The sequence below is a fragment of the Phaethon aethereus genome, assembly GCF_964289735.1.
Source record: "Phaethon aethereus genome assembly, chromosome: 15".
NCBI lineage: Eukaryota > Metazoa > Chordata > Aves > Phaethontiformes > Phaethontidae > Phaethon > Phaethon aethereus.
In genome coordinates, this window is record NC_138591.1 from 13,633,282 (window position 1) to 13,777,460 (window position 144,179).

Here is a 144,179-nt window from a genome sequence, read left to right on the forward strand (position 1 = left end):
CAGTCTGTTCCAGCCTTCGCCTTGGCGGTGCTATGGGCCCACTCTTCACGGCACCACAGGCTTTTCCCCCCACTGGTAGGGCAGGGTGTCCCAGAGCCGCTGCAACAGTACTTTTCCGTTGCTGTTTCCGTGCCCTTCTCATGCTATTGTCGTCGCCTTGTGCCTGCAGCCGTGATATTGTGGGCATGGTGGGTGCTCGTGAGAACCCCCCCCTTCCTGCTGTACCTGCCTTGTTGTGGGCTTTTTGGTTTGTGCTAGAGATGACCAAAGTGAACAGCATTGCAGGTGATGGTCATTTAAATACTTGATTACATTAGCCAAGAATATATGTGCACAGGAACTTAAGTCACTGGGCAACACTTGCACCTGATTAGTATGCACTAATTATCACCATCATCTTCAGCCATCACCTTTATCCTTGCTTGGGAAGAGCTCCCAGAGGAGGATACTTGCCTGGGACCTGTTGTTGCTTGTCCAGGCTTGCCATGAGCTGGGGAAAGTTTTCTATCTCTATTAATCTGTTCTTTAAGCAAAAAGATAAGTGAGATTTTGTAGGCAGGCTGAAGTCTTGGACTTGTGCTGTGAGGAGAGGTGTGCTGGTCTCAGGGCAGCTCTGTGCCGTTCCCAGCTTGGCAACTGCTGCCCAGCATTGTCCCAAGGAATCTACCTTACTGCTGGGTGCTGTCATGTTCTGCTCCCAGTGAAATAGTTTTTGACAAGATGTCGGGTGAAGTATGGTGGTCCGCGTATTACTGTGCACACCCTCCCTATAGGCAAATCCTAGGGAGTGCCATCACCTGCGGCAGCCGACACTACGGCTGCCTGCGGCCTCCTGTGTTTGCGTACAAGCGGAGAACCCTGGCTAACTCTGTTCTGGACAATGGGGAGCAAGAAGTTTATGCAGCGTCACGGCAAATACTGTATTTCCAGTAAGAGAGGATCTTGATTCCTCTCTATTTTTGATAGAATGAGCCACAGGGTGTCACCTTCAGTATAACCATAAACCGGTTGAAACGTGTACCTAATCTAACTATCCACTCTGTTCCTTAACCTAAACGCATTTTTAAGTGCATCTGGTAGCTTACATGAACAGTGGAAAATACAGGACTGTAAGAAGTCCTTGTCAATATACTATGTAGGCTACTGATGACTTAATTCCCCTCCCACCCTTTCTGTGGTCTCTGCTGTGCAGGGCTGGTTTGTGCTGCTCGGGCAGCATTGCTTTCAGACTCAGCAAGCTGCTCACTAGAGGGGCAGGGGCAGCCACCGTGTTTGGGGAAAAGGCATTCACTGCTGAAACTGCATGGAAATAGCTGTTGCAGTTTAAACTCAACCCTGGTTTAATCCAAATTAATTTGTATGCACAGACAAGCAATAGGAGTTTTCCTTGTTTCCTTGTTGCATTTTGCTTATTTCATAATTAGGCTTTTACTGGACATGGGGACGGTTGGGCAATGTCCTGGTCTCTGTTACTGCCACATCGCTACAGCATGTGGGCACTCCTGCGCAGCCTCTAAGAGCGTAATGTTTATACCGTAACGCTTTGTGTTGACACGTCACATGCATGTTGCAACTTCTCCGAGTTTCAGGGTTCATTGAAATACCAGTATTAATTGTGGAAAGTTAGTCATGCAAACCAACCTGGAAGAGGAAGCTTTTTGAACCAGCCGTTTCGTAATTGCGTGTGTTCTGTAAGTGCTTAGTGCTGTGATGCTCTGTGGTGCTGCGATCCTTGCGTACACGGGTGTCTGAGCACCAGAAAGTGCGTTGGAAAGAAACTGCAGGTGGGAGCAGTACTGTGGCCTGGTGCTCAGGGTGAGTGGGTGCTCAGGTGCCTTGGAGAGGTGCCAGGGAGCTGGGAGCTGCTTTAGAAGAACTGGGGGCACCCTTGGGAGCCAAGCACCCTCAGTTCCTCTCCTTCATCAGGGCAAGGTAATGTGGGGAGCAGAGCATCACTCTTTCAGTAGATGAGAGCAAGGGACACTGTTGGGAAAGGGCACTTCGGAGCAGAATCGGTCGCTATAGTGCTCACCGTGTGCCATTGAGCCATGCTTCATCTCTTGCTGAGAAGAGCTTGTAGCTGTCAGCAGAAGAGCAGGCAAAACTCAGGGGTTTATCTACACAGCTTCCTTAGAGAAGGAAAGAAATGCAACTGTGTCGAATAAATTTGTTAACCAGGACATTTGTGAGTCACTTAAAAATTGTGGCGTTTTTGATGTTGTTTCTAAATCCAAGGAAAGCCCAGAAAAACAAATTTTCAGATGTCCACATTCCTCTTAGAGGTTGAAATGAAAGAGCTAACTTCCAGCAAAACCCAGCTGAAAGCGGCTGCTCTTGGGGTACAAAAACCTCACTCTCTCATGGAGGAAAGGCCTGGTTTTCCAGGCATGTGTGGCCAGTGCTGTGCTGTTCACAGACCATTGTGGTACCTTCTGAAAGCGGCTCCTCCAGACAGTGTCGTTCCCAGGCTAAGGAGGCTATAAAGAGCTTTTTCTCTGTGCTGGAGCACTGAAGCACGCAGAGCAATGCTTCCTGGGGGTGAGCTCTGTGCCTGCTGGAGGTGTTGCAATGTCTGTTGCGTGAAAAAGAAACCGTTTATAGACGGAGTGACTTCCTGGAGTCTGTCACCCTGCCCTATCCGTTTTGAGTTTCTTCCAGGTATTGCCTTTAACTAAAAGTGCGTCTAGATTTCTGTGGTAGTGTTGTGCTAGTCAGAATGGATAACTTTCCCAAAAATGCTATTTTTAGGGTATTTTTAGAGGCATGGGGTAGACTTAAAGATGACTAGAAAAAGAATATATAGATATATAGAGAAATGATAGTGGCACTTACATACCCTCAACCTTAATTACTTCAATAGATTTTTTTTTTGGTAGTATTTTATGGAGAATTTCAGAAATTTCTCCAGCATGTATTGCACTCTGTGCTTTGTAGGTCTCCTGTTACAGATGACATTTTGGGGTCTCTTTGTATACTCATTGGCCAATTGTTCTGAAAAAAGTATGTTAAAATAATATTTTTTGCTTTCCAATGTTAAATTAGTCTGTTGTTTCTGTGATGCTTCTGTGATTTATTTATATTTTAGTTTGGTGCGTACTGACAGTCTAAAAAAGAAAATTAAAAAATCACGTTGGTGAAAGCTAAATTATGTTGAAACATGGGCAGATTTAAGGGTAAGGCAGCACATGGTTGGAATTTCCTAAAGAGCCTGAAAATATCACCACCTTGCGTCATGTTACATTCATTCTGTAAATACCCAAAGGCAAATATTTTGCTCGCTCACGGAGAAGAGAGATACTGTCTGTATTGTCCCTAATCTCTGTCATAGCTGGAATCTCTGGGCTTTTTGTAGCTATATTTTGCTGCTGTGAAGTAGTGGCTGCTTTCAGAAGGCACAGCAAGTGGGGTGCTCGTGTGGAGCTTGGTCGGGGTTCGGTCGGTGCTCCCGTGGCTCTGTCTGGGGTTTGTGTGATGTCCTGCTCACCATCGGAAAATGGAGAGTGGTGGCTGGACTGGAGGGACAGATGAAAACTAATGGAAACGGGGTGGGAGGTGGTTGGCTAGTGAGAGATGTAAGAAAGGAGGTTTGTTCAGCTAGTCACAAAGAGGGAGAGGTATTCGTGGCTGCTGAGGAAGGGCTGGTAGGCAGCTGAATCCCCAGCTTGGTGATTCTTGATTTGCAGGGCGTCGGTTCAGAACCCAGGATAACATCTGAAAAGCATCTTTGAAGACTGCCAGTAACTGAATTTGGAAGGCAAAACTTGCACAAAGAGGAAGGTTTGGGAGGGCTGGGGGCTTGGGGTATCTATTTGAGTGTTTGCTGTAGGCTTCCTGCATAAACTCTGCCCAGCCTCGGAGCACCTCCAGCCGTGCGTACAAGTGGGGATAGCGTTTCTGCTCCTTCAAGAGTGCTGCCAGTGGAAATGAGTTAATCCTTGTATGAACAACATCAAGACAGTAGCCACACCAGAACAAACTGAAATAGCTAAACTCCACCTTTGTCTTTGAAAAGGTTCAGATGAAGTGATCTTCTGCACTGAGCAAGCTAAGCGGACGTTCGCAGGATGCAGGAGCTGCCGTCTTCCCACTGTATGCAGTGCACACAGTAAAACTTAGTAATTCGGTGTCCAGTCCTTTTCATTCTGTCCAATTTTTACAATTGTCAGAGAAGCAAACGGATGTGCTGGTGCACTTGCACATGCGGTGATACAAACATACATGCCAGTGTAGAACGTTGCTGAGCTGTAGTATAGCGACAGGCTTCCTGTTGCTGATTGTTTGCACCCCCTCCTCTTCTGAGCTGTACTTGCTTACTGTAGCGGGTGCGAAATCGAGCGTACTGCCCCTGGCCGCCTCCAGCTGCGTGCATTTGTGTATCAGCTCTTGCCGAGCTCTGCTCACGATGTAGGACTTGTGTAATAGAAATTAAGAGAGTCAAGGCCATTCATCTACTGTGGCTGTGGGCAGAGAACAAAAAGGGTATTTGTACAGTGAAATGGCACTGAATGTTCTATATCATCGTTTTATTTTAAGTTAACAGAGCAGAGGGCACAGAAATAACATAAATGGGAACAATAATGTGTGTTACCACACTTCTAACTCCATTTAGCCTTCTTTGTAAATATTTTTGTGGTTCATGTGTGTTTTAAAGGAAGGAGGGAAAATTCTCCTGCCTTTCTACCCTTGTTTGAGGAAGGAGACAGGCAGTACTTTGTGGTTGGCTCTACTGTTGTTGTGGATGGATGAATAGCTCTGCATTTTGCTTGTCACCTGACAAGCTGGTTTATATTTAGGTTAGGAGAGAAAGAGTGCAATTCTGAGCGCTGCATTTTCACTTTTGCAACGGCCAGACCATGTGTGCTGAGTTATCAGAATGAGGTTTTAATTGTTTGCTCTTATAGTCCTGCTATGTCAAACATGCATTCCTTGAAAGCAAGGCACCCAAAGGAGAGGTCTTTTGAAATCTGAGGAGACTTCCTCCATACCGGCCAGCACAGCAGGTCTTTTTGGAGGAAAAGGAAGTTTGGAAAATCTTGTCCCTTTGGTGTTACCATCTCGGTCTCAGCTGAATAATGTGCCATGACGCTGGGCAGATCATTAGCTCATGGGTGGCAAACGCCATCTGTATTTGAAACACCATACCTAAAGCTGTGGTTTTGTTTTCAGCTGAGTTGTTGCCCTTGAGAACAGCGTGGATTGCTCAAGCTGGTACGCAAGGGAACATGACTATCCACTTCTACCTTTTCAGCACCCTGAGCAATTAAACAAAAAAGCCTTTGTTCCCTGGTGACTTCATTCTTAAGAGGCCTTTTTAATTTTAGTCCTCGGTTTCAGGAAGAAATAATGGGAATTTGTCATTGACAAGAAGGCTGCATCTCTCAAATGTCATGTGAAGGATCCGCTCCATAATTCATGGGCTAGGGAGCGTGGGTGTCAAAAGGAGGGTGCATAATGGGTATGAGAGATTTCAAGTCAATGAAACTATTGGTCTTAAAGGCAGCTTTTCTTGCCTTCATGATATTTTCTTGACCCAGATCACCACACTTCTTGCTAATTCATCCAGATATTTTTAGCTTTTAAGAGTGTGGTGGATTATTGGTTATTTTTGCACAGTTTATTCCCTTTATTCCAGGATGGGGACTTGCACAGCAATATCACAGTAGTCCTGATTGATTTATCTTTTTTCTATCCCTGTTACACCTGTAAGCCATGCCTTTGTGTATGTAGAAGTGCTGCTGTTTCTTACCAATCCTTCTCTTTCCATGGATTCTTGTGAGTTTTGCTTGTGTGATGAGACACGTATTGCTGGTGATATGCTGAGAAAGGGACCTTCTCCTGCCTCTGCTATAAGATGTGAATAAGAGTAAATCTGACGAGCTGCTGGGGGTCTGAATGCAAGTGTGGACTGTTGGCTTGCTAGTTGCTGGAAGATTGTAGTAGACTCAGAGCTACCAAAGGGGACTGCTGGGTCTGCCAGGTCTCTGCAGGCTGGGGGAGTCACCTCCTCATGGTCAGTCACTGCCTCCCAGTTTTGTCTGTGTTCCAGTCCTTGGCAAAGTAAATCAACTGTCTGACTCTGTCTGAAGTGAATTAAGGAGCACTTGTATGATTTTCTTCCTGCAGTCAAGCTGAAGGTGTTACGAGCTCTGTCAGAGCTGTGCTAATAGCTGAGCAGCAGCAACAACGTTAGTTAGCATCGGTGATTGCACAGCAGGACTAACCTCCAGCAGTGGAGGCACAGCCTTTACTTAGCCTTTCACAGAAACTTTAAGGTTGGAAAAGACCTTCAAGATCATCAAGTCCAACCATCAACCCAACACCACCATGCCCACTAAACCATGTCCCGAAGTGCCACGTCTACACATTTTTTGAATACTTCCAGTGATGGTGGCTCCACCACCTCCCTGGGCAGAATCGTCTTCTGGCATTTCTTGTTCTAGTGTTTCTTTCTTGTAATGTGTGTTTGTGTGCAGCTGCAGGAGGGTCCTCTGTGCTGTCAGTGGTCAAACCCCATCTGTTGGGGAACCGTGTGGGGCACACCAATACCTACTGTTAGGGCTGAGCTTTGCCTCTGTGGGTGATGCAGGAGTAAGCAAGTACGTGTTAGTTGTGGAGTAATCTGTTTTCAGTGGAGCTTTGTAGTATGGCTTACAAAAGCTGTGAGATTTAAAAATAAACTTAAAAAAATGAACTCACTGACACAGAGGAGGAGCTACTGGTGCAACTGTGCCCATGTATATGTCTGCAGGAAGTGAGTCATATTCTTAGCAAATCATCAGCTGAAGAATTTGTGACTTTTATGACAATTCACATTTTGGGCTCAGATCTCTTCTTCTCTTTAGGTTTTTCTCAGGCATCAGGAATGTCTTCTGAGACCACTTCATCTGCCTCACAGCAGTCCCCCGCCTCTCCACCCTCACCCAGTTCTCTCCATCTGCCTGAAAACCGCAGGGTGAGAGATCGCTCCCCGTCACCCATGAGAGGGTACCTCATCCCCAGCCCTCTGCCCACCCGACGGACCAGGACGTTTTCAGCGTGAGTACTGGGAAACCTGCGTTTCATTTGGGCGGAATGATCAGCCCCCTACTGAGGTGAAGGGAGTTGGGGGCTGGGGGGGGTCTGTTGTATCTGGAAGATGCTTTAGTATTTTACTCTTATCTCTTCTCTAATAAATTCTGATGCCACTAGACTTTTAGTCCAAATTGCCTTTACATGCTCTGTTTGCATAAAGGCTGTTCAAAGTCTTTTACACTCTTTAAGACCAGAGTTTTAGAGGGAGGGGAAAACACACTGAGATTTTTCAAAAGTTTTTTGTCTGAAGCTTTGCTTTGCTTCAGACACTGGGTTGTGGCTTGTGGGACCAGTTCCTGTTGGTGTTTCTTCATCAGCTCCACCTCCTCCTTTGGCACGACCTCTCTTCTCACCGCCCCTGAAGCACTGGACCACACCTCAATGGAGGTTTTAGTTCTTTCACTCCTGACACCTGTGCTACCATCAGCCAGGTTACATTTTAGGGATGGTCCGTGACCCTGTCACTTTTCAGAGGACTTGCTTCCTTTTCCTATTCAGCTTTCATATAGTCCATCTTGAGACTGCTCAAATAGACCTGTAAAAGGATATGTTGGTTTTCAAGGTATGAACCCAGATCTCCTTGATTCTCTAAGATTATATGAGATTTTCCATAAAATGAGACGAGGTTTGTTGCTATTTGTAGTTATTTGAGGTAGTGATCTTACAGCAGAACTGGCTTTCCCTGAGCTTTCCTGTGGTGCTGTACAGGCTCCTGGGACCCCCCTGCCCAAAGGGGACTCCTCTGCAGCGCAGCAGCAGAGGATGGTGTTGCAAGGTTTGGCCATTGCAAAAAAATTCCCGGTGCCTGTGATGGGCCTCACAGTGAGGTGCTGACCTGCAGAAGGCAATGTGGGCTCCTTTGTTAATCTCAGTGGCCTTTGAATCAGGGTCTGAGGGTATAATGTGAAGCCGTGGTCAATCCGTTGCGCTTCTGTCACAGTCTTGCAATTACTTCTGTGTAAGAGAGGTCTGGTCTCAGACAATTTGGTGAATTGGCATTCAGCGACAATGCCAAGTTGAAACACTGTGGAAGTAAGATCTCAAACCTGCAGCTAGCCTATTTTGTGCTGCCTAATCTAGTTGGCATGCTTTTTCCTTTTTGTGTCTTGCTGCTTTGCTTCTTGTTACTTAGCTCTTTTCTTCAAGAGTTATCCATGTGGATTTAAATAGCATCAATCTCAATGATGCTTTGTATTATTACCTCTGTATTCAAAATGAAGCAAAAAAACCCAGCAGCAGTAGAAGAAAAAAATTTTATGTTGTCGGTTCCAAAAGCTTTCAAATGCCCTAAACTGTGTAATGTAAGTAGATTGCTAAAGGGAATAATGGACTTGATAATTTGGGCTGCCCTTGAAAACCCATTCCAAGCTAGCGTGCCTCAGCACTGTGATAATAATGATCTCTTTGTAATTCTTCTCACATGTTAATCCTAGTCTGGTTCTTACAAAACTGAAGAATTTGTTACTTTGCTTCCACAGTTCTTTAATGTCCTGGCTGAAACCAGGTCATCTAATCATTAATTAGTGTAGGAATCTTGCTGTATTTGTTTGCCCTGAAAATCAAACTAGCTCTAAATTTTTATTATTTTTTTTTTTCTAGTGTCCTCTTTGAACGAGAGGAGCTCTAGGTGAGCTCTTGGCCCCACAGCTGTATGGAAAAGATGAATGTGACAGGCAGTGGCTTATTATTCAGTGGGATTATTTAATTTTGGTTCATCACAAATGTGGGTCCTTATCCCCTACAGTGCTTTGTCTCCTTGAAAGATGCAGCTGAACTTTAATGGCTTATTTAAGGCAGTGAGTGCTTTTCTGTGTAACAAGCACTTGTGGGGTCAGGTGTGTCGACAGCTTTACAGAGCTGATTTAATGGAGATTTTTTCTTTCTTTAACACTCTCAACTGTATTTCTCTAGTGTTAGTTTAACTAAAGGAGCAGAGCTGCTACCAGATTTTTTAATGATTTTATTTAGACTTCAGTAAACTTTAAACATTTGGGAAAATGATGTCAAAATTACCGTGATGCATGTAACCAAATGGCAATGTAATCACTTACTGAGTTTGAAGAATTGCACCAAAATCCTCTTCTAACACGGAAGCAACCTACTGGATAGTTGTGGCATGAGAAGGTCCTGATCTAGAAACTGCTCTGTGTAAACCCCGTAAGATGTCTAAAACAGTTGGCTTCATTAATGAAAGTATTTGAATGACTTTGGATCCCTGGAGATTCAATTCAGCATATTTGATGAGAGAAAAGGATTTAATCATGCAGTTTTCAGGATGGGTCATAGTTCATGGAAGTTGTTTTTCTTGATGGCACTAAGTCATCCTAAAAGTTTGTCTTCAAATCTGTCTCATTTTAAAATACAGGTCCCGTGGCAGTGGAGGAGGTCAGTCTTGAGTCTTGGTGTTAGGCATACCAGTTAGGCTTTGTAGCCTGCTGGAGTCATTTGGAGATGAAATACTGACGTCACTGCATCCTCGTCTGGCAGGATACTGCTAGGCATGCATGCAGAATGCATGTGTGTACATGTACATACATATATGCGTACACATTTATACATGTCTTTATGCACTGCATTCTCTTGACACTACATGCACACACTTACTGTTAAGTTTGCAAAAGCGCATACAACACCTAGGTGCACATTGGTACTCCTGAACTCATGAAAGGTATAAGATGCTTACATTTAGTATAGTGTCTAAAATAAAATGTGGCAGGATGATGCAGCAGATGGATTCAGTATGGCAACTGATGGATTATAATGCTAGCAAACATCATCATCTTTATCTCCCTTAGAAAGGCTACAGGCAAAACACGCGCACTGTATGAAACTGAGTATTAAGCAGATGCTACAGAGGAGTAGCATCTCACCCTGGGAGTGAGTATTTGGACCTTTGTGCCCGTTTGTTTAGTGTGCTCTGGCTGACACACCTGTAAGCTGTTGCATCCATGCTCAGCAATGAACTGCTCTTTTTGCGCTTTCTTTTGCAGAACTGTGAGAGCATCGGAGGGTCCCATCTACAAAGGCGTCTGTAAATTCTTCTGCCGCTCCAAAGGCCATGGCTTCATTACCCCTGCAGATGGAGGGCCTGACATCTTTGTACACATCTCTGAGTAAGTCATCTGGCTGGCTGAGGAAGGCTGGAGCTTTGGTTTGCCTTAATTACTGAATGCCTTTGATGTTTTAGATACAAGAATGGTTTATAATCTGATGCCCTTACCTCAGCAAAGAGGAGTTATGCAGGTGTTACTGGCAGCGATAGATTATGCTTCTCTTTTCCTGTATTACTATAAATCTGTTCAGTTAAAAACTAGAAGATGATCCTGTCAAATCTCTTAGAATAAGCTGTGCAGTTTCACCCAGACCCAGAAACTTGCACTTACCTGAAGCAAATCATCTATGCAGTATCCAGTTTTAATTTAAAGATATATAACACTGAGAATTCACTACTTTTCCTTTGCACTGCTTGTACCATTATTAAACTAAAGGTTAATTACCTTTGCTGTTAAGAAAAGTCATACTTTATAACTTCCTTCAATTTATCTAGCTTCAGTTTCGAGCAATTATGGCTAAAGCTTTCTCTCTAAAGAGTTCATTAGTACCTCTGCTTTTTTGCCTTGAACATGCTGACAACGATCATCTCTGAATCTACCTTTTGATAAACTAAACAGATTAAGCTTTTCAAGTCCCTCACTGAGAATTTTTTCTCCAGTCTAAAACAGTCTTTCTAGTCTCTTTTCTAAGTGTGCTGTAGAATTTAAATATCATTTTAAAACAATACCCTACACATACTTTCAGTATATGAAGATAAATATCTCCTCCAGATTCCTGCTCTGTTTCTCTTTCTGTACATCCCATAATCGCATCAGCCCTCTCCTCCCTAGTCTTTTGCCGAGTTGCTTATCTGCTCTGAGCTCTGCATCCTTTGCCATGTCAGAGTTTGGTGCAGTCCTGGGTACAATCTGGCATCCCCGACACACTCAAACACTCCAGTGTTTGCATTCCTTGTTCCTAGATGTATGACTTCATATTTGGTTGCCCTGTAGCACATCTTACTTGAATAGGCGCTGCCTGCCAAGGGATCCAGATCATGCTCCATCACTGCACTTTGTTGTTTATTGCTTGGCTAATCTGCAAGGTTTAATAGACAATTTTGTACTTGTTTCTAGATTGAGATGTTGACCAGCATCGGGGCTGAAACTGGTCTCTGAGCGCGTTTATTAAGATTGCTCAGCGTTTATTCTCCAATAACCTCTTTTAGAACTATCACCAGTTTTTAGACTACCTGTTGCTTACAGTGTTGATGCTGTATAATCCTTATTTGTTGTTTGGGGTGGTTATTCAGTGATAAGTCAACAAAAGCCTTACTAAAGTTGCACGTTGCCCCAGATATCTTTCCTGCTTGTGTGTGTAGCACGTGTCATTGATGAAGGAGCACACTGGCCTTTTTCCAGTTTTCTGAAATGTTGCTGCATGATGGATGGTGGCAAGCCAAAGCTTTTTAGGACTTGTGGGTGCAAATGGGCTGAGTGGTCTGACTTGTATTCAACCCAAGGAAATGTTACTTAATATCATCTTTTTTTTTTTTTCCATCTGATACAAATGCACAATTTCTCCTTATTTCCTGTACAATTTAAAAATAACATTTCTTATAGCACAATTTAAAAATTTTACTGTGAACATCTAGTCTGACCTCTACAGTTACTGGTCAGCAAAGATTTAGTTAAAACAGCCCTCTCACAGAAACATGAATTCTCAGCCTTCTAATGAATTCCTTTTAAAGAACTGTCTATTTTCAGTCTTGTTTTTTTCCTCTACATTTTCTCTTCCAATTAGTTTGGTAAACTTTTTTTCAGTTATATGAAATTAATCCTTTTGAAACCCTAGAGATATCCTTTTGATTGGGACTGCCCTTTGTTTGTCTATACAAAATGTGAACTAATCTTTCAGGTGTTTCCCAATTCCCAGCCTATGGGCCAACACATCTTTCTCTCTAGGCCGAAACCCCAGCACTTGGTTCTGGGTACACTATGTGCTCCTGCCCTCAGTCCCCCTCCAATCAGCTATACTTCTTAGAAGCTCCAGTGATGTTTTTCTGTTTGGCTATTTAAGGCTTCCATATGTCTCCTATACTGAAATCTTTTATGACATTGTCAAAAACGTTTTTTGTCTGCAGTGATTTTGGTGGTCTGTGCGAGAGGCCTCCTCCACTCATGGGCTGTGCTAGTTGGCGTATCGATACGATACGCTTTTGAAATGCTTTGACTATGAGCCATCAATAAGCTATATTTGAGTAATTGTGCCCTGAATGTGCGTGCCACCCTTCCCTTTCTTCCACCCACTCAATCTATCTTAAAAACACTATTGAACGAGTCACCAAGGTTGTGGGAGTTCATGGGCAGTCACACTTCTTGATGTATTTTCAGCATGTTTATTTTGCTGCCACGTGTCAGGTTCTCTGCTCTTACCCTCACCCAGCTGTGCCCTCAGACCACCTCTGCCTGGGAAAGCTGGAGCGGATGAAGGATGAGAGGGGGAGAGCTGCTGCGTGGGCAGGGGGTGATGGGCTCTGGCCTGCTCAGGTACAATATTCAGCCTGAGCTCCGGCTTCCCAGGTCTCAACTTAGTGCCCTACCTGCTGGACCAGGCTGCTACTCTTCGTTGCCAGTTATTTCAATCTAATGCCCACACGGGTGGGGAACTGTCTCCTTATGCCGTACTGCAGTACGCTGCGGTCTTTCTCCAGGACGGCAGCTCTCCTGAGTTTACTGTAGATGAGAAGATCGGAGGGGACCTCGTCTCCCCTGTCCGCTGCTGGAAGGTGCCTGTGCCTTTCTGGCAGATGTTTTACCCAACGCACTCTTAACAGTTCGAGTGCTGGGGATCCACTGCCTTCCCGGGCAATCTCTTCCTGCAATTAGCAGACTTGGCTCTTAGTTGTTTCTGGTATTTAACTGTCATCTCCTTTGCTTTCAATATGGCCCTTTACTCCTCCTTCCATCTCCACAGTGGGTAATTGCCTTTCCTCTTTTAAGACTATCATTTATGTGTTCAAAGACTGTTTTCCTTGCTCTTTTCTGAAACATTTTAGCAAGGTTAGTTCATACAAATTTTGTAGGACTGAAGGATGTGCTTTATGCAACTTCTCTAGGCCCAGTTCTGCTCGTTTGAAGCCAACAGGATTTTTTTCTACTGAACCAGGACTGGGCCACTGTTTCAGATTTTTCTTCTGTAGGTACTGTCTCAGAACTTAAATTCAAAAATAGCTGATGTTTCTGCCTCAACCTGTTAGTAAAAGGTGCTATTATTGAAGTACTGAAGGTTTCAGCACATTGTGTTCTTTAATTGTTCTTTAATTACTCTGAGTGTATTTGAATTGTTGGAAACACAGCTTTTAGTGCTAAGAGGGTGATGATATTGCCGTCAATTCTGATGCAAGGCAGCACTGCAAAGACGAATTAGTAATGTCTTTCATTTCTGTTTCTTTCACAGTGAATTAGGAACATTGCTCTTTATTAATGGGAATTGCTTATTGCAGCAACATTCTGTAACTATCACTGTAGCTGAGGGGACTCCAATGACTCTGGTTTGCACAGAGTGAGTTTTGAGCTACTGCTTACATTGATCACGCGATTCTTTTCTACCTATTTTATTCAGTTAAACTTGAATGTGAGAGAGACATCAATCTGTTCACTATCTCGGTGTGGTATAGGCATGTACTTGTGAAATGGAAGAGGATTGTTTCTTCTGAATCAGTTCTGCCTGAAAGCTAGGATTTCGGTAATGTGGATAAAATGGTATGCCAGTTTGTATTTGGCAAGATAGACTGTTCCTCTGTGTTCATCACTAAGCTGTGATGATTAGTGAAGGTTTTGAGCATTGGGACCAGCTGCCTATCTTGCAGATTAATATGATTTTAGACATAAAAATTTAATTTGAGGAATTAAATTATTTTCTTCCCTAAGCTTTGGGGAGCTGTAAGGTTACACTTCAATGAAAATGTCTTCTATAAAATGGGGTGTCTGTTTCCCATAGCTTTCCATTTATTTTTCTAAGATAGTAACACTTAGCATGGCGTTTCCATTTCCATAAGTGAGCGTTAGCCTAAAAAATAAGGTCAAATGTATGTGGCATTCAAAAACTTCTTCACTTGGCACCTGCAAAAGTTTCAATTTCAGTATCTCTGTGAGAGTTTAAGGTGAAAGTGGGCATGTGGACATGTTTTATGAGTGGAACTTGCAGCAAAGCTGTGTTACTGTGGGGCTGGACTTCTCAGGTGTGGGTAGACAGACAATGTAGGAAATGCCAGTTTGAAGTGCAGGTTCTAAAGGTGGTTTTTTGTGTCTGTTTTAACAAGTGGCTCTGAAGACTGCAGAGAAGATTTGGCTTGGGTTTTGGTAATGCTTGTGTGGAGCCAGTTCTCCTTTTTTAACTGATGAGGTACAAATGTACAAAACTGTACAATTAACCAGCGCAGCCTGGAGTTCTCTGGAAATGCTGACACTGGTAGGTAGTGTTTCCTTTTGAGCTGCCCTCATGCGGCAGGTAGAGGCACGGTGGTCGCAGCTTCCTGGCAGCACTGGTGTCACCTTCTTGGGTCGGTCTGCAGGTAAAGCATCTGCAGCTGAAACCCTACACCACACCTACAACACCATCGGTGCTCGAGATGGGCAGATTAGAGCCAGCTCATGCACACCAACCTGGGCGGCCATTCCTTCCTGCAGACGTGTGGCCTGGCACAGTGAGAAAGCCATCACACGCCCAGCCAAAGGCGCCAGCCACAGGCTCACTGCTGCTTCCTGCATTGCGTGCACAGTGAGTCCTGCTTCCTTGTGTTTATTGCAAACAGTTCTCAAGTTGGTATAAACAATTGTGCTAAGAAAATGTTACGGCTGGTTGAGTGTGGTGAGGTTTTGTTTTTCTCAGTTTCATACTCACCCTTGTCCAGAACAGAAAACAAAATGTGCTTGCTAGTCGTGAGTGTAAAACCCTAGCTGGCAAGCATGGCGATGGAGGAGTTGCTGAGATGGTAATTCCAGATAATGTTTCTGGAAAGCTGGAAGCAAAGGCAAATTCATTTGCCTGGAGTGAAACTCTTAAAAAAAGCCCTTAATTACATTTTTAATAGTGGCATGTACTGTTAATGCTTTAATTTCCACCAGCCTGTATCATGATCCACTGTCACCAAATTGATGGTGTTATTGTAGCATCAGTGCTGAGAACTGTATCCTTCTTGGTATCTTACCTGCTCTGCTGCTGTTCCATAGCGGGAGTAAGTCAGTCATCATAAATACAAGCTGGTTTGGCCGTTACTGAAATGTAACGGCTCTGGTGGCTTCAGTTTCACCCTCTTGCCACTCTTCCTGTAGACACGGCATGTTTCTGGAGAGCAGGTGGGGAATCCCTGCAGCGCTGGCAGCTGAGGTCACCCCACCTTGTGCTGGGGGCGGCTGTCTGTGCAGGCAGGTTCCTATTTGCTCACCTTCCACAGTGGGGTCCTGAGGGCACGGACCAGGGGGAACGGGGGGAGGTGGGGTGTGTGTGCCTGTAGTGGCAGATCAAATGATGTGCTTTAGAGCACTGCGTAAGAACCCCGCTCTTCTGCTTTCCCACTGTATTTTGGAGTGTGCACATGATTGATACTCATTTACTCTCTGGGCTTTTGCATTTGACTGGGACTTGGCCTGAAGCCTGTGTACCTGCCAAGGGCAAGGCAAGGAGGTAGTTCACCAGAGAGCAGTGACGAATGAATGACCATGCTCTTTTGACTTTTTAAAGATTTTGTTTTGCAAAAGCAGCTGATTTAATGGAACAGAAAAAATGTGCAGTGCTTGTGGGTTTTCTGCAGTTTGCTAGCGCTTGGCTCTGAAAGGGAAAATGCTGCATTGCAGAGAGGCCTTCAGGGTGTCCTTCAGGCTGGATTCCTGACCCCATGCTTAATGATGGCTTTGGAGAATTGCCCCTATACTTCCCCTGGGACGGTGACACGCCGCCCTTGGGTCCCTGGAGAGATCCCGAGTTTGCTGCACTTTGCTTGTGTGTTGTGTTGTGTTGTGATCTCAGGAGATTATGCTTCTAGTGCCTGTAACTCAGGAGTACTGAACAGAACAGAATTGGTCTCTCAGTGGGCTCCCAGGTGGGGATATGGTCCTGTTCTGCTGTTGCACCTCCATTTCTGGCTGTGCTAGAGATGTACTATCAGCTGCATCTTCCTGCACGGAGGAACCAGCTGTGCCCTTGCTGCTCTCCGGCTGCCTTGGGGAGCTGGCTTGGACCTTTTCATGTCCATGGAGAGATCATCTTTTCACGCTCCTTTCTTTCCTCTGAGTTTCTGCCAGATCACTGTGCTTAATGCAAAGCATTAATGCCACATCTCTTCTGGCTCTTCTGTGATGCTGTTCTGCTGGTGGAGTGTAACAATATAGGTTGGAGATTAACTGATAATTATAAACAAACAAGAGCTGAATCTGAGCTGAGAGAACGAACCTTTCTGGCCTCTCTGCCTTTTCTGTGAACTATCAGAAAAATATTTTCTCCTGGCTGCAACCGACTGCTCTGAGGCTGCTGGAAAGCCAAATCTGAGCTTTCTGATTTCCTTCAAAATACTTAAAGCACTTGACTTAACCTGCTTTGGGCTGCACACTTCCTTCCTGATGTGCTCCCTTTCTGGTGCCTTGCTGCATCTGTTGAAATGTCTGGGGTGAGGAGGCAGCAGAATACCAGATCTTACTTGAAAGGAGTTTGGAAATGAATAGGACATGGATAGCCTTTTCCTAAGGCTTTCCCACCCGCCCCCAGTTGGCTCAGAAAACTCATGTTGCACAGGTGCATGCAGGGTAGCTAGCTTGGCGTGGTTGTGATTGTAGCAAAACCTTCCCAGAATCTCCACTTAAATCATATAAACCATAATAGGTCAAAGCCAAGACTTACACTCTACCTGCAAGCCAGGCAGTGGGTGTTGAAGATGACTGTGGCCACCCGACGATGGAGGTTCTTTGTGGTTAGTAAGCACAGAACATAACTGCCCTGGACTTTAGTTTCAAGATGCAAATAGTTGGTATTGTTGTGACAGGATCCAAGCTGGATGCTTGCAGGAACAGGCATCTTCTGTACCTCAGACCAAGTCCACATGTGTATCCTTGGAAACTTCTGCCTCCTGTGATCAGCTGTTTCTTCCTCATGGTGCATGGTGTGCTGTCTGCTGTTGAACTAGCTGCAGAAAGTAGATATAGAACCATAGCTATCCCTGAACGTGGATTCAAACCCCACGACTAGAGATTTGAGCAACCTGATCTAGTTGATGTCCCTGCTCACTGCAGAGGGGTTGGACTAGATGACCTTTAAAGGTCCCTTCCAACCCAAACTATTCTATGATTCTATGATCTCAGTAGAGAACTGGGCAAGGGGATGATATATCCACTGTACTGGGAGGGAAGTGCAGCTTCTGTCCTAGACAAGGCAGCTCCCTTCTGCAATGGCACAGAGACCAGGGCAATCCTGTAGTGGAGACTTTGGATATTAACAGCTGTGATTCTTCAGTCTCTGGACCTCTTTCACACTTGTCTGTCCCAGTTACAAGTGTGACTGGTGAGTGAGAGGCAGCTCTTCTTCTGCTTTGCCTGCCAGCTGGCTTGATAAGGTCATTGCTGGCTTTGCTGGTGAATGCTGGAGCTGTCATCTTACCCTGGGACTGCATGGGAGGGCATTAAGGATTAGTTACTCATAATAGTTCATTACTTTGTCATGCCCTGCTGCTTAATAAAAGTATGGGTTTCCTGGGAGGTGTGTTGAGGTGTTAAATGAGCTTTAAGAGGCCCACAAGATAATACAGCTCACTGATCCGTGGGAAGCGGCTACGTGGCTGTGATCCATGGCAGGCTTGTTGACCAGCAAGGCTCTGAATTCACTGAAAACTCATGTTCAACAATGTTTCCATGTGACTTCGTCTTTGTCCCAAGAGGTTTAACTAGAGCCCTGGAATATGAATAGCAGCTGTGAGAAGGAAGAACTAGAACATTCCTTATTTAGGTAATTTCCTAATAACCTCCAAGTTCCCTAAAAATAGTGCAGGATAAAATGCTCCACCGTACCAGACTGGCACTGAGCTGGGAAATGGGAGTTGCTGGATAATCTAAAACTCGCTCTATTGTGTCTCGCTCTGACACTAACATCAGGAAATCATTTCCTGTTTTTAGCGTAATTTGTTGAAGTGTCTTATAGTTCCTGGATACATAGATGGCCATTATTTTGAATAGAACATGTATACCAACGTCTTAAATAGCAGTGAAAATCTCCATCTTCTTCTAGATCAACATTTAATGTATAGTTAGAGTAAAAAACAGATCTAAAAATATTTATTCAATATATAACATTAAAAAAGTCCATGTTTAACTTCCTCTACCAAATTATCCAGGTAACTCAAATTGTATATAGAGTGGCTGTTGTAGGCTGAATCTGTTCCAAGATCTCTGTTTACTTTCTCTGATCTTTTCCAGTTTCCCTCCCAGTGTTTAAGGCAATTGCTTCCTGATGGAGGATCTTCCCGCAGCTTTGTGTGGGGCTCTGCCCCCAGTGCCATACCATCTCGTTGCCTTTCAAGTGCCATTATATTGTTCTTCTTGACACCACCAGAAGTACTGCACAATCTGGATGATATTTGTTCCTCCTTCTAAGCACCACATAGCGATAACAATGCTGGAGTAAGTCTGCATCTGTCCGAGAAGCAGCATTTGGTGGGCAAACACTGTGCTGGGAACACTGTTCACAAACGGATTTACTCAGGCTGCAAACTAAGACCTTTGTCCTCTTGCTTTTCATGTGCACTGACGGCAATGAGTTAATAATCTCATATTCTGTAGGCACCAAGAATAACTGGTAATGAGAAGGGTGCAGGAAAGAAAAGAATGTCTGATCTGTTTAAAGGCCAAAAGCAGAAAATTAAATTTGAGCTGTTTGTGTGGCAACAACCTTTTTACACAGCTGTGCAAAGGACAGGCCCGGTCTTGATGAGGTAAGGTCACCTCAACAAGCAAGGAAAAAAATAAGACAAATGGGCGATGAGAAGGAGCCATGCTGGGGTTGAATGAGGTTTTATCACAAGCTTCAGTCTCTTGTAGTGTCAGTTTGGATAAGGAAGGAAACCAAGAAAGGATCTGATGCTGTAAGCATAATGCTTGGTCTTGTAAGAAGTGCTTGCTAATGGAGAAGGGTGTACCTTTCTGGGTAATGCTTAGGGCTGTGCAGATTTGGGGGCTAATGTGATCTGTTTAGTAGAAGGAACAGGAGTAATTAACCTCATGATTCAAGCGTAAGAAATTTGGGTCAGCAAATGTTTTGGTTTGTTTCATTTTGTTTTCCTGTGCAGACCAGGGGCTGTAGACAATACCCCAGCCAGTCATGTAACAAGGGCTGAGGGATGCAGTGGCTCTCAGTGACAGCTGAGAGTGCGGTTTCCAGTCTGGGCTAGTCCCTTTGCTTCTCCTCTCCCTGCCTGCAGCCTGTCATACGACAAGCATACTGTTTCTGTGTGTGTGCTGACTCACTTTTTCAGAATTTCTTGGAAAAACAGGACCCACTTTGGTTACCAGTGCACCTACAACCCCTTTCTTACCAGAACCCATCATGGTATATATTCATATTTCAATTTTAAACCAAACTCACCCCAACAAAGCACCCATTGTTCTTTAGCGCTCAAGCTGTTGTTCTTCCTTGCTTTAATTTGAAGATTCAAGTGATATCTAATTTACCTGTGTTTTTCAGGAGCTTAAAACACTGCCTTTGTGTATTGGCACATCTTTGCTGCTTCAGGAGACTGTGTGAATCCACTTTTCCTTCTACATTAGCCATACCTACTGATATCTTTTGCAGATTTAAAGTGTTTATTTAGCTAACTGCGTCTCTTCCTGTTTTACAGGAGCTTTTAAAGAACATGTAAGGTTCTTGTTCATTAAAAAAACTTTCAGTCAAACATGAGATCCCTTCCTGGGCAGGGCATCCGTTTCATTTGATGCCTGCAAAGTGGTGACTCTGAGTTCACCGCGCGCTGTGCGTATTCATCCTCTGTGCCAGAATCGAAGGCAATAGCTGGGGCCATGGAGGTGCTGCTTTAGTTCCAGCCGCACATAACTGCTCTGCCTATGCTCCCTGAAACACTGTCTGCAGCTGGTCCCAGTGCTTGAGGCCACATAAAGAAACATGTTTCATTATGACTTGTTCCAGTGGCTCAGCTGTACTTGAGTGAGTGTAGACTTTCCGCTTCGGCTCATATTGTCTATGTTCATTACGTCTGAGCTGGGAAATGTTTGTGCTCACTGTGTTTTGCTAGTCCCATGTTCCTTTGTACAGATAAAATGTCTGTGCTGTATCGCCTTCCACTAAAAGATGCTACCCTGCTCAGGTGGGACTCGCATCCTGCATGGGTTGTGTTGGGAGTTTGCAATGTGGTTTTAACTCAATAGCAACAACTTTTTTGTCAACAAGGGATCATTCAAGAGATTGAAGGGGAAAAGATAACATCATTTTTTTACACGGCATTCCTATTTTCACTCACGGTTTGACGCTCTCTTGTGTCTCTTCTTGAGGCTTAATGTCCACTGTCAGGCTCTGAGACAGTGCAAGAAGCATCTTCTCATCTGTCAGGCTCTGAGAAAGTACAAGTAGCATCTTCTCATTCTTGCTTGAAATCCTCTGTTTCAAAGTCAGGGTAAGCTGCAGAGAATTTGGTGGCAAATTCCTTTGGCAATAAGAAGGTTAAACTAATCTCTTTGCCTGAAAGGACAGTAAATATTTGGTGTGAAAACTCCTTCACACCTGAAGAAATCTTAAACCTGTTAGAAATGGGGGGAAAAGGGGTATAAATTAAGGCAATAACTGAAGAGGACAGCTGTAGCAAGAGTCTAGATGTGGCAGCTTGAACATAGTCTGACCAGTGTGATACAGGGCTGGGCTGACAGGTTGGCCTGGAGACTTTGGAATTAAATAAAGGTCAGTTGGATCAACCTGGATGGGGAGGAAAGGGCTGTTAGGTCTGATGAAGGAGGCTTTGTCTTGACTTTATTGTAAATATTTTTTCTGCAAATATTTTTTCCTGCCTTCGATTTACTGCCATTTGTACCGGCACTGCTCTAAGAGTTCAGCTTAGGACATGCTCTCCTGGGTCTGATTCCCATGCTCACAGGCAGCTCTCGCGTAGGGGTTTAGCCCAGGGAAATAATGTCTGAAGGACTTGTGAAACACACTTGAAACTGTGAAACACACTTGAAACTGTGAAACACACTTGAAACTGTGTGTTTCAAACCACAGGCTTTGGGACTGCCTTTAACTCCCGGTACCAGGTTTTAGATCTGTATTTAGATATAGGAGCATTTTCAATATCATGTTGATACAATCACTTGGCAAACAATGATTTTTCTTCTGAATTTCCCATGGGAGAAGTTATAATTATGGGTCAGTTTTAGCTTCCCCTTACATGCCTGCTTACCCCATCTCATCCCTGAGTACAGGGTGCTTCTGCTCAGCCACCAGCTCCCTGGGCAGCAGTTGGAATACACAAGTCAGAGGGGAGCAGAAGCTGAAGCGATTTTGTAGAACTGCGAGGAGAAGCAAAATCTGGTGTGAAGTTACAACTGGCGATAAGGGCCAGTATATTTACCTCCTATCAGTCCTGCCAGTCTTTCCTGCAATAGGAAAGCGATAACAATAATGGGTCACTAGATGAGAGTGGATACGAAGGGCACTACTAAAATTTTAGATCCCTGTAATTAACAGAAACATTTGTGGGGTAAAATTCCTGAGTGGTGTGAGTACACTCCCAGTATGGTCTCAGTGAAGGCAAGTAACAAACCCAACGGTGCGTGCCAAATTTCTGACCTAAAAGACTTTTTTTTTTTTTTTTTTCCCCTTGAACCCAAATCTTGCCTCCAGTGCAATATGAGTACACAACCAAGTCATGCCAGTTAGGCATCCAGTAGAATTTATAATTAATGTTTATCTGTTCACAAATACAAATGCTGCTGAGAAACACTGAAAAACCCTCTCAAACAACAAGAAATGTAGAACCTAGGTTGTCAGAGAAGGAGAACCTGAGCCTGTGTAGGTAAATTTAAAGAAAGGTGAAGTAGCATCACTGTAACGCAGGTTGGAAGGCATCTCTGCCTGTCTTCATTGGCGCATGCTGGGATTTTTATTAAAAAGCACTAATCTTGAACACAGCGGTAGATGCGAGGAAGGCTGTTACCCATTACAGTTCTCTGTTTCATCAGTACATAGTTCTGGACAGAAGGTGACAGCCCTTTTGCCATTTCCCACTGTTTCCAGGTAAGGACTTGGCATGCAGTAACAAATGCACGGTGCAAGTCCTCCAGCATCCCACATCATCACACTGCTGGATGCTGGAGGAAAGCTTCTGCAGTGTAACGCGTCAGGGTTACAGAACTTTCTTTCTTATTTCACAGCAAGTAATTTTGAAGTATTCCGCACTGTGTGTTACTTGGGTTCTTTTTTTGTTCTGTTATGGTGGAGTAACCAAAAGGTAAAAGGTAAAGTCAATGACTGGCAAGGTACAATCCTTTCAAAAAAAAAAGAAAAAAAAAGGGGGGGGGGGGCTTCAAAAGCATGAGAAGGGGGAGGGAAGATCAATTTCCTATAGTTTAAAAAACCAAAACCCCAAAACGAAGTGCCAAACAGTGTCAGCCCTGCCCTCTAGTGCTGCCAGCGCATAAGAGGTGGTTGCATGGTTCACAGCAATGTTGTCCAAGCTGATTATTTTTTAAGGCATATTAGAGTGTGGGGCTGGTTTGTTTGTTTGGGTTTTTTTAGGGGGGTGGTAGTGTTTGTAGTGTTTTCACAGGATTTTGCTACAAGACAACCAAAATCAGCCTCAAGCTTTGGGGATGATGGACGGGCTCTATAAAAAAACCTGAAGTATATTGAGCACCTAAGATAATCATTATGATAAAAACTTAAACAAGCTGCAAAAGAGTAAGAGTTTTTATGTCATTTATGATTAACTGAAGCTTCCCCTCCACAGTATTGAAGGCGAATATGTTCCTGTGGCAGGTGACGAGGTCACCTACAAGATGTGCACCATCCCTCCGAAGAATGAGAAGCTTCAGGCAGTGGAGGTGGTGATTACCCATCTCGCTCCTGGAACCAAGCATGAGACCTGGTCGGGGCACGTCATCAGTTCCTGAGGAGTCCTGGAGGGAGTGCGGCCGCTGCCTGCATGGTCACTGCTCAACAACTGGCTGCAGGGGACCTGTCCTAAGAGTATTTTACATATTGTGTGGGAGGAAATACTGCGTTGTTAATAAACCAGAAGCAGGCCAAAATTACCATTTTTACAGCTGGCCTGGGGGGAAAAAAAGGCAATTCAAATGCTAATGAAAAAAATCTAGCGTAATGTGTTTACAAAAAGTGTATTTTAAAGAGACCTAGTTTGTGGGCTTGGTGGAGGGAGGGAGGTTTGGTTTTTCTTTTATCTTGTGAACTGATTACAGTAAAGGCCCAAGGGAATGGGGGAGAGGTTTGAAGGAGAGCTCTTCTAGTGCAGATGGCTGTAGCAGAGGCATGACTTGGAGGCCCTGGGGGTGCCTGAGCACTGTGTTCCCTTGAGCTGCTCTTCTGTGTAAGGTTTGGAGTACACTTACTGCTGATAACAGTGCCTGAATGCCTTGGCTTGAGAGGGAGAGGTGTTCATTGCTGTGGATATGTTTTCCTCCGGGAAGGAAGTTCACAAACAGAGCAGCTGCTGCAGGGTGGAAAATCTCCATCTGGTGGTTACGCTCCAATGGCCAGGCTGGGTGCCTTTCAGGTGTACCATTTGCAAACGGCATGTCTGCCTATGTGTGGAATATTGTGGTTTTAAAGCCTGGATTGTTTGTGAATTTACTTAGGTGCCTTGATGGTTGATTAGCAACAGATTTTATAGGTCAGTATTAAAAAAAAAAAACAAAAACCAAAACCAAAAAAACCCACACAAAAAAAACCAAACCAAAATTTTAAAAAATTACTTCGAGGTAAGTGGTAGAAAGCTGTAGAGTAGTGGATATTCATAGCCTCTGACTGTGTCTGAATTTAGACAAAGCTGAAGATTACCTTCTTGATTGCATGTAGTTGAATGTCTGCTATGGTATTTCACTGGGCAGGCAGAATAACTGTACTTCTGAAAAGCAAGTTATATGCTGTTTAGATGACCATGTATAAAATACTGTGCGAGTTACTTAATAGGCTCAGCTGTCTCAGTGAAGTAGATTCTGCAGCTGTTTCCCTGGAAAACTTGCTTGGTAGGATGTGATATGGTCACCCTTGCCCTGACTCTTCTCTGCCTGCAAGATTTCCTGTAGTCATAGTGCAACTAAATGAGTTCTGTTCCTATTTGCCGTCCGCATCTTTTTCTCTATTACTTTCCTAACAGTGGATTTTTATTGACTTTGCAAATAAAATATTAAAAGATGGCATGATACTCTTCTGTTAGTTGCGTGAAACAGTGAAACGTCAGTTGCCAGTTTGCAATTTTAACAATAGGTGCTCACTGTTGTGAAATGTCTTAGGACTGTTTCACAGCAGATGATCTGTTCCGACATCTAACGTGGGGAGAGCACAGATGGATGGAGGTTAGTAACTGCTGTGATGGCTTGTTTTACCTTAGCTGTACTTATATTACATGACCAGCCTGTAGCAGGGTTTTGGCTTTTTGTGTATTTTTTATTAACCATAAGATTTGGTAGTGGTGGATTTAACACTATCCAGCTTGTTGGTCTATCACATGCTGCTTCCTTTACAATAAATGCAACCGTTACAGTGCTTTAACATATATCTTCAGTGTCCTCTCTGTGTAGTCGGCATTGAAGATGATTAAGCATTAAAGACAGAGGAGAATGCAGGTGCCTGCATAGGCACACCTGTATGATGATATTTAAAAGTTTTTTTTAAAAGCAGCATGGTATCAGATGACTGGCATTATCAGAACAATGGGGGAATAATTTAGCATGTTTTCTAGTTGCTTAATAGGTTCGTGTTTAATATATACTACTACTTCTGTAAATACATTTATTGTCACTATATAATATTAAACATTAGCTATTATTTATATTAACATAGAGTAGGGGGTAACAGGGAGGGATAGCATAGCCTGGCCATTCCAGCTGACCCTTGGGGGAGGAAGGCGAGAGCATTTCAGAAGGGGTGCCCCCGACAGAGCAGCCAGTATTCAAAAGTGTTCAGCAAAGCTTTAGCCAGGCTTCAGGGGATGGGACCCAAGTGGGGGCTGCCGAAGGCAGGGAGGTTTATGCCTGCCCTGTTTGGACTCGCACTAGAGAGAGTAAGATGGGAACAAGAGACCAGGCATGGTGGGTCGCTTTGTTTTGTTCTGTGTTTCCTCTCCCCTCAGAGAGACAGACTGTTTGCTTCTCATCTGTTGGCATGAGAGGCAGAAGATAAACCTTGGCTATTGGCAATGGCTGCACAAGACTGACTAGCAAACTAACTTTTAAGATTTGAACATATGCAGGTATGTGCACGCAGATCATTTTGAGGCTGAAGACAAATCTGGCTTTGGTCCTGCACAGGATGTTTTGCATAGGTAACTTTCTGTAAATACAGGAAACCACCCTGCACTAAAAGTAACCAAAACAGATACATCCCATAGATGTACACACAATGCAGCAGCTATTAACATCTGGCCATCTTTAAAGAGCCTTCCTGCACTACAGATGGCCCTGGTCCAAAGGCTACTCCCATTGAAACAGTTGAGGCTGAATACCCTATGGAGAAGGATAGTTCTGATGCCTAAGGGCATCACAGCTCCCCCTCCTTTTTTGTAAGTCCTTCTGGGGATTTTGGGTTGTACACACAGATTGTATTCTCCCCTTTTTTCCTGTGTAAGTATCATAGAAACTTGGAAAGATTCAAGTCAATAACTTACTCGTACAGACAGGCAGCATATGACAGGTCTGCTTTACATATTTTATTTGCCAAAATGACAAATTTAAATGATTTTTCATAATAAAATGAGATTTAATTCTCCTTTACTAAATTAAACTTCATACATAAAATCACTTTCCTAATGGCAGATGAGAAGATGAGAAAAGTAGTATTAACAGTTATACCGATTGTCATGCTTCAAATTGAATTTTAATAAGAACATAGTTCAGATCATTTTTCTTAGTACTAGTATCTCATCTACCCTTAATGTCTTACCAGGAAAATCAGAAATGTAATTAGTGACAAATATATTTTGCTAGTATGCTCAAGTTGGTTTTTGTTTTGGGGTTTTTTTTAGATTTAAAAACAGTCTGCAAAAAGTATAGGTACCTTGAACTGTACTGTGCATTGGCACCACAACTGTACTAAGCCTGGTCCAGCCTTTCCAGTGGTGGCAGACTCAACATATCTTCAGACCATGCAGTGGAACATGTGTGAGGTCAGAGACTTCTGGCTCAGTTCTACCATCCCACCCCCAGAAAGAAAGAAAACCTGCCTCTCTTACTCATCTTCCAGTTTTAAACAAGAAAATCCCAACTGTTTTATAATTCACGTCTTTGTAGCACAAGGTAGTATTTTAAAAAAACAACTCTAAAATGTTCATCTTTTAAATTGAAGCTTATCCCTCCCCAGCTGCAATTAGTCAGCTAAGGAAGTTTACTGATGACTTAAACAACAACAAAAACATAAAAAAATAAAAAGGCAACCCAAACCCCACAACCAACAAAAAGAAAGCAAAGTACTCGTGCAAATGGAAACAGTGAAAGGATGGTGCTAAGCGAGCTCTGCTGTATTCCACCAGCCAGCAAGATTCTCTTCAATTAAAACATTTCCTTTCAGTAATGACTGACCTGCAAAGCACTTGCTATTCATGACCAATTACAAAAACCAATACAGATGAAGGAAGATGTTTTGCGTTACTAAGCTGTCTTAACCGTTTTTGTAAGTATGAATTCTAAAAGTCTTTTATTTAAAAAATAGCTCTTCACAGATTCTTCTGGTATCCTGTGGGGATGTGACACTGTAGCCTTCTGTTCTGGAGTCTGTGAAAATTTCATAGTCATTCCCTCCCTAAAAACAGAAAATGATTTAATTTTATTTAACTTAATGTATAGTCACAGTCTTGTGGTAGAGAAGGGACACAAAGGAAATTATGGAAAGAAGGGGCATAACATAGTCACATCTGAGATGTCTTCCAGAAAGCTAAAAAACTGCAAACCACCATTTTGATATTTTTGCATAATGTGTTTATAGCACACCTGTGCTGAAACTTCTGCTGAACACCACAAACATCTGCATGAAAACTTCCTGACCTACATGTTAGAATTGGTAATGAAAGAGTAGAACTCTCAGTGTAAGTTTAGCCATGTTTTTAGTTTGGTACAGCAACCCAGTATTGACTTTTTAAAATTGTTTACCTGTTAATACTAAAGTGTAAATATTGTTACAGAACACTATACCAGCACATGGTATTTGCAACTTACTTGCATTATCCTCTTCCTTCCAAGTTGGTTTTCCTTCCTTTTAGTTAAATCATTGCTAACATCGTTGATCCTTTGGTATTGCAGTAGTGGCTGGGCCTTGCTAGCTACTGGTCTAATGTGACATTGGTAACTGGTTTCTGATCTCCGGGGAATGATGAAAGGCCCCTTCACAGCTGGCTGAGGGAAGAAAGGTGCTGCTGCCTGCATGAGCAGAGATCCCTGAAAGTTGCACCGTCGTACCCTACAGGAAGCAGTACTTAGTTTGCGTATGTTGTTTGCCATGCTGCTTTCCAGTGAGGCAGCAGCAACTCTTGCTACTTCAAAACTCTGAAAATGCTGCACTGCCAATTATAGGGTGTAAAATCAACTGTCCATAAACTCTATGCCAGAGGGACAGGTGATTGATTACTTTTGCAGCTGGTGTCACAGGGGGAAAAAAAAAACAATCTTTGATTTAAAGATTGTCTTTTTCTTATAAAACTTGGCCTTTTTAAGTTTATAAGACCACAAAGTTCTTTGTAACTTACAGTTAGTTATAAAACTGTAAGGTCTTATAAAACTGAGCCTGACCCTGACCCTTGGCCATGCTCAGACAGCCTTAATTTCATCTAAGTCCTTGTGCTCGCTAGCTCTAGTTGGGTCTCTGCTCAGTATCTTCAGAAGCCTCTGAATCACCCTGTGAAATTGTTTAGCTCTCTCCAATGACTAGGGACAGGGATTATATGTAATTTCAGTTCATCAATGTGGAGACAGAACAGTTAGCAAAAGAACAGTATTGAATTCAATGGAAAATAAATACTTTTAATAATCACCAGCCAACAAGAAGCATCTATCTCTACAATAATCAAACAGGATAATGAGTTCTATGTAGCCATGTCACCTAGGTTTTTAACATAATTACAGAAGTTCAATTTAAAAACTTATTCCACTGTTCAGTCTGTCAAGAACACTGTGTTCACTTCAGGAAACAGAAGAAAAACCTCTGCTCATGGCTGTCTCAGCACTATGCTGACCAGTAACCCACAGCATGGACACATCTTCACATTTATAGAATATAGACTTCAATTCTTGTCAGGCACAAGGCAATTGGTTAGAACCTACAATGCTCGTGGTTTAAAATAGAAGCTCTGAAATGCATATACAAAACAATATACTCACTGGCATAGTCTTGTCGCCAAAGAAATAAATAGTCTTGTATCCATCATCGGCAATGATTCCTAGGCAGTACCTCTTATCCCAGCCATCTGGGAACACGTCAAAGCTTATCTGGCCTCCTAGAATAGACATGAAAGAAGCAAACTTTGTTTTATTATAAGAACACGTTTCTGAACAAGAGAGTAAGTGAGGAAGAACTAAACTGGGTAAGATTTTTGGTGGAGGGAGCTTTGCAGAAGTCACAAAGATATTATGAGACCCTGGAGTTAAGTCTTGCAAGTACAGAAAGTGTTTTATAGGGTATCAGTTATTACAGTTGCAATTTACAAATTACTATCTACCCATTAAAGAAATACAAAAGTCTTAGCATGTTCCCAAACACTGACTGCTCCTAAATAAACTGAACGTCTTTTAAAAAATTGCATTTCATCTTTTAATTTTTAGAAAGAAACTACAAGAATGAATACAACCATTGGTGTACGTACAGCCAAAAGTCTTAATGCAAAAGGCTTTCTAAAGCTTTCAGAATAGAAAGAGAAGGAAATCTGCCTTTTTAACACAGCCTAACAGGACAACAACTGTTCCAGTTCCAAATCCTTGGACTTTACCAATACATAAAAGTGTGATTTGCAGTCGAAGTGGGTATCGAAAAGGTATTTACAACATGCTTTAGGAGAGCTATATTGGCAGTTCATTTCTGCCTTAGTGTTTCAATATACCAGCTCTCATGGCAAGCATACTTTTTTTTTTATAATTCTGAAAAATAATAATGTGGTAATACATTGGGGGAAAGGGGGGAAAAAAAAGAAAAAATGCATGGAAAATTAATTCCCCGTTATTATCATTTTTCTCTTTAAGTTTGCACTTGCTTTTGGGTTTTCTTTCCTCTCCTTCCTCCCACACAATGCAGCTACAGAACTGAAGAACCAAGTGAAAGCCTAAGAGGAAAAAAAAGGCTTAGTCTGGCATGCAATGCCTGCCACCACCCCCAGAGATATAACTGTCACTGAAATTTAAATTAAATCATGTTTTAAATTAAATTCTTTTAAATGTAATACCTATAGAAAATGTGAGGCCTTTTCCTGCAAATTCTCTTCGTAAGTCAGCTACAAATTTCTCTCTTATATGTTCCTTCTGTTTAAAAAAAACCAAAACAAAACACAACAAAAACAAACATCAGCTACATGCTATGTTAATTCATCAATAAAAAGATAACCTCCAGAAATATCCAAAGGTCTGAGTATCAGGACTAGCGTGATATAGCTATATTTTGTTACTACTGAAAACATGCTGCAAATATTTCCACTTACTTTAATCAGAATGCCTCGGGCTTAGATATGTTTCAGCACCCATTAGCTGAGTCACAGGCAAAGATTGCTTTTGAGGAAATAGATTTCAGGTTTTGTATCAGGTCAGAAACAGTTGTTACGGCTCTGTTATAGGAACAGAACTGTGGTATCATGGCTCAGATTCATTTCAGTCTTGCACATTTAGTTGTGTACAAAGGAAAATAAATGGTCAATAGTTTGACCTCAGCTTTTAAATTCTGCTTTAAAAGGCTTTAAATGACTTGAATGGATATAGGCTGATGTATTAAGGAGCTCTCCAGGTAAGTATGGTTTTATCTACAACAGGGTTTTTCAGGAACCCTGTGAGTTGAGGCAGGATGTTTGGTACTCTGGATATAGTGTTAAAAGAAACATGAGCTGAACCCACCCCTTCTGCAAGTAATCATCATTAACTGTGCAACAAAAAAACCCTATTGTGTATTTCCTGAAGTCTGAACTAAGAAGTTAGTTAAACCATATGGAACAGATCGAAATGAAAAAAAATGCACAAAGTGTAAAAGCTTTTTAAAAATCATAACCTGGCCATAACTGCCTCTTCTGGAAGAGTTGGATATTTTTCAAGAGATGTAACTCACTTTATCAAGTTCATAGAACTCAACTCGTTCTTCCTGGCTGCAGCTTCTTCCAATGGGGGACACATTTAACATCCCATTTCGGAACTCAATAAAAGTGCCCCTGTAATGAGACAGAAAATAGATGAAAAATTGCTCAAAATACTGAGTATCACAAAGAATTTTCATTTAATTCTGAAGACAATAGCAACTGGATGTCTCCTTCAGCCTCTCATTGTATGCATAAAAAACGTGTAGGAACCAATACCTCTGCCATCAAGGAGTCTTTTGGACTTTCATTTGCATCTGGCAACCTCAACATCATCCTTACTGACTTTTAAAAGAATGATTTGGTTTTAAACGTATGACTGGAGCATCCTATCAATGCAATTCTCAGACCATGACAGGCCAGTCTGTCAGCTTTGAGGTGAACCAGTAAAATTTAGGTCAATCTTGGCAGTGTTTCTAGATAGCTGCACCTCACATCACATAGAACTGATCTTACTGCACGCTTCTAATCTCTGGAAAGCATTACGCTGCTGAATTCCAGACATGTCAAGGAAATACTCCTACTTCCAAACTAAACTTCCTTCCTTCTTAAATACAAATGCTTAATCAGTATTTCACATCCTGTGCACCAGTTGGGAGCTCATCTTTGTGTGCATGGATTGAGCTCTGTTTCATGTATACAGTGTTCCTAAACCATAAATTATTATTTTTTTGCTGAGATGCGTGTATGCACATACCTTTTCTTTGGCAGTTTCAGCTTGGCAATATAACTCAGGCAGTAGTTGATTAGATCTTGAAGTATGTCCTCGCCCAGGTGACCCTGAATGTTCTAACAAAATAAATACCATTCAACCAAGGGTCCAGAATCTGAGATTCTAAAAACAAGTCACATGGGAAACACAGACATTGGATAATCAGGCATGGTTAATACCACAAAGAAACATGCCTTCAATAATTGACTCTCAGTTGAGGCACACACAGTACTAACTAAAGGCTCTAATTTTTCTTTTTGTTTACTTTGTTTTTTTAAAACCATAACGCCAAACTCATTTAATATGCTCCCTACTAGTACTTGCTTTAGAAGGAAACAGCGTGGGCCAAAGACAGCAGCAGCAGAAGTTGCAGTTAATGTCTACTGTAGCCAAATGTGAAGAAATGGAGACTGTTACTGCAGTAAATTGGAAACCACTGCTCAAGTCAGCAATTTCAGCCAGGAGTTAAACTTTTTAATCTTTTAAATAATTTAATCTTTTAAAACTTTTAATCTCCATTGCTTAGTTGAACTGATGAAGGTGATCAGGGTATCTAGAATCAGATGTTCATTTTATATTAGAGTATTTATGTTCTATCTTATGCAACATCCCAGAATATGCACTCTGAATTAATACTACAAAGCAACTACAAGAGACCTACAAGAAACTTTCTGAACCCTAAGGCCCCACAGACATCAGCTATGAAATGCCATATTCTGTAGGACCTCCAGGAGTAGAGGGCTTGGCCACATTTCCCATGGATAAGCTGAGGGAAAAGGCTGTTCCAGAATTTTCACTGTTCTTACTCGATCAGACATTTCAGACTCCAATAGCTTTTGAGAATACCCCAAGGAATAAAGCTTAAGGTGCAGATTATCATTAAATTAATCAGAGCACCAAACGAATGATCTATTAGAGAAGTAACACATGAAAATAGCAGCAATTTTGGCCTTAGTTAGAAGGGTGGTTACAGAGGACTCCACTCTAGCAACAAAGCAAAATCTTGTTTAGAAAATTTCTCTTTCACATAACTGGAAATTTTACACTTACCTGCTTGCTCAAGAATTTCCCATCTTTGTATGCTACAAGACCGTTTTCTGGAAAAACGTAGTCAAATTGTTCAACCACTACAACCAAACAAAAAGACAGTAAACTTATAATTTTCCCTGTATGTTTAATGCAGAATTGTCTTGCACATTAAATAGGTTAAAATACAGCAAACATTAGATCATAAAGCATGAAAGATTCAGCAGCATAACATCCAGCACAAGATCAAACCCACTCATTTCTCTCCAAGATTAACACATACCTCAAATCACATGAAGTCTTTCAGTTAAGTTACCTGTATTTTTGCTTAAAGGCTCTTCCTCCCCTGCAAATACATCTCTTTGCATTAAATGTAAGGAAGTGACTGAACACCTCAAGTATTACAAAAACCTGGCACACAGCCTGGCTAGAGAGCAAATCGGATACTACTATTTTCGGTTTGTTTTCTCAATGTTACTAATCTACAGGAGATGTCCAAGACTTGCGATAATCCTACTACAGTGCAAGATGATACATGGCTTACTGGAGACCACTTGTAAGCCAAACAAATCTGAGTTATTTGGGCATTACAGAAGGCTATCAGTGGCACCAATTAAGTAAAGACCATTAAAGACAGTCTTTTATCCAGAAAAGGAAATGCCTCTCAAAGGACTAAAGCAAGAGTCCCTCTCTGCATCGTAACCCCCCAGTTCACAAAATCCGGTGCTGCAGGGATGAGCTAGACATCCGAGCAGCCTGCACAGGTACACGTGAGGTACATAAGGCCATTTTAAAACGCCCCCCTCAGGCACGATCACAAAGTCGTGACTTCACGGAGTCACTGAGTTGAGCGCAACACAACCAAACCAGGAAGGGGAATGAATACGGTTTAACCTACATTTAATCTTCACAACTTCCTTGTAGGCAGTTCAGTGCAAGGGATTGCATCAGCCGCTGTCCTTACCGTCATCGCCCAGCTGCTCCTTAATCTTCTCAAAATCTGAACCGCCCACGACTCCAACTTTCACCTTCTGACGCAACTTCTGCAGAAACGCGGCCATGTCTGCTGTGATTTTCTGGGTTCCAAAAGAAAAGAAGTGGATTTGTCAGTATTCTCATCATGAGACCCGCATCTCTATTTCGCAGTAATTATCAAAACCCAGCAATCCTGGGCAGAGCTTTAAAACGGATTTTTTTTTTTTTTTGTCTTAAACAGCAGCGTGAGCTCGCACATCACGGAGACCGACGCAGACCCGACGCGCCCAGTTCCCTAAGGGCCGTTAGGCTCGTAAATAAGCGCCTGTGCCCGTTCCGTGCCACAGCCCGGGCAAAGCCCTGCCGGCTGGGAGTCCCGCCAGCGGAGCGCTGCGTCCCAGCCCTGCAGACAGCCCAGGGCGGGGGCGCGGCGCCCAGGGAGGGCAAAGCCCCGGCCCCGGCCCGCCGCCCGGACTCGCCTGGCGCGGGGCGGTGAGGGTGCCGTCCACGTCGAAGAGGCAGAGCGCCGCGGGCCGCAGCGGCGCCATGGCGCCCGGCCGGCGCAGCGGAACCGGCGCCGCGCGCTTCCGCCGCGAGGGCCGCCGGGAAGCTGGGGGATGCCGCCCCCTCCCGCCGTGCCTCGCGGCGGCAGGGCGGTACCACGCAGCCGCGTTCGGGGACGGTGGAGCCATGGCGGCGGTAAGCGGGGCGGGCGCGTCGTGCCGCCTCGGTGGGGGCTTTGCTGCCGAGGAGGGGTTGTCTCCTCCTTTGCTCCCGGGGTGAGCGCTGCGTCCCAGGCAGGCGCCGGCGGCAGCTCTGGGGCGCGAGCGGCTGCGGCCTACCTCAGGGGGGAGCGGGGGGCGGCCGCGCGCGCGCCGCCTGAGGGCCGCGCAACGGCCGCGGGAAGGGTCGCGCGCCGCGCCTGAGGGCCACGTAACGGCCCAGCTGCGGGCGGGCCGCCCCCCGCTGGAGCGTCGTGCCGGCGCCGGCGGAGGAGATACAGGTACGGAGGAGGGGAGGGCCGGGCCCGGGCTGGGAGGGCGCGGGGGCAGCAGCTCCTTTGCTCGCCGCGTTAATCTGCCCGCCGCCTCTGCCGCTGACCGCCCCCGAAGGCAGGCGCAGGTTCAGGCTCAGCCTCTAGAGGGATGGCGTCCCCGGCCTGCGTCTGTGCCCCTTGCTGTCCGCTCGTTACGCGTTCCGGTCCAGGCAGGAACGCCATCCTGTGTCTTACAGCGTGAGGGCGGCACGGTAGTTCCCTTTCTTCCCTTTATCTTCTACTGCCCTGTGCGCTTCTAACAGGTAGCCCCTCGAAAAAGAGCGTTACTCCTGCGCTCTTCCCCTTTATGCTGCTTAACCTGCTTTTTTCCGTTTCCCTGATATTGCGATTTTAAGTGATTGTTTAACGTTTTGCCGATTTCACTGGCTAGTAGCCCCAGGCTCGCTTACCCTCTCTGCTTAGAAGCAACTCGTAGTGCTGGCGTTTTCCCTTTGATGTTGCTCAAAAAAAGAGAGAGGTGGGGAATGCCATAAGGTTACGTTCAGTAAGCTAACTTTGATATCAGCTATACTACCACAAGTATTTTTCCTCTTCATCTGCAGGGAGGGATGCAAGCACCAATGTTCCTAACGTAACGCTAGTTTTAAGTGTAAGGTGACAGAGAGCTGGGGTGGCGTGGCTTATGCTTACTGTCTTTGGGTGCCTAAGGAACAGATGCTGAGCTGAATGTGATAAGGTTATAAAAGAAGACACAAATTATGACCTGTGGGAATATTTCCTCGTAGGCTAGGCTCTTCAGAATTAGGACTAAAGTCTACATGGCACCATCTTTTGGGAGATGTCTACGAAATGAGCTCTGGACAAGGTCATGGAAAAAGGAAGATGCTCGCCCACCCTGGTTTTCTGGTACATGGGAGTGTTTGCGGTCACAAAGCTGGCGAGTTAATGGTGTTAGTAATTACCTTGGAAGACAGCGAGAGCCATCTATGTGTCTGTGCCATTTGGGCCCTGCTGCTGTGGTCCGACAAAAGGCTGTGGATGAGGAAACAGGAGAGTTCAAACTCGTCTACAGGTTTCCGTGGATTAAGTACTGCAGGGTGCTGTCCAGACTGAAGCTGTTACAGACTGTCACCACCATGGTCGTGCTGCCTCCCATCTGCTACCTCTATCTGCAAGACCAGGTTTCTCACGGTATCCTCTTATATACAACTGGCATTGCGTTCTTTGCTGGTGCAATGCTGTGTGGTATGAGCTACTTTTTCAGACGAATTATCGGATTAATCTACTTAAATGAAACTGGCCGTACCGTCAAAGTGGCCCACTTGACGTTTTGGGGAAGACGGAATGACATTTACTGTCCCATAGAGACAGTGATGACTTTGGATGAAGTTGGAGATAGGAGGGGGGAGCTGCTTCTCCAGTTCAAACGGTATAACAGTACAGATATTTTATATTTTACGATTAAGTTTGGCCAGATAGTAGACAAACAGAAGTTTACGCAAATATTTGGAGAATTTGAGTGATAACAGCAGCTAATTTCCAGTGATTTTCCTCATTGCATGTTTGTTCTGCTTATTCTTCTGTGAAGTTTAATTAGTTTACCAAACTGACCTACTTCTGTCATTTTCCTGTGCAAAGCCTGCTGATAAGTGCACTTGGTGTAGAAAGTAGAAATGGTAAAGAACAGCCCAAAGACTAAATCTCTTTGCAGCTTGTTTAAGGTCTGAGCAGTGTCTCTTCCGTGTGGGATGCGGTGATGTGCACGGTGTGCTGCCACCAGTTCTGTGTTTAGCCTGTCCTACTTGGAACCTGCAATAGGAGGCTGAATGACTGATGCTGATCCTGAGTGTTGCACCTGGCCTCTTAAGATTGTTTTTAAACAGGAAAAACTCTGGAAGTGAAATGCAGTAACTCTGCCAGAGCATCCTCACTTTAAATTCATTGTTTCTTTTAGTGGATTTTAGGCTGACTGGGAAGCCTCTTGATATTAAACCTTGTTTCATACATACATATGATAAATAATGCTGGATGAGCATTAATGAAATTGAGATCACTGGAAGGGGTGGTATAGAATGCTCTGTAGGATGTGTGGGTTCTCTTGGCACGGTCTTCCGGGATGTGACTGTAACTGGGCAGAACAAGGGTGCGTGTTGCAAGATGCGTTGACAGTTCAGCTGTAAGGGTAAGTTAAAGACTGGGACAGTGTCTCAGGAGCCTCTCGTAGAAAATGCCTTCCAATTGGTGCAAAGGATAAACTTAGGTAAAGTATGATGCTGTGGATGACAGGGACAGTCCATGATCCTTTGTCCAGTTTTGATCCCAGTGATCATCTGAAAATTTGGAACTGCTTGTCCTTCTTTGTATATGTTCATATTTATGGGTTTTTTGTATGTATCAATGACATTTAACCAATGCTGTAACACTTGAGTTGCAAAAACTTCAGTAAATGTTGCTATAAGTTATCTTGGACTCTGTGAATTAAAGCAGTCTTCTGCGAGTATTACCATATAGCCTGGGAAACAAGTCAGATGTATCCCTTGATGTGTTTACTGATTTGGGCATATTTTAAAGTTAACAGCTCTGTTGCCGAATACCCTTTCCACTCCCTACTCCCCCAGTCTGGGCTTACTTTTCTTATTTTCATTTTAGGTAAGACACTTAAAAGCTGTGTTGAATTAAGGCTGAAAATATGTGTACTTTGTGTTCTGTTGAACTTTTAGGGTTGATCACCTCAGCACCTGTGTCTGTGAAGGATAGTGGTCTTATTCTGTGGCATTAGTGGGATCCTTCCTTTTCCAAACCTAAAACCTCAGTAGGAATGAAGAGCAGGATTTAAACCCAATAAAGAATCAAACCTGATGACTTGTAACATGTAGAACTTTTTTTTTTTAATTGTCAGAAGCAAGTTAACTCCTTGCACTGCTCTTCTAGCTGTTACTTCATTTGAAACCATGGCAAATAAATGGACCCTCGCCAGTAGAGAAGTTTGGAGCATTCTTTGCCCTGCTTCCTCCTCACGCATATGGAAACCTCTGTCTCTTAGCGGATCGGCAGATGCAGGTAAATAAAATTGCCATTGAAGTGCAGGGGCTGACCCTGATTTACTATTTATTTGTGTTGAACTTTTCCTAAGGAGGGGCTCCATTATTTTATATTTTGGCTGATACTGTGTGGTAAAGCGCAGGAACATCAAAAGAGAAATGCTCCTTGGCTTAAACACCATGGCAGCAAGATACAGCTGATGCATACAGCATGTTTTTGGGGGGCTTAACTTCATAAGAATGTATTTAATGTGCACTAATGATTTGGTTTAGGCATGTACTAGGTGCAAAATAAAACCCCCTGGAGAAGTTCAATTATAAATATTTTATTTAAGAATATTAATTACACATGAGATAATGTAATTTTTTACGAATCTGTGTACAGTTACTAGTTACACCATGAAGTGTAGTTAAGTATTTATTTAAACATTTATTTGGCACTGTCCACAGTATGCTGTAAACAATATTAACTTTATATGCTTCAGCTGCAGTGCTTTCTATGTATTCTCTAACATTTCATCAACATGTTGTACACAGTTATACAGTTACTGAGTGTCAGTAAAAATTATAAAAACACCTAGAGTATTCATAATAAAAGTGAAGATGTGGCAAGACTTCAAATTACTAGACCTTTGCTTCTGTAAAAGTACAAGACTTGCTAGAGACATTTATTAAAACTACTGCACTGATATGTTGAACAAACTAATTTCCAAAATGCTGTCAAATACAGTTCTTGGTTTGACTTTCCTCTTGCTGATAATATGCTTACAAGGACAGTGATGACAGTGAGGGGTTGTTGAACACCGGTTCACCAGTCCTTCCCCCAGATTTCTACAACGTCTCTTCAAAAACCTGCGCAGGTTCTGACCAGCTGGTACCAGAATTCTGGTTTCTGCAGAGAGGTTTACAGAAATCCCATTATTTCTAAGCTAGCAGAAGTGAGTGTACTTGAGTTTCCCAATACCAGCACTCAAAAAATAAAATGGAAAAACCACAATTAATGCTTCTCTAAGCAGGTAAGAAACCGTTCACATTTTGGTAGCTGTGCTGAACATGTAAATCTGTAGCTGCTCTGTCTCTTAATTATGAACTTAGAAAGTGTGGTCAAGTCCTAATAGGGTAACTCTGAAGTCCGCTATGGTCCCTGTTTTTTGGTGCATAACAAAGTTAAACTTAGTAAGCAAAATCCAGATGCCTGCTAGCCAAGAAAAAAAAAAAAGGCACCCGACCTAGTTCATGTCAGTGTTTAGCAAACAGCAAAGTGTACATAGTAAAGAAACATCTGAAACAGTTCTCTGAAGAGAAACAAATTAATGAACTGTTGATACTTTTTGATCCTGTGGCTTTCTAGAAGATCTCTGAAGTATCAATGACTTAGAATTAACTATTAAAACAAAATAGAATTACTTTGCATTAGAAATGTGCAATTAGGACTAAGCCTTCACTGCAGTGGCTCTGATGTCACATAATGGCTACGGTCAAGCAATTCCGCTGTAGCTGTACAAAATACCTCAAGTATTATTAATGGCTATCATCATTCTAGATGGCTGACAGAGGTGGAAATAATGTGCTTACACAATTCTCTAAGCTTTGTCAAATTCCATACTTCAGGGTATAGTTTTCTCTGTACAAGTCTGATTGTAAGAGAAGTCAGAAGTTTTAAAATCCAGGATGAGGAAAAAGGTACAAGTACTTCAGTTCGGCTTAGAGCACTGCGCACGTGGCTGAGTGCACTAGTGCCTCTGAAGCAGAATGTGTAGGCTGGCAGCTGGGCATGGAGTAGCTGATGGCATCCTGATCCTGTTGGTGTGGCAGACAGCTTTATTCAAGGGAATAAAGCTGGAAATTACTCTGTAAAATACTGTACTTGGCAGTGGTGGAAAGCAGAGCGTTCCTTGAAACACCCATTTTTATCCCAGCTACCACTAGAGAATGGCACTTTCCATATGGCAGGCATGTGGCTTTAAGTACTATTAGGCCATACTTGTTGCTGCTTCTGGGCACTAGAGGAAATCTGCTGGGATGACCTGTACAAACACACTGTACCAGGTCATATTTAGACAATCAAATAGTCAGGGCCATGAATGTAGAGAGGACTCAGCAATTCATATGACCCAAGCCAGAAGATGGAGGGCCACAGCTTTTACAGACACATAGTGTGGGACAGCCGCATGTACCTGCTGGTGACCAGTACCCTGCCCGGGTGGAGTTTGCATGGAGCAGCTTGCCTTGGGCAGGATTACAGACAGAACACAAACCTTAGTTTATGACTTTTCTCTACTTACAAAGATAAGTGTAGACATGAATTAATGCAAACTAACTTAATAATCGTCTGTTCAGTGCAAGGGAACTGCTTTTTACTTGAAGTTTGCTAAAATGTCGCTGAAAATGTTTAGAAAGAGGTGTGCATGATGATCCTTGAAGATCAGCGTTGGACGAAAACGGATCGATCTGTCGCCACAGCCTCCCAGCACAACACCTAAAACAAGAACAGAATAGGTCCTCTGGTCACTGCCATCTTTGCCAAATCTCCCAAAAATGCAGGCCTCCAAATGAGGTTCACCTCACTGTGGGGGCCCACAGAAGCTCCCCAAATCACTCCTACCACATGACAATACAGCATGTGTTCAGTGGTGCAAAGGGGCCTCAAGGTCCACAGCAACTTGGAAGAACACTGTGGATACCTGTACTGTTCTGTGGAACACCTGGAATGCTGGGACTAATCCCAACGTCCATGGAAAGACTCCATCCACTGCAGAGCTCAAAGAACATCTGAGACTTCAAAGCTGCAATACTCCAGTGGTCAAGTACCTCAATGCCAGAACAAGACACAGTGGGTTCCTTTGCAATTCTGTTTTTAAACTACTTTGGTTTTAATTCCAAAAACTTAAAATAGCTCAGTGATGGCAAACTTATTCCTGCAGTACTTTAAGTGCATAGCTTTTTTTTTTATAACATCAATTCTTTGAAATGTTTGTGGGCAATGAAAATCTATACCATTGAGCTGAAGCTTACCTTGCCTCTAAGCATAGCCTTGGCTTACCATGAAACAAACCACTTGCCTTCTCTCCCTACTGGCTTAGTTTCCAAGGAAAAAAAAAAAAAATCAATCTTTTACACTCTAAAATTTTGTTTCACAATAGTTCAGATGTGTCCTGCCTGCTGCTTTCAAGAGCTAGGAGTAACAGCAGAAACTGACCGCAGCAACCCCAGGGCCCCACACAGTTAAATTCCAAGAGAATGTTGGGCTTCAGATCACAAGGTTCCCCTCCTGAGACCTGGGCTTGCCTCTACAGCTGGGTAAGAGTTCTATAGTAAAAGAGGGATGTGGTTGTAGGTCTGTGCCCATTTTAGGCACCTCATTATATTTTCATTATTAGACTTGCCATAAAATTCAGAGTTTTTCTCCCTGTGTTTTCCTGAGTGACAGTTACATTAACTTTCTTCTCATTTTCCTGATCTGCTTCTAGAAGTTAAGCCATGCCTAGGTGCACTGAAGGGCACTGCAGAGGAATACGAAAGTGATGTCACAAAAACTCATGCCCTACATAGATTTCTTCCAGCAACACTGCACCTATAGAAAAAGGCAGACATACATACCCTGCAACAGACTGATGTCTCTGAAAATACAAGTATTTCTAGAAAAGTCTAAATACAGCTTCATTCATAATTTCACTTCTGTCCTCTGGTGTTGTAGTACACATACACCATGCAAAAAAGGAAAACTTAAAGCATTATATATGCTACTGCTTGTCAGTTGAAGCTAATCCACACACAAACCTTCTTACCTTTGTTTCTGGCTATGGTAATTAACTTGTTTCTAGTTGCATCATTTGGAGTGTCAAATGAACAGAATGTTCCTCTTCCTCTCACTCTGCTGATGAGATGGGGGTAACGAGCCTGCAAAAAGAGGTGAGGAAGCATGCATGGCAGCTGCTGCGACAGAGGGCACCTGGTGGCCAGCTCTGCCCTGCCAGGCCTTCTGCTGCCTCCCTCCTCCCTTCTGGGGGAGTGGAGCTATCGCACAGTCTGCACTTCTCACATAGCCTTGTCTCCTGTTCACCCCTTTCTGACGGGGGACTGCAGAGCCCAGCAGCAGGCAGATAAACATCTGAGCAGGAAGGAAGAATGAATTTGCAGCCCTGGGCTGGGCCAAGTACAATCTTACTTGGAGGCTCCTGAAGCAAGTATAAAACGCCTTTCATCCAAAATGCATTCCAGGAAAACCTGAGCACCAGTAATGTGGAAGGGGGCTAGAAACCAGCTCCTTCTTGCACTGCACTAAGACACTTGCTAGTATTACCTGCTTCACTCCCCATCAGTTATGAGAGCAACCTTTTTTGGATAGTACCAGTTGTATTCTGGCTCTCCAAAGTAGGAAGATTGTAATTTTTGTGTTCTCCTGCTATGCCTTGAAGTTGTGGAGAGAGCAGAGACTGTATTTGTGCTTACCCTGCACTGCTGGTGCACAAAGTGCCTTTGAGAGGTGAGCATCTGCAAGCTTGCCCTTAAATGCTCATCTCATTTTCCTTCTCATGTGGGGCGCTGTAGCTGAAGTTGTGAATGATTTTCTCTTGGTCAAGGGGGGGGAAGACACAATTTTCTTGTTTCAACAGCCCAGTGGAATTTTAACAAAATACAAAGGCACTTTCCTTTAAAAAGAACTTCTGGGACAATAAAATGCTAGCTGGTTGTGGTAACAGAAACTTCTGGCAAAATAATTTAACTAGCTGCAGTTCATACCTTCAGATATTTTGGGGGGGTCACCCTTTATTTTGGATTAAGCTATATAAACACAGCATTCTTAAGTCAGGAAAAGAAAGTTTACTTCAAAGTGGGACACAGTTATTCAGGCTTATATTGAAGTACCTAAACCAGGAAGTTATGACTATGGTCTAGTCCTCAACTGGAGTTCCTCAGTCTAAGTGTTTAAACAGATTAGGTCACCTCCTACCAGGTCAGCAAATTTCTCCTCCTTATCTGTAATCCTTCTAGATGTTCACCTGTAAATCCAGCAGCCCAGTCAGCAGTGCTTTCCCGGCATGCGTTGCGTTGTTTAGAAGGTCTTCTGTTTTAATAACCTTAATGACTTCAGCAAGCATAAGGTTCTTGGATGGATCTCCAAGCCAGGTATTAAAAATGCGATAGGGCTTGGGAAAGGGTGGAAAGAGAATTGTGGAACATGTTAACAGGCAAATCACTACAATACAGAACAACAAGCCATCAAACTGGTAATGCAAACATCTGGTGCATGAAAAATCATGCACTAATGCATGTGCTAATCTCACCAACCCCCTTTTTTTGTTACAAGAGCAAAATACAGCTGCCTTGCTCAGCAGAAACAAAAAGAGCAACTACTTCATGCTACAAATTTAGTGCCTTCTGTCTTGCTGTGTTGACATCTCATTGAAACATGGCTATAAATGACACTGAAATCAGCATCATCTATATGTGTTTACATTCAAGTTTTATGTTATCCCCCTTAATTTTTTTTTAATTTATTACATCTAAAATGTCATCAATGCAAAGAAGAAATCTTACTGACAGAATCTGTAACAGACAGAATCTGTAATGCTGACATACAAGCTCTGAAGACACCAACTTGCCCTGCGGAACAATGTGTCAGTTTGTGGTTGATTTTGTACTGAAGGTTAGTTCATTAGGCTAAAGCCAGTTCTCCATTCCCTCCCACCACCATTATGACCTTTGTGACTGACAGCAACTGGAGTAAGAGTGAAGAAGTGACAACAACTTTTGCATCAGCACAAAGCAAGTGTCTATGAAATAGCAGCTCCATTCAGGTGAGCCTGCATTACTGAAGGAAAGCTTGGGTCTTCCATGCTTCCCATTGAAAAATCTTACAGCATTTGGCCTGAACTCCTCTTTGTGGAAGAATCCTCCTGTCATCATCTTCTTACTGAATGTTACCACATCAGCTGGGTCATCCAGGCCCCAGTGTTCATGTGCCCAGAATTTTCCTGTGCAGCCACCTCCTGTCTGCACCTCGTCCACCAAGAATGCACAGCCATGCTGTGGAGATGGATGTAAAAGAGCAGGGAATGTGAGTCCGCATTTCCAACACTCCGTTACTGAATAGAGAAATACTAGCCAATTACATGCAACATCCCCCCATGCCACTGTCACCCACTGTGCATTAGATTTCACAATTAGGGAGTCAGCTATTTTTCAGAAAGGCACTAGAAACATATTTTCTACCTAATTTCACAAACAAAGTACATGTTTTTATATAGTCTTCAACATTCCTAGAGGACACCTGAAAACATCTGGGAGGAGCCTGGGTGGCACTTTCAAAGCCTCTGAGGGAAGCAGAACATCATTTCTACTTTTGTTTAAGTAAGAAGTCTCTGCCTCCAGTCTGAGTCAGGCATTTCTGGCACAAAGGAAATACGAGCAGCACATTCCGCTCAGCTAGGGGCCTAAATGATCCTGGAGGAGCTGCCTTTTCAGATGAGTGCTTAGAGCACTACTCATTTTAGGTGGCAACATGGTGATGGTGGGTGTATACGAAGGACTAGTTGGTTGAAACTGGGACAGGGAGATCAAGCTATGTCATGATGTTGTAATTAAAAATGATCAGTAAGTACTTTTGGCAGCATCTCATTTTAGCCAAGGCAAATGTTTTCATTTCACCTTATTTACTACATCACCCATGCAGGAGCAGCTGTTAACAGCAATGGGAAAAGCTGCTTTTTCTCATGTCGGAACAGAATTTTCGATGTCACCTATGTGACACCTATTGTGTCTTCTCTGTAAACACAAATGTTCTGAGGGTGAAAAAAGCATGGAGTAGGTTTTGTTGAGGGACATCACTTCAAAACAGGTAACTGCACATTCCAAGTGTCAAGACATATGTCCTTTTCATTGTTTTACTGGAACATCAGCACTTATGCTTGGACTCCATTTGTGTTTCAGGTTCTTTTTCAATTAAAAGTAAGTATGTCAACAAAAAACTACCCTTTTCCAAACCCTCCTCTTCTGAAATGGTTTGAACCCTCTCAACAAATGGGCATTATCATTCAAAGAACACTACTGTGAAATCCATAGTTAATGAATCAGAGTAATTTCTCTCTCACTTCGTAGAAAATTTATTTGGCTGAGGAAACCTCTAGGTGTGCATCAAATGGAAGAGAAAACACTGTGCTGACAAGGCGTTGCTTGTATCCGAATGCATGTATGTAACGACCCCAGCTGCTACGCAGGAGGTCTGGGAAGCTCTTCAGGTGTCTGGGGCAGGGCGGAAGGCCTCTGGCCACCCTGACCAGTAGCCGCATGTTTAGCTACTACTGAGGGAACAGTGAATACTTGATTACCTTTCTGGCAATATCTCGTAGCTTTCTGAAGAAGTCATCTGAAGCATGATTGTCCCCACCCTCTGACTGTATCGGCTCTACAATGATTCCAGCCACAATCTTCTTCTTTTTCCTGTACTTCACAATCAGGTCTTCCACCTGTAAATCACACATTTATGATACATTCTCCTTTCAGCACAATCACACATTTCCTCCCAGAAAGATTAAATCTCAGCAACAGAACTTCAACCTTTCATAGACATTCCCAGCTATAAAGGTGTCAGGAAGCATAAGGAATTAACAAGTAGTTCCTCCAGGATTTAACACTGCCCTTTTGTTCCTGAATAATGCTTAAGTTTAAATCCTGTCCTAAACACATTGTAACTAGTTGCACATTTATCTACAAATGTGTGAAAGCTCTAGCAAATTTCAGCTGAAAGTATGGTGGAAACCACTGTAGCTCGCTACGCCATTGCTATCATTCCACCTAAGCAATAGAGAAGGAAACAGATTTTGTATAAAACTCGGGTAATGTATTAGAGAAGGTAATCTGGTAAATGTGCTGCTTCTTGTCTCGCACTTCAGATACCTTAATCAGATGAAATAGTGCAGAAGTCCTGTTGCTGATAAGAGGCTTACAGAGAAGCTTGAATTAACCTTGTAATGCTAGCTGCTGCAATTAGTAGTGTCACTTGTACATGAAATACCACTTACGGCTTTCAGGGCCCACAGCCTCTGTAGGCTGCATAAAGCAATGGCTTCCAAAGGGTGCCAGTAAGCTAACTCACAGACTTTCAAAGAAAGCGTTTGGCTTGCATTTTTTTTCCCCAAAATAACAGCTACAAGTCTATGGATCAATTTTTTGCATCACAATCCCCCACCCCTCCCCCCAGCTCTTCTGGAGCAAAGACAGGGAAGCAATATACTGTGCTTTCTGTTCTCTCTGAAGTTAGGTGGGTTTGAATAAGACATCTCTTTGATCCAGCACTGTACAGTGCTGCTCTGCTCCTTCCTCTGTCAGCTGTGATTGTACACTGTTTCGGTTCCAGTCACAGGGCACGCTACGCCTTGCTCCCCACCACTGGCTCTCATGAGCAAGCCTCTGCGTGTGACAGATCCCAGATACCAGTGAGCCCAACAGGGAATCCCATGGAGATGGTCTGCCTCCCTCAAGACTCTGCTCTGCCCACCTTCCCTTTCTCCCGGGCTAGGGAAGGCAGAGTGCCCCTGCAGCCATAGGCAGGATCAGAGCTTTATGCCAGAGGGCTACCACAGAAAAGCTGAAAAACATGAAATACTGCTACAGTTTCTCTTTGCAGAGGATTATACACACTGTGCTCTCTCTTAGTCCATGTCCCTTTGCAGGATCTGGCAGACACGTTCACTGTGATGTAACAAATTTCTGCCTGTGAAATTTCACCTTGGTATGACTCATGTAGACCTCTAATTCACAGTAAACTGGTGGTTCTTCTGAAAGGCAGGGACAAACTTTTGCCCGTAAACAACAGTGAATACTGTTTTAATCACATGCTGTTCCAATCCCTGAAAACATTCTTCTCATGAAAGGCAGCTAATCCTAACAACACTATTCGTTACTTCAAAACAAAACCAACAGAAAGCTGCCAGTGATTTTTTTACCTCCTCTAAACAACGGGCTTCTTCCTGTTGATTCTCTTTCACAAAGTCTTCCAGAGGATACTTTAGCCTTGGAAATGGAGCAATAGGCCAGTCCAGTGATGGAATGTCCAATTTGTGAATTGCTTTAGAGTGAGTAGTAGCCAAGCAACCTAAACCCAGAAAAGCAAAAATTAAAATAATACCTGTTGAGGAACAATACAGGAAAAAAGCTACCAAGAGGTGAAAAATTGCCTAACACTAAGACTCTAGAATTGTCTTCATGGCTCTCTGTTTTTACTTTATTTTCTGAAATACTGGGTTATTGGATTTAGTCAAGCTTAAGTAGATTGCTCTCGCTTTTAAGCACCAGTTTCCACATGCACTGCTCCAGGGAACCTCTCTCAGTTTGAACAGGTTGTTCAGACAAGATGGGTTTCACCTGTCCAAAGCCAACTGCTTGCCAAGCTCAGAATTGCAGCACTCCTGGGTAACGTGTTTAGAACAGGGATTGAGCTGATATTAAATGGTAAAAATGAGTGACGTCCCATTTGTATATTGTGGTGATTTTACCCAGGAGTTAGATTTTTTACTAGTATAGACAGGAAACCTTGGATTCGGAATGAAAATAAGAGATCACCTGAAAATACATTTTCAAAAAATATAAAATTAATTCCTGCTGTTACTCAAATATTCTGTTTCAGTACTGGTGGGGCTTCCAAGGCAAACCTTCAATAACCCTACAGCTTCCCCACTGGTACTATTTGGCTAAGGAAAAAAACAACCCACTTTTAAGAAACTACAGTGAGATAGCGGCTGAGAGGAGGAAAAGGAAAGGGAGGTGCTGCTGGCAGTTTTTTTGCTTACCCAGGGTCCTTCCGTGGAAGCCGCCCATGAAGGAGAGCATGGCGTAGTCGGGGCAGCCGGGGGGCTGCAAGCAGAGCAGACAGGTGGGCCGTCAGCGTGCGGTGCCGCGGGCAGGTGGCCCTGCCGCCCGTGCAGCTGTGGGCGCCTGACGCAACCCAGACGCAGCCCCTTAGCCAGAGCACAGCGGGATGGCTAGATCCAAGCTGCTGCCTCTCACAGCACGCTGATCGGTCTCCTCTTCAACCATCAGGCACCACAAATTGTTATATTTACCCATTTAAGCAAATACATTTGTCGTCCCCTAAAACTGCCTGAACTCCTAAAATACATCATTAATACTAACGAATACTTGGCAATTTGTACTGTATCACATCACTTCACAGATGAGCTCACACAAGGGCCAAACAGTCAGTACAGTCAACCCCGTTCTGCACAAGCTACGAGCACATGCATACAGGGTGGCTTTAATAAAAGGGCTAATACTTGGGCTAACCCCCCCCCCCAGACCCCTCTGAAAACACAAATTCTCTTTCTTTATGCCTCTCTTATCCTGCAAGTGATTGTCACTGCTTACACACTCCATTTACACCTGCAGTCTTGTATCCCACACTCTGCTACATAGTCAAGGCTCCAAATATTTGTAACTGGATTCTGGAGGATCCCACCCCAAAAGGGGGATGGAGTTGCCCTCTCAAATCTGTCCCCTCCCTCAACTGTAAAGAGAACTCAGATAGTTAGCTCAAAGTGGAATCCTAATGTTTAGATAGCTAAACGTGGACAAAAAGTGACCATCAGTTTTACAAGTCTTTGGTCATCTTATAAAATTCCTGCTCCTTCAGGTCACGATGTGCCATCCTCTTACTTGTATCGGCACAGCCATCTGTCTGACTGTCCTGGAAGCAACATCACAGAACTTAAAAAAAAATTCTGAAGACAAACAGAACAACAACAAACCCCTATAAGAACCCCGCTCCTTTTTAAAACCAAATGAGTTCCCTAGTCCCATGTGAATGAACTGAATGCTTATCCCTATAGAAGTGCTAAAGATCAGGCTGGGACCAGCAGGTTATGCATTTCTAACATATTTATCTTGAAGGAGAGATTAAATACTGTTTTTTGCTATTGATGCAAGTTAAGATTTGTGACTGGCAAAAGCAAGTCCACCTCAGTTGAAGGTGAATAGAATTTCAGAGGTTTATCAGCTGCATCTCAGTTTCCCATCCTGCCTGTTAACATTTAGTCAGTCAAATTTTAACCAACACCTTAATCAGTTCTAAGCTATAAAATCACAACTTCTGAAAAACAAATAGAAGCTCTGTTGTTGTCATTTGTAAACTCTTCCATGCATTAATGATCTCCATGGACCCATCCATCACATGGGCCTCTCTCTAGCAAATGATATGTCATAAAAAAAGGGAGATCTTCCCAAGATTCACAACTGGAGAGGCTGCAACAGAATACAAGCAGTGGTTCTTGATATTTGTTGGGAGACGTTTGTATTTCATTGTTTCCTAGATTTACAAAAACAAGATTCCACTTCAGCAACAGTAAAGCAAATTTTTTCTCCCAGTCTTCCCATAAAAACCCAAGGTACATCTGTAGGTGTGGTAAAGAACAACTGTTACCTGGTTAATCATGCACGATTCCAGTTCCTCTTTGGTGACATTATTGTGGCCCCTCTCCTTGTTCTGGAAGAAAAACACCACAGAACAAAACAAACAACAAATAGTTTTCCTGTAGTTTTAACCAATGCATTTAGGGCTGAACCACAGATTAGTAATGATGGCATTCCAAACTAGAGCCATTGAAGACATTGACTGTGGCTCTTACATACTGACTGCAATCTGCATTGTCTTTATAAATTCTAAAGACAAGGAAATAAAGTTATGTCAATACGAAGTGAAAGCTTAGATGAAGACTTTTTAGTAAAGACTTTATGCTAGGTTGAATGTATGTAACATCATGAACAAGACAACGTCCAAGTCTTTGTTTTACTGTAACAGTTCTAATGATGAATAAAGACTCATTTCTACATCGAAACCCACAAAGAACATTTTAATATTTTACTCACTCTGTACCACATAAATATTGCTTTAAAGGCATTTTCATTCGAGCAGGATCCGCAAGACATGGTGATCACCTGTGGCAGGCCCTTAGGAGCCACCTGTCAATGAAGACAGAAAGTTACTCCAAAATATTAAGCACAAGTATAGTGCAAAGTAATGGTAATACTGATCAGTCCTTAACATCGTGAGCTTCAGTATAATGGGAGACCAACTGTGCCTACAATAAGGAAAGCCAGTATCAACTGCAGCTGAGAGGGCCTGACTCCATTTCAGTCCCAAGGATCTTCAAATTTAAATCAAGACAAACAGAAGGCACTGATTCCACTATCTCTTATGAAAGGAAGTGAAAATGTGTTTTCTCATCAGTTCCTGAATCCAGAATGGAAGAGGCAGTACCTGTGCAGGGCAGGCACGTCACTCTCTCACATTCAGCTGTCAAGTTGAGGAAAAAGGTTCAATGGGGTTACTTGCAGTGAGAAGGCAGGTGGACAAACAGATAATCTGTAATGTTCCCTATTAAAATCCCTAACATCCCTTGATATGCCCATGTCCTTGAACACAGAACACAGTAACTCATCACTGCTGTCTCAAACTTACTGATAACAAAGATTCCTTCAGTCTTTCTGCAAAGTTCTCTGGAGGTAAAATCCCTAGGGCAGGTCTGTTGATAAAAGTGCTCTACAAAGAGGAAGAAAAATTGTTAGGTTTTACCATTGCATGAAAAATACCATGTTGATATCAAGGCAGTTATATTTTATTCTAAATACAAATACGGGCCAGCAATTTGTAGTCATGGCACAAGGAGTTTTAAAACCAGGGAGTAATATTAATGTCTTAGAATATGTTTTTCTGTCTAATATTTTATTCTTGCAGGACACTTTAGAAAAAGTGCATCCTAACTGATACTGACATTTCCTCTTCAATATTGCCATTTTAGTTGTTCAATCTCAATTTTCCTTATACACAGGAAATACACTTTAAAATCTTAATCATTTGCCTTCAGTTTGAGTAGCTAAATCTAAATTCAGTGAGGATAGCAGCACTTTCTTCCTTACTGAGATTCAAGATAGACCATTTCAGAATGCTGTATGAGGATAAACATCCTCCGGATACTATTACAATGGGATTTGGGGGAACAAGACAATGGTAAACTTAAAAGGATTGGGGCTGTATCTGAGAAAGATAACACACGTGTAGGGATCAGCAACACAATACTATAGTAAAACAGATTCCTGCCAAAAAACTCGTGCACACGGGCATGCTGCCTCCCTTCTAGACTGCTCTGGCATGTATGGTAATGGGCAGTGCAGCGAGGAGATCGGCGAGAAGCTACCCTCCATGTTGTTACCTCACTACTCAGCAACACATGTTTAATCAAGCTCAAGAACACTGGCCATGATCTATCCAGACATGTTGGTGAAATTCCTTTTCAACCATGTACTGTTTTCATGAAGCTGGCTGATCTGCTGGTAAATATTTCCTGTTCTAGGGCCTTCAGTTTGCACAGTCACCCCTCTCGGTGCCTCAGCCTGAATTGCAGGTACGTTCTTTATTGTGCATTACAATGGCAGATTTCTAGCTTCCCAGTTTTCTCCTTTCCATTTCCTGATTGAGGTCTGACAGGGACCAGGAGCCACTCATGCTGAAATAGTCTTCATGGATACAATGCGATCTCTCCTGACAGTGGAATTCCATAGCCTACTGGGAAACTATCTGGTTGAACTCACGTCTGCTTCCCAGAATTCTTTTCTCCAACCATTCCCTTTCCCTGTCTGTCAGCAGAACTGAATCTGTGTTGCTGCAAGAGCCTTGGTAATCACAGAAGTGACTACAGGAACGCAACTGTCCCATACCTACATGGAGGTTACTGAGAAGATGGAGGCAGGCTCCATGCTGCTCAATGGGAAGACAAGAAGCAACGGGCATAAATCAAAACACAAGAGGTACTGATTTGCGTATAAGGAAAAGCTTTTTCACCGAGAGAACAGTGAAGCAGTGGAACAGGTTGCCCAAAGAAGCTGTGCAGTCTCCCTCCTTGGAGCTTTCCAAGACCCCAGATAAAACATGGTCTGATCTCACAGCCGATGCTCTTTGAGCAGGAGGCTGGGCAAATGCCACCTGAAGTCCTTTCCAACTTGAATTGTCCCATTGGGCCTATGAACTGGCCACATCAGGACTCACACCTTTGAGAAAGATAACTTTGGTGTCAGTGAACAGCAGCTGGTGGGAAAGCTGAGCCTGCTGCCCACACAGGTGTTTCTAAAGAGCTGCTCTGGAAAAACACCCTCAGTCTCCCCAGTCCACTAATAGAGGTGAATTTCCCATATTTATGCAGTTAATTTAAATTAGGTGTCATGGATTAAAATTGATTCATCATTGCTCTTAGTCTTTGGAGGTAATCTTATTTGATTCACAATGTGCTACTTTTTAAAAAAATTAAATTTGCTCAGGAAAGGGCAAGGTCCATAAATTTGCCAACTGCAAAAGAGCATTATTTGCCCTTTTTTGTTTATTGTTTTTCTTGTTGACATTAAAGGCTGAGATTCATTCGGTGACTTAAGTCTTTATGGGTCTCCAGAGGGGACAGACGGCCTCCGCCAAAACACTCCTGTTTTCAGTGAAACTCAAGCTTGTACATTCATCAGCATCCTTCATTCTTTTTCCTCAGTACAAGTACTCATTTTTGCAGACATGTGGACAACAGCAAGAGATGTAAGTGGCCACACTGTCCCTCTAAGAACACTTCATCAGAATTCTTAGGGAAAACCAAGTATCACACAAGATATAACAGAGTACGAGCTAGGACTTTGTAACTTGTACAAGCGTGTTATTTCCAAAACAATGTTTGTTTCAACAGACTCAAGCTTAAAAAAAACCTAAGCAAGGATGTTAGTGACAGATTAACACAAAGTTTTTGTTGAGTACGTATGAGAAATCTTACTTGACTTTTTATCTCAGTTTAGAAGTAAATTTTCATATAAAATTAGAGGTAGGAGACCATAAATTTGTTGTGAATTTGATTATGGGCTGTCACAGTCAATTGACAACATCAAGCAGAAAAGTGTATTTTTCTTTTGTTGCTAATGAGGTACTCAGTACTGAGAAAAACAGAACATCAACATCAAGCTGCTGTGGTCTCAAATGAACAGATGCATATTCTGTTCTTTGTAGCTGGCTATAAAGAGGGGACATGGAGCATTACAAACAAACCAAACAAAAAATCCCTACAAGAAAACACTGATCCTATCGTTAACATTAAACAAGGGCCCTACCTCAGTGCGTATGACTCGAAAGAAGCACTTTCACAGGAAAGCTGGCACTTTATCTGCAGTCAGACCCCAGCACACACGCCTGCCTGCAGTGAGGTTTGCACAAGTTCTGGCTCATCACAGCTCTCTGGCCTTGGCACTGCAAAGCTCCACTGCACAACTGACATGCTGCGTACACTGTGCCCAGGCTAAAGCCTGCCAGAAATCCTAGGTGTGCAGTCGGGCGCAGACTAATAGCTTTAGTGCTGCCCCCTCCACTGAATTAGCGCAGATGTCAGAAATTGGAACAGGTACCAACAGCATCTTCGATGCTGCTATGTGGGAGAGGGGGGTCCTGGTTGCACCACTCATTTTGGACTTCGGAGACAGTTGCTTTTACTGCAGGCTTCTAGCTGGCAGCCCGTTAACTTCCCTGTTCCAGTGGACAAACTAGCAACTGCCACCAGACAAGTTTTTTTTTATTGTTTTTTGGTGGTGGTGGTTTTGGGTTTTTTTGGTTTTTGTGGTTTTTGTTTTTTTTTTTAAACCTGACTTTGCCTAGTGCTGCATTATAATCAAGGTATTCTTATCTCCTCAGAAATAATTTTTACAAGTTAATGTAAGGATTTAGAAATACTAGTGCTTCTGTGATATCCGGCTCTGTCTTTCATAACTCCAGCATTTCTAGCCCTGGTGTTTTTTTTTAAAAACTTGACTTATTTTAGTTCTGGGGAAGGCAGAATTTCTCATCCTGAAGAAATGAGAACTCCATAAAGCAAATTAGCTCAGGGAACTCAAGCGTCTGCACTTCTTTGACACGCTGCCGCAGGATTTACTGCAGTGAGCCAGCAGGCTCTTTAGGAAGGGAAATGCAGGTATGAGAGGGAACTGGCCCACACTTGAGCTACGCCCTTGCAGGCAGCCTGGACACCCGTCACCAGTTTGCAGAACCGGGGGCTCAATCACTAAAGTCAGTACAACCAACAAGGATCTACCGACATGCAGTCAACAGCTGGTGAGATCAGTTTATCCAAGTACTATATACATAAGCTATTGTGCCAAAAAAAGTTGCAATTTAAAAACCTGCACAAAATCATTATGAAATCAAAAACTTCTGTCCAAACAGTGAAAAAATGAAGCTTGAAATAGAATGCAACTTCATTTCAACAACTTCCATCATTTAATCCAGGTAATTTCCAATCACTATCAGTATACTGTTAGGGAAATCAGGAAGATACTTTATTTAAGAAGCAGTTACTCTGTTCTGAAATAATCCTCTTGCTCTAGTCTAATAGTTTTAATTTTCCAAGAACATGTCAGTGGCTTAGTCAACTTAGTACTCAGGAGACGGGAAGCAGCCACTACCTGCCCTCCTTCCCCCCTCCCTCCAACCCAACCAACCAACCACTCACAGCATTCCAGATTTAGGGCACCATTTTCATATTCAAAATACTATATTCTCTCTCAAGGACTTGTGCTTGCTTTCAGGCTCAAAAATCTTCACTCAAGAAACATTGCTAAAATGATTAATTGGAAACACTATGCTTGAACTATGGTGTAAAACTGGCTGCAGACATATCAAGTGCTTGCATCATCCAAATGTTTACTTCCTGTAAAGCTTCACAGGAGTTTTGGGGTCGTCTTAAACACTACCAAGCTCTTTTCATCTAGTGAGAAATAAAGCAAGCAGATCCTACCATACTTTAAATTGAGTCATTAAGCATTCATTATCTGTTCAATAAAAAATAAGAAAGACCGCCACAAGGAGGGAGAAGACTCTTTAAAGTACTTAATGTTTTAATTCACTTACCAAGTTCTGTGGCTGCTGTAGAAGCTTTATCAGAGACGGATGGCTGTAACCTTATTAAAAAGAACAAAGAAAGGAAACAGTTGTTTCTATCTGGTTTCAATAAACTAATGTAAAGCGTAACCTAGAGAAAAACCTTAACTTAATGCCTAATTGTTTCTGTGTAACTTGTGTATGTTTTAACTATTATTAATAGAACTTCTTTTGAAATAGGACAAACCTTTCTTCTTTTACAAAATACATTATCTGGAACTTTGGTGCCAATTTTGTGTCAGACAATAGCAAACGTATTTTAGTACTGAAAGTTAAAAATTCAAAATGAAAATAAATGAATGTGACATCAATCTTTTCCTTGACACGGCCTGATTGAAACATCACAGTTTTTACCAAGTACCATGGGACCGACATTATTAAATGCTTGCTCGCTCTCCTTTCTAGGTTTCCCATGTATATTTGGTTTCTCTACAGTACAACGTGTGAACCTCTCCCTCAGTTAAGAGCAGGAATCACTTTCTGCCAATGCAGCCCACGAGCTGTTGTTCATGTTAGTCACCATTCAGCTGTGGTATAGAAGCGTCTCTGGTTTCTCCTGCCCGAGCAGGCTGCTTGCCGTTCTCACCCACCATAACCCCCATCTGCTTGACTCGCATGGCTCTCACCGAGCTCCGACCACCCCACACGCGTTTCAGAAACTGCTTCTGACACTGAACCACAGAGGGAAGCTCCCTGTCCAGCTGTGTCCATTTAGAGTAGCTGGTGCTACACTTCCAGTCTCATGGCAATTTCTACCCTCCTTGAATATCAGACTGATTATTCCTAGCACAATAACACAGCTTTTCTCCCCGCACTGTGCTTTTTAACTGATTGGATCTTTCCTCATTGTAAAACCAACTTAGAAAGATGTATTCCCCCTTTTATGTTTTCCTTCCATGCAGTCCCCCAGTCTTTGGCAGCTGACAGTAAGAAACAGACAAGCAAAAATCCACATATTTACCCATTTCCCAAAGAAAGCTCATTTAGCAATTGCAATCTCAGTGCATTATAACATACTAACAAAATACCTGCAAGGGCTTTTTGTGCCTCAGCAGATGCAGCCGGATGGCGCAGGGTAACCTTACTAGCAGAGCAGTGCTGTTCTCAGAGATGGTTTTGCACTGCTGATGCGTGCAATGAGCACACGTTACAGCAGACCCTGCAAGGATAAGCCCCGGGACTCCAGCAGAATTTTGCCAATGGCTTGACAGCATTCCTTGACATCTGTTGCAGTTGGATGGCACTCATCACCACTGTCCTCTACAATGCTATCTAAACATCTGTGCAAGACTCTGCCAAACTTGTTTTGAGATGTGCACGTACTGGCCTCCACATTGTCTAAGCTTTCGCTTATAACACACACTCACGTTTATTTGCATGCACGAAGATGCATCACTAACAATCCTACCAGAAGGAAGAGGCTGGCTATTCAGACAGCCATACACTTTAAACTCACGAACTAATAAGCACCCAAATCTCTAACCCGCCACAACGCATTAGTTATTGCAAGACATCTGTCTGGAAATCCTTCCTTCTCAGTCATAGATTTACATACCTCAGCTGTGCATCACCATAAAAAAAAACCTGCTTGATAAATTGCTGTGTCTGTTAACAGAAATCTGTTTTCCTTACTTTGACAAACTTTTAGTTGGAAAAAGATGCAACAATTTGTCCTTTTTACTCAGAAACATCAAGATATGAAGGACGCTTCAGGTTTAACACAACAAGGGTGCTTTATACCCATTGACATTCTATGGGATAATTTGCTTGCTTATAGGTAAACCAATGTATCTGACATTTAAACAAAAAAAAAAAAAAAGGAAAAAATCTTCACCAAAGGAGCCCAGAAAACTTCATTTTAAGCCTGATCTCTAATGTATGAAATGCCAAAGCCAGAGATTAACATCTTTTATACTGCCTTGTAGAAACAGTTGGAAACCTCATCTTCCCTACTGCTCAGTAAGTCAGACCACTTTAATTTTATTACAAAAGCTTATCATGTCTCTGAACTCCTCATTCTAGTTGAATGACAATAGCCCTGATTATCCTGTCTGAGCAATGGAGCATTAGGCTACTGTGTTAACAAATAAATTATAAATTCCATTATGAATATTTTAGTTCAAAACAAGGAAACATCCAGATTGTTTTCACAGAATCACAGAATCATTAAGGTTGGAAAGGACCTTCAAGATCATCAAGCCCAACCATTAATCCAGTGCCACTGTGTCCCCTAAGCCATGTCCTGAAGCGCCACATCCACACATTTTTTGAACACTTCCAGAGATGGTGACCCCACCACCTCCCTGGGCAGCCTGTTCCAATGCTTGACCTCTCAGTGAAGAAATTTTTCCTAATATCCAATCTAAACCTACCCTGGCGCAACTCAAGTTGAGTTTCCTCATTGTCCTATCACTAGTTACTTGGGAGAAGAGACCAACACCCTCGTTGCCACAACCCCCTTTCAGGTAGTTGTAGAGAGCGATAAGGTCTCCCCTCAGTCTCCTCTTCTCCAGACTGAACAACCCCAGTTCCCTCAGCCACTCCTCATAAGACTTGTGCTCCAGCCCCCTCACCAGCTTCATTGCCCTCCTTTGGACACGCTCCAGCACCTCAACGTCCTTCTTGTAGTGAGGGGCCCAAAACTGAACACAGGATTTGAGGTGCGGCCTCACCAGTGCCGAGTACAGGGGCACAATCACTTCCCTACTCCTGCTGGCCACACTATTCCTGATACAGGCCAGGACGCTGTTGGCCTTCTTGGCCACCTGAACTGCATGTCATGCTGCAAAGAATCTGTTAAAATTATTGTGAAGATAATGCAAGTGGTTATTTGAGGCACAGACAACTAAATCTGCATTGCACCTGCTGTCATGGTGTCGTGGTTTAGCCCCAGCTGGCAACTAAGCACCACGCAGCCGCTCACTCACTCCCCCTCCTGCAGTGGGACGGGGGAGAGAATTGGGAAAAAACTCGTGGGTTGAGATAAACACGGTTTAATAGGACAGAAAGAAAGAAGGAAACAACAATGATAATACCAGCAAAGGAATGTACAAGAACAAGTGATGCCCAATACAGCAATTGCTCACCACCCAGTGACCGACAGCCCGTCCCCGAGCAGCGATTTCCACCCCCCGGCCAACTCCAGTTTATGTACTGGGCATGACGTCGGATGGTAGGGAATATCTCTTTGGCCAGTCTGGGTCAGCTGCCCCGGCTGTGTCCCCTCCCAGCTTCCCGTGCACCCCCAGCCTGCTCGCTGGCAGCCCAGCACAAGAAGCTGGACTGTCCTTGACTGCTCAGCAACAACCCAAAACTTCAGCACATTATCAACAGTTTCTCATCCCAAATCCAAAACACAGTCTCACACTAGCTTCTGTGAAGAAAACCAGCTCTATCCTGGCTGAAACCAGGACACATGGGAAGAATTGTTGTTAGGCTTGAGGGAATGACACAGTTGAAAGCTATGTCACTGAGAGCTGTAGCTGTGGCTACCGCTGAGAGGGCCTTTGAGAGTTTATGTTGCTTTTAGAAGTCTCCAAACTAAACCTTATAGAAGTTTTTTTTTTAAATAGTTTAAGGAAGCATAACCATTAACTCTGGTATTGCTCATAAAAACATGTAATTCTGTTGCTGATATTACAATGCCTGAAGAATGCAGAGATCTTTGCAGTTTCTCTTATGTAACACAAATTCCAGGCTGTTATCACCCATAAAACTTATCCTTTCCCACCCACATAAGATGTCTCTCATTTCAGCCCAAGTGGTCTGGTCTTCCTCCTGACATCCCCTGTTCTGCTGGTGCATCCTCAAACAGACCCCCGTAAATAAGAGAGAGTCCTTAAAGCCTGTCTGTTTCTGGGAGAGCAGGTCTGTGAGTGGAAAGATGTTGAACTGGTACGTGGGTTCATAGTCATAAAACTAACACCAGGAAAAACTAAATGGTTAAATAACTATGGTAGACAAAGTCAAAAAGCTCTAGGCCGAGATGGCAACCAGACTTGTTTCATTGCCATGACCAATGCAAGGGTTTGTAGCTTTGCGAATCCACTCTCAAATACATTCATCTAAGAAATGACGGAGCTGGCTCTTGAACAGAAGGGCACCTGCTTCATCACTCTTGCTGTGTGTCCAGATCAGTGCGACAGGAAAGTACATGTCCTCCAGGCTCACGAATGTGCTTGTCTGCAAAAGGAGAAAAAACCTGGAGGCTGCTAAAATGATGAGATGGAGAGAGCCCAAAGAATCCATTTGAACTGAGTAGCAGCCTGCTGTCAATAATACCAAGCTACACCTCTCCGCATCTCCCCAAAGGAAAACAGACCTTCCCAGCGCTGAAAAACAGATTGTTCCATTCGCTGTTCCAGGATGCTTGCTAGTAAACATGTCGATAAAGTGCTCCCTTGCATTTGGCTCCACGGGGTTTCTAACTCCATTAGATTAAAGGAGTATGTCGTGCTACGACTTCCCAAAAACCATGTGGTAAAAAACTGTTTTAATTTTTATTTTTCAGCAAAAAACCGTCTTTGCCTAGAGGGTTTTTTATACTTTTAATTCTTATCTCTCCACACAGGCACTTACCACCTCTCAGCCTCTGCTGATAAATATATTCTCGTGTAGTCGATCATTATTAAATCTTGGGGAGTCCTGACAAATTCATAAAAGGTTTTATTAGATTTACTTGCAGAGAGATAAGTACAGAAGACTAGCAAGCACCTTGTGATCTTGTTTTGGTGTCCCAGTCTAGAACCTAAGTCTGTCACCAAGAGGGACATTATTAGCAACGTCTGCAGCTTCAGATAGTCTTGTCATTCAGTACAACTTAAAAAATAAATTAGTACTGTGTGTTCATTTAGATTTAGGTCAGCCTGTAAGTATTAAACTTCCATTTCTTGTTGCTACACATCACAGAGCCATTATCTGAGAAACTGTATGAAGCACTGCCCTACAGTTCCTTCGTGACTGAGGAACACTTCCTCTAGGACAAAAAAAAACCCATCTTATCCTCAAGAAGGCATTGCCATGCATGAAGGAGGAACTAGGTGGCTTAGCTGAGGACCAGTTATAGGTACTGGAGTCTTATAACTATCTCACCAGTTTCAATCAACCAGATAAAGTAAACTGCAGAAGCCCCTACTACTACATCCCATGACTAGTATATAGGCATATAGATATATCTCAAGAGAGTTAATAGCCCTTGGTTCAGTTATGGTCATGTATGACATTATGAGCATATCTAATAGTGCTACAGATATGAACAGTCAGGTTTTTAGACAGTTTTAACCTAATCAGGCATTATTACAGATGGTTCCAAGAAACTAAGTGATCTCTTAGACCAACTGGAATTGATTGCAGGTTCAATTTAAATATGTACGGTTGGGTTACGTATCTTTCAGGCAATATATTCATATGCTTTTGAAACTCACTCTCCCTGAATTCAGGATTATAAGCTAAGAGCTGCATTCTCATTTCCGTGGCTTGGGAAGAGCTGTCTGAGAATCAGTGTATGCAGACAGTCCAAATTCAGACCCTCTGATTCACAGCTGAAGCAAATGTTACCAGGAATTGCAATTTTGCTGCCTATGCTGCACTTATGCTGTAAGCAGAGGTTGCAGGTCTCCCAACAACTAGCATAAAGCAGCATTAAGCATCTTTTTACCAGAGGTGTCTGTGAGAGAGTCAGTCCTTACTCCGATCCTGGTCATAACAGAGATCCTGTTAACAGAAAACTGCAGTATATGTGAACTGTTGTTTAGACAACAGGAGAAAAATGGGGAAAAAACCCCACAAGGTTAGCCTAGCTCCTTTAACTTACCATTGGCTAAAAAAAGGTCAGAAAAAGCTATATGGCGTTTCAGATGCATAAACACTGATGATGTTCAGCTGTTGATAAATAGCTGACCATATTTTTTAAGAATTTCTCCCCATTAAGAAACTATTTCCCCCCAATACTTAGATATTTTATACCCAAAAGACATTTTAAAAGAGGTATGCTTGCACCATCAAGCACTAGGAGGTCAGAATGTCTCAATGCACTGTCAGTACAATCTTAATTTCATTCTTTTGGAGTATGCACTGACTCTCCCTTGACTACGTGATCACACACTAGTTTCTCCAGATCAGCATTTATTGTGTGAAGAATGAATGAACACTGAATGCATTTCCTTTCCTAGAAAACTAAAATCCAATCCCATTTAAGTTAGATGAACATTGGCATACAAGCATTGCGCTCCTTTGTCTCACCCCTATTTCCACATTAGCGGTGACAACGTTATCTCAGTGCAGCCTCTGAAAGATAAAAGCTATCTAGAGCTTGTGTTGATGAAAATAAGCCACAAACATCGAAGAGTTTTGGAATGCTTACACATTTATTGAGGCTACATGAGAGCAAAAATATTAACTGTCTGCAAAGAAGACTGGGATAACTGAAAATCCATTGCAGTCACAAGATCTTAGATGCCAAAAATTTGGTTATGACCTGAACATCACTAAATTCTGTTTCCCAATAAAGGAGGCCTGTAGGGATTATTTTGAATCATCACTGTTTCTATACATAGCACAACATCTACCTTTTAAATTACCCCAGGACTTCTGCTCTTTTTGCTTCTGCAGAAATGTATTTTTAAGCAAAACAAAAAACAAACTAAACACCTACTGAAACCTATATTCCTTGCAGTTGGGGCCTACATCTCTGCCTTGCTGTTTTTCCTTCTTGAACTGCTCCACAAAAAGATCAGCTGACTTTCCCAAGCACTTGGCAAGTCCATTGTTTGGTCCCTCAGCCTAACTGACCCGCCACCTTTGCTTTCACTAAGCACCACAGTTGAGCGTTTGGTCTTGTTTCACCCTGCCGGAATCCACATAACCAACTGCTTTTTTCAGTTCTTTCGAGACAGAATAGTTAACTAAAGCACGTAATGTAATGTTAAAATGTTTAACTTATGTTTGTTAATGGTTACAACAGTAACATACCGTTACAGAATCACAAAGTACACAAATCCAAGCAAGCAAAGACAACCTAAATTGTGGAATTTGCATATTCAAATTAAGATTAATACCAGAGCTGCTTCCAGGTACCACTATGTGCTTCAAGTGAGCTCTAAGTATTGAATGTGTAGTTTCTTCAGGTATTAAAACACACCAGTACATAATACACAGCAGTGAGGTGTACCCTGAACACAACAAGGCATACGTTATGCCAGCTTTGGTTTTTTTAGTTAATCAATTTCTCTGGTAGTGGCAGAGATAAGAAAATGACAGCTTGAGGACAAAGCAAAAAATGTGGTACAACTGTCTCCTACCTATTGGGATGGATGAAATCTGAGAGTAGAGATCCAGCATGCGATTGCCATCTACATCTACTAGGTAGTTCCCTCGGCTCTCTTCATAATTGCAAAAAAAGTGTACAGCTTCTGCATTCTTAAAAGAAAAAACAATTAATGCTTTAAAAAGTAGCAGCGTGTAGGGAGATGCAACTACTGGTTATACAGCAAAATCTGATAAAAATATCTAATGATATGCTACAAAAACACATTCATTCTATGGGAAATAACTGTAGAGCTATTTTTACAAAAAGGGACTGTTAAAAGGGCAAGCATGCACTTTTTCTACAGAAATGAAGCACAGTCTTTGAGGAATTGCTCATCTTGGGAAGGCAAAATGTACTTGGGTTTACATACTTTTAAGCTCAAATATACCTATGTTTTCATCAGCCACCTCATAACAACTCAAAGGGCATATAAAGTGTTTGAAGAAAAATCACTGATCCTAGCAAAAGAATACTACAGTATTCAAAAATACTAAGAAATATTTTATTCAAATGCACATATATGCCATACATAATACACTCCACATGCAAACCCAGAGTCAGTGTTTCACCTTTTTGGTATCGAAATAAACACACAGAACAGGATTTTAGAACAAGTTCTGAAATCACAGTATTAATACTCCCCAAACTCAGAAAACTTGACAAATTACCTGAATTCCATTCAGCTGCTTCATTAATTCCTGTAGAAAAACAAACATCAAAGAATCTCAGGTATGTAATTACTGAATACTGAAGAACGTATGTTTCTTTTTTATGATCACATAAATCATATGCAAAAGATGCAGTCCTATGTGCTCACCAGGCCATCCTACTTGCCACACAAACTATCATAGTGCATCTTGCAAGCGCAACAGTCAAAACTACTAACTGTGGCATGCAAAGCTATATGGGCTGCATATGGAGTTTAACTGTAAATCTCCAAAAAGGGAAAGCTGCCTCTTCTGTATTCATCAACTGAACTGAGAAAACAAGACAGAAGTCAGAAAAAAAGGGAAGCCAGGGACTGACAGAAGGGATACTGGCACATTGGTTCTAGAAAGACAGCTCCTTTAAAAAAAAAAAAAAAAAATAGAAACAGCCACAAAACACTACACATACAAATATTGACTCTGGTGCGAGGGTAAAACAATGTCCAGCAAATTGAAACTCTTGTTTATTTAAAAAACAAAGCATTATTTCACATCATAAAAAGCCACCTAAGTTTCTGTTTCAGCAGAAGCACAAGTAACCAAGCCCAATGAGATGTTTCATCAAACTGATGATCTTTTGCTTTCTATTACTTCATACAGGAAGCTGGTAGCTGAGATTCAGAGCTCTCAAAGAGGGGCATTTCATTCACTCATGCCTCTTGATAAAAGTGGGCCTAGACTGTTGTGAAATTATGTTTATTCATATCAGATTTAAGGTTTGGAATGGAATTTGTTTTCTAGCAAGTTAAACACAGCTAAAGAAAAAAACCCAACATTGTACTTTGGGAACTTACTCTAGATCGTGGTCCAGGAACTTCTGTCTTCATTAGAGGTCCGTCATAATCAAAATCCACATCAATTTTAGCTGCAGCTTGACTGATATATCTGTGTCCTGTAAAAAATAATGAAAACCTGAGTACAGACCATATTTTTTGTGCTCTTCTCTCAGAATAAATATCCATACCTTACCTGAGAACACTTGACAGATGAGACCAATTACACTGTACTGTCTGAAGTGAACGAAATATCTCATCTTTGACAAGTGTTAAAATAAAGCTAATACCAGTGAGGTGGCTTTAGGAAAAATTCAAGTGAAATGACAAGGCAGTCCTAGAAAAACAGGCAAATCCTGTTGTAAAGGACAGGAGGACTAAGAGCACATCAATTTCTCCCTCTGTTGCTGAGTCTGCCCATTACGCCTTGAGCAAGCCTTTGCCATGAATTCCCCACTTCTATGCAGAGATGGTTTTGTTTGCTATCAGTAATAACTGAAAAACCTGACGGAGACCACAGGTAAAAAACATTGCCATGTTCTGCAATAGTTCAAAGGACACTGTTTGGGAAAGATTTGTGTCTCAACGGTAAATGGCTGTGTTTAGAATAAATTCAGAATCTCACATGAATCCAGCATCTTGCACCGCAGCTCTAAAATCTGGGTCAAAAATAGCGACAGTTTTTCCTCTGGTCTTGCCTCTGACCTTCTTTATCAATGTGTGTAACTGATGATGCATAATAAATTTGACACCTTAATGAAAGCAAAAGTCAAAAATTTCCTGTGCTTCATTGGTAACAGGCTCTAGTCCCATTTCTAAAGTAACTGTTTCAGAGTATAGGGTTCAGGCATAGCTGATACAACAGAAACAGTTCTGGTAAGCATATATTCCAAATAAGTATATATTCCATTAAGGGAATTACAGGACAATATGGGAATTGTACATTTGCAACAAAGTAAGCACATACTCAAGAGCTACATTAAGGTGAACAGTAAGAGCTTGCTCTGTACACCGTGGTTAAGTGTTGACCTAAACTAATGTTCTCAACAATTACATTTTTGTCATGAAGCACCTGCAAGCTTTTACCCAGTATGATATCATCAACAAATTAGTCTTAATAAGCTTAACTTAGGGGTATCACACTTGTACAAGATCAACATCCAAAAGATAAGGGCATAACTTGTTTTAGTCTGTGATAGGCATTTTAAGTTGGTGCAATTTGGAACACCCAAAATGAAGAGTGCCTTGCACACCACTGGAAGGCAGGTGCTATCAGCTCTTGCCCGGGGCAATTTGGAGCAGCACAGCCTGAAGTTACTGTTCACCAGCATCGCACTGCACTGAGGTGGCACTGCCAAACATTAAAACGATACAACACACCCTAATCTGTCAGAGGTCCAGAAAGGGAGACGCATGGGGAGGCACACGAGAAGCACCAGGTGCAGCGCTGCTGCCGGGAACGCTGGGCAGCACCGGCCCCTCCGCGCTTCCATCCATAGCCACCTCTCTCTGCCAGAGTTTTGTTTCAGAAACGTACTAAAAACAGTTTTTGTTTGGAAACAACATTTGTCAAATAAAACCAGTATTTATCAAGGAAAATAGAAGGTATACTATGATACTGCTCAGCAGTGTTTTGAACACAGCCACTTGGCCAAAATTTCCAACAGAGATTAGAGATGTTTACCTCAGTTTGTGTCAGACCAAGTTGAGATGCCTCAAGCAAGCCTGATTTTGAGAAATTTTATTGAAAAATCACATCCCTTTGAAAATATCTCTGAGCACTTAAATTTACTGCTCATTTTGGGAAAACGTACTCTGCAAAGATGATCATTCTCCTCAGCCTTAATTCCAAGTGTTATATCTGAGATGCGTCAGTGCCTCTCCGCAAAGCTATTAATAGGTTTCGCTACGGCAACACCACTTCATTTTTGTGTCATTCTGTTTAGCGTTCATGTAAATTGGGGACCGCATGATAACTGCTTCACTGAGGAAAAGCTACTGCATACAAAAGATCAAAAGCAACACAATTCATAGCCAATAAAGCTGCAGATTTAAAAGACATGCTATGAAGTCTCAAAGCGGGAAAGAGACCAAACTAACGCTTTTGTACCCCTGCTCCTTCCCCGATGGAGATCACAGCAAAGCAGTGGCAGACAGCAAACAGCACCTGCCTGGTGCTCTGCTGCCAGAAACCCTGTGCTGCTGCGTCCCCTCCGTCCATCTCCCAGGGTCCTCCCATCCGGAGCAGCAGCTTACGCCAGCACACTGCCTTCTTTAGTCAAATTTAACTGAGTTCTCATAAAAATGCACTTGTTTGGACAGTGATTAAAGATTTCCTCTTCTGTTAACAACCAAGCCAGTCCTGCAAACATGCAAGATGCCTGATCTCCAGGCTCTAAAGCTGAGACCAAGAGTCAAAGATTTCCTGGCCATCACCTGTGAGGCATGGATAACATTTTCTCTCTTCCACTTCCCTAAAGGACAATCTAAGAAGTATTTTAAACAGACGAGGATTCTAAATTAAACACAAACTTAATTATTTCTCTAAGAAAGTTCTGTTGTGGATACTGCAAAGGGCATAGTCTCCTCTATGAAAACACAGGTATTTAGAGAGCTGTACAACAGGGAATTCACTTGGAGAATAGTTTACTGTTGTCCTAACTTATTTAACACCACGAGTCAAGAGGGGGTTGCTTTCATCAGCCAGGCTGTGTAACAAAGACCAAAGCTGGTCAGCCTGCTTCGTAGATCATCATCAGCTTTTTGCTTCTGATTATGCCACAGTCTCTTCTGCACAGGTATGCTGAACTAGCTATTTGCTAAGGGCACACATAAGTGATTAAAAAGGAACAGTACTTTGCTGTGCAGTGCTGCACTCATTCACAGTGGCACAGCTCGTGTGTGTCGACAGGTTTTCATATACAGCAAAAATTGGTCAACTGAAACGAAAACGTACAGCTCTTCCCGGAAGAACAGTTGCTTTAAAGATAATTTTTATCAAATTATGTTGTTGACCAAGTTATGTTGTCAATTTGTGAGACTTTTTTTTTTTTAAACAGCTTCAGAAGCAGCTTATCCAAACCACAATCATTTCCAGTAAGTCAGTGAACCAGACCCATCTAAAAACATAAAGTGAGAGGTCTCCCTTCATTTGCTTGTTATCTCCTAAAGCACGCTACGTGTCACCATGCGCTAAAAGCAAGTGGTTTCTAGGCTGATTCACTGATACAAATTTAATTTTATATACTTGTTTTCAGGAGCCCAGAGAGTATCTCATTTTATTAACACCAGTATAATGGCAGCTGTATCGATTTACTGGTCCTTACACTTGCCGAAGAGTTGTTCCACCTCCTCGCTCAGGCAAATGCTATGGTTTGAATTTGAAGGAACAGCTTGCCATAAATAAAATGAAAATGCCCTATGTTACCAGATCAAAGGATTTTGAAAAGTGGTTTTCTTCTTCCCATTAGGTAGAGGATGAAGAATACTGCCTAGAACAAAACCCTCAAAAAACCAAAACCTCAACATACTAACAAAGCCTTTGATCACAGAATCACTAGGTTGGAAAGGACCTTCAAGATCATCAAGTCCAACCATTAATCCAGTGCCACCATGTTCCCTAAACCATGTCCTGAAGCGCCACGTCCACACGTTTTTTGAACACTTCCAGAGATGGCGACTCTACCACCTCCCTGGGCAGCCTGTTCCAATGCCTGACCACTCTCTCAGTGAAGAAATTTTTCCTAATATCCAATCTAAACCTACCCTGGCGCAACTTGAGGCCATTTCCTCTTGTCCTATCGCTGGTTACTTGGGAGAAGAGGCCAACACCCTCGTTGCCACAACCCCCTTTCAGGTAGTTGTAGAGAGCGATAAGGTCTCCCCTCAGCCTCCTCTTCTCCAGACTGAACACCCCCAGTTCCCTCAGCCGCTCCTCATAAGACTTGTGCTCCAGATCCCTCACCAGCTTCGTTGCCCTTCTCTGGACACGCTCCAGCACCTCAGCATCCTTCTTGTAGTGAGGGGCCCAAAACTGAACACAGGATTCAAGGTGCGGCCTCACCAGTGCCGAGTACAGGGGCACAATCACTTCCCTACTCCTGCTGGCCACACTATTCCTGATACGGGCCAGGATGCTGTTGGCCTTCTTAGCCACCTGGGCACACTGCTGGCTCATGTTCAGCTGGCTGTCAACCAGCACCCCCAGGTCCCTTTCTGCCGGGCAGCTCTCCAGCCACTCCTCCCCAAGCTTGTAGCGTTGCATGGGGTTGTTGTGAGCCAAGTGCAGGACCCTGCACTTGGCCTTGTTAAACCTCATACAGTTGACCTCTGCCCATCGATCCAGCCTGTCCAGATCCCTCTGCAGAGCCCTCCTACCCTCCAGCAGATCAACACTCCCACCCAACTTGGTGTCATCTGCAAACTTACTGAGGGAGCACTCGATTCTCTCATCTAGATCATCTATAAAGATATTGAACAAGACCGGCCCCAGAACTGAGCCCTGGGGAACACCACTTGTGACCGACCACCAGCCGGATTTAACACCGTTCACCACAACTCTCTGGGCTCGGCCAGCCAGCCAGTTCCTCACCCAGCGAAGAGTAAACCTGTCTAAGCCACGAGCCGCCAGTTTCTCCAGGAGAATGCTGTGGGAGACGCTGTCAAAGGCTTTACTAAAGTCCAGATAGACAACATCCACAGCCTTTCCCTCATCCACTAGGCGGGTCACCTGGTCATAGAAGGAGATCAGGTTGGTCAAGCAGGACCTGCCTTTCATGAACCCGTGCTGGCTGGGCCTGATCCCTTGGTTGTCCTGCAGGTGCCCTGTGAGCACTCTCAAGACCAACCACTCCATAATCTTCCCTGGTACAGAGGTCAGGCTGACAGGCCTGTAGTTCCCAGGATCCTCCTTCTGGCCTTTCTTGTAGACGGGCGTCACATTGGCAAGCCTCCAGTCTTCTGGGACCTCCCCTGTTAACCAGGACTGCTGATAAATGATGCAGAGTGGCTTGGAAAGCTCCTCCACCAGCTCTCTCAGTACTCTCGGGTGGATAATGATCCTTCTGCAGGAAGGAGAGCAAAAGCTAAAACCAAAGTGGACTTAATCCTCAAACTTCCTATTTTTTAATGAAGCTCTTCTCCCTTTTAGACTATAACATAAATGATTGGCACAAAGTCACACAATTTCTAGCAAGGTCAACCGATTTATTCTAAATAGCCCACTTCACTACTCATCAGATATGCATACTTGTTCACAGCGTTGGTTAAAAATAAACAAAACAACACATTTTAAGAACACAAAAACATGGTTCCCCTGCTTCCTCTCTTTTAACTCTTTTTTTCTTCCCCTACTCTTATTAAAGTACACTGTGATTCCGATCAGGAATTTTTCTGATAGTCTGAATGGCCAGCTCCTGCAGAGCATAAGTCTCTGTGTGACTTGTACTGGCCCACACAGGTTGTGCAAGTCACTGGCACTCACATGTAAAGCGCTCCCCTCATCTAAAAGCATCTTGAGAGCAAGAAACCAAACTTATTGCCACATGGCTGAAGACTTTTGAAGCCTAATGCTCCCTCAGCGCTCAGGGACCTGCCCAAATGCTCATGAAAATGAAATGAAAGGAAGCACTGCAGTTTTCAGTAGCGGATTCCCGCTCAGCTTAACGCTGCAGAGTTTAACGATCAGAGAGATATTGCCACAGCACTGCTCCCCTTCATCACAGTCTCGCAGGCTGCCCTTATTGTACAGGCAAAACTTGGAGCCCAGACTGCTCTCAAAGGCACAGATGTCAGAGCCCTGGTTAAAGATGGTCTGGCATCAACCCCTGCATGAAGACTCATCAGCTTTTTGGCATCCCTCTCTCTGGGCACTCTGCAACACTTTGTCCTCCAGGCCCCAAATCACTGCAGGGCATGGGTGCTGCCTCTTCTTTCCAGGCGCCCGAGGCCCTGCACAGAGACCACAGCTCCGGGAGGCAGCTAGCTCTTCTGCAAAGGCTTTTTCCGAGCGCTTGGACACCATGTGACAAACAGCCACATCAATACTTGCTTGGTTTTGCCTTGAGGAAGATTTCAGCCCAGAGGCCATGCTCTGCCTCTCTTCTTTCCCCCACCCCAAGTATCAGTATCACATTCTCCTAGTGAAGCAAGTAAATCAGATCACTCACTCACTGTAGTGTTTCATCCCTTAGTAAACTGCAGTGTGCTCTGCTCAGCTGGCATCTCTGTCTTGAAGGTACACAATGTACTTTACAACTTCTCCCAAATTATTCTCGTTTCACTTTTTAATATCAACTTACTCTGCAACAGAAACCCTGAAGTCACCCTGTGATTCAGGCTACTCCAATTTGATACTGATGAGTTTAGACACGTGCACTTCAGATCTTGGTTTTGAACACTGCAGCCTCTCCAAAAGACAGTAGAGATGGGACAGATAAAAACTGACATTGTTATTATGTCCAAGAAAGGTATTTTCAAGAATTAAGAATCCCTGGTGGCCGGTCCTTCAGCGAACTAATAGCATTACCTTTGTAATAAAAGATCTAGAATACAGAAAATGCCACAAGGGTCAAGTGAGACCTGTGTTTCTCCAAACGGGGAGCTGAAACTCTCCAACAAATCTCCACAGTGTCTATGTTTACTTTGACTTTGTCACTGATGGACTGACTATGCACACAATAACCTGTCACTGTTGATACTGACGTACCTGTACTGCTTGAACTCCTCCAGTTTCCTGGTGGCTGTGTGGCTTATTTTAAAATTTCTTCAAAAGAAAAGGTGGAAGCTCAGCAAAAATGTATTATTGGCCTAACCATCCTCACAGATTTTTTTAAAATACAATTTTATGTTAATATTCTTAAATTCATATTACACTATGCATGTAAATCAGCACCTAGATGTTTAATTAAAGTTATGCTCCTGAGTCAATGGACAAAGTCAATCCACTGACTTTCTGTTGAGGTCTATGATCAAACTGCAACAGAAAAAAGATTTCTTGTTTTATATTATCTTATCTTAAGAACAGGACCATATGACAAGACCTCAGCTCTCATCTTAAAAGTGTGTAGAGGTAATGGGCTACAGCAGAGTGTCCATCTCTGAAGAAGCATTAGGAAAGCTCTTAAATTACATTTAGCTAGTATGACTGCAAACAGCACCCTCTTTTCCCTGGTAAACAAAGCTATCTCATCACATCATAGCAAAAATATAAAAAAACCAAACGTACTATTAATGAGTGTAATTATCAGAGAGCACATCAGTTGAACTATTTGCAGAGAATTTTCTACCTATGCCATTTAAAGAGGGTGGGTACAATAAGTTCAATTCTACTTGTCTTGCTTCTTGCAGACTTCTCAAAGGTCTATGCAACACATATCATCTTTCTAAACACTTGAGTAACATCAGCAAATTATCACATCTTTCCTTTTCATCTCATGGGATGTCGTCATTTGCTAGCAGACAGAAAAGCTCATTTTCCAACTTCTCTTTTGTATGCTACCCTCATCACTCACCAGGTGTCTCAGCAATTTTTAACAAAGTACCACATTGCTATAGCAACATAATTAATGTAAGTACACCCTTCTGACATTTTGTGATGTTGGTAGTTGCAAAGAGCACTACTGTTAGCAGGTCTCTTGTGCTAGAAAGAGCTTAAACCTCTGATACGTTTGACCACAAATAATATGCATATAATCACACTTCCTGAGTGTACAACAGCTGGGTATTACCTGGGAGAAACTCCACTGGAGGCACCGAAATTACATCAGTGTAATTAAGAGAAGGAACTACCCCAAGGAAAAAAAAAAAAGAAAAGAAGATAGGTGAAAATAAATGCTGGCATACCAGATCTCTCAAATGCAAGTGTTTTATCACTCTGTGAGAGTGTAAAGTGACAGCTCCCCAGTCCCCAAGGAGGCACATCACATGTGCCACAGGACTTCTGGCCTTTGGAAGTGCAGAAAGGCAATCTCCCATGCATGTCTGCAACTTCCACTCCACAGTGTCTATCAAACCACCTTCCAGACAGAATTTTTAGAGCATGGAGGCCCTGACAGCCAAAAGTAGGAGGACTGAGATTTCCCAAGTCCTCTTTTAGGTGTTGCAAGTAGAATCTGTTACTAACAGATCTTGAAATGGAATGGCAAAAGGCCAGGCTAGCTAGAGATGTTTGGAAAACGAACGTCGCTACTGCATAATGTTGTGAAAACTGAGATTGCTATTTACAGAGTGCTTACACCGTAAGATCAGAAGCTGTTCCACATACACACTGGAGATTTTATTGGAACAGGATTCTCCAAAGACAAAGGAAAAATCCTATACCAAACAGGCCATACAGAAGTGAAAACTCCCATAAGCGAGTAAGAACACTTCCCCCGCCGCATCATAGCATAATCCAAAATCAACTCTTCAGCAGAGTTACAGGAGCATTCAACTTGTGATCTGAGTCAGTCAACATCCTTCCTTATTTACAGCACAACGGGCCAGAGTAACAGCTATGAGAGCTCTTCAGGACACCTCTGCAGACAAACAGCCACAAGGAATGCCCAGGGAAAACACAGCCAACATTGCCACAGCCACCCTTTGTGGCACAGAAAGAACAAGAAAATTAGATACGAACATCAAAGGCCTTAGTTCCTTGAGTGAATGTGAGAACTGAAGTCCAAACTTCGCCTTGTAGCAGAGCCTCCTTCTAACAACAGGTTTTTACATGAACATTTTTATACATCTCAGGTTTTTGTGGGAACATTTGATCAGGCAGAAGAGTAAAGGTTCCTCAGTCCAGTGGGAGAGGTCGCGCTCCAGAGTCATCAACGGCCACTTCCCAGGGCATCAGCTGAAGCTGACCCCAAGTCCATGTTCTCTACAGTCCCACGAAGGGAATTGATCCTTGCTTCTCCCACGCATCCCTCACACAGGCCGTTCTCTGTGATTTCCTACAGAAGCTCCTAATGTACAAACTGAATTAAAAAAGTAGAAAGTCTTAGCAAGGATTAATACCAGAAACAAAAGTAGGACTGAGAGGAAATCTTTCTCATGGCTTTCCAACCTCTTGGTGGAAACTCTGATGGGGACAAGTCAATAATTAATACAAACATCTCTCAGACTTCACTGCAGCACACCTGTGAGATAAAACATTGTTATCCTCTGTAGAAAGACAGGAAACAGACTGAGATAGGTGAGGTACAGCCTCAACCAGTTAGTCCGTTTAGGGCATTGTAATAAAAGGGCAGAGAATTTGGAGGAATGGACCCAAGAGGAGAGAATGAAACAGTATTTAGACCAGTTAGGGAAAAAAAAATGAGGTCTTGAGGGAGGCAATAGGTTTCAAATATGTAAAAAGCTGCTGCAAAGAAAAAACAAACATTCCAGTTTCCAAGCCCTTTGAGGGCAGGACAAAGGATTGAAGGATTTGAATTTTTTTCCTGTTTTGAAACGTCAGTTAAATATTAGAAAATTTTTTTTAAAGGCAAAGTCAATTCAGCAATACTGCAGATTGCCTGGGGAGGCTGCAGAAGCCACACTGCTGGGGGTCTTTACGGACAGGTCAGTATCCTAGAAGGGTGTGGGCATGCACTAATTAATGCAAATTGATGTTACCTTAAGGCAGAAGACTGACCTTTTGGCATGCTTTCCAGTTCAAGATTCAAGGACAAATTCAACCCCTTGGGGTATTCAGTAGGAAACGGAACCTAGATCTCTGGAGTCCCAGCCTGCCCTAATTATGGTACTACCCTACCAGCAAACAACCGACTGCATCTTCATCTGCCTCCAAAGCATGGAAATGGAACAGCTTACTACAGTGGCACAGCTGATAAAATCAGAGCCAGCACAAAGTGGAATAAGTACTTACATTCAGACTATCAGTTGTGATCACTGGGTTGACAGTAGCAAGAGAACTCAATTTGGGTAAGACACAACGCGGAGGTTATGTCGTCATTTCTCCAACAACAGCCGCCTCTCCCAGATTTGCCTGGCTGTTACCGTACTGACAGCACTATGGCATCTTTGTAAAAAAAGATTAGTCTAGCTACTCAGTCTATTGTCGTTCTTCTGTCATCCTTCAAATTTTAGTGCGAGGTCAAACCATCAAGTAGATAGAATAAATAAGGAAAATAAAAACACACCTGATTAAGGCTTATTTTTAAGGAAGGCATAAGGACTCCAAATACTTATAGGCTTCACATTTTTGGGGAAGATTTAAGTTGCGTATTACTTTTATATGTTTTGCTTGGCTTTTGTATTTTGATCAACTTAAATGATTTTGATTTCTTCTGTCGAGTTAGCTTGCCATGGGCTAGCACTGTGTTAGTAATGCGAACACTAGAAGTAATGGTTAAGTAAAAAAGATTCTCCAACCAGATGCTTACCTCTTGTCCCATGGTCCTTAAAAGATTGAGAGCTTGAAAGCCATCTTAATTAGAATTAAACACTATCCCCCACATACAACTGGAGAAAATGTTCCTAGAAATATTTTAATATAAGGCTTAGTTATCTTTGTTCCCACATGTTTTACAACAGTGAATGGGCATATAATGCTTTGCTGCAGTGAATGCAAACTTGCCAGCATCCTCCTTTTTCACATGCCCCTTTTTTGTCAGCAACCAGTTTATTTCATACCCAGGGTCAGCACAAGGCTGACTCCCATGTTTGCGTTAAAAATCAGAAATAATCAAGGATGAAAAAATCTCTTTCTGTAAATAAATTTATCATGGATTCAAGCTGAACAGGATTATTGCACTTAATGCACACACACAACTGAAACATGACAGCCCACAGACGTAGACACTTCTACAAAGAGGCAGTCTATTCTCTCCTTCCCTCCACATCCACCCCCCCTTTGCAAACCCTGTCACTTCACTATCCACATAAAAAAAATTAGCAGACCAAATGGCACCGCAGGATTTTTGTGGGAGTGATGTATAAGTCTCTTTTTTAGTCTGTAAAGCTCTGAACTTGAGTGCTCAAAAATACCTTGGAAGAGAGCACTTTGGAGCAGAGAGCTCCTGGACATTGACCTCAGCATTTCCCTGAAAGCCAGCAGAGACAAGCAGCAGTGCAACCTTAACTGGGGCTCACCAGAAAAATGGCCTGAAGGTCCGATTTTTGCTACAAGCATCAGAGCCTCCTGATTATTCTGTCAGCCAGGAATGTTGCAGGCTAAAAAACTGCCAGGATACAGTTCTTCCTGGTGAGGGGTTCTCCTCTTGCTCCATTCTTTGTAATCTCTGGACACACACAAAGCATGGGTCTGTTACACAACCTGCAGCCAAGGCCCTCTATTCTTTGCTTCAATATTTTGGCAGGCTTTTCCACTTAAAAGTTTCCTGAAAGCAAGGATGGATTAACAGAGCTCAGAGTTGCTTTCCTTTTCTATTGAAGATCTACATCCTCTCACTGCAATGGTGAGAAAGGAAGAGTGAGTTAGTGCATGTGCCCTCTGGTGACCTCAAGTATCTTGCACAACTGCAATATATTTGTGGCTGGGAAGCAGCATGTGAGTGTGCAAGACACTGGGAGGACAGGGAGCATTAAGTGATAGTGAGATGACAGATTAGCTCAAAGGACTGACAACTAATGAAGGCCTGGTTGCTGCAAGCACTTTCCACTGTCCACTATTGACCGAACGATCACTGCTCTTGCACAGCACAGATCATCAGTGCATCACTCCCACAAATAGAAGCATACCCTGTACTGAAACAGTGACCTAATACTTTTCCAATAGTAACAAGAATAGACTTTGTGGTCTTTAGCCAAAGGTCAGTTGCTCCCCAAAGGGTATTATTTAAAAGGAGATCAATCATGTTTAAGTTTCTGAGCAAAATGGAAGGATGGTAGTAGCAGAAGGAGCACAGTGGCACTGCAGAGGAAGGGCAGGAGGGCAGAAGAAACATTTTATTTACTCAGTCACAGAAACAGCCATTCAGCCATATTGTATTGAGTACAAGAGCACATGAAATGGATGCTAGATCTTACATTCTACACTGCTTTGTCCAACAAAGTCAACAGAAATTTAGTTTTTAAATCTATTCCGTTGTTTGCAGGCTTAACATACACATACACATGCTAAATCACAAGGCTGGGACAAGCAAAAACCTGTCATTATCCACTTAGGAGAAAGTAGCTTGATGCTGTGTGGTAGGTTTTCATTTCACACTAAAACTAACGACAAGCAGAAACACATATCCTCAGTGAGGGCCACCTCTTTGAGTCAGTCACACAAAACCTCCCCACAGTGGAAGGTGGGTAGGGTCACACTACATAGTGAAAGACAAAAAGAGCTAATTTTGATGGATGGTTGTTCCATCTCAGCACCATGTAGAATCAGAAAGTAGCTCTGTAAGAGCAGAGTTCCAAGAGCTGAAGAGCTTTGTTTCAGTTAGCATGTTCACAGCACAAACTGAATTCTTGTTTGCGGAATAAATAATAAAAAAAACCCACAAAAAACCACATCACAACAAAACCCCACAGCACCTTTGTGAGCCACTTTTGGACTACAAGTGCATCATTATCTAAGATGCAGAACACCGTATTCTTCAAGTTTTGAAAGATTCAACACCACCAGAAAAACCCCAGCAATGTTCACACTGGAATTTTCTCCACCAGCATGAAGTGAACACTTACCAAATACAAACCAAGAAAATATAAACCAAAAAAGGCCACTTACCAAACACAAGCAGCCTGGAGTTTTGCTGCAGGCAACAGGTCAGCTGTCGACTAAGCAACATTGATGCCATTTTGTCTCTTCTTTACTCAAAAAGACTCAATACTGAGAGATTTCTTTCTGGCTGATGTTCTGAAAAAAAGAAAAGTAGACACTTACTCGTGTCCCTGGGGATGCAGCCACTATTGCTGTGCCATTGATTTCAATTTCCTCTTTCACTAATTTCAATCCAAAGAAACTGAAAGCATGCTTTGATGGATTACTGCTGGTGTTCAGAGCAGTTGCAGGATTGAGACCCAAGTCTAATGCTAGGCCTTGTTGAGGCAAATGATTTCTAGGCTACATCTGTATCTCCCAGCTTTAGCAGGATCAGGGGCTAAAAATCATTATCTGTTTTCCCTTGCTCTTCTTCTCTACTTTCTCTATGTATGTGGACTATGTTGAACTTTAAAAAAATTGTTTCCAGTCAGTTTCTCAAGCCAATCTGTTATTTTGATTTGACCTAAGTTTATGAGAAAGATCTCATCTAATACCAAGAGACAGGAGGACAAGCATTAGGAAATAAAAGAGAATCAATCCCCTGAAAAAACAGTTTCTACCAATTAATCACATCTCTACGAAAAGAGACTGCGAGAGCTGGGATTGTTCAGCCTGAAGAAGGCTCAGGTTGCAGCCCATCAATGTGTAAGAAATACCTGACGGGAGGGAGTAAAGAAGGAGCCAGGGTCTTCTCAGTGGTGTCCAGTGACTGAGTAAGAGGCAAGGGGCACAAACTGAAACACAGTAAGCTCCATCTAAACATCGAAAAACCTGGACAGAGAGAGTGTGCAGTCACCATGCTTGGAGATATTCAAAACCCAACTGGACATGGTCTTGAGCAGCCTGCTTCAGGTGATGCTGCTCGAGTAGACGGTTGGACCAGATGACCTCCAGAGGTCCCTTCCAATCTCAACTGTTCTGTGATTCTACCTCAGCTAGTTGAATATAAATGACCTTGTAAAGTCAAGTAGCATGTAGTATGACTCCTTTTTCACTCTGGATCACCTGTGCAGAAAGCCTGGCTTGAAGTCATAAATAGATAAAACAGGTCATTGAATCATTATCCAGAACACAAGTTAAATTCAAACTTTACACACATAAGTGTGGTACCCTGTGCTCTGAGTAGGACACTAAAGGGCTTTTTTGCCTGTACAGAGACCATGATGGCATTTTTCACCTCACTGGGTGAGACCATGGTGTAGAACATCTAGTAGCAATGGACCGAGGCTTGCAGTCCAAATGAAACGTCACTATTACCTGTAAACCACTTGGGAAGAACTCTGTTTAACAAACATGGTCTGAGAATGGAGCCGATCATCCAGCAGAAAGAGATCACAGCTTACTGCTTACATCATTTCTATACCATCAATAAAATATGCAAACAGATGTTGATGACTAGATGCAGGGAAGCAGTTGATCTATTGCTACCGTATAGGAAGTCTCTCTTCCCCAACACTAACATATCAAAGATTTAAATTTCTGTATTGTCTTTAGCCAAGATACCATTTGCTTTCCTTCACACTTGAGCTTGTTCAAAATTGGCAAAAGAAAACAAAAACCCCCCTGCCAACAGAGATCTATTAATTCATGGAACTATTAATACTCAGGTACAAAGAAAATGCCCTGTGCCTTCCCGGACAATTGACATAGCACTTGGTTTCACTTAGTTTGCTCTGAGTTCAGTGTAAAAGTCAAGGTATTTTGAAATCTGCCAAGGTGAGCAAACACTTGCACAACATTTGTGTGCACGCTGGAAAAAGCTAGATTAGTTTTGTAAGGTTTTTGGGTCAGAAGCGTAGAGGGAACTAGTTAATTTTTTTCAGAAAAGAGTAACTTCACTTACAAGACAACAGTAAATTAATTCATTAATTTTTCACTCTGAGCTTTCTTTAGTTGTGCTAACCTTTGCATAATCAATGTTTAAAGAAATATCCCAATACCATAGATTTCTTATCTCATCTCATGACCATCCTCTAGGAAAAAAAATGAGTCAGTGAGTCTAAGTGAGACTATCACTGTGGAAAAAAACTGTTAAAGGGTGAATCAGCCCAGCACCTCTCACAATGATTAACCACCTTGACTGATGTCCTCTGCTGAGAGCTATTTATCTGGCCTGTACTTCTGCAATCTACAATTCCCTCCTTAAGTCTGCTCTCCAAAGTATTTTTTTAAAAGTCTCTAGGAGCCTGTTAAAAGCCAACGTGAACATAGCTTTGCAGGAACTAACAAATGAAGCCATGCAAACATACCTATGACAGAAGGCTAAAACAACACACTGAGGCTTGCTTCGTCATTCCAGTCCCCTTCAGCCATCTCCCATGGGTGTTTTGCTACAAACTGACACATCTACCTTTCCCACAATGATGAGATGCCTCTTCACATACAAATCAAACTTGCCTTCAAGTCATGCCACATGGTTGTACCCACCAGTGTCCAGGTTTCCCTGCAGTGGTACCTACTCTTCCTTCCCTAGGTGAACCACTTCTATGCCTCAGAGAATGTTATTTTATCTTTTACTTATATTTACTGTTTATCTTGAGTTCTTTAACGGTTAAAATACAATATTCATGAAAGGCTCAAAAATATGTTGGGAGATGGTATTGGCTTTCTGAAATACTCATAGAAAAAATTACTGCAAGAGGTTTAAAAATAAAATAGCTTAGCCCTAATTTTCCTTGACAGTTGTTATATAAAAAGTTTTACCATTTTTCAGTCCAGAGTCAGAATAAATCATGTAATATCACATTTGAGTACAACTAAAATCAACTTCTTTTCCATCTCCATTACAAACACAAATTCTCACTTGTCTAAGCACAAGTTTATTTGGTTATCACAATAACCAACTGAATTTTGCCTCCATAATCCATCTCTTGATCAATTCCCACAGACACAGCTTGTTCTAGCACTGCAAGCAGCAGCGGCACAGTTTGCAAGCCAGCAGAAATCAGCTCTCGTGCACATGTCAAAACCACCGCAAAGCCATGCTCCATCACTACCGGTGCTTCGGAGCAACTGCGTACAGCTCCAGATTCTTTAAAATCTAGGCAAAATACATCAGCCAATTTCAGCTATCAGACGGTAAAGCGGGTGTGAAGGACGATGTTTGGATTAGATTTGTGATTAAATGCTAGCCACCTTACACCTCAAAGAAGTGAGGCTTTTCCAGAAAAAGAGATTCGTAAGTCTTCTCTAAACATTTTTCCTCAAATGGCAGCTGTCTGAGCTGGTGAAGGCCATTGTTACATGGCCTGTACAGCTAACTGTAAAAGCAGCTATATTGCATATACTTTTGTATGCAATTTTGCATTACGTAAACACACAAATTGGCAAATACAATTTAAGTCAGTGACGCTCTTTTAGTAAGAAAAATTATTTTCAAAGAGAAACCTCAGTACAGTTTATTGAGTCCATGTAAGGATACATGGATTTTTTTAAACACACACAATGTGAAATTGGATGTATTTTTTTTTCAACAGCAGCTTTTAAAATTCTGTACTGAGTGATTATTTCTGACAGGCAAATTAGTTACTAGGAACGATAACAGTCATTCAGCAGCAGTAGCCTATTGTGAACATATAAAAGATGCATTGTTTCCATGAGGTAACGGGATTATGTTTCTCAGGGGGAATCCTGGAAAAATAAAAAAAAAAATTAGAGAGGAACCCCAACATTCAGGAGGCCTTGATCCAAATACAAGAGTGAAAATATACAAATTAGGGGTTCGTATAACATTCTTGCTTGCTGGCAGAGAAGCTAATGCAGCATGATGTCCACATTTCAGACTGCAGCTTGCAAAAACCTGCCTCTGAAAGCATCCTTGGGATAGATGCAAAGGTAAGAGGTGAAACAGAGACACTGCAAGATATGGATGAGAAGTCAGCACTGCAGATTTGCATCTATTTCTTGCAGCTCATGCTGAAGACACAGAAGCCTGTTTTAAATTCATGAGGGCACATTCATCTGTCCCTCAGCTGCTCCAAACCCATTTAACCAGAATAATTAAGTGGTTTAGAAACAGCAGCACAAGCTGCATACTGCAATTACTCAACAAGTCTTCACAATATGTATTTAGGGGGGCAGAGGGAGCAGGGAGGTAAGGGCAAATTAATTCCTTCTTTGCTGTTTTCTTTCGCTTGGCTTTTCTATGACGCGCAGCAGCAAGGGTATCATCCTGCTATGTGTTAATTGTTGTGAAATTTAAAACATCTCAAACTATCTTTTACTCCTGTTTGCTTGGATCCATCTCAATGTGAGAATAGAGCAAGGCTGCTTCTTTTTGTAAGCTGCGCAGGGTCTGCTGGCGGGCGCAGGGGCGGCAGCCCAAAGTCCTGCAGCTCTGCCATCCCACGGACGACCCTTCCTCTCCTTGTCGGGACCCCACAGGCAGCACTAACATTACTCCTGAAATCAAAACCACCCTTTCCACAGCCCAGCCTGCCCTGGCATCCTGGAGGTGAGCTACTGCAGATGGTTTGCAAGAAGGGTGTTTCTCAAAGCGGTGAGAAGACTCTTCAGTACGCAGCTCAGCATGCTTTGACACTGCATTTTCTGCATCTGTTTTTTAACAGTGGAAGAAACTGCAAATTGAGAGGCCAAGTCAGCTATGGTTCCTGTGACTAAAACAAAAGAACAACATTGAAAAACCTGGCAGGTAGCCGTGCTGAAAGTAGGAAGACACCGCAAAGCTAATTTTCCTTTGGAATTAGAAGTTATTTCCCTGGCTTCACAGGACAGTGAGTCCAACTACTGTTACAAAGACCCACAACGTGATCAAGTGTTAGTGGTCAGTTTTTTGTGTTATCTTCCCTGAGATCTTGCTTCTCCTTCTCTAACCTCCACATTGCTACAACACCTGCACATCAGGGCTCTTCAAACAGCTTTTCTGGAATCAGATTGGAATATATCAGAGACAAGCTGGAAAGAGTTTGGATAATGGGGCCAAGACATGCGGACTAAGAAGAGGGAGTCACAGACCCTGTCACATAAAGCAGCGACTACCATATGGTAAGTCAGGCATGAGATAAGCAGTTCTGAGACAGGGAAAGATAGCAAGGCTGCCAAAACCAGAGCTGAATGGGACCGCAGCTTCTGAGCTGAACAAGGACATGCTTTCCAGCCTCATTCATGCTGCCCCAGCCCCAATCATCTCTTACTCTGCAACAGCATGATAAGTTAGAAGGAAAAATCTTAACTAGTCCTTCTATATTCTGCACTCCAACCTCCTGAAAATCCCTTGTTACCAATTTTTTATTATTTTCACCAACTTCTGGCAGATAGTGTTCTGTGTCTGGGGCCCACAGTACAGACAGTTGAAGGGCCCTCTCTTAAAAAAGTAACAACAAACAGCCCCTTGGATTTTTAAAATGGGGCAAGTCTCTTGGTTTGCAGTGTTCATAAACAAGCATTTTTCATGACTTACGTTATGATGCAGCTCAAGTGTTTTACTTCTAAAAACAGCTCAAGGAGATCCCAGAGTCTGGAATATCCCCGCAATTTCACAAAGAAATGTAAGTATGGGTGAGGTGGAAGACAGTTGAATCTCATCCATTAAATATAACCATGTCCTTCCTTAGTCTGCATTTGAGGAAGAATGGGGCAACCTAATAGCATTGTGGTATGTACATAAAAAGATTCTATGTACACAGCACTTGCTGTTTGAAAATGCACTGCAGTCATTAAGCACTGCCCCACACTCCCTTGAGGAGACAGGGAATGTCCACACCCAACAGATCATTAAAGGAAGAAAAAATTGAATGACTTAACCACTTGTTATTGACAGAGCGCAGGGTGACATTAGAAATCCTGACTTACTGCTTTAGCCACTAAATAAAGAAGCCTGCCAGCATGTTGATGTGTTTAACTGCAACTCACTTGGTCTCAGAAGCAGAGTTAAGAGTTCAATATAGACTATGTAGTTACGAAAGCCTGAGTGCACAAAATGAAATACAAGAGGTCCTTTTAGTTCAACAGATTTCTTTTAAAGGTATAGTTCTGAAAAAAATTTGAATACACTTACAATGGCATTTGCAAGAGAAGTTTGTTAGAGTAACACCAAGAATTTCTAGGGATAGCTAGACTTAAGGCTATCTCAAGTCATCACAGGAATAGGAAAGTCCTGTTAAGAGGCAGTTGCAAGAAAAATTACATCTAGTGTTCATATAAGGCCAGCATTATATTTTCTATCCAGCGTCTATATAAACCCAGCACAAAACAGAGCTGAAACCCTTGACTTCAGGAAGAACAGTACCTAGCACCATCATCATGAGCACAGAAAAGAGAAACAAGCTGCTCCTCACCCAACTTGGTCAACCAAAGGCCACAGCCTCATACTTCAAAAGCAAGCACCCCACAACACCAAGGCCACATATCAGGATCACGACAGTGACCGAGACACTCTGTGGAAGAGGTCTGCTGGGTCTACAGGACAACCCACACATCAGAAAAGAGACACCTGAGCACTTTGAAGCTCAACGCTTACCTGGCAAAATTTCACAGGCAGCAGCTGAAAAAGTCGGCGCAAAGAGTGACTCTCACCAATGAATGGCAAGTTTGTCCTTGGAAAGCGCAGCTCACCAAGGCATTTACCACCAAGCAACACTGACAACAAAACAAGCAACAGCTATCTGCAAGTGGAAACATGCACCTACCACCAAGATGGATTTTGCCAGAAAACACTTCACAAGCTGACAGTTGCTTTTGCTGTTTATTCCTCTAATAAATTTAATGGCTTTGTGTAGAACAGGATGTAATTGGAAACTCCATGATTGTACTTAAGTTGTCAAGGACACAGTTGTCATAGTTACAAGGAAAGCTCAAGTGTCTGTTATTCATGGTTGCTTATTTATTTATTGACACCAACAGGATGAAACACTCCCACTACTATTCAGAAGAATAGAAATTGGGAGACTGGTTTTGTCTTTCAAGTCTTGACAAAACAGTAAATATTGCACACAGCAGCATAAGTCTTCCCTAATAAACTGTTTTTTTGCACAGCTACGTTATCTCACTCCACATTCAGCTGACATTCATCAGCCTGTCCTGAAAACTGCAGCAAAAGACCAAACCAAAATGCAACACACAAGACAAAATCCTTAGGTCTATAGCTTGAAAGTACTGTACAGTATCCATCGTGGCGTGGCAATACCCACATGCCTAATGAGACCAACAACTGAGTCACAGCTGAACCAGCAGCGAAGCTAGAACAGAAACCTTCAGAACTTCCATCAAGTTTTAAAACTCATCTACAGTCAGAAGTGTCATTACACTTATGTGTCCAGGTTCCTCTCTTTAGATGTCTTGCAAGCAGGGCTTGGTGGTTGGATATGAATACATCTGGGTTTTTTGTTTTTAAATCTTTCTGCCCTTGTATCTCTTTTTTTTCCCCGTCTCTCCAACAAATATCAAATGAAGAAAAGACGCCTAGCCTTTTGAATAAGACCAACACCCCTAGATCCAATGACTAAGAACAGGTGAGAATGTTGCAATTATGGCACACTAGGATTCAGGTAACTCAAACTTTTATGCACCTCATTTTTGAATCAAGAACTATTGGAACAGCTAAGCTGGGATGAGATGTGTCTACACCTTCCCTGTGAAAGAAATACATTGTCTCAGGAAAAGAAAAAATGGAGCCTAAAAAGCATCTGTGGCATCTGTTAGAAACTGGGCAAGTTCCAGATCCACAGCTAAAAACACCTACATAAATGGCATAACTGTACATAAAAGTTGGTAAAAAATAAGCACAGCTAAACTAATGTTAGCTGAAAAAAATTATTTTTTAGTTTGTCATTCCTGAATAGTTCTCACCGAAAAAAACTGCACTTTGATATTCAGTGAACTTTACTAGTGAGCTACCTATAAGAATCCCTCTTTAAGCCTGCATGGTTTGAATCCACGATTTTAAATGCAGATAGCAACAACATATCCAAACCATGCCTGTTAATGCATTAATACCCATTTCCCACACCACAACAGACCAGCTCTCAACGGGTTAAACAGCTTAAATTATGACACAGCCACACCTTTCAGGTTAGTTGCTCCACAAAGGATCTCTAGTTTTGGAAAAAATAAAGTACTGCAAAATACCCTCAAGGGTATTTTGAGGATATTTCCTCCAAGAAAATTCAGTCATATTCCTTGTAAGATATTATTCCTCAACATCCCACCACTACCTTCTTAGAGGTCATGAAAATGGATAAATAGCATCAAATAAAATGTACTGTAAAAGCAAAATTTATTCTTCTGCTTCCTGAAGTCATAAAATAGCTCACTTGGAGGCAGCCTGCACCAAACCAAAGGAAACGTCTTAAATGGGAGCAAGTGCTCTGGTTTCTCAAGGTGACCCCCATTTCAGCTGAAAACACAGAAAAGCAGACGCATGCAAGAGATTTCTTTTAGAAGGGGTCCAGCAAACAAACCAGGGAACAGCTAACCACACGCATCCATGATAGGGACATTTTAACATCACACATGCCTGCACATATAGAGACACACATTCACGTCTGAACACAAAGCAGAGTGCAGCCCTTGCAGGCTCGGCCAGAGTCTGCACTAACCCCTACCACACGCAGGCACAAGGCAAAGGCACTTACACCACTTGGATGAAAACTCCCTGCAGCCAGCTTGCTGGTTGAAAATGCCGCTCTCTCCTTCACTTTAGGGTAGGCTGCTGCCGGCTGCATCCGTGCGAAATGCCACCGCAGTCAGCTCCCTCCAGCATCCGCCTGTGACTGCTGGCAGTGAGGACAAGCATCACCCAGAGGAAACCCTGACCCTGCTGCTTAGCTGGGGGGAATGCCCTAGTTAAGGCAGGTTAATGAAACCAGCTCCTGCAAGCTATACCCCGTGCTCAGCCAAACCCAGCAAAGTCATACCCAGCTTGCCTCAAACAGAGATCCTCTGGCTCTGCCTGTTGCTACTCTAGTACCTCTGGCATGTGGGTGTAGCCCATCAGCTCAGACCCCTGGGAGTCTGAGTTCACCTGAATGCCTTCTTGGCAGGTTTCTGAAAACAAATTCCTGAGATCCACAGCCAGACTGTATTAACGTCTGAAATGACCTCTTAGTTTTCAAGAACTGCGGAAGCTGAAGAATGGGTTTTGTCCTTAAAACCCTTAATTTCACTCTGCTTTGCAAATACCCTGAGGGTGACACCCGGGCACACAATTGTCATAAAACGACATTGGATCGGTTCAGTTCCTTCATACGGTACACAGGCGCAAGCAGTACAACAGCCAGCACGCATCCTAATGCCACCTCCCGCCGTGCACTGCTCGAGACAGGGAATGGGAGAGACGCAGATACGCACAGAGAATAACAGCAGCATCCCTTCAGGCCCATGGATGCCGGGAAAGCGAGTGCAGGGTGTCATCATAAGGCAGGGGTGCCATCACCAGGTTGCCATGGTGCTGGGGGGCAAGAGGGGAGATGCGCCAGAGCACAGGAAAAGGCTGAGCTGCTTCAGATTTAAAACCCTGTGACAGCGTTTTGGCAGAGCCACTGCATGGTTGCTATGGCAACCGACGACTGAAAAATCACAGAGGAAATCTGTAATTATTACAGGCGCGATGGTGACTTACCCACTCCAGTAATCAGGGCATTAAACCGACTGGAAGCAGCGGGGGTGCTCTGCGCCCCGCAACAGGCAGGGCGGCACTGCAGCAGGGAGCTGGATCCTAGCTGTGGGACCTGCTTGACACTCTGTCTCCCGCAGGCCCCAGCCGTGGGATGTGACGTTTCGGCAGGGTGCCTTCCTAAGTGCAGGGTTTGAAGCCTGCCCAAGGAGCTGCAACCAAAGCAATGGCACCCACGTGCTGCAAGGAGGCAGAGGAGGGAGCAGTGTGGCCCTCGGGGAACCAGAGCAATGCCGGGACTTGGGCTGACTTGGCTCAGCACAAGCACAGCGTGGCATAAGGAAGAGTCTAAGACAGAGGGAAGGACAGACATTGGAAGCAAGTGACAAAGAAGATGCAATGCTTATAGGAAACAGCTAAGGCCCCTGGCAATCTAGTGACTCCAGTTCGTGCTGCCATTACAGCACAATGCTTTCTTCTTCCACCTTCTCTCAGTGCAATAACAGCAGCTGTATTTATTGGGTTGGGGTGGATGTTGTGATGACGACCGTGCTAAGACAGAACAACAAGGGACAGAAAGTTGTTCAGGTAGACCAGACACACTCTGCAGTCTCGCTCCATTACTCCATTATAGCATTATCCTGACACGGATAATTTACACACCAACAAATGTGATGCCAGCATCCACACAACCTATTTATATGCACTGCAAGAGTACATGGTTTAAAGTCACCATGTTGCTCTCCAGAGCCCTTATACATGAAAAGGACAACTGAACGCCATTCAGACAAACTGCTAATGAAAATGCCATTAACGCCAACAAGGAAGGGGATCAGATGTGGCTGACCCTGTTTCGGTTCCCTTCTCCTTTGCCATAACACTGTGGCCTGGGATCCCACGTGAGTACTAGCAGCTGTCAAGAAAGGAGCCCAGACTGCAATGTGTAAGACAGACACCATCCTACTCCTAAGTAACAAGCTGTTACTTAGGCCTCACCTTCTTCATACTTTAAAATCTGCTATTAATTACATACGCAGACTGTAAATGACATATTTAAACTGGCCTGTACTGGTCACCAGAGAGTAAAGCAAACTTCTGACTTTAAATTCAACTTGTTAACTAGGTAATCTACCACAGAAAGTGCAATAATCCTATTCAGACAGATGGTTAGAGCAGGGGCACATCACAAAGTAGAGGGAGAAGGACTGAGAAAAGTTGAAAAATTTATGCTCACCGCATATAAAACATTGGCTTCAAAGGCAATGCTTTGTATCAGTGATTTATTACTACACTTACTCAGCGAATAATCAGGATTACAGCTCCTAAGGGTGCACTTCGGGGAGATCACGGTTACGACAACGAAATTCTTGTGCCTCTGCTGAGTGCTACCTTACACGATGTGAGGCTAAAACTCATGAAACAAAATTATCTTTGATGAAAGTACTTCTTATCGTGAAGTGCTACAGTGGTGCTAACAATTTATATGACAACATCATTTAAAAACTCCAGCCAACATTGTGCCCCATCATGTCAAGCCATGTTGTGTCCAACTGCTTGGAAACTCATCCTCCACAGAGAGAGTAATTCAGTAGTAGACTTTTATTTGTAGTGGATTTTTTTTGTTGTTGCTTTAACCCTTTTCATCAAATGGCTTGACGCTGAACTGTAACCTCCTAGGTAGGATGCAAATTCTTGCTGTTACATATGGCTGCTTTCAGCGCCTTCACTCACCGCACAGCCCCCCTTATTCATAATTACCCTGCCTGGCAGGCTGGATGTACAAAGAGGATGACAATGACTTCTATAAATCCTGTTGCAGGGCAGAGAGCGCAGAAGTCCCAGCCTTTCTTATGTCAATGATTTGGAGCAACTGTAACTGCTAAACACTCATTTGAGATGTATTAAAAATGTCCAGTTCACAAAAATGTGGATTGTAACAAGCAAGCCACAGACTTCCACTTGATTTAATCAAGAGAACATTGGTAATGAGATTTAGTTGAATAGTCTGTCATTGGAAAGGATATTACCAACCACCCACAATAAGTATACAGTCTGCACTGATGCGCAGTCTTCCAAGGAAGACTGGTTCCACACTCTTTCACTGTTAGAAAATAATCTCCTGTAGCAGAATCAAAAGCATGTCTTTCCACTGTTAGATGTATTTTAATGTATCAATACTACACACATCCTCCCAAAATATATTACAAGGCAAAATGGGAATCAGGTTCTGGCCAGGCTGGTCCGTAAGACCAAGTAAAAGCACAAGGTCAATATAAAGGATATTTTGTTTTTATAGAAAATAGTAGAAGGTTTAACTATGTTATCAGCTGCTGGATTTCACAGCAAATGATGGCAAATTCCTCCAGAAGCAACTCTACAGCTTCCTTAATCCCTGCCTCACACTCTAGAAAGCATCTGCTACAGTTTGTTAGGAAAAAAAAACGCGTTTCAAACAATGTAGAGCTACAGTACTTGAGAAGAATTCAGTATCCAGAAATAGCAGCTCTAGGGTAGAGATAAGATGTCAAAATCCTAAATGTCATATTAGCCTGCGAGAAACGGGAACAAAACACATTAGTATCACAAAGCAGAGAGCAAGCTACAATCAGGATACTCAGCACCAAGCCCTAGTCCTCCTTCAAAAAACCAGAGTTGTCACAGGACTAAATAGCAGGGTCGCAGGACCCCAAACTTGCATGAAGAGGAAAAGCAACATCCCTCTTAAGGACTTGCCATGTTCAGAGAAGGAACAAAGCACTAACCGGAGTGTCAAATCAACTTTTAGGTACTGTGAACAGTAACAGTAATTACTAGGTTTGCTTTAAAATATATTAAAACAATCTTTCAATGCAGTTGGAAGAAAACATAAAATAAGACTATAGAAATGTTGGCCTCAAGTTAATTATAAAAATCTGAGCAAATAATTTGCAGACAGAAGGATAAGAATCTTATTTGGACAAAGAGGATTACTATGAAATAAAGGGAACTACTGGGATTGCTTAGTTTTGCGGGAAACCCAACACATTGCAGCTTTTATGACCTGTGGCTAGTCAGAAGACTGCTTCCTACCCTAGCACATTCAATAACATTACACTAAGTGTATAGAGGTAGTTTTTCTTCTTTGAAAGAAGCAAAAGCCTCATGAACAGAGTTGAATTCACCGCAATCAATACCACTAACATCCAGGGATTTCTTTTGGTAGGCAGACCCTCAGCTTAAAAAAAAAAAAAAAAAAATCAGAGGTTGCATGTGTGCAAAGGCACACCTGAACTGCACCTGCATTACTTACAGATCAGCAACTGGTATAACTTACACTGACCCAGTGAGAGTGGGATCAGCCCCCTCTGTTCTTCAAAACTGTAGTTGTGAATGAGCCAAAGCACTACTAAATTAAAAGCAAGGTAGAAAAACTGGTAACTGGAAGACTCACTGAAGGTTATAAAAATCTGAAGGTTACCCACTAGGGAAAAAAACCCTCACGGCTACTGCATAAACTGTGCTTATTCATTCCTTATATATTGCCTATTTGACAAAAATAATGAAGCTGCTGCATTACAACATTTCACACAAGTATTAAATACGTGGACACTAATTTGAGGAGGTAAATTAGACCTTACTAAGTGTGCAAATGGCTAAACTCACTGATAAAGCCTTATTGAGGTACATCGATACCGCATCCTCTACTCTCACGATAACACAGACACCTGCATAAGAGACCAAGTGCTATTTTTTCAGTCTGGTACATACAAGCTATAAATCACATGAATGTGAAGATTCTGTACATCATATTTAAGTAGTTAAGAGGTGTTGGACAGTTTTGGGAAGGCTGCTAGTACTGGGCAAATTTTTATAAAAGTTTCTATTATGAGTTGAGCAAGCTTAGTTGCTGGGGTCAGAAAAGAGTAACCTGGAATCAAGAAACCGTTGAGGGAATCCTCATGTAAACATGATGCTCAGAGAGGCTGCCCAAGTTGGGAGTGGGGACACAAACCCAGGATATTATGTAAGCTGCCTCTGGAATCACAGAGGATACCCACTATTTCCATTTCATAAAGCAAAGCCCATTGGACTAGAATTACAGACAAGCTAAAAGCAGGAATGGAAAACAACTGATTTTTAAGGATTTGGGAGCAAACATTTTCTAGATTATCTGCTTACATCCAGACTCCAAGCATGTTTTGTAACCTTGTGAGAAGTACCTGAAGCCAGCGCCCCATGCCATCACCAGCTGGTGTCGGTGCCGCACACCTCACCTCCCACACCAACAGTTTCAGAGCAGCTCTGTGCTGGCACTATTCATTTCCAGCAATCAAGAGAGCCAGTGGACGTCCCGCAGCTCCGCAAATATCCCATGAGGAACATCCATGGGTGCTGCAAGGAAGTATCTTGCAAATACAGGCTGTAACAAATCATCTGGCAATACCGCTAGCCTTAGTGTGGTGCGACAGGTAGGAGATTGCGCTTTCTGTCAAATACCACAAAAATGCTGTAACAAGGGCAGAGAGAGGCATCTTAATGTAAGCTGTCCAGTGGCATGGGGCAGCAGCTATCCTCCCTTTTTGCCCCGTCAGATGAGCCTGCCTCTGTAACCATGTGGCAATAATAAGGCACTAATAAACACTAGGAATGACTACCGTATCAAAGAGAGATCAAGGTAAGTCTATTGCTCGTGTAATTTTAAGCAGCTCCCTCAAGTTACTCCAGAATGACTATAGTCAGTATGGAATAAGGAGCTAGTAGTTAGGTTAAACAGCTTGTTTATTCATTTAACAAATCAGTTCAGGGAAATATTTATCTTTCTAAGGATAGCTCATCAGAGTAAGCAGTGCTAGCACAATTGGACAGCGCAAGACCTCCCTTCAGAGCGCTGTCTCCTCCACCCTCCTTCAGTGGTACTTAACCTCTTCTTCTCAAGAGGCCCCGAGAGCACCATCATAGCAGCTCAGGGGAAAAAAAAAAAAAAAAGGCAAATTTTTCTTTTCCTTCATAAAATCAGGGTTTCACCAAATGGATACAACTGCAGGATTTATCAGTAATCAGATAATTCTTCACAGAAGTTACTAAATCATGTGCTTTATTAGCTTTAGAAGCACTGTGTCAGTATTATCTCAAGCTTCCACTTTTCCCTTTTGCTGTTAACTAGTGACAGTAGCTGAAATACAATCCGAGGTTGAAGTTTCGCAACAGATGAGAGGAATGCAGCTGCGAGCTTGCAAAGCTTGCTTAACAGAGCTGAGGATCAGTTATGCAAGGCTGCATATGGATTTTGACCAGATGTAATAAATAGTCCCTTTCTCTTCCCTTTTCCATTCAGAACAATAAAACTGGACCCATGAGCTGTTTCCTATCGTTTATCAGATCACTCTGGCACATGATTTTCCCTGTGTATTTTCTGCAAAGAAAATACACTTTACGCAAGTGTTTCATCCAGAAATGAGGTATGGCGTCACCCAACCAGCCTTGGGTTTGCAAGGGTAGTAGTATCTTCCTAGCTTCTTTTGTGAATAACTCCACTTTTATCTAGCTCTCCTGTCACCTGCATGGCTCAGCCTCACATCCACACCAGAGAAATTCCCAGTTTGGAGAAGAGACACCACCAAACTCTTCACAACATCCAGTGTGGTCACGAGTTTAGCTCAGAGAAAACAAGTTACAGCAGTGAAAACAAACAACCAAGCAGCATGAGGAACAAGAGGTCCAATCAGAGCAGCCATCACACTTGATTCACTCTTGAATCACCTACCCATGAACCCATGTTCATTATCCATCCTATCATTTTGACCAAACAAGTCCCACTACACCAAAATCTACAGAGAGCAAAAGAACAAACTCTGAACTCATTCATGATCATTTAATGGTCCAATTTTTATGAATAAATTAACACCAGGAATCTTACAGGTTGCACCAGAAAGGGTATTTTCCTATCACCTTCTTGGCCAAGGGAAAATAAAGATCACTGATTAAAATTTAAGCAAGTGGTCACTGATCTACTGCTAAAAGGCACCTCTTAAAGAACTGGCATTTTGGATTTCATAATTGGAAGTAAAAAAGCACAACAACAGATTGTTGCTGGGATCACAAGAGTTATTCCCAGTCAAAGGCCCCATGACATCATGAATCCAGCCCCCAGCACTGCTTGTCATTATTTCCATTTGCCTCTATCCCCTCTCAATAACACAAGTCAGCCCTCTTTATGTTTTAATTCAGCTGCTTTTCACAACAGCCAAGGCAGAAGCATCACGTTACAGCAGTTAGGTCAGCCCCTTACAATACCCGCTGCAGAAACCACAGAACAAACCAAAGATTTTCACCCCTGTAACTCCATTACCTGGGAAAACTGCACTGCAAACAAGGAGCATGGAGTCCATTTGAGCCAAGCTCAACCTCTGCTTTCCTACCTCCACCAGCACACTCTGATTGTGTAATCCTACTTCTCTCTCCAAGAGGCTGCATTGCAGCAATAGCTGTGGAGCAAAAAACAAGGTTTGCTTTATACTGGAGCCAGTACGAGAACATTGAGGTGGATGGCATTATGGTCCACATCCCTCATGCCTGCTGTCTGGGGACCGTCGCTGTCAGTATGCTCAGCAGCGTGCTTCACCTGAAATGATGAAATCAGTAAGGATTCAGAAGTCAAGGCTCCTAGCCTGTCCGCAGCACTGCGTGGCTGGATTACACTCTGGCCTGTTGCCAGGAAGCATCTTATGCCTGAAATCTATCCTGTTATGCCAGAGCAGTTTGTTTTGGTTTCTAAACAGCTTTTTAACCTGCCATATTCTCCAGTTCTCACTGAGGCAATCATTTATATCATCAGATTTATACAGTGAGCTGTTAAAAATGCTTCAATACAAACTTACTACCTCCATCCTACTCCCAGTGTCCTAATTTTTTTTGGTGCACATCACAACACTAGTATTAAGCAAGCAACTGGCAAAAAATGCATCATCCATGCCAGATGCGGAAGAGAGGTGACAGACAAAAACAGGATAGCTGGTTCCCGTTATTTGGCATCTAAGATGAGGCAAGCCTGACAGATAGATTTGGAGGAAACAGCACAAACGAAAAATAAGATTGCTAATAAGTTACACCAAGCTTATTTAAAATACTTAACTTTTATGTTATTTACATTACTTATTCACATTTTTGTATTATTTCCAGACCAATTTAAAATATATGAGTTGATTTCAGTTGTGTTTTCTGTCAGGGGATGCTGCCAAGAACCTCCACACACTCTATCCTTTGCTAAAAGAGGAAGCCAAAATTGGCATGCTGTTGTGATGTTCAAAGTCTTTAATCAAGATTGAACTTGGTGCTATACAAATACAAATGAGAGATATTATTCTTTCCTTTCCCTGCAAACTACTTCGCGCCCCCCCAACCCCCCCCCCCCCCCCCCCCCCCCCCCGTTTTCCTCAATAGCTTCTACAAGCCTATATTCTTGCATTGCTTCATTCAGAAAGGAAAAGTGCTGGAAGGTAAGAAGTGACATCTCTTGTGAAAAACTCTGTAGGGTTTTCATTTGCTGGGTAGGAAGGAGGAAGAGGAAGGAGTGATTTAATACCAAGATAACAGGCAAGAAAACTCGCATGATATCATCCAGCACTAGGGTACAGTTTTCCATGAAGAGGTTGCTGCCTTGTGCTTTGCCTAGTACAAGGCTTACAGATGGAAGATGGATACTTTAAAATGGACCCAAACATCAAAAACAGGACATCATGAAAACATCATCATTAATTTATGCCTTCTCCCAACACCCACTGTTTTGTTCTGTGAGAAACCAGTGATGAAATGAAGGTTACAAGGGGAGGAAAAAAATAAAAGACCTCAAAACAAACAAACAAAAAACCCCCAAACAAAAAAACCCCCCAACAAACTAGAATGAAAACCTTGTGCTGGAAATCCACACTCTTTGGTAACAGTCTTCCACACCCATAAATATATTGCAGAGCTGTCTAGCCACCAAACTGACCCACAAGTAACCTGTGTGCTCCAGGCTGAGATGCCCACTAAGATCGCAGGCAGGAGAGCACCCCTCCTCACTTCTTCTTTCAGTTTACCCTGTCCACCCTTCCAGCTTCCCTTTCCACACAAGCAGGTCTTTTATCCAACAGGCTAGCGTATGTTCTGCTGTACCTCCTATAGACCTATAATGGTCTTCTTGTCAAAAGCATGTTTTCAGAGCTGACAGGTAGGACTAAGAGTCCTTAAAACATCTGAGACAGAGTAAACACAAGGGCAGGAAAGCTATGCTGGAAGACCAGCAGAAATGGAGAGTATGTCACTGTGGGCAGACTAAAAGGCTTCAGGAGAGAAAATCTGGTGCTCACCACATGCAGATGGCAGAAGAGATGAAAGGAAGCGAGAAAGATGCACTAAGCCTGATGCCGAGGATCCACACTCACAAACTCGGCTGATGCAGCTGCGAAAGCAGCACTGTCAGTAGGGAACAGAGAGCAGACTTTGACACAGAAACTTGAGTCCAAATCTCTCATCTGACTCAACTGAAAGTATCATAAGGGAGTCAGCATAAAACATGAATGTGCTATAAACCAAAGGAAGCACACGCAGGTTTCTTCCGCAACAGCTGTCTCCTCCTGTGGCTAAGGAACAGCTTTCTGCTCGGGAAGACCACGTCTTAGTGATGCACTCCCAGGACCATCGCCCTCGTGCAGACGCTCCCAGTAGCCACCCGCGCCTGCTGAGCTGGACTGGGCAAGGGCACGTTGCCATATCCGAAACAGGCCAAGGCTAAACTGGATTCTACTAGTGATTTTACCAGGTGCCAAGTAAGAGTTGCTCAGTGATCACTTGGTCTCTTTGCTATTATCCAGCTGATTTCCGGCCCCAGATCCAGCTAGGAATGTATTAGTAAAAAAAAAAAAAAAAATTATACATATATAAAAAAATGTCAGGTTTCAAACTCCAGGCATTTTGAGGACATTGCTAAAAAATTCCTACGTAACATAGAATTATATATGGGTACAACAGTTGCAAAGCAATGTATTTTCACTTGTAAAATTAAAACTGGACTTTGCTTGGGGATGGCAAGGAAAATTCCATCCAGAAAAAGGAATATTTTTAAGTGTCTGAGATAAGGAAAACTGGAGACAGGTTTAGAAGTTGTTTTACTCTCAGAATTACAGCTGTACAGTACCAGAGTGTACTTGAGACATACTGACTTTTTACATGAAATCTTCAGCAAGCCGCACTATTCTAAACTGCCCCCAGAAACACCATCATAATTAGATTTTAATTTTTAAACTACTGAGTTTCACAAGAGTCACAAGAAGATAAACACTTCTTAGAGAGCTCTGCTCCCTGCCAATGCCAAGTTGTATTTCAGTGAAATCATAAAATCTAAATGGGAAACTCATGAAGTTTGAAGCTTTATTGCTTTTAAAGCACCTTACACCTTCCCACAAAAAGTTATATAGTACGCTGCCTTTCAGCCAGAGGCCAAAATAAGAGTTTGATATAGTACAATATAAGCGCTCATCTATACAAATGCCTTTTTCCTGCATTAAAACTGAGAGACATTCACTAAAATAATTGCAGTAAGCAATATAAAGGGGAATCACTTCAGTCTGAATAACTAAGGTTATTCCTGGCCCTTTTCTTCAAGCTAGCAGTATTCATTTACTAAAGGCAGTACTTTTAGTTGAGTGGGTTTAGTGTTTTCTCGTATCAACCAGCACAGTGCAGCTTTATCATTTTTTAAAAAGAGCAAACCTGTGTCCTTGGCACTGCAGGCGTCAGCTTTCAGAAGTACAGCTTCTGAAGCAACGGCAATACACCTTCACAAATGCAGCTAGTGAGATCAGCTGCTAGCTGGTGCAGTAAAATAATTAAATGACTATCCAGCCCGAGCTACAACATGCATTCATTTCCTCAAGAGAATTTAGAACTGCAGAAGCTGCCACACACAAAATGTAGAGATGCTCCAAATCCACAAACTAGGACAGAAGAACGTAAACTTCATGCTGCAAAAAGTGGCATTTCTTTTCATGAGAAAATCATACTCTCTGAAAACGTTCTCTCAGTTGCAAATAGACATCCGTCCACCGGGCAGCAAGAGAGACAACCTCCTTCTTCCACATAACCAAGAACCACAACACATAACCAAGGTTCCTACCTGATTCTGCTGTGGAATTTCTAGTATCTGGCTAAGAGATGAGAAATAAACAGTAAAATGTTTTGCACATGTAAAGACAAACCATTTAGTGCAAGGACACAGTACAGAATGCTACTCCCACAGATCAGAAAAGTCTGAAAGCCACCGAAACAGTTTAGGACAATATTCTCTGGTTTATACACTTTGCATACTTTGGAAAACCTCCAGAATACTGTTATTTTTGCACAAACACCATATGGCTAAGAAAATATAATTTCTCTGTTTTCCTGGCCCATAGCCATCATTTCAGGAAACAGATCACAAAATTCAGAAACAAAGAGGGGACAGAGATGTATGGCTTTCAAGCCACAAAGCAGTGGCTACTTTAAGATGGGAGCAGCTCTGACCCCTATGGCAATCTCTTCTCTTCATAAAGAAAGGGAACTTGAAAACAGATCAGTCTGGAACCAGAATAGGATTTTTTTCAGCCTCCTTAAAGATATATCTGTTACATAAATTTTAAAGCATATCCATCCTTCCACAGGTGATAGGCCCACGTCGATAACTAACCTGTGTAGTGTATTGGTGGTCTTTAAGCTGCAGTGCTCCTAATGTGTCATTTTTGCATTACTTACCTATACTTTCACAGCTTCCTACATGTCAGTACTAGCTTCTCCCCTTCTGATGGAATCCAGCTCTTTTCTGTTACTTACTCTTTCAAACAGGATAAGATACCTCACTATTCAATTCAGACTTATTGTTGTGCCTGAAAACTCTTAAGAGCTTATAAAGAACTGCAAAAGAAGAGTATGCACTACTGGAAAAGCCCGCTTGAACAAATATGGTGCACACAAATTAACAATTTGCAACATATAAGAAGGAATCAGATGGTCTTTGAAAACAGTATAGAGGAGAAATGTCTTACATGAAATCAGAGGATTATCCCATTCCTTACTTCTCCTTGCTCCCTCTCATGAAGCCAAAGCCAAGAGCAAAGGAGATACATCCAAGTTCAAAGAGTCATCATTTGATTAGAAGTTGCTGGTATACAGCCAATACACTAAGATTTTAAAATACAACAGGAATTGTTGGGGTATTTTTAAAAACACAAAACCCAACAATGAAGGCTATACTGTCCATATAGTACATACATGTACAGAGCTTTTTTTCCTCAGACATTTCCACAATCTCTTTTCATTTGGATAAGAAAGGAGGGAAAACTTAATTTGTACTTGAAACAGCTAAAAATTTTTAAAAGTGTTTCTGGAATTCTCAATCCTAGATGTCATGAAACAGGGCTGAGAAGCCAAGAACCATATCCAATTTGTCTTAGATCAGCTGTGACACCTTCGTAATTCTGTGAACCTTGATATTATAATCACTGGAAGTATGAAGTTAAGCAATAGTAGAGGGATAGGTCGTGTGGTAACTTGAGCTGCTTTAATTCAGGCCCAGTGATCAGAGCACAAACCAGGAGGAACACTCTGCAGTCAAAGTTACACCTCCGAGGGCAGGAGTCATCCCAGTCAGCACACCCGGCAGGGATCTGTGTGGTTGTACCTAAACACACCAGCAGTTATTGCTAGACTGCTGACAAATACAGCTGTGGGGTACACAAGGCATTGTACAAACTCTTCTGAAGCATCACTGTTAAGCACCATGCAAACTAGACAGGGCAAGAACAACCATGCAGAAACCTCTAAGCTGCTGGCAGGTGCAGCAAGAACTGGTTTGAATGTATATACACATGGCCTGCAAGCTGTTAATTCCTCTCTGCTTCTGAAAGAATCCAGATCTGGACATTTTCCTTTTCCAATGACAGCATAGCTGCCAGCAAGACACCTACTGATTTGCCTAGTGTTTATTTGCATGCTGTGCTTGCTTACTGCCTCCTGGGCATAAATATCAATTTTATCCACTTATTCCAGTTTACTTTGTATCTGAATGCACAAGACACCTCACTGGACAGTATGTTTCTAAGCCTGTATTCCCCAGAAGACTAAAGGGCTGGGCTTTGGAGAAAGCAGTTCTGTTACATATTTTTCCCTGTGCATTTTACAAGTGGTTAGCTTGTCTAATAACACTGTACACTTACAGACTCAGGTCTCCATTATCTAGGGATATCTGCATCATAGTCTTTTGCGCTCCAGATTATCCAAGATGTACAACATGGTGTAATGGCAGAGGACTGGCTGACTGCAGACACAGAAGACCTGAACACCAATCCTCAGTCCAAAAGACTACCCAGCAGGTTACTTGCAACAACAGCTTGCTTTCTCTGTATCTATCGCAGCTTCCCCATCCATACAGTCAGTCCAGTGATGTTGATCTCATTTCTGAAGTGCTATAAACACTAAGGATGAGAACTACTACGACATCCAGATGTTATCCTTCTTTGCATATTTGCATATGCTGTGCTTTAATACTGTGAGCTATGATCCAGCATCTGAATCACTGACTTCCAAGTCTGCATATGTAGCTTGTCAGACAAGACAAACTGGCCCCAGACTCAATTTGCCCAACACTCACACTACTAAAGTACACAGAAAGTCCAATTACAGTAAAAAATGCCCAATGCAACAAGAACGGCAAAAAATGGCCTCAATTCAATTTATAATACAGTAATTGGACTGTAATAGGATTCAATAGGTAAGTTCCTTACTGCAGAGCTTACAGAAGGTAACCCTACTAGTACCCTCCTTTTATCCCAATTGGCTTTCATCCTTTACTGAATTCCTTGCCTCAAATCATAAGAGAAAAGACGCTTAAGAGAGTCCACACTCATGAGCCATGCCTTTGAGCTGCAGGGCAAAATCCAGTTTTTGTAAGCCTGAACATTCATTACTGATTACAAAATTACTCTGAAATCTCAGACAATAGTTCAGTTTCTTTGCATATTATTCCGACCACCATATTTTATAAATAATCATAGAGGCAAAAGCCAAGCTAGACAAAGGCAAAGCTCTGGCTAAACAGGCACATGCTAATTTAAAGCACAAATGAAGCCAGGAAGGTCCCAAGGCAAAGCCTGAGGTAGCAGCTTGGGTTTGCATCGCAAACATTAGCTGGAGAGCAGGAAACTGAAAAGAACTGGTGAATCTCAGCTGAAAGTGCAGCAGCAGGACCCCATAAGCACCATTACCGAAGATTTCCACTCAGCTGTCTGCAATATATTAAGAAGGGGAGGGCTATACGCAAAGGCAATCGTGTTTTCCCCACGGTATGCGTATTTTCACAGGGGTTTTGTGCCCCTTCTTTCCCCCCTTTCCGCAGGTCTGTGTCAGGGTCCACCCGCTTGTAGACATGAGCCCTAGAGACAGCGCAGCTGCAAGGGGCACGGAGCGTTACGCCCGCCGCCTCCTTATGCGGCGAGACTCCGGGATAACAACAAACCCTCCTACTCAGGACGGTCCTGCGGGTCATCGGGAACGGCTGCCGGCTGCGCCCTGCCCGGCACTTGTGTGGTGGTGTCTGACAAAAAACAACAACAAAAAGGGCTCCTCGAGGCTGTCAACACCCCCCGAAAGCAGAGGGGAACCCGACCCACCCGCGGCAGAAGGTGCCGCTCCGCTCAGCCCGCCCGTACGCGCCGGCCCCGCGGGAGCCGAGGGGAGAGGGGCCGTGCGACCGCGCCCCGCAGGAGGCCCCAACGCCACCCCACGCGGCGCAGGGCTGCCCCGCGAGCGGGGACGGGCACCTGGCAGCCTCCGGCCGCGGGAAGGGCATCAGAGAGGGGAGGGGAGGCAGCCTGCTTTCCTTCCCCGCCGCACGCCGAGGCGACGTGAGGCTACGCCGGCCAGGCGGGGACGGAGGCGGCGAGAGAGGGGCGGCGCGGCCGCCTGCGGGCTCCTGGCCCAGCGGGGCCCGTGGGGAGCCCCGCTCGCCGGGCAGGAGCAGGTTCCCACGCGGAGAGCCCCGGTAGGCTCACGCGGGCCCCCCACCCCGAGCTGCCGGCGTCCCGGCCTCCGGCCCCGCGCGGTTCCGCCGCTCACCGGGAGGTGCGGGGCTGCGTCTCCACCGGGCTGGGCTGGGCTGGGCTGGGCCGGGCCGCGCCGTGCCGGGCAGGCGCCGCCGCAAGCCCCGCGCTCGCTGCCCGCGCGGCCCCGCCGCCGCTCTCCGCCCGGCTCCGCACGCCGCAGCCAATCCGCGCCGCCGCCCGCATGCCCCGCGCGGCCAATGGGGACTCGCGGGGGGGCGGGGCGGGTCCGGCCCCATCCCGCTGCCACAGCCGGGGGGACGGCGTCCCGGTCCGTCCCCGCGGAGCGAGCCCCGGCCAAGCGGCAGGAAGAGGACAGGCGAAGGGGTACGGGCTGCCGCGGGAGAGCCGCTCTCCTCCCAGGACGGCCTCCTGAGGAGAGAGCTTCCCGCCACCCTGCCGAGCGACCGACCGCGCCGCGACAGGCGGACCCGACCCATAACCGCTGCCACAGCGCACCCCGTTAGAGCAGAGACCGGCCCCGGCGGCTGCCCTCCACAGCGGGCAGGGAAAACAAGGGCGAGAAACCGAAGTCCCGTTGCTGGCACGAGCAGCTAGTTTCCTGTGGAAACGGGAGCTGCCAGCCCTGCTCTGGGAGTGCTCTGCTTCGTCCAGCGCTGCAGGCCACCACGCACCTGAGCGAAGGGCCGGAGCCGGTTGGCAAATTGTGACAGGAGTCTGGGTCTCCACTGTTACAGCTTCACAAAGACCTACCATCCCTTCCTTAATTCCTAATATTTACCTGCAGTCACTTGGGACATAATTTAGCAAACACAGCAGCAGCGAAAGTCATTTGGGCTTTTAACTCAGAGTAGAAACTCAAACCTTGTATTGATGTCAAACTCCAAGTTTAAAATCCAAGTCTTCACTAATAATAGCCTAGAACAAACACCTTTTCCTTGTAGACAGTAGTGGATCAAAGCAGCTAGATGTGATGCACATGGCAGTGATGCGTAGATGGCTCATGAATCCTCCTACCCAACAGCACGCATGTCCCCACCAGTGGACCAGTCCAGAATTCGTAACAGATTAAGTCAGTAGCAGAGCTGATGCATCAATAAGTTTATAGCCAGGATTCAATCCTCCCTGAAGCTATCAGCAATCAGTCAACCCTCTGTTGTTTGGGAGTGGGACGGCTCACCAATATTAAGCTTTCACAACAGTTTCTCTACAAGCAATAATGACCCCTTCTTCTGTTGCTGCTTAGTTCATCTACAGCGATACGGTATTTGCAGACACAAAATTACCCTTCAAATTCCCACCCAATAATAAATATCATTATGTATCTCCTCTGCAATAGAAACTATTGCAAGCATGTTGAATCCTGCCTTGACTCTCATCTCACAGAATTCTAGATCTCATTCATGCTCTTGATTTTCTTCAAAACCGAAGACCTGGCTAGCCAAAGGCCAACATAAGCTTCTGAAATGTACAGCTCCCTCCCCTCTCCTCCTGTGACCAACACGCAGGCATCCTCTCCCCTTTCAGATGACTTCACAGGAGAACTCTTGCATTGGGATTTGTAACAGATGCACACTTAGTCATGAGAGAGAGGAGCTGTCAGACCCTGCTCAGACCTCAAGTACCTTCATTGAAGGCTCCAAGGAACTTCCTGGGGAAGATATCCTGGCAAAGCAGCTAGAAGCCACTAGACAGGAAGGCCGAACAGGAGACAATCAAAGCAGGAACCCTGCAGGCTCTGAGCTGCCAAAGCTGTTCTTTTTTAGCTGCAGACACCACCAATGTGCAGATGACATCACAAGACCCTTCTGTCCCTGCACGTATCACTCAAGGCCGGGCCATCTACACCTTTTCATTTCCACTTATCCTGGGTAGAACCCTTACATCTATCACAGTTTACTACAATAAGCAAGATCTAACGGTCCAAAATGGCAAGAAAGGTGGCGGTTTAGCCATTAAGCAAGCCTTTGCAGCAGAAAGGATAATGAATGACTAGAACAGACTACTAGTAGAAATACAAGATCTGTATCATGAGACGCTTTCATAAGAAGCAAGACAAACAACCATCAAGATTGCCAAATAAGTATTATTCTGCTTTAAGAGGAAAACAACAGATAATTTCTTGGTGTCCCTTCCAATTGATCTACAGTGTAAACCTACTACTGATATCCCATAGTAGGAATCAAGTTGGGCCATTACAGAGCAGTAAACTCTACTTTTCTCATGGTATCTTCTCTCCAACTCACTGTTAACTTTCTTCCTAACTCATTATATGTATTTTTCCTCATCTTTGAGGCAGGAGTTAATGCTACTTTTTAATTATTATTATCATCTTTCTTCTCACTATCTGATCCACTATCAAATATACCCAGCATTCAAAGGGAAAAACAGCACTTCTTGAGGAATGGAGAGATGGTCCACTTGACAAGTTCCCGAGGGATTACATGGTACTTGTGCGAGCACCAAACTGCACTTGGAGACTGGAAAAACATTTTTGAATCACATAATCCCACGATAAACTCTGTCCTCTCCTTCCTTTTCCAAATAACTAATTTTCTTTATAGTTGGTGCTAGTGTATTATTTTTATTGCCTCATCAGTTCAAGTCCCAGGAGTATAAACGTAACACAAGACTCCTGTTACTTCAGAATCATTATTAGTTATAAGAAACTGGAGAGAACAAAATCCATCGAATAAAGAGGATTTTTATAGAGTACAGTTTGCTGTCACTATCCCTATTACAAAACAAAAACCCTCATACAAAGGAAGCAGGAGCTTAGAGAATACACTCACCTTGCTGAAGAAGTTAGGGATGTTCCTTCACATGTCCTCTTCCCAACACCACTGGGACGGGCTTAGGCAAGCAATCTGTAAACACACAAACATATATGTAGCTATTACGTTACTTCATTTGGGTGCTGGCACTGTTGGAAGAAACTCCGTATGCCATCTGCTGGAAGAAATCTTACTCTGAGGAAACACGCTGTACCAACGCATCTGACTGCACTCTGTTGGCAGGCTAAAGAGGCAATATTTTTCAAGATGAACCTTTACCCTCTTAATGCACCAATGCACAGATGCACCGGACACACAGGGAGTTAGGGTCAGGACGAGTGAAACAAAAGCAGGATGAAGTCTACAAGAAAATACAGGCCTCTGGACCTCTGTCACATGCCAAAGCATGTGACAGCCCAGCAGCAAGAAGTAGCTCATTCACAAATCCTACTACTTGACTTGAACCTCCAAAGACTTCTTTTGTCTCCTTCCATTGGTTTCTTTTAGCTACACACATCACACCGTGCTTATCTGGTCAGTCTGGTGCAACTCTCTAGGTAACAGTCAGCATATCAATCAATAATTTATACTTTATCCTGTTAAAATCACTGTATAATCTTCTCTTTAGAGGGTAGAGGAAAATGAAGAAGGGCCTGGATTTGTAACTAGACACAGAAGAATCTGAAAACAAACAGCTTCTTTCCAGCAGCTGTGGCAAATCCCATTCAGGATTAGAGCCTGATTATTTTTGGTTAATGATAATTAGTTTCTCTCTTGACAATGTCTTCAACTAAATGAAAACAAGTCTCAGAATGCAGGAAGAAGTGGAGAATTATTACTTACTGCCTAACTCTGTTCCTTCCCCATTTTCTATTTCTTGTCACATGGATTTTAACAAAATTTTCAGTCCCTAACCTTTGGGATTAATTTACAGAAAAGCTCTTTTCTGCCAACTATATTTTTCAAGTTACGAACACCATAATCACACTCAGGAGGTGAGCTGCATTTTAAAGACAATGTTGCTAAGCATTAAATGAATAATTCTCAATTTACTTTCAGACTGAAAAACCTCTACAAGTTTACAAGGCAGGCGACTATTCTTGACACTTCACAACAAACAGATTACACAGGAATTCAGCATCCACTTTTAGGAAGCAGTATTTAGTTTTCTGTACCCAACACTCAGCACCAACAACTGCCTTTAAAATCAACAGCAGCATTTGGCTTTAATACTTCTGACAATCTGACTACAGGTAATTGTGGTTTCAGGCACATGACTGACATAAATCAGCTTGCTAAAATGGCATGCGCTGCCACACGTGTTAAGAGTAAAATTTCATATAACCCTGAAGTGGACCCAACTATCTATTGCCATCAAAATAGTTGGTCTGCTCTTTCTTTATAAACCCAGCAACAAAACTCTAGTGATAGCCTCATATTGGATCACAGGAGTCAGTTGGATTATCTCATTGATCTAATGGAGAAATATACTTGCAATTAGATTTCCTTGGAATCAAAAAAATCTCAGATTGCAAAACTGTTATAACCAACACTATGGAAGGGGAAAATACACAACTAGAATATAAAATAAGCACAGGGGCTTGAAAGCAGGACTGCTTCTACAGCAGCTGCCTATTCTTAGATCAAAATAAAGCATAATACAGAATGATACCCTTCACCCGTAGCTCACAGAGAAAAACGTATTATATATGCTTCAGTGATCATGGTTCAGAAGGACAGACTGTGATTCAGCTAGAGCACAGTAACCCACAAACTTGACTCAGATTTAAGGGCTCTTCAAAGATGGGCAGCCAAAACTCAGCCTACATGAAAGGCTGCTTCTGGAAACAGTTTGCTCAATGCAAGAAATAAGGCAACTGCACAGATGGAATAAAACCGAGGACTTGCTTCCTCATTCTGCCTGCAAGAATCTACCCTTTTATTTCTCCATGAGCATTATAACTTGCATCTTCATCTTTTGACAGGCCAGGACCGCTATGTAAAAGGACATTAAAGAAAAAAAAAAATTATAAATACATCATGATCAAGCTTGATCATCATGTATCACCTAGACATTTGGACTCCTGAATTTCCCCTATTGCTTTCCAGTAGTCCCTCAATTACTTCCCAAGAACTAACCCCTCGCCTCCATTACTTTCTAGGAGTTTCCTGTGCTGCTTCCCGACAATCCCCACACTGCTGTGTAGGGCTGCACCTCCCCGCAAATCCTGGCTTTTCAGGAAAACCTCAACACTACTTTCTAGGATTTCCCTCAGTTTTGTAGGAATCCCCCTGCCCCTCCAAATCGCTCTGGGTTTCCATGAATTCTTTGTGCTCCTTTCTAGGACTACTATGGATCACTCCCTTCCCCACCCCCTGGTTTCAGGGAATCTAATTTTCTCTCTGGGACTTCCCCCTTTTCTATTTTGTAATGAATATGATTTGTTTGTATGGCACCAGGAAAAGTACAATAATCCTTTTTACTGGTTCCCCCCTTATGCTATTTAAGACCTCTAGCAAGAGGTGGGTCTGTGATTCACAGTGTAATGAATGTTCATAACATTATGTAATACTGCAAGGTCACTGTTAACGCACATATATGCCTTTCCAAAATTGATTCTAGTCACTTTTATTGTTGCAAAATAATCAATTTCATAATTTACTTTACAGTAAATTGTGCTACCCCACTAGACATAGGCAAGTATTACATTGGTTACTTAAGGAAAGATGCTGGAGTCCATTGGCTTATTGATCTTGACATGAAAGACAGTAGAAACCTCAAGCGCACAAAATTTTTTCTTCAAGTTTCAGGAAGACGTCCACCTGAATGAAAAAAAACACCAACCCCACAACCCAAAACAAATGCAACCACCAGTGACAGAGCCCTCAAGTCTCTAATGAAAATGAAAAAGGACTGGAGGTAGTGGTATATATAGAAGTTCAGTAGAACACGAATAGAAGAATAGACAGAATGAATAGACAATCTGATGAGATTTATCTGCTATAAAACTTTGAGATCAAATTTAAGTCCTGATCTTCTAATGAATGAGAATTGCCTACTACACACAAAAAGTTATGTCCACTTTTTCCTAGAAATTTCATGAAAAGCCAAAACTGCTGGAGGCAGCCTCCTAAAACTACTGTTAAAAACCAGGTAATTACAGCATCACTTTTTTTCCCCCAAGATTATTTCCAGAGTAACTTCATCTCTAATACACACATCTGCAAGTCTATGTGAGAAATGCAGAACTACATACTCAACCTAAACTGTTACTCCAAAATACAGTATCATTAAAACAGAAAGGAACAGGGTGTTTAACAAACTGTAAAATGTTTTGACTCAAAGTGTTGTACAGCAGATGGAGCTACAAGTATGGTCTATGAACAGCCACCTACACATGAGAACACACAGAGATAATAAACATACATAATGCATCCCATCAAATGATTATCTTGAACAACTTTTCTTTCTACTGCAAAATGACACACAGAAATTCACTTCTGTGAACAAAAGTGCACAACAAAGCGGCACTCCAAGCTTCCCCTCATCAAAGATTGAAAAGAAACAAACGTAATCAGCTTGCAGTGCTCATTCAAATGTCATGTGAAAGCTCAAGTTCTTATTTTGATCAATATCTACAATTATGTCATCCATGTTCCTCTTAAGGGAAGATAAAAGCAGGACAGGGATGCCCGTCATCTTCATCTGAAGTGTGGGTACTGAGAAAGGACATGTTATTTCACCATACACCGACAAAAGTAAGAATCAGTTTGTTTCAAACAAGATCACGTGTCCATCCATTACCACGCTTCCCAAGAAAACTGTGTCATCCTTATCAGAAATAAATGCACTGCAAGAGTTCCACAGGTTCCCCTCCACCTCCTCTGCGTTCCTCTCTCCCCAAAACAGTCTATCTGGCTGACCAGCCAGACTATGCACGCCAGATCCGGAACTGTTCCCAAGAGCAGAATGGCTTTATTTAGCAGAGGAGAAAGTCAGTTTTCCATATGAAATCTTTCCAACATCAGCTCCACAGCAGAGTAGAAACATTAATAAATTTTAGATTAAGCACCTACCTTCTCTTCCTTCCCCTTCACAGAAATAAAGGACTTGCAGGAATGGATGATACTGACTAGAAACATTTACTAATTCCCTTTTTTCCCCTACTAGCTCTGAAGTGACCAAAAAGAAGTATATGAATAGGCCAGCAGAGTTCTTAAGGGTTTTACAATGAAATGTGCAACTCCTTCCCAGTAGCTCACAAGTCCAAGAGCATCCAACCTGACGTTGAATCACTTGACTTTTCTGCCAAGTTGTATTAATTGAGAGCCTCATGCAATTTACACTGGACTGCTGTACACATATGAACATCTTTTCCCCCTCCCAATCATATTTCCTCTCCTTTCCATCTAGATAAGAATCATGTTAAATTGTGTTTAACACACAGCAAAAAATCAGGTATAAGACAGGACTGCCAAAAAATATCCAACAACATTACCTGTTACAATTTTTCAAAATTTAGATACATCACCACAGACTCATACTATTTTTTAAATCATGCTTTATTAGGAAAAAATCCTTCTTAATTACATAAATACAGATAATGTGTTAAAGGTATTACCTTTTAGGCACTAACTTGATTTCCAATCATAACTTGTACGCTCAAGACTAAACAATACTCCACTTTTAATCATCTTAATAAACAATAAGCTGCTAAAGGTGTAAATTTGCATGATGAGTTCTGAGAACAAGTACCATGTATGACATATTGAAAGTATGATTAAAGTAAAAATTGAGAAGGTGGCATCCATATTTAATATCCTTAAGTAGAAGTTGACAATTCTCTGGCAAGACAGGCTATATTATCTCTCATGAACGCTGCAAAGCTAAGGCATTGTGAGACTCTTGTGATTCTTGTGTTCTTAAAATTGTTGCCTATTTTTGACTATTACGTATCATCAGTGATAAGGGTCATATCCAAATTTGCAATTTGGCCTTTAGATCTCAGTCACTGAACCCCCAAAGCTGTTGTTCCCCTTCAATAGAAAGATTAACTTTGTTTCTTTAGGAAGAAATTCTACTCGAGCTTGCTTCCCAGGCAGCCATGATGTTTCTATTTTTAAGTATAAAAAACTCCTTCAGATGTTAACATAAGCCAGCTGCGGTAACATGCCTGAATTCTAAGCTTAAAAGATCTACAGCATCTCTCTACTCAGATGAGATTCTGTTGATAATTCCAAAGACTTTCAGAAGTCCTGCGCAAGTAAGTATCTTCTCTAACTCCACACGCTACTTCACCAGTTCAAATTAATTTCTTGCTACAGCCCTCAAAAAACTACTACTTAAATAAGCAGCCACATTCCAAACTAGTTGTTTTCAGTTACTCTACCAAAGTTAACAACATTACAAAACAAACAAACTAGTTTGGGAATCTTTGTATTAAAATACAGTTTTGCACCTTTGAAGTTCAAATGAGGGTTCTGAGAGAGAAGTTCTGTATTAATCTAGGCAGATATATGCTAACATAATGTAATTTTTATTTTGATTATACTCGCAGGAAAAGGCCAGAATCATCCAATAACCCTTCATCTCATTAAAGAACACACACAAAAAAAATCTCTTCATACACAGACGCAGGTTATGAAATAACTGACCTAAAATGACTGTACTAAATCAAATATAAAGCAGACTTTCAAGAAGCCAACCAGATGCTTCTAATATAATGTATGCACACTCCCATGAGTCACAGGCCGGAACAGCTTCATCACCGATACTCTCATAATGCTCAAGGATCCAGCAGGCACAAGCATTTCTGTAGCAGTGTACATATGGTGAGTGATATAAACATAACAGTACACATAAAATTTATAAAAAGTACAAACAAATTTTTGGTTTCATTAATAACACAGGAGAGATTTGATTAATATGTTGTATTCTAATCCAAAAACTAAGATATTGAAGGCCCCATTTGTATGGGCAAGACAGTCTCAGTCCCCTCCTTCTCCCCAGCCTCACGCGTATACATCAAAGGTACAATTCCAAACATTTAAAAGAGTGGTAGTACATCACTTCACATGCTACCTTCCCACTCTCAACCTGGCAAGGACAGAATAGCTTAAAATTCTAGCAGGACAATATAGCTCCAAGACCTCTGTGGAATATTTTTAGAGGCTCAAACAAAATGCACCTTGTCTCCTTTCAGTTCAGAAAATTAAGGACTAAGTTTCATAAACAGATAGCTTAAAGAAAAGTCCATGAAGGACAAAACAGGTCTTGTCCAGAACACTGTTTCACAAATGTCCATAAATATAAATAATGTGGAACTGGGATGAGACCAAGAACAGTGTCCATGTTCTGAAAACTAAAAAAGAAAATGCATGACACCTGCAAATCAGCCACATAGAGAAGGTTAAATATCTCCTTGTCAGACTCTAAAACCTAAGTCATCAATCCTGAAGAACAAGCCACTGTGTCACTGCCACTGTTTGGCATCCAGCATGTACTCTGAAAATCAACATTAAACAGCTTTGTAAAAGAAACAGCAAAGAAACCATGCCCTAAGTGCCAAAACCAAAACTTACTGAAGTAAAATAAAACTGCATAGCAATACTTTCTGAGAACACAGTTCCATCAGGAAAATGCTTTTCTTCAGATGAAAATCGATTTTTAATAAAATATCAAAAAAGCCTTTATCCTTAGATAAAGATCTTCTATTTTCTCATGTCCCTGTCATGTTAGCTGTTCAGCAATGATCTTCCACAATTCCTGTAGCAGTGGAAAAGATACATACAGGTATTTTCACAGATCAGTAGGTTGCAATTATGAAAAAGTTCAACAGGCCCACTTGAAGACAAGTTTTAAGACACACCCTATATGTCCACCTATAGACAGTATCCATCCACAGATGGATACTAAATCCATCTATGTAATCTCCTAGAAAAAACAGCAAATTATCTTTGAGACAGAGCAATAGAATTGATTTCTTCATTCTCGTAGCATTTTTTTTTAAATAAAAAATTAGTATCATTCAAATAATTTGTTTTAAAATAATTTCATTCATCTGCATGACCTTCTCCAGTATTTTGGCTGATAATCCTGCTCTTTTTCTTAGACTGTGATGACAAACAGTTTCAATAATGCTAGTAAAAGTACAACTGAAAAAACACTCAGTTTACTGAGGAATCAAGGTCTCACAAATGCATGTCTTATACAAACACACACTTCTCTATCAATGACAATGAAGATGAAAAACAGACCACTTTATTTCTGTAGAATAAATTAGTATATGCTTTGTCTGCTATACAAAAGATTAGTAAGCGGACTATCACATACTCTTCACCGTGACATCTTGAATTGTGGAAATATACTTCATGATAAATAAAAAACTTAGGCATTTTAAAAATGCGTATTTTTCAAAGACTAGCAGCCTTCTGCGAAAAGGCTAGCGACTGAGTTTATACATTTAGTTATAATCCAGGTTGCACTTATGCCCTTGTAAAACTTGTTTTAAAGTTTTGCATGCATGTTTTATGCCTGAAGGTATCAGCATTAAGTAAAATAAATAAATCTTGTGGAGTAACTGTGGCCGCTGTAATCTTACTATGCATACATAATGCAGAAGACACGGTAACAGTATGTTGACTACAGGAACATAACTTCTTGGTAAAAGATCTGCAATCCAGTATAAGATTTTGCAAGTTCTCTAAAACGAGCTGTTAGATTGTATTGTTCTAGAAGCTAGCAAGCTATTAGCTACTCTGCATAATATTTGTAAGAGCAAACAACTGGGGGGGAAAAAAAAAAAAAAGAGAACCATAAGTGCTTGGGGAGTAATTAGGTAACTACAAATATTATACCCAGCATGTTTGTGAACAACAGAAGTTTACATCTAATAGACTTCTTCATAGATATTAGAACATTATTTCCTGAACCCTGAACTGGGAAAGGAATTACTACAACTATGAAATGAAAGCTCTTCCACAAGCAAATAAATGACAAGTGATACTCGTCCCGTTTTCTAGTCAATCACAAAAACTGTATTTTACAAAGTAATGGAGATTACACTAATTTCCTCAAAGGTTAAGAAACAATCTAAGCCACCATACTGCTCTTGATAGAAAGGGTATGTTATGTCAATCTAGTATAGATTATGTAAGCACAAACAAGAATCATTTTAGAACAACAGAAAGATAAATGGAAATATATGAAGAGGTAATGTTTATTCTCCTGTTTTTACTTCATGTTAAGAAAACAGCTGAAAACTAATTTGAGATGATTAGCCCAACACATTACATTTATTTTAATTAATGTCACTTACCAACTGCTCAATTCGTTCATAAATGAGAAACTGGCAGAAATCAAGCTCAATGGGCTCCACAGTATATTTCATTTTTCTATCTTGGAGGTTCTCCAAATCATTCAGGGTATTTCTAAAATGACTGTAGGCTTCACATGTAACATCCATATGTCTTAAAGTGAAGTTCAGCCTGGCAAGAGAATACTTAATTTAAAATGTCTCTCCTATACTGGCATCTTAAATAGCTACGTAACTTTATTCAGCTACTGGAAAACATGGGTCTTCTCAGTGTAATTAACTGACTTTGACAGCCAAAAAAATAAGATATCCTGAAAGGTGGACAAGACTTATGTTAGCATCAATACATACTAACTCTTGAATGAATCTTTCCATTGATTCATTTTACTGAAACAGACATTTTACCGAAACAGAATTATTGGCTTGGCTTCCTGGGCAAACACTTGGCAACAAATCATATGTAGCTATTGCTTACATATCTCCAGAGAGTCAAGCAAAGCCTATTTTATATTAGTTTATGAATGGACTGTAACACATGACTACTTAAAAACATTAAATGATTCCTTGAAACAAAACACTAGAGAAATTGTTATAGAGGTATTCAAGCTGGGAAATGTATACCCTAATTCTAAGCCCCTTCATTCCACTCAATGACCTCAAAAATATATAGCAAGTTGTCAGGTATTATAGAATACATCGGTCTAGCCACCTATTTTCCTTATTTGCACACAGGTTATCTGACTCAAGAGAAAGGTAGGACAACAAAAGCCAATTCTTGTGGAAGTCAAATTCTGAACTGATAAAAATTAAGCACATATGAAAACAAATGCTTACCCTGAGCATATACTGCAGCCTGTGATCAACCAATACAATGAAAACCAGAAGCCAACGTTCAATCAGATCAAATGTTTCTTACAAATGAAGAAAGCATGTACAGCTTTTAGTGTTTTTTATTTTATGTTCTTGGTAATACTTACCTCTTCTCTAATGCGAAGTAAACTGTGCAAGAATTTCGTAAGTTGTGTGTGATTCTATACAGTGTTCTGAACAAGGCATCTGTCAAGTCATCATCATAGAACACTACAAACAAAATGTTAAGAGCATCAAACATATATTTACTTAAGTCTCAGGTATGAAACAAAAATAGGCAATAATCAAATTAGTTTGATTATTCTCATCAAACAAGTCACTATTTTAACTAAAACCCAAACTATATTTTTAATGGCAAAAACTGACCCTGTAATAGTAGCCACTCCTGCTCTTTATGTCAGGCTACCTTTAAGATTTCTCTCATATCAATGGGAATCACTTCTGTCAGACAGCTTACAACACTGCAACAACATTTCTCTGAGCCTGGAAATATCTTACAGCAAAGCTAAAAAAGACAGGGTATCACAATGTATAGGGCCTCATTTCTTACAAAAATACAGAAAAGGCTGTAACTAATATAACATTATAACCATATCTCCTTGGAAAGCAGTCTTGCAACACCTTTCAATACTGTAACTAAAAACAATCCTACTTTACTTATGTATCAAAACAACAATGGTTTTCCTATACAGATAAGCCAGCCTGTCATTTTTCAGTCTTTCACTTAAGCAAGAAAAATAGCAGGGGAAAAAAGAAGACAGAGCTATCCAAAGGCATAGACTCTGTGGGCAAGTGTAGCATTTGAAACTGTTTTTCATATTATAAAATATCTTAGTCTAACCACCTATTTATCATTATTTGCATAGAGGTTATCTGATGCAAGACCTTTGTAGGACAACAAAACCTCTTCTGGAAGTCAAATTCATCACTTGTGATTATGTTCTTTGAGTAATTTATTTAGTCCCAAATAATTACCATACCAAAGGAAAGAAAAAGCTAGTAGTTTACAATATCTGTTCTTCTATTGCTAATTCAGAACGTAAATACAATAGCTTAAAAAAAAAAAAACCACCACAGGCAGGAACACTTAAGGTGGAGCTTTGACAAATTAGGTAAGGTTCTGACCTATTAGATTTTAAAAACAAACTAGGTATGTCTAAATTATTACTCATATGCGCAAGCATTTGATTTAAAAGCTTACTGTTTATATTTCCCTACCATCAGCTGCCATTATCACAGTACAGTTGTCGTGTAAATCGGCAACCTCATCTTCTGACCAGCTATAAGGAGCTTCAGGATCTGTAACAGAGAATATGGCTTTGGTGTACATGATTAAATATCTCCAGCTGTCAATCATTTGAAAAAAAGAAACTACTTAACTCCTGATGTCACCTGCTACTCCATAAACAGAGCAGCCCACTGAAGGTAAATCAAAACCTCCCTTTATTAATTCTTTGAAGTTCCCTGCAGTCCTTTGCTTTCTCTGTGTCACATCCAATCCTTCCTAGGCTGTCTAGGAAGAGTAAGTTTTCTTTGACTTTAGAATTTACAACCAATTGTAGCAAGACCACAGACTTAACTAGATTAAAATAAATACTCCTTTAAATAAAAACAAACAAATGCCTCTTCATAAAAGTTTTGATTAAGCTTCCTACTTGATCATGCTTTTTAAAACTTAGACTTTGTTGAAATATAGAAACTTGCTCTGAAAGTCTAAAAAACATAAAGCCCTTTCAACTGTCAGTATCAAGTATTTTCATTAACCAGAATTTTCTGAAGTCCAAGAGAGGCTTCTGAATGTGTAAAGGATTTTTGCACTTGCTCAAATAGTTGTTCTATTTTTTTAGAAGCATTACATCAAATCCAAGTAATGATGTAAAAAAAATGTATGAAGTATGCTTCATATAACCTAGGGCTACAATTTTGTGTTGCAAAGTTTTAGTGATCTGCTTTACTATCATTAATTATACTTTAAATGTTACTTGTCTGTTGCCTTTATTTTGCTAGAAGCAGCAGAACACATTTCCTTGGCAAATATTTAAAATATAAACACATTCACCACTACATTTGGAAAAATATTTATACATCTTCAAACTATCACCTACCCTCTCCACCACCTTTTGTAGTTTTGTATTCATGTAGTCACAAGCCACACAATACCATCACATCAAGATCTGGTTTACAGGAACTCAAATCCACATCACTGTGCCTGGATTCCATCATGACCACGTAACACACACATCTTGTTTGCACGTCTGGACTTTGACCTAAGTAAAGGACAGCCACCACTTGCCTATTCTCAACCTATCAGCAAACCCTTCCTTACTCATTCACATGGCAATGAGGCACCCAAAGACAATCACGTACTTTCAACTACTTTTCCAGAGGCGTATGTGCTGGAGAACTTACTTCATAAAGAATGGAATAAGCTTTTCTTGACAGCTCTGAAGGAAAAAAAAAACCAAAACAGAACACGCAACCCTATCTGAAAGGGCCCATTACAACCACCTACCAGTGCAGAATTCATCTTTCAGCCAGTCCAGTTCTTTTACCTTAACCTCCCCTCCTGTGGGTGAAGAAAGATCACGTCAGTCACACACGGCTTTTCAGACAGTACCTACATGAAGGTAAAGAGCCAAAATGTATATTGAAACAAGTGATGAAGATCTATTATGAGGACATATGAAACAAGTAAAGTTGAACTTGTAAATCAAATCATTTACTGTACAAAACCACTTACCTACTCACAAGAGAACAGGATGAACTTAAAGGTCAGAGAGACAACCTATGTTCTCTTTCACATGTCTCACCTGCAAAATACTTCTCCTTTCCAGAGTTCTACCTCTGTCATTTACACTCTGTTTATATGACCCTTGGCACCTGGATATCTGTGATCCTCCCAAGTATCTGAGTGAAACTCACACAAAGACTGTGTAGGAACTACAGCTGTCCTTAAACGACGACCAGAGAAAGAGTAAGTATTTTGCACCTCTCAAAAGGAAGCTGCCCCATTATGGGCCACAGATATTTTGCATCTTTCTTTTTACATGAGTCACTTTTAACCAAGACAAAAATTTAGTTTTCCTTGTAAATATGCTAGGTAGTCAATGACTGCGCTGTTTAATCCCAAAGTAGTTCATATACAGACAATCGCACAAACACTGATTGTATAGCACTTACTTCCCAGCTCCATCAGGTGTTGGTTTAATGCAACATTCTGCTCACACATGGCCAGAAGATCTTCACCAACATCTGGAAAAAAGTAATAATGATATGCAAAATAAGAATATTTTGCATGGGCTATGCACACCCCTGACCTCTTAGACTAATACTCTAAGTTTCTCTCAAGCTGATGACATTAGGGAAAATTCAGAGCAACTCTATCCACTGATGACTGCTTCCCTAGTATCATTCTTGCTTTCGTCCTTCAGTACTAAGCTGAGCCACTCCTGAAGAAAGAAGTCCCTATACCACCTATTTTAATCTAGGCACACTATCTTGAGTTCACAGCAATGTATCTCGCTTTTAAACTCTTGCGCTTAGAAGCAGTACTGATTTTTTTCTATCTGTTCAGAAAGTTCTTGTTATTTTTCAACAAACACCACAACTTTATACACATTAATAAAAAATTATTAACTGAAACTGAACAGGTGAGGATGAAAATGCCAGGATGGAAGCACTGATTTGTTAAGTTTCATGAAAACATTTAACTGAAAATAACTGCCTTACCTGTGCAATAAACTCTCTTGGCAACTGTTCCCATGATAATGCTTGTAATTCCAGTGCCACCTCCAAGCTCTAGCACCGAGCAACATCTGAATGTGTCCCGCTTAAACAGAATGTAATCAGCAAGAAGAAAGGCTGCACGCCAGACCTGTGGATAAGAGAAGCAGTTAAAACTGAGTAAATTTTGAAGCACAATCCATGAACAGCAAGATTCTACAAGACAGAATACATACTTGTTTACCGACATCGTCTAAGGGGGTTGCCATAGTATGTTCTGTGAAAATGAAAGTAGAGCAGAAATAATTACCTCAAAACGTTGTTCAAATCAAGTTCCATGAGTGGCAAATTTGAAAATCAGGTCATGCTTCCCTTTCAAATATAGAACTAAACACTCTTCATTCTATATAATAATGCTAGATTAATGGCGAAAACCTCACTCCAACTAAGAGGCACTGAATTTCCCATGATATACTATTGCCCAAATCACTTCTGGAGCAAAATGGTAAATTAAAAAAAAATATTTACACTATCACAGTATTATGTTTGTTGTTTTATCTCCTTTCTCTTAATTACTGCTGTTCCATTTCTAAAGAAAACCTATTTTTCTTTTGTTTTGCACAAACATATTTATTCCATTTCTCCTTGATTGTAAGCCTACTATTTACCTATTTTAACAACATCACTGCAAGCACATTCTTGTTCTTCATCTTCAAAAGCATCTTCTTTTCCTTTCATCAGAATTACAGGATACACTCTATCCCTCAAAAGATCCTCTGCTTCTAAATCAGAGGTGCTTCGAGGTCTTCTGACCACCTCCAAGTCTCCGTCATCATCTAGCAGAGCTTCTATGCCTTCACTATTTAATTCTCTTTCTTCTTCTAGATTATTTCTGTCCTTGTCACAAAGTTCATCTCCACTTTTGTACTGGTGTTCTCTTTCTGCTGTAGCTTCTTTCACATATTTCTCAGATGCCAAATCTTCTATGTTCCAAAGGAGTTTGAAATACGACAGGAATACTGCAAGAACACGAAGAGGGGGGCAAAAAAAACTAAACAACAGGTAAGAACAGAATCTATGCAGAACTTTCACATGCATGAAATTTTGGTGTGCATTTCACATATTAAAAATCTAGAGGATAAAAAAATTATACAGATAACTTGAAATATAGTTCCATTTGCTATGACGAAATATTTCTGTTATTAAGTTCTGTCAGTAAAAATAAATGAAGCACTTTTAGAATCTACTGGCTGACTCAGCATCTATGCAGTCACAATGCACACTTTCATCCGATTTAGTAAAACTTATTTTAACAGCTGGCAGAAGGGGTGGTTTCTTACATCCTCCAGAAGATCTTCTGTTGGGACAGGCTCAAACCAACTTGAAAGAAGAATTAATACAAGTTCGAATTCGTTTCTTTCGATTAAGATTTAATTCCTACCTTATAAGAAACAAACATGTTCTAGTAAAAAGCAAGTAGGATTTCTTTTACTGTTTTAAAAGTCTTGAGGAATTCAAGCAACATCAAGCCTTGAAATCAGCTTAGCATGAGTGAGCAGAAAGAAGCTCACAGGAGACAGCTTGCCAAAGCTGAACATGCTGATGCTTTTTTTTTTTTTTTGGAAGTCTTTGAACTGAGTATTTGACAACATTAAATTAATAAGGCCATTGTCCTCAGTAAAGCAATTAATTAAAAACCTTCTGCAACCATCATCCAGTGATGTCAGCATCTATTAAAAAAGTTTAAGTTATCCAAACATGGACCTTACAATTTTAATTAGTGGAATCTGTTTTGTCTGAATACAACACATAAGGAAGAACAAACATTTGTTCTTCCGATCTCAACTCTACAGCAGTGCTTATGCACTGTGCTTGACAGAACAGGCCAGTCACGAAACGCAGAATCATGGAATTCAATTCACCTATTCTGGTACAAAATCAGTATTTGTAGACATCTTAGGCTGGGTACTATTATTCCACAATTACACACAATGTGTTGAGAATTGAGAAGAAGATACCCAAGAATACAACTAGTGAAAAAGGTCAATACCAGCAGGATTCTAAGAAGAATGTCTATAATTATGCTTATTCACACCAAAAGGGAAGAGATAAAGTGCTTGCCACCATTGTTTTCAAAAGTTTCACAATTTATGGAATTCTACTCCAGTTTCTTTAGAAAGCAAGATATTCAAAGTTGGTCTACTGTAACCTGAGGAAGTTCTTCTCTAGAGACCATTTTCAGCTAGATCTAATAAAATCTTCATTGCCTATCCTAGCAGGAGAAATTTTTAAAGACATCTACTGTTTGCATGACAACCAGATTAAACTGATTTGAGTATTTAACAAATTAGAGGATTCCATCAATGAATGAAATGCTTTTGTTCTCCAAGTCCATTCTGACCCTCTGCACATTCTTTGGCATTTCAAAAGGTGCGAGGTAAAACTGACCTAAAGCAGCAGAGACTAAATCCTCATGAGGTTCCCTAAAAAACAACGAAGGGGCAGCGGTAGATTGTCTTCCTATTAGAGTAAAATCTGTCGTACTACAATCCAGTTATTGTCTTAATAAACAAAGGAATTTCCCTGAACAAGTACATTCAGAGTAGGTAGCACATGCTGCCATGTCATTCTGTTGAAAGGTTCTTTGCATTAAGCAAAATCACAGAAAACAAATGTCGAACAGCATGAAGACACACCACAGCATTAATTACCTGTTTTTGACCTGATTATGGTCAAAATTATTATCCACTTCTCTGTCAAGCCTACTTTTATACTTTTTTACATTGTTACATGCTAGAACAGCTGCAAAAGTTATTCTTTTTATGTCACAACTGGGTTTGAAAAAACAGTTAACACTTCTGTCACAGCAGAAGCAGTACTTTTCTACAGATATTTTACCAGCAGCTTCAAGGTCAGTCTTCCTGACTTTATAGAAACCTACAGGCTGACAGTCAGTCAGAGGCATTTGCCAATTCATTTCCACCACAGCCTTGACTCTTCAAATTATAAAAGTCAGTCAAAATCATTGCTATTCTGAGACTTCTTATTGCCAATTTTTTAGTAACAACAACAGCAAAAAAAACCCAACCAAAACCACAAAGCTGTTAGGCTTCTCTAGAATAGACGGTAAATCACCACATAAAGATTGTCTAAGAATTCATAAATTAATTACTGATAATTTTTATTTTAAACTGAAGTTACACTATTTAAAAAGCCTCACCTTTTGTTTGTATGCAAGAGACATCCCAACTTTTTAACATGATTCCCAAGTGTTATACTGAGATTATAGCTAAATGAACAAATAAATAAATACATACAATTAAACCTGCAAGCAAGTTCATTTGGCTACTTCTTCTCAGAAAGTAATTTAAAATTTCTTTTTTAAGATAGGCTGTCTACAAATTCTACATTAATAGTTTTCATTTCTGCAGTTAATTTCATGAGGAGAATCCAGCTAGCACTCTTCCTAAAGACCGAGTAGCAAGGGATTCTGTTTCTAACGGAAACATGTAATGACTACAATCAACCATTAAAAGGAGGATTCAGACATTAAAAAAAAATAAGTACACTCAAAATACAGCTCCATCAGTCTAAACATGTATTACCTGGTTGTCCAACTGCATTCAATCGTACCATGAGATGTCTTTTGTTTGTACAGTGTAAGTGAACATCAGACAGTACAGTGTCACTTTTAAAGGTGGGGTTATCCATCTCCTTCTCTGTTACATCTACCATGATGTGCTGGTGAAAGGAACATCTACAGTACCCAAACAGTCCCCTATGAGCTGTCACAACGTGATTTGATACTCTTCTATTAACAAGTATCAAGCAACAGCCTTGCTCAGCAAGACAACCTCATGATATAGTTTCTGGAGAAGACCTCAGGCAAGATGCGATCAGGCAAGCTCCACCATGCTCCAGTAAGACAGCAAGCTGCGCATCAACCTAAACCCAAGAACAGACAGCTTTTTAGTGACATCCTGACATGGTCTGAACATTGCTCCAGCAATATTTCAGAAGATAAAAATCAGATTACATTGTTGCAATGCTCCAATGCTCTCTTTTACAATACTCCAAAGAATCATCAAATACGTAATTGCTAGTAGCTCACTGGCAGATTTCGTGTATTTTACAAAGAGCTACTAATTATCTTGTGTTAAAAACACTCCCCACGTAACAGATGTTACCATGAATGCACAGACTTACAATGCTAAGTCAAGGTCTTCAGCGGAACATAAGACCTTGCATGCACAACTCCACCATTTTAAGGGATCTTGTTCTTCACAGGAATCTCTGAATTTTCTCAGAAATGGACACAATTTCCAAATGTATTATCATAGGTTAGTTCCCCAAACTTTGTAAAAGGAGTATCTGCCCTTCCTGGAGAAAATTCAGCTCCTTTTATATGCCTCCACTAATTGGGCAATTAATGTCTCTTATCTTTAGCACTCTTCACACTTCCCCAGGAAAAAAAAAAAATACAAACACCTGAAATCATCCTCATTACCTAAAGTCCAAGGCCAAGTTGTCTCTCTGTCCTAAGGCACAAACAAATTAATTACCTCTTATGAACAGAAAAATAAAGAGGACATTTATTTCTCTATGCTCTACAAAACTTGACATTTTGTGAAGGGCATGTGAAACACTGATGAACCATAGATCTGAAAACAAAATTTATGTCTTTAAAAACTCAGATGACAAGCTTAGATCACAAGCGCACAAATCATCAAACATTATAAGAATGATTTACTTACAAGAGACACGCAAGTCTCACTAGGTATGAGCACCCCTAATACTCCTTTTGATGTCATTTCCTATGTTGGCATTAAAATCTTGGGAGATTAAGATAAATTTTCTATTATCTGCTTGTACTTGAACGAGGACATAAGTATATAAGCTTAAAATGCTCCAAGCTATACAGACAGCCTTCATAACTTTACTTATGAAGTTGTATTAACTTCTGCAAAACCTAACCCAGCCTCCAAACCTGCCCTCTGCCAGCAGAAACCTGCACAAACTACATCCAAACTTGATCCAAAGCAATAAAACGCCGTTTCTCCACCATCTGCCGAGGAGAGAAGCCAACGCAGCGCTGTCAGGGAAACGCTGGCCGCCGTTTCAAGGTCAGGGCAGAGCCCGAAGCCTCGAGTCTCGGCCTGCCCCGCGCAGCGCCCGCAGCCAAAGCCACCTCTCCCCGACATGCCACCGCCTCCTGCTCGGGCGGCACCAGCGCAGCCCGCAGGCAGGCTCCAGCCACGCCAACACCGGCCCCTTTCCAAACGAAGCCGCCGCCACCCCCTCCTCCTCCCCGGGAGCGGCCGTGCCGCGAGGCGAGAAGAGGGGCTCGGCAGGGAAGGGATGGCCGTGGGGAGCGGGAAGCACGCGGGCACGAAGGCACAACCCCGCCTGCCCCGCGGCCCCCACCTGCCGCCACAGACCCCCTCTCGCCGCCATTTTGGAAGCGACGGCTCCTTCCGGCGCGCGGCTGACGCCGCGCTCGCGCCCTCTGCCCGGCAGCCCCCGCGGTGCTCAGCCCCGAGCTGAGGGACGGGCGGTGCCTGGCAGCGTGGCCCCGTGTGCCACGCGGATCGCGCAGCTCGTCCCGGCACCCGCTGCAGGCCGCTGGGCTGGGCGGCTCCTCCTGCTGGAGCCGCCACAAGGCCCGGGCTATGCATGCTGGCGCCTGGTCGCCGCCCCGCCCGCAGCTGAGTTTAGCTAAAGCATGCACAGCAGTTGCCTCGGGTTTGAACCCCCGTTTCTTACCCCCATTCTTTTACTACTTGGTTTCAGCGTTACTTACCCTGTCTCAGTGCACGTGTAATTCCATGCAAAACCCCCAAACAGCTTCAAAACAAAAAATGGAAAAACGTCTGTGGAGGCAAGTGGGCATTTTTTCCTTAGCCCAAATAACGTCAGAACTCTACTACCACCGTAAGATTAGACGAAGCAATAGCAGTATCTGGTCACTTACGTGGGAGATACGTGGTTTAGCCACATAATTTTGCAGAGGTTTTTAACTAGGTGTCATGAACCAGGTGAACAGAGACTGAGTTAGGTGTTGAGCAGGAACATACCGTAGCAGAGTGCTTTGGGAGACTTCAGTAATAGAAATTTATCTAACTTGCAGCTAGGCAACAGCTGACTAGCAGATTTTAGCATCTACATCTTGGATCTCAGTGCCTTAGGTCGTCACTGCACAGCTGAGCTCCTCTATAGCCAAGGACTGGCTGCCGATCTGGCACCGAACGTGGGGCCGTGTAACCCAGCCCGGCTGCCTGGAGGCCGCCGGTGGCATGCGGGCACAGTACACCGCAGCAGCTGGCTGACCATAGCTCTGCAATCCCGTGCAAACTCTGTGCAGAATGATAGACATCATCAATATGCTCCAAACTCCCGTCTGTATTCTAGTTCCTCTGCAAGTCTGCAAGGGCCATTGAAGTTGTTCGTATCTTTCAGCAGGAGGATCGGGTTCAAAAGCGGGCATTTACACATTAATTACTTGTTACATGATACTAATGTCAATTGCGACAGATGATCCTTGTATTTTTCTTGAGTGAGTGCTTGTGGGGAGGGAAAAATGAAACAATTAATGCTGGGAAAAAACCTTTGAATGTCACGCATAGTCTGTATTTATTTCTAGATGTCTTGTTTCTTGTCATGTGCATCCTTCTATAAAGGCTAAGAATTTTGAAGGGAATGAAGTAATCTTTCCCTATTTTTACAATCTAGAGTTTTGGGTGGTAATGAAATGGAAAACACAGTGAGCCATTCAGATCTCTCATTGGAGTTTCTGTGGTGAATGCTATTGGATGAACATCTGACAAAAATGCTTTGGAGATTTGTTTCCCTTTTATCTGGCTCCTCTGAAAGAGCAGAGTATTATTCTACCTCCTGTGGTGATACGCTGCCACATAAATTATTACTGCAGTCTCTCTCTGCTGGCATATTCCTCACTGCTCTAAAGTGGTAACAATATGCAGACAAAGAGGATTATATTTGTCACACAGTCCTACCAGTTTGCAACAAGAGCCACTGGTATGCAGACTAGGTATTACTAGAGGAGTAGTTGAAAACCTAAGTGTTTCACTACACTGCACAGGATCTTTTAAAAACAAAGGTAAATTATATACAAAATAGAGCTGCTATAATTTCTGTTCTAAAAAATGCAGCTACCTTATTTCACTTACATATAATCATTGGGCAAAGCAGGAATATCTTGTGGCTGCAGAAGGTCTTAAAGGAGCCAACATGGATGCAGATGTGATAATGCGGGTGATAACTTAATGATAGTTGTTTAGTGACAATCTAATTCTGGAGATGCAGTTTCTGTACTACACACAAGAGGGCTTTGGAAGCAAATTCCTGAGGTCTACCTCTTTTTTAAAGACTTTAGGATGCACCTCAGTTACATTTCCTACCTTCCTCACAGCCACGTGAGCTAGGAATTTGCTTAAAGCAAGCAACCCAAGAGTACCCCTTGGTCACATCACATCAGGAATTAGGAGACTTAAAAGAAATGACTGCTTCCCACATGATTTTTGCCCAATTCTTTCATGGCCCAAAGGATATTGCTAGGACAATTCCTTACAGAGTGCCTTCTGAAATGCCAACACTGCTGCAGGAGGCTCAGAAAAGAAGAAAACTGTACAGACAACCATGAAAAACATGTATCATAGGGAAAATCTAATTCCTTAGGAATAGATAAGAGAACAGAACTGATTCTAAGCAGACAGGAATAACCAGATGAATTAATACACCACCCCATACTTGATCTTCTTTTGTGCAATAGTACATCTCTGATAGCTCACGGTATCTTTCCAGTACGTACTGTACTGTCTCTTTGCTTGTCTTCTTTTCTTTCATTATATGTCTACCAGACAGAAGCACATTCTGTGCTTTCATTAGGTCAGTAAAAACAAAAAAAAACCCCAAAACCCCCTGAAGGCTGTCAGGGAGAAAAAAATCTATCAGCCCTCATCATTTCAATCCTACTGTACTGGAGCTGTTGAAAGGAGATATGCCGAACTAAAACTTCATCTTGTTTACTGGTATGCTGGTGTGCAAAGTACTTGGGCCAAGTTCCTTGAGCCATCAAGCAGCACAGAGAAATGTCAGGCAACACAGCAAATAAAAAGACTGTTGGTCTAAATCAGTGAAGAATTTTGCTCTGCTCTCCAAGGATGTATGGCACCTCAGTGTTGGTCATGAGGTTGAAAATTCCCAAATAACTGCTTGAAGTTGAAAAGTTCATGATAGGAATAACTGAAAAATAATTAAAAAGGGCAACTGCAGCTGTCAGCTTTTTTGTCTCCACATTTCCTGAATATCCATTTCTCTTTCCCAGGGGAAGCTAAGAATCATACTGCCTCACCAGCAAGAAAACTGAATTACTGAGCACTGACATTAGCAGCACAAAGCTAAAGTGCAGTGATTTCTTTTTCGTTAACTATTTTGTGGTTGTTTATCAGATACTTTCACACGCTTTGGCTATAGCATTTTCCTCCATGGGCTTATTCAGAACATAGGTATTGCATGCCTTTGACATCACCCCATCATGACTTCTCACGTCCAACACAAGCTAATTTGCACAAAAATTTTTCTGAGGCACATATGTAATGTCTCAGGTGATTCTTAGAACAATGTCAACACAGTGACTATGAGTGCAAACACCAAAAATCTCTCTCTTTAATCAGGGGGAAGGAACAAAATTAATGTATATGAAAATCCCTCCTTCACTCCCAAGCACATCAAATCCACAAAATATAAAAGCCAGTCCGATTCTTCAGCAGCAGAGATCATCAATTGTCTTTTAAATCAGTATCTCTACACTAGATTACAGTGGAGGACTCCAGAAAAATATTTTATATTTACGTGCTCCATACCAAATGCTTTCTTAAAGTTTTATCGAAGACTTTAGCATTGATCAATGCTCCAGAAAGTAAGAAAGATTTCCATCCATCCATCCATCCATCCATCCATCCATCCATCCATCCATCCATCCATCCATCCATTCTGCTCAGCACTACTTTTCATTACTTTTTCAAGCATCTCAGCCTAACAAGGCAGTGAATCAGCCTCAGGCATGTCTCAGCCTTAGACCTGTAGTGTATGAAAAAGAGGAAGGTAAAGACTTTAATTGACCTCACATACCAGACAGCTTTACAGAGGTTTAACTGCTTGTTTTAAATGATGAATTGGGCTAATTCATCCATTGACGGAGTCCCAAGAAGTCTATGCTAGAGACAAACCGGCCCTATTCAAGACAGAGTAATAATTAGATAATACAGCAGTTTATTACAGGCTGTTCACATCATCATCAGGGGTCATTTAATCTCAATTTAGATTCTCATTAGACATGCTCCTCTCTGCCATCCTGTACTTCTCACCTCCCTCTCGTGGCATCTTCTCTGTATTTGCTTGCACATACCATGGCAGACATCCTCTTTTAAGCTAGCTGGGCTAGCCAAAACATGCTACTGTTCCTGTTGTTTAATACAATCCACCATCTTGTCTACTGGTATTAAAACTGTAAGAGTGCCCCATAAGCCCCTTGAAGCAAAGTCATATGGACGAGGTCACCTTTATCATCTGCTTCAAGTGGGCAGTATTTCACTTACTCTCTAACAAATCGTAACTGTGCAATGGAAATGAGACACTTTTATTAAACTAAGCACTTTAGCATCACCATTAACCTTGATACTATGAAAAGGTTTTGTATCACATCCACTTCATTCATTTCTTCCCTGATTTGTTTTAGGGGCAGGCTGTTAATAAAACCTTTGTTCACAGTTTGTGGATTCAGATCAGGCTATTCTCTAAGACTCCTATAATTCTCATCCACATGCTGAGTACTTGGGTCCTTATTATCTGAAAAAAAACCCCTGGATAATTAATGTCTGGATAATACCCAAGAAGGACGGTTTCAGTGTTGCTACATGTCTCCCTGGTTTTCCCCATTACATATGCACCACTACATCCAGTGGAGGAAGCGGGAGACTGCAGCTTTTTGGAGAACAAATGGACGTGCTCAGCTGGGAATCACATAGGTTGGACATATGGCAGTGGAAAGACACATGTAGGGAAGTTCCTGCCTGGGTATGGATGGAGAACAGAGCCTGACTGGCTGTCGGAGCTGATGGGGAGACACTTTCGGGGACCTAGAAAAGGCTGTGCAAAGTGTTGCAATGCAGGAGGCCACTTCAAGACTGCATGGCAAGCCAAAAGGAGAAGGCCCTCCCTGTGAAAGTCTTAGTGGGCTAGATGGAAAATAAAAGTCCCATGTTTTAACATGATTTCTTTATTTTAAAAGCTGCTTTGCTTTCCCCCCCCCCCCCCCCCCCTTGATAGGTCTTAGAGACCAAAGTCAATGCATCCTGCAAGTCCGGGTGCTGAGACACTAAAGGGGTAATTTCTCTCAAGCTCTTTTTTTTCTACGTGCTTCTTCAGCAGTCCAAAATATTTTTGTTCTGGGTAAACTGGTTCCTCCCTCTTTTCCTGCACTGCCTTTGTGTTGTGCCCTCTTTTCCCTAGCCTTCCTGAACAGTATTTGCCCCTGTCAGGCCTGTCACTGTCAGTGTTTGAGCTTATCAGCATCTGTTCTACCTGCTCAATACACTCTTACTAGCCATACATCTTCTTCTGCTTGGCAGGCTACATAAATACTTGCTTGACTAAGATTAAGTAACGCAAACTTCCTTTTTTACTTTGTGTTTCCTACAGCAATTTCCAGTAAATCAAATTATGCTTCTCAGATTTTTATGTAGTTCTTTGTATGTAGTTATGTCAGAATTCAAACCAGTGCTCCATAAATCAATTTCCAGAGTGCACAACTTTCAAGAGAAGAGAAATGAGACCAGCTGTTGCTTTTTAATACTAATTTCTTTTTTGTCTCTCATCTTTCTTGTGTATCTGAGGGTTGTGAGGCTAAGGCAACTTTTTTGGGTATGTTTAAACACAATATTTTTTGCTGGGATGCCCCACAGTGAAACACGGTCCCATTATCACTGAGGATTGCCATGTGAATGACTTGGAAGCCTTATTACTAACTGAGAAAAGTGACACACAGGAACAGCATTGATCTTTGGGTGTTTTATGGTGATGGAGATCAAGCCCAGAAGGAAATGTTAGGAAATCTTATATTTAATCCAACAATGACGAGATAATTTTCAGATGTCATTAGGAAGGATTAGAAGTAGAGTGCCTAAACCAGGACCTTTTCTTTCAATTCCTTGAGCTCACACTTTGTATGTTCAGAGCACTGGATTAACGGTCTTGCATACTTTACATCTACTGGCTCCCTATTCAAAGAAAAGTTAGATTAAAAAATAGAAATTTTTTTCTTTGCTCTAAACAAGAACTTTCAAAAGGATGAGATGTGACTAATATCTTTACTGAGTGTTTTGTACTGCCTTTCAAGCAGAAAAGTATTTGGAAAATCTTAACTATAACGCTTATCTGAACCAGCCTCTTGAGATCCTTCTTGAGTCCAGTTTTTGTTCATGGTATCACCAAGCATAAGCATGGATAATCAAAGCTTTCCCACACTCTATATTCTCACATAATGAAAATAGGAAAACTTGCGGCTTACAGTTCACCCAGTCCAAAGGAGGAATCCTAGGTATCATGTGACAAAATGCAGACACCACAAATACGTTAAGAAAGAATTCCAGGGAAGCTTATTCACCATGTTTTGCACCTTCCTTATATGCTTTGCTTATAACTTGTATGAAAGCTAAACCCTCTAAAGACAACAAAATACTAAGTTTTGGTACACATAGTCAAAGCAACTGCCCGAGACCCCATAGGACACACCATAAGTTGGTAATGTTCTTAGCTGATCCAGTATGGAGTTTACAGGACTTACTGGCATATTTTTTCTTTTTTGCACCAAAACACAATCCTATATTGTATGCAGTAGCAGCAACTTACTACATAATATAGTTTTACCAGATAATCATTAAGCCCAGAATGGCTTTTCCAGAACTTCACCTATATCCAATGTATATGCCATAGTAACATCAATAGAATTTTATCTTTGGGAAACCACTGTGGTGTAAACTCACATGACATAGTACTAAAGAGGTTTTGAGCTGCATTCCGAGGCAGCATTTGATCAGTGACTGCCGATGGCTTACAGTAGTCTTTTTTTGTTGGTTTTGTGGCTCCAGTAGGAAGGTTTGATATAACTGAGTTGGAAAGTTAGTTTCTGACAGTATGATACTAGATTTTGCCTCAAGATTTTCAATAGAACTGCAACTTCTTTTAGTGGCATGACCCTGAATACAGGATTACAGAACCTATAGCTCCAGCAGATACATACAAGACAAACTTAAATTCCAGTTTGTTAAATATTTCAGTTGAACACTTGTACAAAGAATGTGCCAGTGCGAATATACGTATCAAATGCTAGCACTTGCTGATGGTTACAGAGCTTACAGAAAATCCTCATGTAGTGGGGTCTGTTTCTAATGGGACAAGCGGCTACTGCACAAAGCATTTAACTTTCCAGCACTTTCCCTGTCTGTACATGGTTAGGCATTAGAACCTGAACTTTGTAAAGAAAAGCACATACTTGATTTGTGCCATTCAAAAATACTGCTTTCAATACTCCACAAATAGTCTTCTCATTTTCTGTATCAGAAAGCCAGATAATTATACTTCTTCATTTTTCCACAGCATGTTCTAGCAATCTTTATCTAAAAGCGACGACTTTATTAAAATGAGCCTTCTTAGGTGCCTTGGCAGTGTACTTCCTGAGTGAATTACTCTTCCACAAAGATAAGTTTAGATTAAAATTTTGAATCTTTTATGCTGAAAATCCTAGTTTAACTTTCAGAGTCTTGTGTTCTTTTTTAGAGATTGCAATAAATTGGAAGTTAAAGCTCTGGAGAAGCTAACCTGTACTACTGGCTTTTTCCTTTCATTATGAACCTTTCTTAATGAATACATGAGGATGTTTTGACGAACTCTACTTTTTTAAGTTTCTGACTTTCTGGGGAAAGAATTTTTCCTCAGCCTGAGAATGAATACCTAAATGGATTATGCTGATGTGGAAATTAAACCTACATGCAGAGTTGATTTATTCTTGACGCAAACTTTTCTGTTATCACAGTCTGGTCACAAAAGAATCAGGGATTAGCAGGCTCTAACTTTTGTTTACTGTAAAGTTAATCTAGACAGATTCTACAAGGACCTCCACATATCTTGATGTCTAAACCAAATTATTTAATAATGTTTCTAAAAATAAGCACATGTCCAGAACTTTGTGGGCCCCAAGGTTAGGACAAGAACTCTCCAGGATACAGATCATCACTGGTAAGCATTTCATATAATACCTGATTAACAGCATGGACCCAACTGGGTTAAATGTTCCTGCAGTGTTACACCCTTTGCTTTCCCTTGATTTTAATTGGGAGATGACAATGGCTGATCATTGCAGTGGCGTGACAGTTTAGATGTATGCATGCCTCTGGTTTAGATTTATGAGAAGAGAGCTGATAAAACATCTACTCAATACATGGTATTTATGGGGCTAAGTATAGCTTTCAAGTAACTCTGTAAATACAGTTGGAAAAAACAGACAAGCTTGGGGTCTCAGTTAAGACTCATGTGCCCCAAAGATCATTCATTTTTTCTTACTGTGTCAGTCTAAAAAAACATTTCGCCTTGCTTCATAAACCTCGTACAGCTTCTATCACCCAACCATCACAATTACAACCAGGTAACAGCTGCTTAGCTTGTAGAACTATGCAGGCACTTTCATGTATTACAAATACAACTTGGAGATTGAAGAAAGAAATGGCAAAATCTCAAAACAATGCTATAGCTGCTTCACAGTGCACTCCTGAATGGAAAGGCTCTTATAATCCCAGTAATATACACTTTTCAGTACTTTTGCAAAGCAAACTGTGGTATGTAGTGCTGATGATTACTGTGTTTAAATAAACACTTTCTCTCAATTAATATTTTCCTTTTAACTCATCCTACTCAACCCTACTGGTTCACAATAGCTTGTTGCCATGGTCAGGTAACGATGTTACACATTCTGCCTTGTGTCCATGCCAGAAAATAAATGTGAATTATTTTTTTAATGACTAGGAGTTACTTAGCAATTCCCTGGAAAGCCTGAAGTGAATTACAAGCAAGAAAACAAGATGCCCTATTGACCCTACCTGCACTGTATCTTTATGCCAGTGAAGTGACACAGTAAAACTCCATTGTGAATGCTCTGCAGATTTAAAAACAAGGTTGTGTAACTGCAATTTACCTTGTTATCCAACAGGTTTCAGTGGGCTGAAGATCATCAGCAGGAGACTAGGTGAAGTGTGGCTTAGGGGCTCACACATGAACACGTGTGCCCTTGGAAACTACATAGTGGTTTGTCCTCTGGAAGTTTTTGGAAGAGGGCATACTGCTTGTGTCCTTCTCTCCATCAGTGATGCTTTGACAGGAAAATGATCCCGAGCAGGGTACAGACATCACTGCACCAGGCAGCAACTGCCACGCTACTGCCTTCTCTCACACCACATTTCAAATGAGGTTAGATCTATCATTTTGAGGTCAGCATCTGGAAGGCAAAGAAAAGGAAATCTCTTGTAAATACAACCACAGAAAGGCTGTAAGAACACCAGCACCATTACTGCTCCCCAGACCTCGGCTTCTGCTCAAGAACAGTGTTGTTTGGAATAAGGAAGCTTCAGCCTTTCTGAGGTGAGACCACGGGAGAGTTTCAAAGCTGCCTGAGCTATGAGGATACCCCTTCCCCGTATTTTCTAACAGGTATCGCTTTCTAGGAAGGCAGCCTTATCTTCGCGCCTGCCCTCTCCATGCCTCAGCGCGCACGCCCCACACCCCCTCACAGCGCCGTCCACAGACCTTCGGGGAGCGAGCCAGGCCAGCGGCCGGGGAAGACAGGCCGGCCGGGAAAGCGAACCGAGCGGGGCCGGGCCAGGAGCAGGGCCCGGGGCCGGGGCTGAGGTGCGGCGGCGGGACGCGGGGCTCTCCGCTGCGCCCGGCGGCAGGCGAGGAGCGGAGGGAGACGGCGCTTCCCGCCGCGCGGCCGGGGCGGGGCTCGAGGCGGGCTGCCTCCGGCGGGACCCGCCGGCCCGGCGAGGCGCGGCGCGAGCGTCGCGCGCCCAGCTGTGGCGGCGGCGCGAGGCGGCCCGCGGGCCTCGCTGAGGCGGGGCGGCGGCGGGCGGCAGCATGAGGGTTGACTTGGGCGTCCTCTCCCTCTTCGTGGCCCTGGTGGGAGTTTCAAGCTTCATCTTCCTGGTGGTGGCCATCGCGACGGACTTCTGGTACATCATCGACGCCTCCAGGCTGGAGACGTCCCGTAACGGCACCGACGCCCTCAGCTCCCACTCGGGTCTGTGGCGGACCTGCCGCGGTGAGTGGCGCGGGGCGGGCGGGCCGCGCGGGGAGCCGCCCTCCCCGCGCCGGGGAGCGCCTCTCCTGCCGCGAGGCGCCGCGACCCACGCGTGTCCGCCAGCGGCGGGGCCGGAGCGGGCTTTGAGTCGAACCGGCTGCAGCTCCGGGACGTTGCGGTACAGCCGCTGCGCGGCGGAGCCGTGGCAGGCGGCCACGACAGCCCCTTTTCTTGGCTTTACCTGTTCCGCAAGTCCGCTCCCCTCTCGGTGCTCTCTCCGCATCGGCAGTGCTTTGTCGAGTGTCTCTTGTGTTACGTGTCACAGGAGACATGCGAATTTTCTGCTGCTGTAACCTAATTTTACGTTAATTTTTTATTCAACCAAATTCAATAAACGTTAACCGTTTAGAGGGAAAGAGATGCCTTTTCATGTGACTCACGGGCAATAAAGAAGCGAAAGTTCTGGGTTAAAGCCATTAAAATGATAAATAATAATATAAAGAATATAAATATAAATAGCATTGAACAATATATAGTTTATACACATATGTAACATCAATATAAATTACATCAATATAGGTATTATTAGTTTGAAATATCTATAAATTGTATAAACATAACATTAACTTAATCCCATACTAACTAAAGGTAAGTGATAAAGACTCACCAAGTTCACCAAGTATTTGTGCTGCATTTGATCTTGCTTTGTGTTTCACAGTTATGAACCTTAATGAAAGATCCATAAACCCGATGTGGATATTATAGGATTTTCCCTATTTCGTTTAATTTGTATGGCAGGCTTATTACTTCTGCTTTTGATTCCACCATTAAAAACAAGAAGAAATGTGCATTATAGGCAAGAAAGGATGTTACTTCCAGTGGAGCAGGGGAGAAGGAGCAGGTTAAAGGAATTCTCCCCTCTGCTGTACCCAGAGCCAGCAGTTGGCCAGCCAATGATGGGTACTGAAAATCCCCTCCTTTCCTTCCCTGCCTAGGAATTACTGTTTTTTAAAGCAGATAATATTGTATGAATTATATATACACACACACACACACACAAAAAAAAAAAAAAAGAGGATGTATCGCAGTAAGGTATTTTAGTGTAATTTTTTCTCATTTTTCTTCCCTTCTCTATCAGTGAGGAGCAAATGTTACCCTCTGATAAACCCCTTCTGGCATGAGAATGCAAACATCACTGATTCACACAGACAGCTTTTGTGTGAGTAACTTTTATGTTATTTCTATACTTCCATCCACCCTTACCTGCCTCCTTGGCCACTTACAAGGTCCCATTTCTGATTCAGAGGCAGAGCTCTTTGAGATAGTGTTTTGACTCTGCTTCTGCATAATATCTATCACTGCATGTGGTCTTTAAGTGGGATTACTGTGGAAATAACCATCTATTTGATATGAAGTTCAGCAGATTTCTTCCACAGGAGCAAGATGTTTCTTCCTGGAATGGCTGAGGAAAATACATAATTGTTAAAAATAAAAGGCAAGAATGTTCAAAATCCCTCCAAAAGAGGTTAATGCTTGAAAATGCTTAAGTACACATTTAAATTGATCTTAAGAGAGACAGCTACTTATCTACCCTTTCAGTGGGATTCCTTGCACTGAAAAAACTTAAGTATGTGGGAATTTAAGAAAATAAATCAATGACTAAAAGCAGTGTTCAGAGTCTTTGAAGAACATCGTGTTCAAAAAGGTTATTTGATGTTTCTAACTGCATTGGTTGGTATTTACTTTTTCTTTAGATTCATTTGTCGATGTCATAGTGCTTTCAGAAAGTCCAAACTAAACATTTTCAAATACTTTAAGGCTTCTCCTAAAAGATGATTTAGCTTCTTTGCATCATATTCTGCATGATGCTCTGCTCATACATGCTTGTATATCAGCTTTTATTTATTTATTTACCTCTCCTCTCTCACCCTGGTTGCTTTCCCCTTGCAAGCAGAATATATGTTTTTGTCCTGTGTCCTAATATAGTACTCTTTCCCTCAAAACCAGCCATTTCCCTGAGCAACCCTTCAGAGAGGCTTAGAGTGTCTTTAGTCTCTTGGAGCAGCATCTCATGATACAGCTGAAAGTGCAGCAAATATGGCAAAGTAAACCTCTGAGGTACTGACGCTAATGTAGCTGTGTCACAACAGTAACTGGAAAGTTAAAGTAGGAATAAGATCCCAGTGGGTTACTAAAACAGCCATACAAACATATTGACAGGCTCGAGGCTAACAGCATAGATTGTCTCTCTGTGTTTTCAAATTTAAAGGTGCCATTTCTTTAATCTTCTTTGCTTAAGACAGAGGCCTTAGCCGCTTGCTGTTGCTGAAAACTGGGAGGGTGAGTGAAAATGATTGTCTGTTGGATCACTTAATCCTTTGAGGGTTCAAAGTTAATTGAACCTAACCAGTCTGATCATCTTTTAAGTGTGGGTACCTCAAGTATTATGTTAGGGATAGTCTAAAATTTCATGACATAATTATTAGCATTTCAAAAGTTGTGTTCATATTTGCAAAAGATAAATCTGTGGTTTTTCTCAGGTGAGGAGATTTTAGATTACAGCTCTTCAGTGAAAGCTGAATTCTGCAAAAACAAAAGCAGAGACTATACAGAGCTCTTTTTGTGGTAAAAATGATGGTGGCTTGGAAACAAAGGACAGGTCTTTGGTGGTCATGAAGTGTAAGAAAATAGGGCAAATGAGTAAAAATTGGATTCATAACTATGTTTACAGACTCTTCAGAGCCTCAGAGACATTTTTTATCTCTTGCTGTCATATCAAGTACTATTTTTAGGTTCCTGGACAAAGATTTCAGGGGTGCGAAGACATGTGCAGATTTTATTATAAGCAGGTGTAGTCTGCCTAAAAATGATGGGATAAGAAATCAAAGATACTTTCATTGAAAAGAACCTATTAGGTTTGATTAGAATACCCTACAGAGTGAATTTTTTTATATTTTAGATGTTCAGCTTCAATGCCATTTCAGTGTGGTGAGGCTACAGACCCACAGCAATAGCAGCTGAACAGAAAAAGTGCCATGTCAGTATTTTGTAACATCTAGGAAATATAGATATTTCTAAGTGACATCTAGGTTTGTTAAGTACTGAGATACTACCTTCTACTGTATTTTCTGACTGTGGTCACTGAATCATATTTAGGCAGATCAGGGCAAACCTTCATCCACAACAAATTTTAACTAGAATTTTAGCAGACAATTCTGGGATCATGGATTCTACTGTAGTTAGTCATTTCTTCATGTGTTGCTATATTGACCAAACAGATTAATTGCACAGCTTGAATCAGTTACTTAAAAAAAAAAAATTTTTCCTCTGTGTGTGCCTGTGTCTGTGTGACAGCACACTCACAGGGAATTAATCACATTCTGTCTAGCTGTACACCCATATTTCTCTCTGTTTAATTGGCAGACTGAATTTCAGGAGCTCTGGCAACATCAGGTGTTTTTCTTGCCCATTATTCCTAAAAATATTTAGAAGGGCTGTCTCCTAATGCAAGCACTTAAGTATCACATTGGGAATTCCATCCCCCATTCTTCAGAGTTCCCATACTCTTCCTGGCATGTCTTAACTAGACACAAGTGCCAAAAAGATGGGAGCAGGTCTATACCTGAGTGCAAAGATCTGGGTCTAAGTGGAAACAGAAATGCTGGTCATTGCTAGAAGACAAACCCTTCATTAAAGAATGAAAAGCCTTCATGTTCCCTCCCTCCGCATTTCTAATCTCTCTCCTGTTCATCCCCAGCAGTTTCCTTTTAGGCTTATTGCATACTTCAAATAGAGCTCCTGGGAAATTTAAAAAAATTGGGTGTACAAGTTCCGTGCTACCAGCAGTGTTACTCAGGCAATCAACCTAGGTCTTGTTAAGCCTGAGTATGATGTATTTTCACATCACAGGAGTACTCTTGAGCAATTTCTCTCATGGATTAGACATAAGCATGCCTTCTCCTGTACATTAAGCTTCCATTTTTTTTCTTACCACTCCCTCCAGCTGAACATATGGCATATACCTTCTCTCTCCCTCAAACCCACAATGTAGAAAATATTTTCCTGCTACGGATTACATTATGGCATGGTTATATATTTGTTTAAAACATCAGCCACTGTCTAAAAGATACCACTAGGTTATCTACCACTAGCTTTTCTGAAATTTCTGCATTTTAAAAAAACACAGTGATTTTACTGGAGATGTACATTTTCCTCTGTCTCATACAGGATTAAAATGAAAGTGTCGCTTTTCACAATTTAGACAGTTATTAGGGTCTCTTGGTGACCCCTAGGATTAAAGATAGTTCTCTGAAAGTCACCTTTAAAACTGAAAACTGTCAGCAAAAGCACCCAGACATCTTGTCTTGCCATGCATTCTCCTGTGCCAGCTATGAGAGGCAAGCAGGAAGAGCAACTTTTTTTCATGATGAGCTGCATCCATGTCTCACTAAATGGTAAAAGAAGGATGTCACTCTGACTTCAAAGGAAGCTGTATCAGGAGTTATGATCAGCTTTGCATTTTCCTGTAGAAGAAACATAACATTCAAAATCACATCTAAGATGTTGAGGATCACATACAGAGAGAGCGCAGCTGATGCATAGAAGGAATGGCAGTATTTAATCTACTGAAAAATTTTCCCCAAGAGTTGCATCGTTGTAAAATAATTTCTTTCAAAAAAACCCAACAACCAAACCAAAAACTCAACAAGTAACATTGAGGAAAGGTTACTCTTGGGTGATTTTTTCAATATAAATATTTTTCATTTACCAAAGTCTGTATTGTTAATAATTAGTAAATACCAGTATAGATTTAGCTAAAGACAGCACCAGTGTAATCCCTGCAAAATGGACATTTTTGATCAAAACCAGTTTGTACTCTGGACTTGGTTCAAGTACTTCTTGCACAAAAGATGAGCTGTCAAAAGAAGAAAGTAATGTGTTTGCTAGATGCTAATGCATTCTGTCAAAACTATTCTATGAGCTTGACTTCTTGGGAACTCAAGTAACCTATTCCTATGTGTCTCAGTTATGGCTGGAGAGTGACCCCTGCTTGGTAACATAAAAACTACTTCCATATACATTCTTCTGAACTAAATGCTATATGATTTGCTGATCCTAGAATGCTGTGGCTAAGTTTTTTTCGAAGCATGGTGAAATTTGTTAAAATGTGGATTTTTTGTTTGTGTAACTTCCTCCCTCCTCTAATAGTTTAAAACCAAATTGCTACAAAGTTTTGGTTTTTTTTTTAATTATCAATGCAACATCTACAACGTGTTATTTGGCCAAAATGTAAGAGGACATTTTGGTCCAAGGATGCAAACAGATGCAAAATTACAAACAGACCATTTCTCTTGAATATTGGGTTTGCACCCCAAACTTGTGTGGGGTCCCATCTACACTAGCTGGGGCTAGTGTTATGAAAAATAATGTGAGGGGAACCACTGTTATTTCTTAATGGCTGCCTTGTTTGCCCCTGATACACAAACCAGCTGCATTAGGTATGATTAAGCCTCTGACATCCTGTTTTTTTGTTAGTGACATGAACATCATGGCCAGTGATTGATTTCCTGTTACAAGTCACTTTTTAGTGCTTTCTTTTTTTCCTGAGCCATCCAGAGATGATCAGTTAATGGATATGGTTTCCACTTATATGTGGCTGGAAGAAAATGCTTTTCTTGTTGTAAAACCAAGACTGGACCGTGCAGCTGCCCATGCACAACTGCTTAAATTATTCTCCCTAGACTATTTTTATTTTTTCTTACTTAGACTTCAGTGTGGCTGGAACCATGATGCTGCAGACAAGTTAGTGCTTCTTGCAGGGAAGTTAGTGCTTCCTGTAGGGAAACAATCTTTGCAGTAGCTCAGTCTCTGATACCTCAGTTGTTATAATGTAATGCCTGCCTTGTTTTTTTTTCCTCAAGGAAATTAGTTCAATAGTGCAGTTAAACTAGACTGGATTTCCTTACAGCATGTGGACTGTGTAGCAGTCACTAACCAGCTGCTTTCACACTTCTCCCCACTCTTTATGGGCCTTCTTTGTTTTTACTACTGTTTTACTTTGTTTTTTACTGTTTTCCCTCAGTAAGTTTGCAGATGACACCAAGTTGGGTGGAAGTGTTGATCTGCTGGAGGGTAGGAGGGCTCTGCAGAGGGATCTGGACAGGCTGGATCGATGGGCAGAGGCCAACTGTATGAGGTTTAATAAGGCCAAGTGCCGGGTCCTGCACTTGGGTCACAACAACCCCATGCAACGCTTGGGGAGGAGTGGCTGGAGAGCTGCCTGGCGAAAGGAACCTGGGGGTGCTGGTTGACAGCCGGCTGAATATGAGCCGGCAGTATGCCCAGGTGGCCAAGAAGGCCAACAGCATCCTGGCCTGTATCAGACATAGTGTGGCCAGCAGGAGGAGGGAAGTGATTGTGCCCCTGTACTCAGCACTGGTGAGGCCGCACCTTGAATCCTGTGTTCAGTTTTGGGCCCCTCACTACAAGAAGGATGTTGAGGTGCTGGAGCGTGTCCAGAGAAGGGCAGCAAAGCTGGTGGGGGGTCTGGAGCACAAGTCTTATGAGGAGCGGCTGAGGGAACTGGGGTTGTTTAGTCTGGAGAAGAGGAGGCTGAGAGGAGACCTTATCGCTCTCTACAACTACCTGAAAGGGGGTTGTGGCGACAAGGGCGCTGGTCTCTTCTCCCAAGTAACCAGCGATAGGACGAGAGGAAATGGCCTCAAGTTGCGCCAGGATAGGTTTAGATTGGATATTAGGAAAAATTTCTTCACTGAGAGGGTGGTCAGGCATTGGAACAGGCTGCCCAGGGAGGTGGTGGAGTCGCCATCTCTGGAAGTGTTCAAAAAATGTGTGGATGTGGTGCTTCAGGACATGGTTTAGGGAACATAGTGGCGCTGGGTTAATGGTTGGACTTGATGATCTTGAAGGTCCTTTCCAACCTTAGTGATTCTGTGATACTAAGCTGTTTATACTCCTGCTTCTAATCCCAAAATGCCTTGTTCTTTGGCTGCCATTACATTTTTCCTGGGGGACTTATAGTTCTTCATAGTATTTCCTTTTGGCTTTAAGTTAACGGAACGAAACAGCTAGGACTGGAATACCTGGCAAGAGCCAGTTCAGAGGCCAAGTGAAATAAGACCCAAATGATGTACATAGAAATTCTAACTTAATTGATATGGTAGGTGTATACCTGAACGGATCTGCTTTGTTTCTGAGCGACAGTGCAGTGGTCCTTCAAAGAGGTTCCAGTGAACATTTGCTTTGGTACTTACAGTAGATATTACAATAAATACATACAGAAATCTGAGATAACTTCAGCATCACTGCAGCTGAGACCTAGTGAGTGACAACTTCTGATGAATGTTCTCATTCTGAAATTCACTGGTATCGTAGCAGTAGAATGTGAACCACAGTGCATCACTCACATTTATCATTCTACCCATTCCTAGTATTGAAGGTTTTCATTAGTGCCCACCTGCACCAAGTCTACCATAATTTTATTTCTACTATCTGCAATTTGTCTTTCAGTTTAGCTCAGAGACATGTTGCATGAGAAGAGCACAAAGCCAAAAAGTGTAACACAAAGTCCAGAGCTCAGCTAATTATACTGGGATACCTCAACCCTGTGAGCACTCATCCACCATCATCTTTTCTCTGCTGAACAGGAAGGAATCCAGGTCCTTTTGTCCCTGGGGTTCAAGCCCTGAAGTCTCACACTTAGCCACAGACAACAGTTCTTTTCCATTGACTCATTGTTTCTCTAAGTTGTTTCTTTCCTTCCTTCCTTGCAAGCAGGTCAGGCTTTCTCACTGCACCGTTTCTTCCTGGTGTTGGCAAGTCTTTCCAGAGCAAGCCCCACTGGTTTTAACTACTGCCAGCATTCTGCTTCAGCTTCTAGAGGCTTTTGGCTTTCTAACTGGCTGTTCAGCTACTGCTGGGGAAGATAAACAGGTCCTTAATTAAGCTCTCCTGAGCTGCTGCTATTTGGAGTATTTCTGATGAGGTGACTATTACAGATTTCTAGAGACTATTTGCTGTTCTAAGCTGTACAAACAAATCTGAAGTTAGTTTGAAACAGTTAAGCTCCAGGATGTTAACAGGAAATGATTAACAAAACTGCTAGATCTGCAGTTGGTTACTTTTGACATCATCCAGTTTTTCTAGTTTATTCCACAGATTTCTGTTACAAAAAACTCATCAACAACTGTGTTGGGTGGTAATTTAGAAATGTCTGCCAAATTCACAGATCTGGACACACACTGCAGATGTCATTCTTACAGACGTTTGGTCAGACCTCCGGTAAAACAGCTTTGGCTAGCTGACATAAAACTTCATTAACTCAGATCAAGCAATTAAAGTATTTTTGGTACCAAATAAATGGAGTGATGTTTAAATATTCATCAGTTTGTTTCAGTATTTTCAAGGTTAAACTATTGAATCTTTTGGGTTGGACTGACAGGGAACTCAGGCATTGAGAAACAGATGTGGGAAACTGAGTTTTGTTTTACAGGAAAGTGCATGTACCTCTTCTTATGCAAAATGCTTTTGTTGTTTTTTTATCAATACTAGATTAATTTCGTCAAAATGAGGACAGTTATGTGTATAATACATAATGCATAAATAGGTATTTCATAACAACCTAAAAAACACTAAAATGACTGCAAAATGTATGTTTTAACTTCTTTCACAGATAATTATGAAAGACAGAAACAGAGTAAAGATATTTTAAGTCATGTCCTTCTATAAACTAATTCTGTCCCTCTAATCAAAGAATATAATGGCATAATATCATATGCCAGATGGCATGAATTCAGATTCCTGAGTGGTTTCCATGGCAGCATTTTAAAATAAGTTTCCCAGGCAGTTGCAGATTTCATAGAAGAAGGACAAATGGGTATTAAGTATTGAACTAGAACACTGGAAGTTATAAAAGTGCTGTTTATCCAAATACAATATATTAAGTATTTGATTTTTAAAAAGCTGCAGGTGATTCATGAGAAATGTGATCCCAGCTGTGTGTAGGAAAAGTAAGGCTCTGTCACAGTGGGATTTGTGGGTTTCAGCTGAGATATCCCTAAAATCTATATTTTCACTGAAGAGGGCATAAAAATCAGAGTTATTCTGATGTTACATGCAACTGTCACAGATCATTAATGTAATCTATGATACTCCTCAGGAGAATACTCTGGTATGGATTTGTTTCCCTTCGCTTCAAAAGAAAAGGTTACATTCAGAGCCTTATCTTCTTCACCTGCACTTATCCTGGCTAAGGTTACAGTCCTAGCTGTAGTAGCTGAAATCACACCATGAAAAGGAAAGTCAAGCAGCAACGGTTAGTGCTACTGTCCTGAGGTATACTTTGTTAGCAGCAACTTTGACTAGTGAGGGGCACCTGGAAAGTAAGAAAGCACAGGGCCAGTGATGAGCTTCTTTACGTTTCTTCCCTCCCAGCAAAGCCAGGTCTGAGGACAGAGTTGTACCATTCTCACAATCTTAGTTTTAAAATACTAATTGCATCAAATTTTGTCCCTCCAAGGCCTTTTCACCTCTTACATGCAAGACTAAATCTAAGATGACATGTAGATGTCAAAATGGTGGGGAATCAAAACCAGGCCTAATACCCTCAGAAAGCACAAATGGGGCAGAAGACTAGCCTGTTCCTGCTGCCTCTGTAGAATATAAGAACTAAATTATGTGCCAAATCTCTGTTCTGTCACACCATGTTGCATCACATCCCTGACGACCACTTCTAACTATATAAAACTCCTGAACTAAGTTCCATGGCTATTTCTTCTCTTGGTATTCAGCTAAGATTTGCAAACAGTTTTGACATACTGGTTTATACACAGTAAGCTGAAGATTGATTTGACCATTAGTGTCTGAGAGTTGCTATAGGTTTGGGTTTCTCAGCCAGCAACAGCAACCATGGCCAGTTTTGCTGAAGGAAAATGCAGGGAGTATTCTCAGATTTAGGAGCAAGGAGGGAAAGTGCTCCCTTCAGTGCAGAATGCTGAATTCGTGCTTTCTGAGCATAAACTGATCCTGATGTGGGCATACATGGGAGTAAATATGAGAATATAATACCAGACCAAATAAGTGGAAATGGAAGAACAACAGGATCACCTCCTGAAACTTTGCCATTTGCGACATTTTTCCTTGTGAGCATGTTCTGTACTATACAAAACAAATAATTATGTCATGAAACCACATTCTATTCAAGTAAAGAAATCAACAGTGTCTACCTTGATCCCATGCAGGCTCTTCCTAACCTTCCAAGGTCCTAGAACTGAACAGAGATATGTACACAATTGTGTCTTATCTTGATAATGATATTGACGAGGATAAGCTGGATCCTTAACCAGTGGCAGGTGGAGTACCTTTACTTCAGTGGGCAGATACAGTGACTTAAAAAAATTGATCATCTGATCACACACAAACTGTGATCTCTTAACTGACTCCTTTTCCTTGGGAACCAGCTGATGGTGTATTGTTCCTCTGTGAAATTAAATGAGACACTGAAGCCCAGAGCCCTTCAGAAAGTGGATTTTAAGTTTTCCTTTCGCAGTAACTCTGTACTTCACTCTGATATGAAATAAATGGATACTGGAAGCCGGAATTACTTTTTTTTGGTTTTTTGTGAATAGGTTGGATGAGAGGGAACAATGACACAAAGATGGTTTATGATGGAAAAAACAGCATGATACAAAAAAATACATAGCAACCATCTGTTTGCACAGTTATTAAAATGTTATAGGGATCAATAAAGACTAATGTAAAACACTTAGCCCGGGAGGAAGCAACCAAGACAGGTTAATGTACTTAGTAAAGCTGCTGTAGAAAACAATGACAGACAGAGAATCAGAACTGCATGGGAAAATTTACCTCTAGTTGCAGCAGTCAGCTGCAACAAAGGAAGAGGTCAACAATCTGCTAGATCAGTTCAGCAGAGGGTATGTGACAGAAAAGAAAATGTTTATCAAAGCATCTGCTGGATCTTACAATCCAAACAGAACAATGCCACTCACTGTGACCTGTATGATCCAGATAACCAGGGCTACTTTTTATTAAGGTTATCAGTGACTACCTGGTATGCAATGCATCACCTGTTATCTAGCTAGGCTTAATATCTGAGAACAGTTTAATTGCTTAAATATATCCATATAGACATATCCTTTGTATTTGTCATCTCTGAAACACAGGCTGTGATCCTGTGAAAGTTTTGCTCCGTATGTTACCTTTTTCTCCATACCATATATTTGTCCTGCTGACTTAAACTGAAAACCCAAGACATTGTGCACCTCCTTGGTTGTGCAGCACAGAATAAGGCTTTGATCCTGATCAGGGGCTCTGCACTCAATAATTATTAGTACATCCAATAACTCCATAATAAAATATTAAAATGTTAACATTCTTAATTTTTCTTCAGACATGCATGGAACATTTGTCATCCTGATGCCCCTCAGCCTGATATTGATGATTTTTGGAGGAATGACTGGATTCATCAGTATTCTTGCCAGGGCCTACCTGCTGCTTCTAATGACGGGACTGCTTTTTCTTTTTGGAGGTACTATATCAAACTCCTGGCTTACATGTTTTAAATAGTAAGAGATTAGGAAACATCACTTTGTATTCCAGGGGAAAAAAGCTAAGCAAGACTTTGCTTTCAGAATAATGCTGGTGTTCATTCACTTGGTGTCTGCTCAGCTCCTGGTGCGGTTCTGGAATAGAAAGCTGCCACTTAGGAGTCAGGAAAGGCAAATAATCACACACAACCATACATCCTTCTGGAGTGAGTCACACTTTGAACACAATATGTTTGCTGTGCCCATTAACACAAAAGATTTAATACCTTCTCAGCACAGTGCCCAAATTCTTTACAGGCAGGGTAATGGAATAATGGAGAAGTGACTTTGGAATTATTAAAGCATAAGTTTCGATAGCCTTGCACAGATCTTACAACTATTAAGAAAACTGACATTTTTTCAAACACATTTGCATTGAGTTCCTGAAAAGGTTCTTGCTAGGCATTCCCTCATTAGCTTCACTGCTAGTTTAGAACTAGAGTGGTGTCCCCAAACTGTGGGTCACAAAAGGAAACCCCAAAGAATTATTTTAGTTAGAGTGTAACATTTCAATTTGAAGCTAGTAAAATTCTTTTACATTTTGTTTTCTATTATTTTTGCTGTAACCAAAACATCTGTGTTTTAGAAAGTAATTTATGAATTAAAACTAAAAACATTCTGTCAAAGTAGAACAACTGGGTTTAGATCCATCTCCATTTTCTTTTCCAAGTAGATTTTCAGTACTGTTTCATAATGTAACTTGAAACAGAATTTTTCCCCAACAGAAAAGGGGATCCTCAGTATTGTCTGTCATCACCTGATCATACGGTGCTGTTTCTAAGAAAAGAATAAGAGATTGCTGGAAGCAAATGCTGCTGTCTTGACTGACCTTTTTAGTTTGAAATGCTCTTAAAAAGACCAACCATTCCCCGTTATGCTTTTTTTCTGAAAAAAAAAAAAGGCGAAGTTCTATTTTCTTAGAACATGAGAAAGCTGTATTCACTAAAAAGGCTTAGGTTATTTGAAAACTACTCCAAATAGTAACTGAAAGATGAAAAGCTGTGAAGTGCAAAGCATCATTATCCTGCTGAGGAGTGGAGTACTGTGCCTTTTTAAGACACTTGGGGTTGCAAAGAGGGAAAGGAAACACAAAGACAGTATTAGGAGAGGGGTGCTTGAATATGTTCTGAAGATACAACTGGTGCTGTTTCCCAGGACAGCGTGAACAGACTGCAGCATGGCCTTTGGTGTGAGACCAGACCCTCCTCCTGCTCAGGTGGTATTGTTTATCTGTTTCAGCTGCACTGAGGCTTGATGCATGCAACAGGCGTGCACAGTTTTATAGGATATTCCAGTTCATGAAGCTTGGCATTAGATAGTTCTGTCTCAGCAGAAAGAAATATTTTATGATGCAATTCCAGAAACCTGAGTTTTCTGGAAAATACCAGAACCAATATGTTCCACAGCCCAGGATATCCTATATGCTTCCCCACTTTTTTGAAATGTGGCCACGTTTAAGGGGGATCACAGAACTCAGCATACCATGTTGAAAATGTCAACAAACCAATCTTTTCCATTTCTGCTGACAAAAGGTATAAAGTGTTTCCCCTCCCCACCCCGCCTTGCATAGGACTAGAATAAGGTACAGGCATCATAGCATGGTTAAAATCAGGAATAGGAGTATGAATTTTGACGGTTGGACAACCCAATACTCTTCTGTCTTGGTTTGCCTCTACTCAAACTTGTTTTTCTGGCAAAAATGGAGACTCATCTAGACTTACACTGTGATTTAACAGAAAGCCATATGAAAATTTTTCTCCCTTGGAATCAGATAAGACACTATATTGTCCCACAAGTGTTCCAGTATCTACTTTCCCTGGGCTACAGTCCTTTAATCCAGGGCCTTTCTATCACATCTTTCTTGCCACCGATCCCGTGAAGTTATGACTTTAGTTAGTATATGTCCTTTGCATGACATAGATGCCAGGCCCAGGATGTAGCATGTATTTGTGTTAGATGTGCCATTCCCTAAGTTTGCTAGCTTCTGTACAGTCCTTTCATTCTGAAAACATCTGGCTTCTTGTCTTGTTTGAGTGCCTTTATTAATTTATTATTAGTCTGCTCCAAG

The 144,179-nt window shown here is 42.0% G+C and overlaps 6 protein-coding genes across 9 annotated transcripts in view; 3 read left to right on the forward strand and 3 right to left on the reverse strand.

The window, feature by feature from the left end:
• Positions 1-6,862: 6,862 nt before the first annotated feature.
• CARHSP1 (calcium regulated heat stable protein 1) lies at positions 6,863-23,261 on the forward strand (the record flags this gene model as incomplete). Its single annotated transcript, XM_082006636.1, has 3 exons — positions 6,863-7,035; positions 10,062-10,184; positions 23,099-23,261. The coding sequence occupies 3 exons, from the start codon at positions 6,863-6,865 to the stop codon at positions 23,259-23,261; spliced, it is 459 nt and encodes a 152-aa protein (XP_081862762.1).
• A 3,757-nt stretch (positions 23,262-27,018) lies between these two features.
• Positions 27,019-34,126, reverse strand: PMM2 (phosphomannomutase 2; the record flags this gene model as incomplete). Its single annotated transcript, XM_082006983.1, has 8 exons — positions 33,833-34,126; positions 33,343-33,454; positions 32,403-32,479; positions 31,338-31,429; positions 30,616-30,715; positions 29,750-29,825; positions 28,695-28,810; positions 27,019-27,123 (listed from the first exon to the last, which is right to left on the reverse strand). Exons 1-8 carry the CDS (start codon positions 34,043-34,045, stop codon positions 27,019-27,021), a joined length of 891 nt encoding a protein of 296 aa, XP_081863109.1. The 5' UTR covers positions 34,046-34,126.
• On the forward strand, positions 34,044-35,873 carry TMEM186 (transmembrane protein 186; the record flags this gene model as incomplete). Its single annotated transcript, XM_082006783.1, has 2 exons — positions 34,044-34,052; positions 35,136-35,873. The coding sequence occupies 2 exons, from the start codon at positions 34,044-34,046 to the stop codon at positions 35,871-35,873; spliced, it is 747 nt and encodes a 248-aa protein (XP_081862909.1).
• A 3,875-nt stretch (positions 35,874-39,748) lies between these two features.
• Positions 39,749-75,856, reverse strand: ABAT (4-aminobutyrate aminotransferase; the record flags this gene model as incomplete). 4 transcript variants are annotated; one of them, XM_082006905.1, is made up of 15 exons in its annotated part: positions 39,749-39,870; positions 41,180-41,291; positions 42,395-42,541; positions 43,254-43,421; positions 44,723-44,860; positions 46,340-46,488; positions 47,183-47,246; positions 48,808-48,870; positions 49,254-49,346; positions 49,846-49,926; positions 54,307-54,356; positions 61,635-61,752; positions 62,311-62,340; positions 63,144-63,241; positions 75,787-75,856. In XM_082006905.1, the coding sequence occupies 15 exons, from the start codon at positions 75,854-75,856 to the stop codon at positions 39,749-39,751; spliced, it is 1,503 nt and encodes a 500-aa protein (XP_081863031.1). The 4 variants fall into 4 exon arrangements, with proteins under 4 accessions (XP_081863031.1, XP_081863032.1, XP_081863034.1 ...); XM_082006906.1 differs by lacking the exon at positions 75,787-75,856 and having other exon boundaries at positions 44,723-44,821; positions 63,144-63,224; XM_082006908.1 differs by lacking the exons at positions 49,254-49,346; positions 75,787-75,856 and having other exon boundaries at positions 63,144-63,224.
• Positions 75,857-108,945: 33,089 nt separating this feature from the next.
• Positions 108,946-118,858, reverse strand: METTL22 (methyltransferase 22, Kin17 lysine; the record flags this gene model as incomplete). Its single annotated transcript, XM_082006639.1, has 10 exons — positions 108,946-108,981; positions 110,534-110,702; positions 111,508-111,610; positions 112,619-112,699; positions 113,913-113,966; positions 114,581-114,652; positions 115,130-115,274; positions 115,360-115,400; positions 115,792-116,142; positions 118,729-118,858. 10 exons carry the CDS (start codon positions 118,856-118,858, stop codon positions 108,946-108,948), a joined length of 1,182 nt encoding a protein of 393 aa, XP_081862765.1.
• Positions 118,859-130,324: 11,466 nt separating this feature from the next.
• TMEM114 (transmembrane protein 114) overlaps positions 130,325-144,179 on the forward strand; it is a gene marked incomplete at both ends in the record, with an annotated part of 14,671 nt that continues 816 nt past the window's right edge. The window contains 3 exons of the mRNA XM_082006859.1: positions 130,325-130,508; positions 131,626-131,706; positions 141,916-142,053. Of these exons, the coding sequence (XP_081862985.1) occupies positions 130,325-130,508; positions 131,626-131,706; positions 141,916-142,053 (403 nt within the window). The remainder of the gene's footprint in view (positions 130,509-131,625; positions 131,707-141,915; positions 142,054-144,179) is intronic.